Source organism: Lepisosteus platostomus, chromosome 6 (assembly GCF_059453375.1).
Source record: "Lepisosteus platostomus isolate fLepPlt1 chromosome 6, fLepPlt1.hap1, whole genome shotgun sequence".
NCBI classification, from domain to species: Eukaryota; Metazoa; Chordata; class Actinopteri; order Semionotiformes; family Lepisosteidae; genus Lepisosteus; species Lepisosteus platostomus.
In genome coordinates this window covers 54506861-54628756 of record NC_142616.1, presented here as the reverse complement: position 1 = coordinate 54628756, position 121896 = coordinate 54506861, and the positions used below count along the sequence as shown (strand labels likewise).

Here is a 121896-nt window from a genome sequence, read left to right as displayed (position 1 = left end):
CATAAATACATACCTACAAAAATATGTGCATATGAATTGACATTTTTGTTTTCCTTTTTTATGGCTTTGCCATGTTTTGAGCCTGACTTTTGCTGTTGTTATAAAGTGAAAGGAATGCAGGAGAAGAGCCACCTTTTTACCTGGGTGCTCCACTCTTTTGTTTACTCTCAATCATCTGAGGGAGGAGTAATCCATCACAAGAGCAAACTCCCTTCCCAACAGATTGCACTATAAAATGTCAATGGCTCATGTGATAGTCACCTTCTCCCTTTCCACAATAGCACATCTGTGCTCCATGGCGAGTAACTTCAGACAAAGGAACAGCGGTCCTCATCATCATCAGTTATGAAATCACAGCTGCCAGCTATGTCTGAAGCACTGGACTGCAAAATAAATCTTTTTGACTCAACTAGAAACTCTCTCCCCAGGGCTCTGAAGGTGCTGCTGGCTGCTTCAGTCCACATTAGAAACTCTGCCTCTTGTAGATACTGTCAGTGGTACAGCCATGGAGGAAAAACTGGGAGCAAAACACTGGTGATAACCCACTCATTGGAAAACATTTGCTATTTTATTCTCTGTTCTTCATGACTTTTAGAGAAATACGATATACTGTATGTAAAATCTGTGAAATACAAGATGTCCTTATCATGGAAAGCCCCAATCATTTAGGGTTTATGAGGATATTTAACCAGTAGACAGAGATCAAGTTAATCAGGACTATTTAGGCTAGTTTTTGGTGTAATTAAAAATTGAGAATTTTGGTGGAAAGGAAAACAAAAGCTCACATGGCTCTCTGTTTTTTTTTACTTGCAGGTAGTTATTATTTACTGAAAGGATTAATAAAATATATATGTGTACGTAATAACATTTTATTTTGTATTTAATTGTCTCAAAATGGATACAGATTAATTAATAGACCATTACACATATTAATTGTCTATTATTATCTGTCCTGAGAGTATGTGCAATAAAAAAATTATAAACATACAGTATAAACAACAATATGTAAGTTCCCTCAGGACGATGGTTTGTGTTCTATAACAGAACAATTGACTTAATTTAATACAGCTACTCAGCACATGCACATGGCATGCACACAAAATAACAGCTCTGTGCTTAAGTTTGTAGTACAGATTCCTCTGAAGAAATAAAGCAGCAAACTGTGTTTTCTAGGGTTAAATATCAATCCTGCTGTGGATATTCTTAAATTGTTAATGCTTCTGCATTCTCTCTATATTGAAAACTAAATCAATCTCCCACACTCCTGCGGTTAAGTAATGTATTAGGAAACAGAGGTCACAGAAGCAAATAACAATGTTTTTTTCACTGGCCCAGACCCTGCTACCTTTGGGAAGAGAAGAGGTGAGATTCCTGTCAGGTGACTTTGCAGCAGGACGTGCATTATCACATTTAATATTTGTCCCGATCAGTTTGTTACAAAAGCTGAACAAGGAATGCCTTCATACAATAACCAATAATTTAACCAAACAGGTGAAACATAGCAGGTGGCACGTAGACGCAATTGGTTAGCATTGCTGCCTTGGAATGCTGGGGCCCTAGGTTAAATTCCAAACCTGGAGTGCTATATTCGTGGAGTTTATATGTCTTCCCTGTGTTCTTGTGGGTTTCCTCCCAAATTCCAAAAACATAGTAGTAGATTAATTGGCTTCTAGGGAAGTAGGCCTTGATGTTAGTGTGTGCATGTCTGTCTTTGTGTTTGTGTCTGTCTGTCCCGTGATGAACTGGTGTCCAGTTCAGTGTATACCCTGCCTTGTGCCTGTTAAAGCAGGGACAGGTTCCGGCTTCCCTGAGACCCTGAATCGGAAGAAACAGTTAAAAAATGGGACAGAGGTATGCAGTACATACAGTATTTATTTTGCACACTAAATGCATATGGGGTCACAGTGCTCGATCTCAAAGCTGCCCCATAGCACAAAGGCAGACACTTCACTGTGTTGTCAATTCTGTCCTTCAGCTCCATACAGTATGTATTATTTACAGCAAAAACAAATGTAAACCTTTCAACAGTAAATACACTGCTCAACAGCCCTAGACTGAGTTTACTTTATGACAAACTAACTATGGGGAGCCCTGGCTTTTTAAGCAGGGACAGGTTACCAGTTCCACCCGTTTTCCTTTTTCCCACTTACAACTTATCACAGTCATATTCCTGGGTTTGGTCCTTTGCAGACCCCTGCTGGAGAAATTGTAGATATTGCAGCTTAATTTAATGTGCACAGTTTAATGTGCAAACAGTATTCTGACATTCCAGTCACACATATTCCCTCCCAAGACTCATCATGAATTGCACGTGTTTCATCCCACATTCCCCCTTAGCTCAAACCTACCAGGTGGAGCAGAGTGTGCCGAGAGGCTGTGAGCTTGAGATGGCTTATCAGCATTGCCATGTTTTGAGCCTGACTGATGCTCAATAAAGTAACGTAAAAGGGCTGTATGACTAAGAACGATGTTTTAACCCGGGTCGTTCATTCTTTGTTTACCCTTGATCATCTAAGGGAGGAGTAGTCCATCACAAGGGTAAACTCTCTTCCCAGCCCATTTGATTGTCACACATTCACCTTCCAGTATAGCAGATCTGTACTCCATGGTGAGTAACTTCTGACAAAGGAACAACACTCCTCCTCCTCATCAGTTGTGAAATCAGTTTCCAGCTCTATGTCCAAAGCACTGGACTGCAAAATAATTATTTTTCAGTCTAAACGGAACTAGAAACTTCCCAGGATTCTGAAGGTGCTGTTGGCTTGGAAGGTTTGAAATTTAACTAGCCCACATTAGAGACTCTGGCTCTTGTTGGTACTGCCAGTGATACAGCCATTGAGAAAAAGAAACTGGGAACAAACCACTGGTGATAACCCACTTGTGAGAAATAGCTTTGTCTATTTTTTGTCACTCATCTGCCATAGTTTGTAATCACTGGGCCTTTGGTTTTAAAAACTTCAGGGACTATGTCAGTATACAAATAGTTTTTCTGGGGTTGTCGAGGTGACATTACCCTCAGACATTATGTGCCTGCCTGTGAGTCACTGGTTACAGTATAATCATCCCTCTGGGCTTCTTGGTCATAATCCTGGAGCTTTTGTTAATCAGTGCTCTAATTCTATTCAGAATTTCAATCACAGGCTCAATTATATTTTTCACTGAGAAGTTAAGGGGCAGAGAGCCGGGTATTGCAGGAATGTTGGTATATGCAGCTGGGAAGGAAGGAGGAGGTCCAGGCAAGGGCAGGGCCAGATTTGTCTACCTCAGCAAGGGAGAATAGAAGAATGGATTAAGGTGAGAACTAATAAGACTTTGTCACATCTGCTCTTTCCAAGTTTTCTCTGCAAAGGGAGAACCCTGTAAATAATTAAAGAAACCTCTCAACTTGCAAATATTAAGTATTACAGTTTCGGCTTGAGAGTTACGGTACCTGAGCATGCTGGACTAGTCAGCTCAAGTGCAGTGCAGAGGCCTTCTGCTCAAGTCTGGAGTACAACAGCCCCTAATTAGAGCTTTTATGGCCTGCCTGTAACAGTCCCTCACAAAAACACTTGATTTCTAACCTACAATTACCTACATTCTTATGAAGTTTACATGATATTTTATATTCCATTACTGTACTTTATACCAATTTAGTCTGAAAGCACTGAAAAATACAGTGCTTTATTTTGTAACAGGCTTAAAAAAACAAATACAGTAATAAGCACGATATAATGTATAATGCAAGCTTGACCGATCTTTTTTACCCTATAGTTTTACAAACAAATCTGTAAAACAAAAAAAGCTATTCATGTAGCATTTTCTGTGACAGTAGACTTTCAAAATATCATTTTAGAATTGAATGGAGGTTATCTTCTTTGTCTTAATTTCAGTAGAGCACAATCCCTTGAAATTACAAAATGACTTAGTATTTAGAAGTAAATGAAAACAGCTTCAGGAATACAACTCCAGTACAATATAGATTCTTATCATTAATTTGGAACGTTTAAATTTAACCTCTAAAAAGGAAATATTCTGTGTTCCTATAACGTTATAGTTTAATAACATAGAATACCACTGAGAGCACATAAATACAATCTCTAAATTGCTTTCCATTTCGCTACTGCACACACAATATGGCATTTTAATGTATGTCGGAAAAAATGTTTAGAAAACACTGAAAAACTGTTTTCCTACATATATTTTCTATACTAAACACAGCCATGCCATCAAACATTGTCTATGTCTTGTGGGAATCATAACCCTAACCCTAGCTAAGGCTTTGGGTTATGTTAGGGTTAGGGTAAAGGGTGTTTTTTCCACAATCTTCCATTCATTTGATTGGAAAACTGACTTCATTTGATCAAAATATCAGTCTGAAACAATTAAGAAACCTCTGCAAAACAAAGAGAATGTATCAAAAATAGACACAGTAATTTTGACAAATATTCTGTTAATGGATATCTTGTGTTGAATGGAGTCCTGAATGAGAATGGGTTCATGCTTAACTGGTGGGAGACTCAGAAATATCTAAAAAAATGTGATATTTATTTCTTAAATTCCAGTGCATTCAATGCTATTTACACAACATTCTCTTTTGGGGAAATAAATTGTACAGCATATAGCCAAATATATCAGAACAAAACATTTAAAAAACATTTTAATAACTGTTATCCTAACTATCATAACTTTACTAAAACACAGCTATACCATCAAAAACTGTCTATGTTTTGTGGGAATCCTAACCCTAACCCTAGCTATGGGTTTGCAACTTAGGGTTAGGGTTCAGAATTTCCTCCAAGAATTAATGCAACCCTTTTCACTCAATTGAGGGCAACATATACATCACTGAAACAAAATATTGGTCACAAATGGTTAAGCAAGCCCACCAAACTAATGAGAACATACCAACAACAGTAAAATTCTATATTTGGACAAGTAATCTACTATTGGAGATGTTGTTTTGGAGGGTGATCTCAATGAGCTTGGTTTCAGGCTTAACTGGTGTAAGAATCACCAAACCCCAAGAATCTGGGCTTTATTTGATAATATGCATGTGCACTCAATGCCACAGGTAAGATTTTGAAAGGTATTTTAAGCTTTTTTCAAACCTTTGCCTTAGTACACTTTAGGCAAAATTCCAATTTTAAGCAATGCAGTGCAGCTAAAAATGGAAGAAAACAATTCTGCAGATATCATTGAAACAACTCTTTTCCTAAATATCATTTCTGCCCTAAAACACAGCCATGCCATCAAAAAGTATCTATGTTTTGCAGGAATCCTACCCTTAACCCTAGCTCTGGGTTTAAAGTTAGGGTTAGGGTTCAGAATTTCCTCCAAGAATTAATGCAACCCTTTTCACTCAATTGAGGGCAAATTATACTGTCCTGAAACAAAATATTGGTCACAAGCGGTTAAGCAAGCCCACCACACTAATGAGAACGTACCAGCAAGAGTAAAATTCTATATTTGGACAAAGTAATCTAGTATTGGAGATGTTGTTTTGGAAGGTGATCTCAATGAGCTTGGTTTCAGGCTTAACTGGTGTAAGAATCACCAAAACCCCAAGAATCTGGGCTTTATTTGATAATATGCATGTGCACTCAATGCCAGAGGTAAGATTTTGAAAGGTATTTGAAGCTTTTTTCAAACCTTTGCCTTAGTGCACTTTAGGCAAAAATCCAATTTTAAGCAATGCAGTGCAGCTAAAAATGGAAGAAAATAATTCTGCAGATATCAGTGAAACAACAATTGTCCTAAACATCATTTCTGCCCTAAAACACAGCCATGCCATCAAAAAGTACCTATGTTTTGCAGGAATCCTAACCCTAACCCTAGCTCTGGGTTTGCAAGTTAGGGTTAGGGTTCAGAATTTCCTCCAAGAATTAATGCAACCCTTTTCACTCAATTGAGGGCAAAATATACTTTCCTGAAACAAAATATTGGTCACAAATGGTTAAGCAAGCCCATCAAACTAATGAGAACGTACCAACAAGAGTAAAATTCTATATTTGGACAAGTATTCTACTTTTGGAGATGTTGTTTTGGAAGCTGATCTTAATGAGCTTGGTTTCAGGCTTAACTGGTGTAAGAATCACCAAAACCCCAAGAATCTGGGCTTTATTTGATAATATGCATGTGCACTCAATGCCAGAGGTAAGATTTTAAAAGGTATTTTAAGCTTTTTTCAAACCTTTGCCTTAGTGCACTTTAGGCAAAATTCCAATTTTAAGCAATGCAGTGCAGCTAAAAATGGAAAAAAAAAATTCTGCAGATTTCACTGAAACAACAATTATCCTAAATATCATTTCTGCCCTAAAACACAGCTATGCCATCAAAACGTATCTATGTTTTGCAGGAATCCTAACCCTAACCCTAGCTCTGGGTTTGCAAGTTAGGGTTACGGTTCAGAATTTCCTCCAAGAATTAATGCAACCCTTTTCACTCAATTGAGGGCAAAATATACTTTCCTGAAACAAAATATTGGTCACAAATGGTTAAGCAAGCCCACCAAACTAATGAGAACGGACCAACAAGAGTAAAATTCTACATTTGGACAAGTATTCTACTATCGGAAATATTGTTTTGGAAGGTGATCTCAATGAGCTTGGTTTCAGGCTTAACTGGTGTAAGAATCACCAAAACCCCAAGAATCTGGGCTTTATTTGATAATATGCATGTGCACTCAATGCCAGAGGTAAGATTTTGAAAGGTATTTTAAGCTTTTTTCAAACCTTTGCCTTAGTGCACTTTAGGCAAAATTCCAATTTTAAGCAATGCAGTGCAGCTAAAAATGGAAGAAAAAACTTCGGCAGTTATCATTGAAACAACAATTGTCCTAAATATCATTTCTGGTCTTAAATACAGCTATGCCATCAAAAAGTATCTATGTTTTGCAGGAATCCTAACCCTAACCCTAGCTCTGGGTTTGCAAGTTAGGGTTAGGGTTCAGAATTTCCTCCAAGAATTAATGCAACCCTTTTCACTCAATTGAGGGCAAAATATACTTTCCTGAAACAAAATATTGGTCACAAATGGTTAAGCAAGCCCATCAAACTAATGAGAACGTACCAGCAAGAGTAAAATTCTATTTTTGGACAAGAATTCTACTATTGGATAAATTGTTTTGGAAGGTTATCTCAATGAGCTTGGTTTCAGGCTTAACTGGTGTAAGAATCACCAAAACCCCAAGAATCTGGGCTTTATTTGATAATATGCATGTGCACTCAATGCCAGAGGTAAGATTTTGAAAGGTATTTTAAGCTTTTTTCAAACCTTTGCCTTAGTGCACTTTTGGCAAAATTCCAATTTTAAGCAATGCAGTGCAGCTAAAAATGGAAGATAAAAATTCTGCAGATATCATTGAAACAATACTTTTCCTAAATATCATTTCTGCCCTAAAACACAGCCATGCCATTAAAAAGTATCTATGTTTTGCAGGAATCCTAACCCTAACCCTAGCTCTGGGTTTGCAAGTTAGGGTAGGGTTCAGAATTTCCTCCAAGAATTAATGCAACCCTTTTCACTCAATTGAGGGCAAAATATACTTTCCTGAAACAAAATATTGGTCACAAATGGTTAAGCAAGCCCATCATACTACTGAGAACGTACCAACAAGAGTAAAATTCTATATTTGGACAAGTATTCTACTTTTGGAGATGTTGTTTTGGAAGGTGATCTCAATGAGCTTGGTTTCAGGCTTAACTGGTGTAAGAATCACCAAAACCTCAAGAATCTGGGCTTTATTTGATAATATGCATGTGCACTCAATGAAAATGGTGTGATTTTGAAAGGTATTTTAAGCTTTTTTCAAACCTTTGCCTTAGTGCACTTTAGGCAAAATTCCAATTTTAAGCAATGCACTGCAGCTAAAAATGGAAGATAAAAATTCTGCAGATTTCATTGAAACAACACTTTTCCTAAATATCATTTCTGCCCTAAAACACAGCCATGCCATCAAAAAGTACAGTATCTATGTTTTGCAGGAATCCTAACCCTAACCCTAGCTCTGGGTTTGCAAGTTAGGGTAAGGGTTCAGAATTTCCTCCAAGAATTAATGCAACCCTTTTCACTCAATTGAGGGCAAAATATATTTTCCTGAAACAAAATATTGGTCACAAATGGTTTAGCAAGCCCATCAAACTAATGAGAACGTACCAAGAAGAGTAAAATTCTATATTTGGACAAGTATTCTACTTTTGGAGATGTTGTTTTGGAAGGTGATCTCAATGAGCTTGGTTTCAGGCTTAACTGGTGTAAGAATCACCAAAACCCCAAGAATCTGGGCTTTATTTGATAATATGCATGTGCACTCAATGCCAGAGGTAAGATTTTGAAAGGTATTTTAAGCTTTTTTCAAACCTTTGCCTTAGTGCACTTTAGGCAAAATTCCAATTTTAAGCAATGCAGTGCAGCTAAAAATGGAAGAAAAAACTTCGGCAGTTATCATTGAAACAACAATTGTCCTAAATATCATTTCTGCCCTAAAACACAGCCATGCCATTAAAAAGTATCTATGTTTTGCAGGAATCCTAACCCTAACCCTAGCTCTGGGTTTGCAAGTTAGGGTAGGGTTCAGAATTTCCTCCAAGAATTAATGCAACCCTTTTCACTCAATTGAGGGCAAAATATACTTTCCTGAAACAAAATATTGGTCACAAATGGTTAAGCAAGCCCATCATACTAATGAGAACGTACCAACAAGAGTAAAATTCTATATTTGGACAAGTATTCTACTTTTGGAGATGTTGTTTTGGAAGGTGATCTCAATGAGCTTGGTTTCAGGCTTAACTGGTGTAAGAATCACCAAAACCCCAAGAATCTGGGCTTTATTTGATAATATGCATGTGCACTCAATGAAAATAGTGTGATTTTGAAAGGTATTTTAAGCTTTTTTCAAACCTTTGCCTTAGTGCACTTTAGGCAAAATTCCAATTTTAAGCAATGCACTGCAGCTAAAAATGGAAGATAAAAATTCTGCAGATATCATTGAAACAACACTTTTCCTAAATATCATTTCTGCCCTAAAACACAGCCATGCCATCAAAAAGTACAGTATCTATGTTTTGCAGGAATCCTAACCCTAACCCTAGCTCTGGCTTTGCAAGTTAGGGTTAGGGTTCAGAATTTCCTCCAAGAATTAATGCAACCCTTTTCACTAAATTGAGGGCAAAATATACTTTCCTGAAACAAAATATTGGTCACAAATGGTTAAGCAAGCCCATCAAACCAATGAGAACGTACCAACAAGAGTAAAATTCTATATTTGGACAAGAATTCTACTCTTGGATAAATTGTTTTGGAAGGTGATCTCAATGAGCTTGGTTTCAGGCTTAACTGGTGTAAGAATCACCAAAACCCCAAGAATCTGGGCTTTATTTGATAATATGCATGTGCACTCAATGCCAGAGGAAAGATTTTGAAAGGTATTTTAAGCTTTTTTCAAACCTTTGCCTTAGTGCACTTTAGGCAAAATTCCAATTTTAAGCAATGCAGTGCAGCTAAAAATGGAAGAAAAAAATTCTGCAGATTTCACTGAAACAACAATTATCCTAAATATCATTTCTGCCCTAAAACACAGCTATGCCATCAAGACGTATCTATGTTTTGCAGGAATCCTAACCCTAACCCTAGCTCTGGGTTTGCAAGTTAGGGTTACGGTTCAGAATTTCCTCCAAGAATTAATGGAACCCTTTTCACTCAATTGAGGGCAAAATATACTTTCCTGAAACAAAATATTGGTCACAAATGGTTAAGCAAGCCCATCATACTAATGAGAACGTACCAACAAGAGTAAAATTCTATATTTGGACAAGTATTCTACTTTTGGAGATGTTGTTTTGGAAGGTGATCTCAATGAGCTTGGTTTCAGGCTTAACTGGTGTAAGAATCACCAAAACCCCAAGAATCTGGGCTTTATTTGATAATATGCATGTGCACTCAATGCTAGAGGTAAGATTTTGAAAGGTATTTTAAGCTTTTTTCAAACCTTTGCCTTAGTGCACTTTAGGCAAAATTCCAATTTTAAGCAATGCAGTACAGCTAAAAATGGAAGAAAAAAATTCTGCAGATATCATTGAAACAACACTTTTCCTAAATATCATTTCTGCCCTAAAACACAGCCATGCCACTAAAAAGTATCTATGTTTTGCAGGAATCCTAACCCTAACCCTAGCTCTGGGTTTGCAAGTTAGGGTAGGGTTCAGAATTTCCTCCAAGAATTAATGCAACCCTTTTCACTCAATTGAGGGCAAAATATACTTTCCTGAAACAAAATATTGGTCACAAATGGTTAAGCAAGCCCATCATACTAATGAGAACGTACCAACAAGACTAAAATTCTATATTTGGACAAGTATTCTACTTTTGGAGATGTTGTTTTGGAAGGTGATCTCAATGAGCTTGGTTTCAGGCTTAACTGGTGTAAGAATCACCAAAACCCCAAGAATCTGGGCTTTATTTGATAATATGCATGTGCACTCAATGAAAATAGTGTGATTTTGAAAGGTATTTTAAGCTTTTTTCAAACCTTTGCCTTAGTGCACTTTAGGCAAAATTCCAATTTTAAGCAATGCACTGCAGCTAAAAATGGAAGATAAAAATTCTGCAGATATCATTGAAACAACACTTTTCCTAAATATCATTTCTGCCCTAAAACACAGCCATGCCATCAAAAAGTACAGTATCTATGTTTTGCAGGAATCCTAACCCTAACCCTAGCTCTGGGTTTGCAAGTTAGGGTTACGGTTCAGAATTTCCTCCAAGAATTAATGCAACCCTTTTCACTCAATTGAGGGCAAAATATACTTTCCTGAAACAAAATATTGGTCACAAATGGTTAAGCAAGCCCATCAAACTAATGAGAACGTACCAGCAAGAGTAAAATTCTATATTTGGACAAGAATTCTACTATTGGATAAATTGTTTTGGAAGGTTATCTCAATGAGCTTGGTTTCAGGCTTAACTGGTGTAAGAATCACCAAAACCCCAAGAATCTGGGCTTTATTTGATAATATGCATGTGCACTCAATGAAAGAGGTAAGATTTTGAAAGGTATTTTAAGCTTTTTTCAAACCTTTGCCTTAGTGCACTTTAGGCAAAAATCCAATTTCAAGCAATGCAGTGCAGCTAAAAATGGAAGAAAATAATTCTGCAGATATCACTGAAACAACAATTGTCCTAAACATCATTTCTGCCCTAAAACACAGCCATGCCATCAAAAAGTATCTATGTTTTGCCGGAATCCTAACCCTAACCCTAGCTCTGGGTTTGCAAGTTAGGGTTAGGGTTCAGAATTTCCTCCAAGAATTAATGCAACCCTTTTCACTCAATTGAGGGCAAAATATACTTTCCTGAAACAAAATATTGGTCACAAATGGTTAAGCAAGCCCATCAAACCAATGAGAACGTACCAACAAGAGTAAAATTCTATATTTGGACAAGAATTCTACTCTTGGATAAATTGTTTTGGAAGGTGATCTCAATGAGCTTGGTTTCAGGCTTAACTGGTGTAAGAATCACCAAAACCCCAAGAATCTGGGCTTTATTTGATAATATGCATGTGCACTCAATGCCAGAGGTAAGATTTTGAAAGGTATTTTAAGCTTTTTTCAAACCTTTGCCTTAGTGCACTTTAGGCAAAATTCCAATTTTAAGCAATGCAGTACAGCTAAAAATGGAAGAAAAAAATTCTGCAGATTTCACTGAAACAACAATTATCCTAAATATCATTTCTGCCCTAAAACACAGCTATGCCATCAAGACGTATCTATGTTTTGCAGGAATCCTAACCCTAAACCTAGCTCTGGGTTTGCAAGTTAGGGTTAGGGTTCAGAATTTCCTCCAAGAATTAATGCAACCCTTTTCACTCAATTGAGGGCAAAATATACTTTCCTGAAACAAAATATTGGTCACAAATGGTTAAGCAAGCCCATCAAACTAATGAGAACGTACCAAGAAGAGTAAAATTCTATATTTGGACAAGAATTCTACTATTGGATAAATTGTTTTGGAAGGTTATCTCAATGAGCTTGGTTTCAGGCTTAACTGGTGTAAGAATCACCAAAACCCCAAGAATCTGGGCTTTATTTGATAATATGCATGTGCACTCAATGAAAGAGGTAAGATTTTGAAAGGTATTTTAAGCTTTTTTCAAACCTTTGCCTTAGTGCACTTTAGGCAAAAATCCCATTTTAAGCAATGCAGTGCAGCTAAAAATGGAAGAAAATAATTCTGCAGATATCACTGAAACAACAATTGTCCTAAACATCATTTCTGCCCTAAAACACAGCCATGCCATCAAAAAGTATCTATGTTTTGCAGGAATCCTAACCCTAACCCTAGCTCTGGGTTTGCAAGTTAGGGTTAGGGTTCAGGAATTTCCTCCAAGAATTAATGCAACCCTTTTCACTCAATTGAGGGCAAAATATACTTTCCTGAAACAAAATATTGGTCACAAATGGTTAAGCAAGCCCATCAAACCAATGAGAACGTACCAACAAGAGAAAAATTCTATATTTGGACAAGTATTCTACTTTTGGAGATGTTGTTTTGGAAGCTGATCTCAATGAGCTTGGTTTCAGGCTTAACTGGTGTAAGAATCACCAAAACCCCAAGAATCTGGGCTTTATTTGATAATATGCATGTGCACTAAATGCCAGAGGTAAGATTTTGAAAGGTATTTTAAGCTTTTTTCAAACCTTTGCCTTAGTGCACTTTAGGCAAAATTCCAATTTTAAGCAATGCAGTGCAGCTAAAAATGGAAGAAAAAAATTCTGCAGATTTCACTGAAACAACAATTGTCCTAAACATCATTTCTGCCCTAAAACACAGCCATGCCATCAAAAAGTATCTATGTTTTGCAGGAATCCTAACCCTAACCCTAGCTCTGGGTTTGCAAGTTAGGGTTAGGGTTCAGAATTTCCTCCAAGAATTAATGCAACCCTTTTCACTCAATTGAGGGCAAAATATACTTTCCTGAAACAAAATATTGGTCACAAATGGTTAAGCAAGCCCATCAAACCAATGAGAACGTACCAACAAGAGTAAAATTCTATATTTGGACAAGTATTCTACTTTTGGAGATGTTGTTTTGGAAGCTGATCTCAATGAGCTTGGTTTCAGGCTTAACTGGTGTAAGAATCACCAAAACCCCAAGAATCTGGGCTTTATTTGATAATATGCATGTGCACTCAATGAAAGAGGTAAGATTTTGAAAGGTATTTTAAGCTTTTTTCAAACCTTTGCCTTAGTGCACTTTAGGCAAAATTCCAATTTTAAGCAATGCAGTGCAGCTAAAAATGGAAGAAAATAATTCTGCAGATATCACTGAAACAACAATTGTCCTAAACATCATTTCTGCCCTAAAACACAGCTATGCCATCAAAAAGTATCTATGTTTTGCAGGAATCCTAACCCTAACCCTAGCTCTGGGTTTGCAAGTTAGGGTTAGGGTTCAGAATTTCCTCCAAGAATTAATGCAACCCTTTTCACTCAATTGAGGGCAAAATATACTTTCCTGAAACAAAATATTGGTCACAAATGGTTAAGCAAGCCCATCAAACCAATGAGAACGTACCAACAAGAGTAAAATTCTATATTTGGACAAGTATTCTACTTTTGGAGATGTTGTTTTGGAAGCTGATCTCAATGAGCTTGGTTTCAGGCTTAACTGGTGTAAGAATCACCAAAACCCCAAGAATCTGGGCTTTATTTGATAATATGCATGTGCACTCAATGAAAGAGGTAAGATTTTGAAAGGTATTTTAAGCTTTTTTCAAACCTTTGCCTTAGTGCACTTTAGGCAAAATTCCAATTTTAAGCAATGCAGTGCAGCTAAAAATGGAAGAAAATAATTCTGCAGATATCACTGAAACAACAATTATCCTAAATATCATTTCTGCCCTAAAACACAGCTATGCCATCAAAACGTATCTATGTTTTGCAGGAATCCTAACCCTAACCCTAGCTCTGGGTTTGCAAGTTAGGGTTAGGGTTCAGAATTTCCTCCAAGAATTAATGCAACCCTTTTCACTCAATTGAGGGCAAAATATACTTTCCTGAAACAAAATATTGGTCACAAATGGTTAAGCAAGCCCATCAAACCAATGAGAACGTACCAACAAGAGTAAAATTCTATATTTGGACAAGAATTCTACTATTGGATAAATTGTTTTGGAAGGTGATCTCAATGAGCTTGGTTTCAGGCTTAACTGGTGTAAGAATCACCAAAACCCCAAGAATCTGGGCTTTATTTGATAATATGCATGTGCACTCAATGCCAGAGGTAAGATTTTGAAAGGTATTTTAAGCTTTTTTCAAACCTTTGCCTTAGTGCACTTTAGGCAAAATTCCAATTTTAAGCAATGCAGTGCAGCTAAAAATGGAAGAAAAAAATTCTGCAGATTTCACTGAAACAACAATTATCCTAAATATCATTTCTGCCCTAAAACACAGCCATGCCATCAAAAAGTATCTATGTTTTGCAGGAATCCTAACCCTAACCCTAGCTCTGGGTTTGCAAGTTAGGGTTAGGGTTCAGAATTTCCTCCAAGAATTAATGCAACCCTTTTCACTCAATTGAGGGCAAAATATACTTTCCTGAAACAAAATATTGGTCACAAATGGTTAAGCAAGCCCATCAAACCAATGAGAACGTACCAACAAGAGTAAAATTCTATATTTGGACAAGTATTCTACTTTTGGAGATGTTGTTTTGGAAGCTGATCTCAATGAGCTTGGTTTCAGGCTTAACTGGTGTAAGAATCACCAAAACCCAAGAATCTGGGCTTTATTTGATAATATGCATGTGCACTAAATGCCAGAGGTAAGATTTTGAAAGGTATTTTAAGCTTTTTTCAAACCTTTGCCTTAGTGCACTTTAGGCAAAATTCCAATTTTAAGCAATGCAGTGCAGCTAAAAATGGAAGAAAAAAAATCTGCAGATTTCACTGAAACAACAATTGTCCTAAACATCATTTCTGCCCTAAAACACAGCCATGCCATCAAAAAGTATCTATGTTTTGCAGGAATCCTAACCCTAACCCTAGCTCTGGGTTTGCAAGTTAGGGTTAGGGTTCAGAATTTCCTCCAAGAATTAATGCAACCCTTTTCACTCAATTGAGGGCAAAATATACTTTCCTGAAACAAAATATTGGTCACAAATGGTTAAGCAAGCCCATCAAACCAATGAGAACGTACCAACAAGAGTAAAATTCTATATTTGGACAAGAATTCTACTATTGGATAAATTGTTTTGGAAGGTGATCTCAATGAGCTTGGTTTCAGGCTTAACTGGTGTAAGAATCACCAAAACCCCAAGAATCTGGGCTTTATTTGATAATATGCATGTGCACTCAATGCCAGAGGTAAGATTTTGAAAGGTATTTTAAGCTTTTTTCAAACCTTTGCCTTAGTGCACTTTAGGCAAAATTCCAATTTTAAGCAATGCAGTGCAGCTAAAAATGGAAGAAAAAAATTCTGCAGATTTCACTGAAACAACAATTATCCTAAATATCATTTCTGCCCTAAAACACAGCCATGACATCAAAAAGTATCTATGTTTTGCAGGAATCCTAACCCTAACCCTAGCTCTGGGTTTGCAAGTTAGGGTTAGGGTTCAGAATTTCCTCCAAGAATTAATGCAACCCTTTTCACTCAATTGAGGGCAAAATATACTTTCCTGAAACAAAATATTGGTCACAAATGGTTAAGCAAGCCCATCAAACCAATGAGAACGTACCAACAAGAGTAAAATTCTATATTTGGACAAGTATTCTACTTTTGGAGATGTTGTTTTGGAAGCTGATCTCAATGAGCTTGGTTTCAGGCTTAACTGGTGTAAGAATCACCAAAACCCCAAGAATCTGGGCTTTATTTGATAATATGCATGTGCACTAAATGCCAGAGGTAAGATTTTGAAAGGTATTTTAAGCTTTTTTCAAACCTTTGCCTTAGTGCACTTTAGGCAAAATTCCAATTTTAAGCAATGCAGTGCAGCTAAAAATGGAAGAAAAAAAATCTGCAGATTTCACTGAAACAACAATTGTCCTAAACATCATTTCTGCCCTAAAACACAGCCATGCCATCAAAAAGTATCTATGTTTTGCAGGAATCCTAACCCTAACCCTAGCTCTGGGTTTGCAAGTTAGGGTTAGGGTTCAGAATTTCCTCCAAGAATTAATGCAACCCTTTTCACTCAATTGAGGGCAAAATATACTTTCCTGAAACAAAATATTGGTCACAAATGGTTAAGCAAGCCCATCAAACTAATGAGAACGTAGCAACAAGAGTAAAATTCTATATTTAGACAAGAATTCTACTTTTGGAGATGTTGTTTTGGAAGCTGATCTCAATGAGCTTGGTTTCAGGCTTAACTGGTGTAAGAATCACCAAAACCCCAAGAATCTGGGCTTTATTTGATAATATGCATGTGCACTCAATGAAAGAGGTAAGATTTTGAAAGGTATTTTAAGCTTTTTTCAAACCTTTGCCTTAGTGCACTTTAGGCAAAAATCCAATTTTAAGCAATGCAGTGCAGCTAAAAATGGAAGAAAATAATTCTGCAGATATCACTGAAACAACAATTGTCCTAAACATCATTTCTGCCCTAAAACACAGCCATGCCATCAAAAAGTATCTATGTTTTGCAGGAATCCTAACCCTAACCCTAGCTCTGGGTTTGCAAGTTAGGGTTAGGGTTCAGAATTTCCTCCAAGAATTAATGCAACCCTTTTCACTCAATTGAGGGCAAAATATACTTTCCTGAAACAGAATATTGGTCACAAATGGTTAAGCAAGCCCATCAAACTAATGAGAACGTACCAACAAGAGTAAAATTCTATATTTGGACAAGAATTCTACTTTTGGAGATGTTGTTTTGGAAGCTGATCTCAATGAGCTTGGTTTCAGGCTTAACTGGTGTAAGAATCACCAAAACCCCAAGAATCTGGGCTTTATTTGATAATATGCATGTGCACTCAATGAAAGAGGTAAGATTTTGAAAGGTATTTTAAGCTTTTTTCAAACCTTTGCCTTAGTGCACTTTAGGCAAAAATCCCATTTTAAGCAATGCAGTGCAGCTAAAAATGGAAGAAAATAATTCTGCAGATATCACTGAAACAACAATTGTCCTAAACATCATTTCTGCCCTAAAACACAGCCATGCCATCAAAAAGTATCTATGTTTTGCAGGAATCCTAACCCTAACCCTAGCTCTGGGTTTGCAAGTTAGGGTTAGGGTTCAGGAATTTCCTCCAAGAATTAATGCAACCCTTTTCACTCAATTGAGGGCAAAATATACTTTCCTGAAACAAAATATTGGTCACAAATGGTTAAGCAAGCCCATCAAACCAATGAGAACGTACCAACAAGAGAAAAATTCTATATTTGGACAAGTATTCTACTTTTGGAGATGTTGTTTTGGAAGCTGATCTCAATGAGCTTGGTTTCAGGCTTAACTGGTGTAAGAATCACCAAAACCCCAAGAATCTGGGCTTTATTTGATAATATGCATGTGCACTAAATGCCAGAGGTAAGATTTTGAATGGTATTTTAAGCTTTTTTCAAACCTTTGCCTTAGTGCACTTTAGGCAAAATTCCAATTTTAAGCAATGCAGTGCAGCTAAAAATGGAAGAAAAAAATTCTGCAGATTTCACTGAAACAACAATTGTCCTAAACATCATTTCTGCCCTAAAACACAGCCATGCCATCAAAAAGTATCTATGTTTTGCAGGAATCCTAACCCTAACCCTAGCTCTGGGTTTGAAAGTTAGGGTTAGGGTTCAGAATTTCCTCCAAGAATTAATGCAACCCTTTTCACTCAATTGAGGGCAAAATATACTTTCCTGAAACAAAATATTGGTCACAAATGGTTAAGCAAGCCCATCAAACTAATGAGAACGTACCAACAAGAGTAAAATTCTATATTTGGACAAGAATTCTACTTTTGGAGATGTTGTTTTGGAAGCTGATCTCAATGAGCTTGGTTTCAGGCTTAACTGGTGTAAGAATCACCAAAACCCCAAGAATCTGGGCTTTATTTGATAATATGCATGTGCACTCAATGAAAGAGGTAAGATTTTGAAAGGTATTTTAAGCTTTTTTCAAACCTTTGCCTTAGTGCACTTTAGGCAAAAATCCAATTTTAAGCAATGCAGTGCAGCTAAAAATGGAAGAAAATAATTCTGCAGATATCACTGAAACAACAATTGTCCTAAACATCATTTCTGCCCTAAAACACAGCCATGCCATCAAAAAGTATCTATGTTTTGCAGGAATCCTAACCCTAACCCTAGCTCTGGGTTTGCAAGTTAGGGTTAGGGTTCAGAATTTCCTCCAAGAATTAATGCAACCCTTTTCACTCAATTGAGGGCAAAATATACTTTCCTGAAACAAAATATTGGTCACAAATGGTTAAGCAAGCCCATCAAACCAATGAGAACGTACCAACAAGAGTAAAATTCTATATTTGGACAAGTATTCTACTTTTGGAGATGTTGTTTTGGAAGCTGATCTCAATGAGCTTGGTTTCAGGCTTAACTGGTGTAAGAATCACCAAAACCCCAAGAATCTGGGCTTTATTTGATAATATGCATGTGCACTCAATGAAAGAGGTAAGATTTTGAAAGGTATTTTAAGCTTTTTTCAAACCTTTGCCTTAGTGCACTTTAGGCAAAATTCCAATTTTAAGCAATGCAGTGCAGCTAAAAATGGAAGAAAATAATTCTGCAGATATCACTGAAACAACAATTATCCTAAATATCATTTCTGCCCTAAAACACAGCTATGCCATCAAAACGTATCTATGTTTTGCAGGAATCCTAACCCTAACCCTAGCTCTGGGTTTGCAAGTTAGGGTTAGGGTTCAGAATTTCCTCCAAGAATTAATGCAACCCTTTTCACTCAATTGAGGGCAAAATATACTTTCCTGAAACAAAATATTGGTCACAAATGGTTAAGCAAGCCCATCAAACCAATGAGAACGTACCAACAAGAGTAAAATTCTATATTTGGACAAGAATTCTACTATTGGATAAATTGTTTTGGAAGGTGATCTCAATGAGCTTGGTTTCAGGCTTAACTGGTGTAAGAATCACCAAAACCCCAAGAATCTGGGCTTTATTTGATAATATGCATGTGCACTCAATGCCAGAGGTAAGATTTTGAAAGGTATTTTAAGCTTTTTTCAAACCTTTGCCTTAGTGCACTTTAGGCAAAATTCCAATTTTAAGCAATGCAGTGCAGCTAAAAATGGAAGAAAAAACTTCGGCAGTTATCATTGAAACAACAATTGTCCTAAATATCATTTCTGGTCTTAAATACAGCTATGCCATCAAAAAGTATCTATGTTTTGCAGGAATCCTAACCCTAACCCTAGCTCTGGGTTTGCAAGTTAGGGTTAGGGTTCAGAATTTCCTCCAAGAATTAATGCAACCCTTTTCACTCAATTGAGGGCAAAATATACTTTCCTGAAACAAAATATTGGTCACAAATGGTTAAGCAAGCCCATCAAACCAATGAGAACGTACCAACAAGAGTAAAATTCTATATTTGGACAAGTATTCTACTTTTGGAGATGTTGTTTTGGAAGCTGATCTCAATGAGCTTGGTTTCAGGCTTAACTGGTGTAAGAATCACCAAAACCCCAAGAATCTGGGCTTTATTTGATAATATGCATGTGCACTAAATGCCAGAGGTAAGATTTTGAAAGGTATTTTAAGCTTTTTTCAAACCTTTGCCTTAGTGCACTTTAGGCAAAATTCCAATTTTAAGCAATGCAGTGCAGCTAAAAATGGAAGAAAAAAATTCTGCAGATTTCACTGAAACAACAATTATCCTAAATATCATTTCTGCCCTAAAACACAGCCATGCCATCAAAAAGTATCTATGTTTTGCAGGAATCCTAACCCTAACCCTAGCTCTGGGTTTGCAAGTTAGGGTTAGGGTTCAGAATTTCCTCCAAGAATTAATGCAACCCTTTTCACTCAATTGAGGGCAAAATATACTTTCCTGAAACAAAATATTGGTCACAAATGGTTAAGCAAGCCCATCAAACCAATGAGAACGTACCAACAAGAGTAAAATTCTATATTTGGACAAGTATTCTACTTTTGGAGATGTTGTTTTGGAAGCTGATCTCAATGAGCTTGGTTTCAGGCTTAACTGGTGTAAGAATCACCAAAACCCCAAGAATCTGGGCTTTATTTGATAATATGCATGTGCACTCAATGCCAGAGGTAAGATTTTGAAAGGTATTTTAAGCTTTTTTCAAACCTTTGCCTTAGTGCACTTTAGGCAAAATTCCAATTTTAAGCAATGCAGTGCAGCTAAAAATGGAAGAAAAAAATTCTGCAGATTTCACTGAAACAACAATTATCCTAAATATCATTTCTGCCCTAAAACACAGCCATGCCATCAAAAAGTATCTATGTTTTGCAGGAATCCTAACCCTAACCCTAGCTCTGGGTTTGCAAGTTAGGGTTAGGGTTCAGAATTTCCTCCAAGAATTAATGCAACCCTTTTCACTCAATTGAGGGCAAAATATACTTTCCTGAAACAAAATATTGGTCACAAATGGTTAAGCAAGCCCATCAAACCAATGAGAACGTACCAACAAGAGTAAAATTCTATATTTGGACAAGTATTCTACTTTTGGAGATGTTGTTTTGGAAGCTGATCTCAATGAGCTTGGTTTCAGGCTTAACTGGTGTAAGAATCACCAAAACCCCAAGAATCTGGGCTTTATTTGATAATATGCATGTGCACTCAATGAAAGAGGTAAGATTTTGAAAGGTATTTTAAGCTTTTTTCAAACCTTTGCCTTAGTGCACTTTAGGCAAAATTCCAATTTTAAGCAATGCAGTGCAGCTAAAAATGGAAGAAAATAATTCTGCAGATATCACTGAAACAACAATTATCCTAAATATCATTTCTGCCCTAAAACACAGCTATGCCATCAAAACGTATCTATGTTTTGCAGGAATCCTAACCCTAACCCTAGCTCTGGGTTTGCAAGTTAGGGTTAGGGTTCAGAATTTCCTCCAAGAATTAATGCAACCCTTTTCACTCAATTGAGGGCAAAATATACTTTCCTGAAACAAAATATTGGTCACAAATGGTTAAGCAAGCACATCAAACCAATGAGAACGTACCAACAAGAGTAAAATTCTATATTTGGACAAGAATTCTACTATTGGATAAATTGTTTTGGAAGGTGATCTCAATGAGCTTGGTTTCAGGCTTAACTGGTGTAAGAATCACCAAAACCCCAAGAATCTGGGCTTTATTTGATAATATGCATGTGCACTCAATGCCAGAGGTAAGATTTTGAAAGGTATTTTAAGCTTTTTTCAAACCTTTGCCTTAGTGCACTTTAGGCAAAATTCCAATTTTAAGCAATGCAGTGCAGCTAAAAATGGAAGAAAAAAATTCTGCAGATTTCACTGAAACAACAATTATCCTAAATATCATTTCTGCCCTAAAACACAGCCATGCCATCAAAAAGTATCTATGTTTTGCAGGAATCCTAACCCTAACCCTAGCTCTGGGTTTGCAAGTTAGGGTTAGGGTTCAGAATTTCCTCCAAGAATTAATGCAACCCTTTTCACTCAATTGAGGGCAAAATATACTTTCCTGAAACAAAATATTGGTCACAAATGGTTAAGCAAGCCCATCAAACCAATGAGAACGTACCAACAAGAGTAAAATTCTATATTTGGACAAGTATTCTACTTTTGGAGATGTTGTTTTGGAAGCTGATCTCAATGAGCTTGGTTTCAGGCTTAACTGGTGTAAGAATCACCAAAACCCCAAGAATCTGGGCTTTATTTGATAATATGCATGTGCACTAAATGCCAGAGGTAAGATTTTGAAAGGTATTTTAAGCTTTTTTCAAACCTTTGCCTTAGTGCACTTTAGGCAAAATTCCAATTTTAAGCAATGCAGTGCAGCTAAAAATGGAAGAAAAAAAATCTGCAGATTTCACTGAAACAACAATTGTCCTAAACATCATTTCTGCCCTAAAACACAGCCATGCCATCAAAAAGTATCTATGTTTTGCAGGAATCCTAACCCTAACCCTAGCTCTGGGTTTGCAAGTTAGGGTTAGGGTTCAGAATTTCCTCCAAGAATTAATGCAACCCTTTTCACTCAATTGAGGGCAAAATATACTTTCCTGAAACAAAATATTGGTCACAAATGGTTAAGCAAGCCCATCAAACTAATGAGAACGTAGCAACAAGAGTAAAATTCTATATTTAGACAAGAATTCTACTTTTGGAGATGTTGTTTTGGAAGCTGATCTCAATGAGCTTGGTTTCAGGCTTAACTGGTGTAAGAATCACCAAAACCCCAAGAATCTGGGCTTTATTTGATAATATGCATGTGCACTCAATGAAAGAGGTAAGATTTTGAAAGGTATTTTAAGCTTTTTTCAAACCTTTGCCTTAGTGCACTTTAGGCAAAAATCCAATTTTAAGCAATGCAGTGCAGCTAAAAATGGAAGAAAATAATTCTGCAGATATCACTGAAACAACAATTGTCCTAAACATCATTTCTGCCCTAAAACACAGCCATGCCATCAAAAAGTATCTATGTTTTGCAGGAATCCTAACCCTAACCCTAGCTCTGGGTTTGCAAGTTAGGGTTAGGGTTCAGAATTTCCTCCAAGAATTAATGCAACCCTTTTCACTCAATTGAGGGCAAAATATACTTTCCTGAAACAAAATATTGGTCACAAATGGTTAAGCAAGCCCATCAAACTAATGAGAACGTACCAACAAGAGTAAAATTCTATATTTGGACAAGAATTCTACTTTTGGAGATGTTGTTTTGGAAGCTGATCTCAATGAGCTTGGTTTCAGGCTTAACTGGTGTAAGAATCACCAAAACCCCAAGAATCTGGGCTTTATTTGATAATATGCATGTGCACTCAATGAAAGAGGTAAGATTTTGAAAGGTATTTTAAGCTTTTTTCAAACCTTTGCCTTAGTGCACTTTAGGCAAAAATCCCATTTTAAGCAATGCAGTGCAGCTAAAAATGGAAGAAAATAATTCTGCAGATATCACTGAAACAACAATTGTCCTAAACATCATTTCTGCCCTAAAACACAGCCATGCCATCAAAAAGTATCTATGTTTTGCAGGAATCCTAACCCTAACCCTAGCTCTGGGTTTGCAAGTTAGGGTTAGGGTTCAGGAATTTCCTCCAAGAATTAATGCAACCCTTTTCACTCAATTGAGGGCAAAATATACTTTCCTGAAACAAAATATTGGTCACAAATGGTTAAGCAAGCCCATCAAACCAATGAGAACGTACCAACAAGAGAAAAATTCTATATTTGGACAAGTATTCTACTTTTGGAGATGTTGTTTTGGAAGCTGATCTCAATGAGCTTGGTTTCAGGCTTAACTGGTGTAAGAATCACCAAAACCCCAAGAATCTGGGCTTTATTTGATAATATGCATGTGCACTAAATGCCAGAGGTAAGATTTTGAATGGTATTTTAAGCTTTTTTCAAACCTTTGCCTTAGTGCACTTTAGGCAAAATTCCAATTTTAAGCAATGCAGTGCAGCTAAAAATGGAAGAAAAAAATTCTGCAGATTTCACTGAAACAACAATTGTCCTAAACATCATTTCTGCCCTAAAACACAGCCATGCCATCAAAAAGTATCTATGTTTTGCAGGAATCCTAACCCTAACCCTAGCTCTGGGTTTGAAAGTTAGGGTTAGGGTTCAGAATTTCCTCCAAGAATTAATGCAACCCTTTTCACTCAATTGAGGGCAAAATATACTTTCCTGAAACAAAATATTGGTCACAAATGGTTAAGCAAGCCCATCAAACTAATGAGAACGTACCAACAAGAGTAAAATTCTATATTTGGACAAGAATTCTACTTTTGGAGATGTTGTTTTGGAAGCTGATCTCAATGAGCTTGGTTTCAGGCTTAACTGGTGTAAGAATCACCAAAACCCCAAGAATCTGGGCTTTATTTGATAATATGCATGTGCACTCAATGAAAGAGGTAAGATTTTGAAAGGTATTTTAAGCTTTTTTCAAACCTTTGCCTTAGTGCACTTTAGGCAAAAATCCAATTTTAAGCAATGCAGTGCAGCTAAAAATGGAAGAAAATAATTCTGCAGATATCACTGAAACAACAATTGTCCTAAACATCATTTCTGCCCTAAAACACAGCCATGCCATCAAAAAGTATCTATGTTTTGCAGGAATCCTAACCCTAACCCTAGCTCTGGGTTTGCAAGTTAGGGTTAGGGTTCAGAATTTCCTCCAAGAATTAATGCAACCCTTTTCACTCAATTGAGGGCAAAATATACTTTCCTGAAACAAAATATTGGTCACAAATGGTTAAGCAAGCCCATCAAACCAATGAGAACGTACCAACAAGAGTAAAATTCTATATTTGGACAAGTATTCTACTTTTGGAGATGTTGTTTTGGAAGCTGATCTCAATGAGCTTGGTTTCAGGCTTAACTGGTGTAAGAATCACCAAAACCCCAAGAATCTGGGCTTTATTTGATAATATGCATGTGCACTCAATGAAAGAGGTAAGATTTTGAAAGGTATTTTAAGCTTTTTTCAAACCTTTGCCTTAGTGCACTTTAGGCAAAATTCCAATTTTAAGCAATGCAGTGCAGCTAAAAATGGAAGAAAATAATTCTGCAGATATCACTGAAACAACAATTATCCTAAATATCATTTCTGCCCTAAAACACAGCTATGCCATCAAAACGTATCTATGTTTTGCAGGAATCCTAACCCTAACCCTAGCTCTGGGTTTGCAAGTTAGGGTTAGGGTTCAGAATTTCCTCCAAGAATTAATGCAACCCTTTTCACTCAATTGAGGGCAAAATATACTTTCCTGAAACAAAATATTGGTCACAAATGGTTAAGCAAGCCCATCAAACCAATGAGAACGTACCAACAAGAGTAAAATTCTATATTTGGACAAGAATTCTACTATTGGATAAATTGTTTTGGAAGGTGATCTCAATGAGCTTGGTTTCAGGCTTAACTGGTGTAAGAATCACCAAAACCCCAAGAATCTGGGCTTTATTTGATAATATGCATGTGCACTCAATGCCAGAGGTAAGATTTTGAAAGGTATTTTAAGCTTTTTTCAAACCTTTGCCTTAGTGCACTTTAGGCAAAATTCCAATTTTAAGCAATGCAGTGCAGCTAAAAATGGAAGAAAAAACTTCGGCAGTTATCATTGAAACAACAATTGTCCTAAATATCATTTCTGGTCTTAAATACAGCTATGCCATCAAAAAGTATCTATGTTTTGCAGGAATCCTAACCCTAACCCTAGCTCTGGGTTTGCAAGTTAGGGTTAGGGTTCAGAATTTCCTCCAAGAATTAATGCAACCCTTTTCACTCAATTGAGGGCAAAATATACTTTCCTGAAACAAAATATTGGTCACAAATGGTTAAGCAAGCCCATCAAACCAATGAGAACGTACCAACAAGAGTAAAATTCTATATTTGGACAAGTATTCTACTTTTGGAGATGTTGTTTTGGAAGCTGATCTCAATGAGCTTGGTTTCAGGCTTAACTGGTGTAAGAATCACCAAAACCCCAAGAATCTGGGCTTTATTTGATAATATGCATGTGCACTAAATGCCAGAGGTAAGATTTTGAAAGGTATTTTAAGCTTTTTTCAAACCTTTGCCTTAGTGCACTTTAGGCAAAATTCCAATTTTAAGCAATGCAGTGCAGCTAAAAATGGAAGAAAAAAATTCTGCAGATTTCACTGAAACAACAATTATCCTAAATATCATTTCTGCCCTAAAACACAGCCATGCCATCAAAAAGTATCTATGTTTTGCAGGAATCCTAACCCTAACCCTAGCTCTGGGTTTGCAAGTTAGGGTTAGGGTTCAGAATTTCCTCCAAGAATTAATGCAACCCTTTTCACTCAATTGAGGGCAAAATATACTTTCCTGAAACAAAATATTGGTCACAAATGGTTAAGCAAGCCCATCAAACCAATGAGAACGTACCAACAAGAGTAAAATTCTATATTTGGACAAGTATTCTACTTTTGGAGATGTTGTTTTGGAAGCTGATCTCAATGAGCTTGGTTTCAGGCTTAACTGGTGTAAGAATCACCAAAACCCCAAGAATCTGGGCTTTATTTGATAATATGCATGTGCACTAAATGCCAGAGGTAAGATTTTGAAAGGTATTTTAAGCTTTTTTCAAACCTTTGCCTTAGTGCACTTTAGGCAAAATTCCAATTTTAAGCAATGCAGTGCAGCTAAAAATGGAAGAAAAAAAATCTGCAGATTTCACTGAAACAACAATTGTCCTAAACAACATTTCTGCCCTAAAACACAGCCATGCCATCAAAAAGTATCTATGTTTTGCAGGAATCCTAACCCTAACCCTAGCTCTGGGTTTGCAAGTTAGGGTTAGGGTTCAGAATTTCCTCCAAGAATTAATGCAACCCTTTTCACTCAATTGAGGGCAAAATATACTTTCCTGAAACAAAATATTGGTCACAAATGGTTAAGCAAGCCCATCAAACTAATGAGAACGTACCAACGAGTAAAATTCTATATTTGGACACATATTCTACTTTTGGAGATGTTGTTTTGGAAGGTGATCTCAATGAGCTTGGTTTCAGGCTTAACTGGTGTATGAATCACCAAAACCCCAAGAATCTGGGCTTTATTTGATAATATGCATGTGCACTCAATGAAAGAGGTAAGATTTTGAAAGGTATTTTAAGCTTTTTTCAAACCTTTGCCTTAGTGCACTTTAGGCAAAAATCCAATTTTAAGCAATGCAGTGCAGCTAAAAATGGAAGAAAATAATTCTGCAGATATCACTGAAACAACAATTGTCCTAAACATCATTTCTGCCCTAAAACACAGCCATGCCATCAAAAAGTATCTATGTTTTGCAGGAATCCTAACCCTAACCCTAGCTCTGGGTTTGCAAGTTAGGGTTAGGGTTCAGAATTTCCTCCAAGAATTAATGCAACCCTTTTCACTCAATTGAGGGCAAAATATACTTTCCTGAAACATAATATTGGTCACAAATGGTTAAGCAAGCCCATCAAACCAATGAGAACGTACCAACAAGAGTAAAATTCTATATTTGGACAAGTATTCTACTTTTGGAGATGTTGTTTTGGAAGCTGATCTCAATGAGCTTGGTTTCAGGCTTAACTGGTGTAAGAATCACCAAAACCCCAAGAATCTGGGCTTTATTTGATAATATGCATGTGCACTAAATGCCAGAGGTAAGATTTTGAAAGGTATTTTAAGCTTTTTTCAAACCTTTGCCTTAGTGCACTTTAGGCAAAATTCCAATTTTAAGCAATGCAGTGCAGCTAAAAATGGAAGAAAAAAATTCTGCAGATTTCACTGAAACAACAATTATCCTAAATATCATTTCTGCCCTAAAACACAGCTATGCCATCAAAACGTATCTATGTTTTGCAGGAATCCTAACCCTAAACCTAGCTCTGGGTTTGCAAGTTAGGGTTAGGGTTCAGAATTTCCTCCAAGAATTAATGCAACCCTTTTCACTCAATTGAGGGCAAAATATACTTTCCTGAAACAAAATATTGGTCACAAATGGTTAAGCAAGCCCATCAAACTAATGAGAACGTACCAGCAAGAGTAAAATTCTACATTTGGACAAGTATTCTACTTTTGGAGATGTTGTTTTGGAAGCTGATCTCAATGAGCTTGGTTTCAGGCTTAACTGGTGTAAGAATCACCAAAACCCCAAGAATCTGGGCTTTATTTGATAATATGCATGTGCACTCAATGCCAGAGGTAAGATTTTGAAAGGTATTTTAAGCTTTTTTCAAACCTTTGCCTTAGTGCACTTTAGGTAAAAATCCAATTTTAAGCAATGCAGTGCAGCTAAAAATGGAAGAAAATAATTCTGCAGATATCACTGAAACAACAATTGTCCTAAACATCATTTCTGCCCTAAAACACAGCCATGCCATCAAAAAGTATCTATGTTTTGCAGGAATCCTAACCCTAACCCTAGCTCTGGGTTTGCAAGTTAGGGTTAGGGTTCAGAATTTCCTCCAAGAATTAATGCAACCCTTTTCACTCAATTGAGGGCAAAATATACTTTCCTGAAACAACATATTGGTCACAAATGGTTAAGCAAGCCCATCAAACTAATGAGAATGTACCAACAAGAGTAAAATTCTATATTTGGACAAGTATTCTACTTTTGGAGATGTTGTTTTGGAAGCTGATCTCAATGAGCTTGGTTTCAGGCTTAACAGGTGTAAGAATCACCAAAACCCCAAGAATCTGGGCTTTATTTTATAATATGCATGTGCACTAAATGCCAGAGGTAAGATTTTGAAAGGTATTTTAAGCTTTTGTCAAACTTTTGCCTTAGTGCACTTTAGGCAAAATTCCAATTTTAAGCAATGCAGTGCAGCTAAAAATGGAAGAAAAAAATTCTGCTGATTTCACTGAAACAACAATTATCCTAAATATCATTTCTGCCCTAAAACACAGCTATGCCATCAAAACGTATCTATGTTTTGCAGGAATCCTAACCCTAAACCTAGCTCTGGGTTTGCAAGTTAGGGTTAGGGTTCAGAATTTCCTCCAAGAATTAATGCAACCCTTTTCACTCAATTGAGGGCAAAATATACTTTCCTGAAACAAAATATTGGTCACAAATGGTTAAGCAAGCCCATCAAACTAATGAGAACGTACCAGCAAGAGTAGAATTATATATTTGGACAAGAATTCTACTATTGGATAAATTGTTTTGGAAGCTGATCTCAATGAGCTTGGTTTCAGGCTTAACTGGTGTAAGAATCACCAAAACCCCAAGAATCTGGGCTTTATTTGATAATATGCATGTGCACTCAATGAAAGAGGTAAGATTTTGAAAGGTATTTTAAGCTTTTTTCAAACCTTTGCTTTAGTGCACTTTAGGCAAAAAACCAATTTTAAGCAATGCAGTGCAGCTAAAAATGGAAGAAAATAATTCTGCAGATATCACTGAAACAACAATTGTCTTAAACATAATTTCTGCCCTAAAACACAGCCATGCCATCAAAAAGTATCTATGTTTTGCAGGAATCCTAACCCTAACCCTAGCTCTGGGTTTGCAAGTTAGGGTTAGGGTTCAGAATTTCCTCCAAGAATTAATGCAACCCTTTTCACTCAATTGAGGGCAAAATATACTTTCCTGAAACAAAATATTGGTCACAAATGGTTAAGCAAGCCCATCAAACTAATGAGAACGTACCAGCAAGAGTAAAATTCTACATTTGGACAAGAATTCTTCTATTGGAAATATGGTTTTGGAAGGTTAGCTCAATGAACTTGGTTTCAGGCTTAACAGGTGTAAGAATCACCAAAACCCCAAGAATCTGGGCTTTATTTGATAATATGCATGTGCACTAAATGCCAGAGGTAAGATTTTGAAAGGTATTTTAAGCTTTTTTCAAACCTTTGCCTTAGTGCACTTTAGGCAAAATTCCAATTTTAAGCAATTCAGTGCAGCTAAAAATGGAAGAAAAAAGTTCTGCAGATTTCACTGAAACAACAATTATCCTAAATATCATTTCTGCCCTAAAACACAGCCATGCCATCAAAAAGTATCTATGTTTTGCAGGAATCCTAACCCTAACCCTAGCTCTGGGTTTGCAAGTTAGGGTTAGGGTTCAGAATTTCCTCCAAGAATTAATGCAACCCTTTTCACTCAATTGAGGGCAAAATATACTTTCCTGAAACAAAATATTGGTCACAAATGGTTAAGCAAGCCCATCAAACCAATGAGAACGTACCAACAAGAGTAAAATTCTATATTTGGACAAGAATTCTACTATTGGATAAATTGTTTTGGAAGGTGATCTCAATGAGCTTGGTTTCAGGCTTAACTGGTGTAAGAATCACCAAAACCCCAAGAATCTGGGCTTTATTTGATAATATGCATGTGCACTCAATGCCAGAGGTAAGATTTTGAAAGGTATTTTAAGCTTTTTTCAAACCTTTGCCTTAGTGCACTTTAGGCAAAATTCCAATTTTAAGCAATGCAGTGCAGCTAAAAATGGAAGAAAAAAATTCTGCAGATTTCACTGAAACAACAATTATCCTAAATATCATTTCTGCCCTAAAACACAGCCATGCCATCAAAAAGTATCTATGTTTTGCAGGAATCCTAACCCTAACCCTAGCTCTGGGTTTGCAAGTTAGGGTTAGGGTTCAGAATTTCCTCCAAGAATTAATGCAACCCTTTTCACTCAATTGAGGGCAAAATATACTTTCCTGAAACAAAATATTGGTCACAAATGGTTAAGCAAGCCCATCAAACCAATGAGAACGTACCAACAAGAGTAAAATTCTATATTTGGACAAGGATTCTACTTTTGGAGATGTTGTTTTGGAAGCTGATCTCAATGAGCTTGGTTTCAGGCTTAACTGGTGTAAGAATCACCAAAACCCCAAGAATCTGGGCTTTATTTGATAATATGCATGTGCACTAAATGCCAGAGGTAAGATTTTGAAAGGTATTTTAAGCTTTTTTCAAACCTTTGCCTTAGTGCACTTTAGGCAAAATTCCAATTTTAAGCAATGCAGTGCAGCTAAAAATGGAAGAAAAAAAATCTGCAGATTTCACTGAAACAACAATTGTCCTAAACATCATTTCTGCCCTAAAACACAGCCATGCCATCAAAAAGTATCTATGTTTTGCAGGAATCCTAACCCTAACCCTAGCTCTGGGTTTGCAAGTTAGGGTTAGGGTTCAGAATTTCCTCCAAGAATTAATGCAACCCTTTTCACTCAATTGAGGGCAAAATATACTTTCCTGAAACAAAATATTGGTCACAAATGGTTAAGCAAGCCCATCAAACTAATGAGAACGTACCAACAAGAGTAAAATTCTATATTTGGACAAGAATTCTACTTTTGGAGATGTTGTTTTGGAAGCTGATCTCAATGAGCTTGGTTTCAGGCTTAACTGGTGTAAGAATCACCAAAACCCCAAGAATCTGGGCTTTATTTGATAATATGCATGTGCACTCAATGAAAGAGGTAAGATTTTGAAAGGTATTTTAAGCTTTTTTCAAACCTTTGCCTTAGTGCACTTTAGGCAAAAATCCAATTTTAAGCAATGCAGTGCAGCTAAAAATGGAAGAAAATAATTCTGCAGATATCACTGAAACAACAATTGTCCTAAACATCATTTCTGCCCTAAAACACAGCCATGCCATCAAAAAGTATCTATGTTTTGCAGGAATCCTAACCCTAACCCTAGCTCTGGGTTTGCAAGTTAGGGTTAGGGTTCAGAATTTCCTCCAAGAATTAATGCAACCCTTTTCACTCAATTGAGGGCAAAATATACTTTCCTGAAACAAAATATTGGTCACAAATGGTTAAGCAAGCCCATCAAACTAATGAGAACGTACCAACGAGTAAAATTCTATATTTGGACACATATTCTACTTTTGGAGATGTTGTTTTGGAAGGTGATCTCAATGAGCTTGGTTTCAGGCTTAACTGGTGTATGAATCACCAAAACCCCAAGAATCTGGGCTTTATTTGATAATATGCATGTGCACTCAATGAAAGAGGTAAGATTTTGAAAGGTATTTTAAGCTTTTTTCAAACCTTTGCCTTAGTGCACTTTAGGCAAAAATCCAATTTTAAGCAATGCAGTGCAGCTAAAAATGGAAGAAAATAATTCTGCAGATATCACTGAAACAACAATTGTCCTAAACATCATTTCTGCCCTAAAACACAGCCATGCCATCAAAAAGTATCTATGTTTTGCAGGAATCCTAACCCTAACCCTAGCTCTGGGTTTGCAAGTTAGGGTTAGGGTTCAGAATTTCCTCCAAGAATTAATGCAACCCTTTTCACTCAATTGAGGGCAAAATATACTTTCCTGAAACATAATATTGGTCACAAATGGTTAAGCAAGCCCATCAAACCAATGAGAACGTACCAACAAGAGTAAAATTCTATATTTGGATAAGTATTCTACTTTTGGAGATGTTGTTTTGGAAGCTGATCTCAATGAGCTTGGTTTCAGGCTTAACTGGTGTAAGAATCACCAAAACCCCAAGAATCTGGGCTTTATTTGATAATATGCATGTGCACTAAATGCCAGAGGTAAGATTTTGAAAGGTATTTTAAGCTTTTTTCAAACCTTTGCCTTAGTGCACTTTAGGCAAAATTCCAATTTTAAGCAATGCAGTGCAGCTAAAAATGGAAGAAAAAAATTCTGCAGATTTCACTGAAACAACAATTATCCTAAATATCATTTCTGCCCTAAAACACAGCTATGCCATCAAAACGTATCTATGTTTTGCAGGAATCCTAACCCTAAACCTAGCTCTGGGTTTGCAAGTTAGGGTTAGGGTTCAGAATTTCCTCCAAGAATTAATGCAACCCTTTTCACTCAATTGAGGGCAAAATATACTTTCCTGAAACAAAATATTGGTCACAAATGGTTAAGCAAGCCCATCAAACTAATGAGAACGTACCAGCAAGAGTAAAATTCTACATTTGGACAAGTATTCTACTTTTGGAGATGTTGTTTTGGAAGCTGATCTCAATGAGCTTGGTTTCAGGCTTAACTGGTGTAAGAATCACCAAAACCCCAAGAATCTGGGCTTTATTTGATAATATGCATGTGCACTCAATGCCAGAGGTAAGATTTTGAAAGGTATTTTAAGCTTTTTTCAAACCTTTGCCTTAGTGCACTTTAGGCAAAAATCCAATTTTAAGCAATGCAGTGCAGCTAAAAATGGAAGAAAATAATTCTGCAGATATCACTGAAACAACAATTGTCCTAAACATCATTTCTGCCCTAAAACACAGCCATGCCATCAAAAAGTATCTATGTTTTGCAGGAATCCTAACCCTAACCCTAGCTCTGGGTTTGCAAGTTAGGGTTAGGGTTCAGAATTTCCTCCAAGAATTAATGCAACCCTTTTCACTCAATTGAGGGCAAAATATACTTTCCTGAAACAAAATATTGGTCACAAATTTTTAAGCAAGCCCATCAAACTAATGAGAACGTACCAGCAAGAGTAAAATTCTACATTTGGACAAGAATTCTTCTATTGGAAATATGGTTTTGGAAGGTTAGCTCAATGAACTTGGTTTCAGGCTTAACAGGTGTAAGAATCACCAAAACCCCAAGAATCTGGGCTTTATTTGATAATATGCATGTGCACTAAATGCCAGAGGTAAGATTTTGAAAGGTATTTTAAGCTTTTTTCAAACCTTTGCCTTAGTGCACTTTAGGCAAAATTCCAATTTTAAGCAATTCAGTGCAGCTAAAAATGGAAGAAAAAAGTTCTGCAGATTTCACTGAAACAACAATTATCCTAAATATCATTTCTGCCCTAAAACACAGCCATGCCATCAAAAAGTATCTATGTTTTGCAGGAATCCTAACCCTAACCCTAGCTCTGGGTTTGCAAGTTAGGGTTAGGGTTCAGAATTTCCTCCAAGAATTAATGCAACCCTTTTCACTCAATTGAGGGCAAAATATACTTTCCTGAAACAAAATATTGGTCACAAATGGTTAAGCAAGCCCATCAAACCAATGAGAACGTACCAACAAGAGTAAAATTCTATATTTGGACAAGAATTCTACTATTGGATAAATTGTTTTGGAAGGTGATCTCAATGAGCTTGGTTTCAGGCTTAACTGGTGTAAGAATCACCAAAACCCCAAGAATCTGGGCTTTATTTGATAATATGCATGTGCACTCAATGAAAGAGGTAAGATTTTGAAAGGTATTTTAAGCTTTTTTCAAACCTTTGCCTTAGTGCACTTTAGGCAAAAATCCAATTTTAAGCAATGCAGTGCAGCTAAAAATGGAAGAAAATAATTCTGCAGATATCACTGAAACAACAATTGTCCTAAACATCATTTCTGCCCTAAAACACAGCCATGCCATCAAAAAGTATCTATGTTTTGCAGGAATCCTAACCCTAACCCTAGCTCTGGGTTTGCAAGTTAGGGTTAGGGTTCAGAATTTCCTCCAAGAATTAATGCAACCCTTTTCACTCAATTGAGGGCAAAATATACTTTCCTGAAACAAAATATTGGTCACAAATGGTTAAGCAAGCCCATCAAACTAATGAGAATGTACCAACGAGTAAAATTCTATATTTGGACACATATTCTACTTTTGGAGATGTTGTTTTGGAAGGTGATCTCAATGAGCTTGGTTTCAGGCTTAACTGGTGTATGAATCACCAAAACCCCAAGAATCTGGGCTTTATTTGATAATATGCATGTGCACTCAATGAAAGAGGTAAGATTTTGAAAGGTATTTTAAGCTTTTTTCAAACCTTTGCCTTAGTGCACTTTAGGCAAAAATCCAATTTTAAGCAATGCAGTGCAGCTAAAAATGGAAGAAAATAATTCTGCAGATATCACTGAAACAACAATTGTCCTAAACATCATTTCTGCCCTAAAACACAGCCATGCCATCAAAAAGTATCTATGTTTTGCAGGAATCCTAACCCTAACCCTAGCTCTGGGTTTGCAAGTTAGGGTTAGGGTTCAGAATTTCCTCCAAGAATTAATGCAACCCTTTTCACTCAATTGAGGGCAAAATATACTTTCCTGAAACATAATATTGGTCACAAATGGTTAAGCAAGCCCATCAAACCAATGAGAACGTACCAACAAGAGTAAAATTCTATATTTGGACAAGTATTCTACTTTTGGAGATGTTGTTTTGGAAGCTGATCTCAATGAGCTTGGTTTCAGGCTTAACTGGTGTAAGAATCACCAAAACCCCAAGAATCTGGGCTTTATTTGATAATATGCATGTGCACTAAATGCCAGAGGTAAGATTTTGAAAGGTATTTTAAGCTTTTTTCAAACCTTTGCCTTAGTGCACTTTAGGCAAAATTCCAATTTTAAGCAATGCAGTGCAGCTAAAAATGGAAGAAAAAAATTCTGCAGATTTCACTGAAACAACAATTATCCTAAATATCATTTCTGCCCTAAAACACAGCTATGCCATCAAAACATATCTATGTTTTGCAGGAATCCTAACCCTAAACCTAGCTCTGGGTTTGCAAGTTAGGGTTAGGGTTCAGAATTTCCTCCAAGAATTAATGCAACCCTTTTCACTCAATTGAGGGCAAAATATACTTTCCTGAAACAAAATATTGGTCACAAATGGTTAAGCAAGCCCATCAAACTAATGAGAACGTACCAGCAAGAGTAAAATTCTACATTTGGACAAGAATTCTTCTATTGGAAATATGGTTTTGGAAGGTTAGCTCAATGAACTTGGTTTCAGGCTTAACAGGTGTAAGAATCACCAAAACCCCAAGAATCTGGGCTTTATTTGATAATATGCATGTGCACTAAATGCCAGAGGTAAGATTTTGAAAGGTATTTTAAGCTTTTTTCAAACCTTTGCCTTAGTGCACTTTAGGCAAAATTCCAATTTTAAGCAATTCAGTGCAGCTAAAAATGGAAGAAAAAAGTTCTGCAGATTTCATTGAAACAACAATTGTCCTAAATATCATTTCTGCCCTAAAACACAGCCATGCCATCAAAAAGTATCTACTGTATGTTTTGCAGGAATCCTAACCCTAACCCTAGCTCTGGGTTTGCAAGTTAGGGTTAGGGTTCAGAATTTCCTCCAAGAATTAATGCAACCCTTTTCACTCAATTGAGGGCAAAATATACTTTCCTGAAACAAAATATTGGTCACAAATGGTTAAGCAAGCCCATCAAACCAATGAGAACGTACCAACAAGAGTAAAATTCTATATTTGGACAAGTATTCTACTTTTGGAGATGTTGTTTTGGAAGCTGATCTCAATGAGCTTGGTTTCAGGCTTAACTGGTGTAAGAATCACCAAAACCCCAAGAATCTGGGCTTTATTTGATAATATGCATGTGCACTAAATGCCAGAGGTAAGATTTTGAAAGGTATTTTAAGCTTTTTTCAAACCTTTGCCTTAGTGCACTTTAGGCAAAATTCCAATTTTAAGCAATGCAGTGCAGCTAAAAATGGAAGAAAATAATTCTGCAGATATCACTGAAACAACAATTGTCCTAAACATCATTTCTGCCCTAAAACACAGCCATGCCATCAAAAAGTATCTATGTTTTGCAGGAATCCTAACCCTAACCCTAGCTCTGGGTTTGCAAGTTAGGGTTAGGGTTCAGAATTTCCTCCAAGAATTAATGCAACCCTTTTCACTCAATTGAGGGCAAAATATACTTTCCTGAAACATAATATTGGTCACAAATGGTTAAGCAAGCCCATCAAACTAATGAGAACGTACCAACAAGAGTAAAATTCTATATTTGGACAAGAATTCTACTTTTGGAGATGTTGTTTTGGAAGGTGATCTCAATGAGCTTGGTTTCAGGCTTAACTGGTGTATGAATCACCAAAACCCCAAGAATCTGGGCTTTATTTGATAATATGCATGTGCACTCAATGAAAGAGGTAAGATTTTGAAAGGTATTTTAAGCTTTTTTCAAACCTTTGCCTTAGTGCACTTTAGGCAAAAATCCAATTTTAAGCAATGCAGTGCAGCTAAAAATGGAAGAAAATAATTCTGCAGATATCACTGAAACAACAATTGTCCTAAACATCATTTCTGCCCTAAAACACAGCCATGCCATCAAAAAGTATCTATGTTTTGCAGGAATCCTAACCCTAACCCTAGCTCTGGGTTTGCAAGTTAGGGTTAGGGTTCAGAATTTCCTCCAAGAATTAATGCAACCCTTTTCACTCAATTGAGGGCAAAATATACTTTCCTGAAACATAATATTGGTCACAAATGGTTAAGCAAGCCCATCAAACCAATGAGAACGTACCAACAAGAGTAAAATTCTATATTTGGACAAGTATTCTACTTTTGGAGATGTTGTTTTGGAAGCTGATCTCAATGAGCTTGGTTTCAGGCTTAACTGGTGTAAGAATCACCAAAACCCCAAGAATCTGGGCTTTATTTGATAATATGCATGTGCACTAAATGCCAGAGGTAAGATTTTGAAAGGTATTTTAAGCTTTTTTCAAACCTTTGCCTTAGTGCACTTTAGGCAAAATTCCAATTTTAAGCAACGCAGTGCAGCTAAAAATGGAAGAAAAAAATTCTGCAGATTTCACTGAAACAACAATTATCCTAAATATCATTTCTGCCCTAAAACACAGCTATGCCATCAAAACGTATCTATGTTTTGCAGGAATCCTAACCCTAAACCTAGCTCTGGGTTTGCAAGTTAGGGTTAGGGTTCAGAATTTCCTCCAAGAATTAATGCAACCCTTTTCACTCAATTGAGGGCAAAATATACTTTCCTGAAACAAAATATTGGTCACAAATGGTTAAGCAAGCCCATCAAACTAATGAGAACATAACAGCAAGAGTAAAATTCTATATTTGGACAAGAATTCTACTATTGGATAAATTGTTTTGGAAGGTTATCTCAATGAGCTTGGTTTCAGGCTTAACTGGTGTAAGAATCACCAAAACCCCAAGAATCTGGGCTTTATTTGATAATATGCATGTGCACTCAATGCCAGAGGTAAGATTTTGAAAAGTATTTTAAGCTTTTTTCAAACCTTTGCCTTAGTGCACTTTAGGCAAAAATCCAATTTTAAGCAATGCAGTGCAGCTAAAAATGGAAGAAAATAATTCTGCAGATATCACTGAAACAACAATTGTCCTAAACATCATTTCTGCCCTAAAACACAGCTATGCCATCAAAACGTATCTATGTTTTGCAGGAATCCTAACCCTAAACCTAGCTCTGGGTTTGCAAGTTAGGGTTAGGGTTCAGAATTTCCTCCAAGAATTAATGCAACCCTTTTCACTCAATTGAGGGCAAAATATACTTTCCTGAAACAAAATATTGGTCACAAATGGTTAAGCAAGCCCATCAAACTAATGAGAACGTAACAGCAAGAGTAAAATTCTATATTTGGACAAGAATTCTACTATTGGATAAATTGTTTTGGAAGGTTATCTCAATGAGCTTGGTTTCAGGCTTAACTGGTGTAAGAATCACCAAAACCCCAAGAATCTGGGCTTTATTTGATAATATGCATGTGCACTCAATGCCAGAGGTAAGATTTTGAAAAGTATTTTAAGCTTTTTTCAAACCTTTGCCTTAGTGCACTTTAAGCAAAAATCCAATTTTAAGCAATGCAGTGCAGCTAAAAATGGAAGAAAATAATTCTGCAGATATCACTGAAACAACAATTGTCCTAAACATCATTTCTGCCCTAAAACACAGCCATGCCATCAAAAAGTATCTATGTTTTGCAGGAATCCTAACCCTAACCCTAGCTCTGGGTTTGCAAGTTAGGGTTAGGGTTCAGAATTTCCTCCAAGAATTAATGCAACCCTTTTCACTCAATTGAGGCCAAAATATACTTTCCTGAAACAAAATATTGGTCACAAATGGTTAAGCAAGCCCATCAAACTAATGAGAACGTACCAGCAAGAGTAAAATTCTACATTTGGACAAGTATTCTACTTTTGGAGATGTTGTTTTGGAAGCTGATCTCAATGAGCTTGGTTTCAGGCTTAACTGGTGTAAGAATCACCAAAACCCCAAGAATCTGGGCTTTATTTGATAATATGCATGTGCACTCAATGCCAGAGGTAAGATTTTGAAAGGTATTTTAAGCTTTTTTCAAACCTTTGCCTTAGTGCACTTTAGGCAAAATTCCAATTTTAAGCAATGCACTGCAGCTAAAAATGGAAGAAAAAAATTCTGCTGATTTCACTGAAACAACAATTATCCTAAATATCATTTCTGCCCTAAAACACAGCTATGCCATCAAAACGTATCTATGTTTTGCAGGAATCCTAACCCTAACCCTAGCTCTGGGTTTGCAAGTTAGGGTTAGGGTTCAGAATTTCCTCCAAGAATTAATGCAACCCTTTTCACTCAATTGAGGGCAAAATATACTTTCCTGAAACAAAATATTGGTCACAAATGGTTAAGCAAGCCCATCAAACCAATGAGAACGTACCAACAAGAGTAAAATTCTATATTTGGACAAGTATTCTACTTTTGGAGATGTTGTTTTGGAAGGTTATCTCAATGAGCTTGGTTTCAGGCTTAACTGGTGTAAGAATCACCAAAACCCCAAGAATCTGGGCTTTATTTGATAATATGCATGTGCACTCAATGCCAGAGGTAAGATTTTGAAAGTTATTTTAAGCTTTTTTCAAACCTTTGCCTTAGTGCACTTTAGGCAAAATTCTAATTTTAAGCAATGCAGTGCAGCTAAAAATGGAAGAAAGAAATTCTGCAGATTTCACTGAAACAACAATTATCCTAAATATCATTTCTGCCCTAAAACACAGCTATGCCATCAAAACGTATCTATGTTTTGCAGGAATCCTAACCATAAACCTAGCTCTGGGTTTGCAAGTTAGGGTTAGGGTTCAGAATTTCCTCCAAGAATTAATGCAACCCTTTTCACTCAATTGAGGGCAAAATATACTTTCCTGAAACATAATATTGGTCACAAATGGTTAAGCAAGCCCATCAAACCAATGAGAACGTACCAACAAGAGTAAAATTCTATATTTGGACAAGTATTCTACTTTTGGAGATGTTGTTTTGGAAGCTGATCTCAATGAGCTTGGTTTCAGGCTTAACTGGTGTAAGAATCACCAAAACCCCAAGAATCTGGGCTTTATTTGATAATATGCATGTGCACTAAATGCCAGAGGTAAGATTTTGAAAGGTATTTTAAGCTTTTTTCAAACCTTTGCCTTAGTGCACTTTAGGCAAAATTCCAATTTTAAGCAACGCAGTGCAGCTAAAAATGGAAGAAAAAAATTCTGCAGATTTCACTGAAACAACAATTATCCTAAATATCATTTCTGCCCTAAAACACAGCTATGCCATCAAAACGTATCTATGTTTTGCAGGAATCCTAACCCTAAACCTAGCTCTGGGTTTGCAAGTTAGGGTTAGGGTTCAGAATTTCCTCCAAGAATTAATGCAACCCTTTTCACTCAATTGAGGGCAAAATATACTTTCCTGAAACAAAATATTGGTCACAAATGGTTAAGCAAGCCCATCAAACTAATGAGAACATAACAGCAAGAGTAAAATACTATATTTGGACAAGAATTCTACTATTGGATAAATTGTTTTGGAAGGTTATCTCAATGAGCTTGGTTTCAGGCTTAACTGGTGTAAGAATCACCAAAACCCCAAGAATCTGGGCTTTATTTGATAATATGCATGTGCACTCAATGCCAGAGGTAAGATTTTGAAAAGTATTTTAAGCTTTTTTCAAACCTTTGCCTTAGTGCACTTTAGGCAAAAATCCAATTTTAAGCAATGCAGTGCAGCTAAAAATGGAAGAAAATAATTCTGCAGATATCACTGAAACAACAATTGTCCTAAACATCATTTCTGCCCTAAAACACAGCTATGCCATCAAAACGTATCTATGTTTTGCAGGAATCCTAACCCTAAACCTAGCTCTGGGTTTGCAAGTTAGGGTTAGGGTTCAGAATTTCCTCCAAGAATTAATGCAACCCTTTTCACTCAATTGAGGGCAAAATATACTTTCCTGAAACAAAATATTGGTCACAAATGGTTAAGCAAGCCCATCAAACTAATGAGAACGTAACAGCAAGAGTAAAATTCTATATTTGGACAAGAATTCTACTATTGGATAAATTGTTTTGGAAGGTTATCTCAATGAGCTTGGTTTCAGGCTTAACTGGTGTAAGAATCACCAAAACCCCAAGAATCTGGGCTTTATTTGATAATATGCATGTGCACTCAATGCCAGAGGTAAGATTTTGAAAAGTATTTTAAGCTTTTTTCAAACCTTTGCCTTAGTGCACTTTAAGCAAAAATCCAATTTTAAGCAATGCAGTGCAGCTAAAAATGGAAGAAAATAATTCTGCAGATATCACTGAAACAACAATTGTCCTAAACATCATTTCTGCCCTAAAACACAGCCATGCCATCAAAAAGTATCTATGTTTTGCAGGAATCCTAACCCTAACCCTAGCTCTGGGTTTGCAAGTTAGGGTTAGGGTTCAGAATTTCCTCCAAGAATTAATGCAACCCTTTTCACTCAATTGAGGCCAAAATATACTTTCCTGAAACAAAATATTGGTCACAAATGGTTAAGCAAGCCCATCAAACTAATGAGAACGTACCAGCAAGAGTAAAATTCTACATTTGGACAAGTATTCTACTTTTGGAGATGTTGTTTTGGAAGCTGATCTCAATGAGCTTGGTTTCAGGCTTAACTGGTGTAAGAATCACCAAAACCCCAAGAATCTGGGCTTTATTTGATAATATGCATGTGCACTCAATGCCAGAGGTAAGATTTTGAAAGGTATTTTAAGCTTTTTTCAAACCTTTGCCTTAGTGCACTTTAGGCAAAATTCCAATTTTAAGCAATGCACTGCAGCTAAAAATGGAAGAAAAAAATTCTGCTGATTTCACTGAAACAACAATTATCCTAAATATCATTTCTGCCCTAAAACACAGCTATGCCATCAAAACGTATCTATGTTTTGCAGGAATCCTAACCCTAAACCTAGCTCTGGGTTTGCAAGTTAGGGTTAGGGTTCAGAATTTCCTCCAAGAATTAATGCAACCCTTTTCACTCAATTGAGGGCAAAATATACTTTCCTGAAACAAAATATTGGTCACAAATGGTTAAGCAAGCCCATCAAACTAATGAGAACGTACCAACAAGAGTAAAATTCTATATTTGGACAAGTATTCTACTTTTGGAGATGTTGTTTTGGAAGCTGATCTCAATGAGCTTGGTTTCAGGCTTAACTGGTGTAAGAATCACCAAAACCCCAAGAATCTGGGCTTTATTTGATAATATGCATGTGCACTCAATGAAAGAGGTAAGATTTTGAAAGGTATTTTAAGCTGTTTTCAAACCTTTGCCTTAGTTCACTTTAGGCAAAAATCCAATTTTAAGCAATGCAGTGGAGCTAAAAATGGAAGAAAATAATTCTGCAGATATCACTGAAACAACAATTGTCCTAAACATCATTTCTGCCCTAAAACACAGCCATGCCATCAAAAAGTATCTATGTTTTGCAGGAATCCTAACCCTAACCCTAGCTCTGGGTTTGCAAGTTAGGGTTAGGGTTCAGAATTTCCTCCAAGAATTAATGCAACCCTTTTCACTCAATTGAGGGCAAAATATACTTTCCTGAAACAAAATATTGGTCACAAATGGTTAAGCAAGCCCATCAAACCAATGAGAACGTACCAACAAGAGTAAAATTCTATATTTGGACAAGTATTCTACTTTTGGAGATGTTGTTTTGGAAGGTTATCTCAATGAGCTTGGTTTCAGGCTTAACTGGTGTAAGAATCACCAAAACCCCAAGAATCTGGGCTTTATTTGATAATATGCATGTGCACTCAATGCCAGAGGTAAGATTTTGAAAGTTATTTTAAGCTTTTTTCAAACCTTTGCCTTAGTGCACTTTAGGCAAAATTCTAATTTTAAGCAATGCAGTGCAGCTAAAAATGGAAGAAAGAAATTCTGCAGATTTCACTGAAACAACAATTATCCTAAATATCATTTCTGCCCTAAAACACAGCTATGCCATCAAAACGTATCTATGTTTTGCAGGAATCCTAACCATAAACCTAGCTCTGGGTTTGCAAGTTAGGGTTAGGGTTCAGAATTTCCTCCAAGAATTAATGCAACCCTTTTCACTCAATTGAGGGCAAAATATACTTTCCTGAAACAAAATATTGGTCACAAATGGTTAAGCAAGCCCATCAAACTAATGAGAACGTACCAGCAAGAGTAAAATTCTATATTTGGACAAGAATTCTACTATTGGATAAATTGTTTTGGAATGTTATCTCAATGAGCTTGGTTTCAGGCTTAACTGGTGTAAGAATCACCAAAACCCCAAGAATCTGGGCTTTATTTGATAATATGCATGTGCACTCAATGCCAGAGGTAAGATTTTGAAAGGTATTTTAAGCTTTTTTCAAACCTTTGCCTTAGTGCACTTTAGGCAAAATTCCAATTTTAAGCAATGCACTGCAGCTTAAAATGGAAGAAAATAATTCTGCAGATATCACTGAAACAACAATTATCCTAAATATCATTTCTGGCCTAAAACACAGCTATGCCATCAAAAAGTATCTATGTTTTGCAGGAATCCTAACCCTAACCCTAGCTTTGGGTTTGCAAGTTAGGGATAGGGTTCAGAATTTCCTCCAAGAATTAATGCAACCCTCTTCACTCAATTGAGGGCAAAATATACTTTCCTGAAACAAAATATTGGTCACAAATGGTTAAGCAAGCTATCAAACTAATGAGAACGTACCAGCAAGAGTAAAATTCTATATTTGGACAAGAATTCTACTATTGGATACATTGTTTTGGAAGGTTATCTCAATGAGCTTGGTTTCAGGCTTAACTGGTGTAAGAATCACCAAAACCCCAAGAATCTGGGCTTTATTTGATAATATGCATGTGCACTCAATGCCAGAGGTAAGATTTTGAAAGGTATTTTAAGCTTTTTTCAAACCTTTGCCTTAGTGCACTTTAGGCAAAAATCCAATTTTAAGCAATGCAGTGCAGCTAAAAATGGAAGAAAATAATTCTGCAGATATCACTGAAACAACAATTGTCCTAAACATCATTTCTGCCCTAAAACACAGCCATGCCATCAAAAAGTATCTATGTTTTGCAGGAATCCTAACCCTAACCCTAGCTCTGGGTTTGCAAGTTAGGGTTAGGGTTCAGAATTTCCTCCAAGAATTAATGCAACCCTTTTCACTCAATTGAGGGCAAAATATACTTTCCTGAAACAAAATATTGGTCACAAATGGTTAAGCAAGCCCATCATACTAATGAGAACGTACCAACAAGAGTAAAATTCTATATTTGGACAAGTATTCTACTTTTGGAGATGTTGTTTTGGAAGCTGATCTCAATGAGCTTGGTTTCAGGCTTAACTGGTGTAAGAATCACCAAAACCCCAAGAATCTGGGCTTTATTTGATAATATGCATGTGCACTCAATGCCAGAGGTAAGATTTTGAAAGGTATTTTAAGCTTTTTTCAAACCTTTGCCTTAGTGCACTTTAGGCAAAATTCCAATTTTAAGCAATGCACTGCAGCTTAAAATGGAAGAAAATAATTCTGCAGATATCACTGAAACAACAATTATCCTAAATATCATTTCTGGCCTAAAACACAGCTATGCCATCAAAAAGTATCTATGTTTTGCAGGAATCCTAACCCTAACCCTAGCTTTGGGTTTGCAAGTTAGGGATAGGGTTCAGAATTTCCTCCAAGAATTAATGCAACCCTCTTCACTCAATTGAGGGCAAAATATACTTTCCTGAAACAAAATATTGGTCACAAATGGTTAAGCAAGCTATCAAACTAATGAGAACGTACCAGCAAGAGTAAAATTCTATATTTGGACAAGAATTCTACTATTGGATACATTGTTTTGGAAGGTTATCTCAATGAGCTTGGTTTCAGGCTTAACTGGTGTAAGAATCACCAAAACCCCAAGAATCTGGGCTTTATTTGATAATATGCATGTGCACTCAATGCCAGAGGTAAGATTTTGAAAGGTATTTTAAGCTTTTTTCAAACCTTTGCCTTAGTGCACTTTAGGCAAAAATCCAATTTTAAGCAATGCAGTGCAGCTAAAAATGGAAGAAAATAATTCTGCAGATATCACTGAAACAACAATTGTCCTAAACATCATTTCTGCCCTAAAACACAGCCATGCCATCAAAAAGTATCTATGTTTTGCAGGAATCCTAACCCTAACCCTAGCTCTGGGTTTGCAAGTTAGGGTTAGGGTTCAGAATTTCCTCCAAGAATTAATGCAACCCTTTTCACTCAATTGAGGGCAAAATATACTTTCCTGAAACAAAATATTGGTCACAAATGGTTAAGCAAGCCCATCATACTAATGAGAACGTACCAACAAGAGTAAAATTCTATATTTGGACAAGTATTCTACTTTTGGAGATGTTGTTTTGGAAGGTGATCTCAATGAGCTTGGTTTCAGGCTTAACTGGTGTAAGAATCACCAAAACCCCAAGAATCTGGGCTTTATTTGATAATATGCATGTGCATTCAATGCCAGAGGTAAGATTTTGAAAGGTATTTTAAGCTTTTTTCAAACCTTTGCCTTAGTGCACTTTAGGCAAAATTCCAATTTTAAGCAATGCACTGCAGCTTAAAATGGAAGAAAATAATTCTGCAGATATCACTGAAACAACAATTGTCCTAAACATCATTTCTGCCCTAAAACACAGCCATGCAATCAAAAAGTATCTATGTTTTGCAGGAATCCTAACCCTAACCCTAGCTCTGGTTTTGCAAGTTAGGGTTAGGGTTCAGAATTTCCTCCAAGAATTAATGCAACCCTTTTCACTCAATAGAGGGCAAAATATACTTTCCTGAAACAAAATATTGGTCACAAATGGTTAAGCAAGCCCATCAAACTAATGAGAACGTACCAGCAAGAGTAAAATTCTATTTTTGGACAAGAATTCTACTATTGGAAATATTGTTTTGGAAGGTTAGCTCAATGAACTTGGTTTCAGGCTTAACAGGTGTAAAAATCACCAAAACCCCAAGAATCTGGGCTTTATTTGATAATATGCATTTGCACTCAATGAAAGAGGTAAGATTTTGAAAGGTATTTTTAGCTTTTTTCAAACCTTTGCCTTAGTGCACTTTAGGTAAAATTCCAATTTTAAGCAATGCAGTGCAGCTAAAAATATAAGAAAAAAATTCTGCAGATATCATTGAAACAACATTTTTCCTAAATATCATTTCTGCCCTAAAACACAACCATGCCATCAAAAAGTATCTATGTTTTGCAGGAATCCTAACCCTAACCCTAGCTCTGGTTTTGCAAGTTAGGGTTAGGGTTCAGAATTTCCTCCAAGAATTAATGCAACCCTTTTCACTCAATAGAGGGCAAAATATACTTTCCTGAAACAAAATATTGGTCACAAATGGTTAAGCAAGCCCATCAAACTAATGAGAACGTTCCAGCAAGAGTAAAATTCTATTTTTTAGCAAGAATTCTACTATTGGAAATATTGTTTTGGAAGGTTAGCTCAATGAACTTGGTTTCAGGCTTAACAGGTGTAAGAATCACCAAAACCCCAAGAATCTGGGCTTTATTTGATAATATGCATGTGCACTCAATGAAAGAGGTAAGATTTTGAAAGGTATTTTTAGCTTTTTTCAAACCTTTGCCTTAGTACACTTTCGGCAAAATTCCTATTTTAAGCAATGCAGTGCAGCTAAATATGGAAGAAAAAAATTCTGCAGATATCATTGAAACAACAATTGTCCTAAATATCATTTCTGCCCTAAAACACAGCTATGCCATCAAAACGTATCTATGTTTTGCAGGAATCCTAACCCTAACCCTAGCTCTGGGTTTGCAAGTTAGGGATAGGGTTCAGAATTTCCTCCAAGAATTAATGCAACCCTTTTCACTCAATTGAGGGCAAAATATACTTTCCTGAAACAAAATATTGGTCACAAATGCTTAAGCAAGCCCACCAAACTAATGAGAACGTACCAAGAAGAGTAAAATTCTACATTTGGACAAGTATTCTACTATTGGAAATATTGTTTTGGAAGGTTATCTCAATGAGCTTGGTTTCAGGCTTAACTGGTGTAAGAATCACCAAAACCCCAAGAATCTGGGCTTTATTTGATAATATGCATGTGCACTCAATGCCAGAGGTAAGATTTTGAAAGGTATTTTAAGCTTTTTGCAAACCTTTGCCTTAGTGCACTTTAGGCAAAATTCCAATTTTAAGCAATGCACTGCAGCTAAAAATGGAAGAAAATAATTCTGCAGATATCACTGAAACAACAATTGTCCTAAACATCATTTCTGCCCTAAAAAACAGCCATGCCATCAAAAAGTATCTATGTTTTGCAGGAACCCTAACCCTAACCCTAGCTCTGGTTTTGCAAGTTAGGGTTAGGGTTCAGAATTTCCTCCAAGAATTAATGCAACCCCTTTCACTCAATAGAGGGCAAAATATACTTTCCTGAAACAAAATATTGGTCACAAATGGTTAAGCAAGCCCATCAAACTAATGAGAACGTTCCAGCAAGAGTAAAATTCTATTTTTTAGCAAGAATTCTACTATTGGAAATATTGTTTTGGAAGGTTAGCTCAATGAACTTGGTTTCAGGCTTAACAGGTGTAAGAATCACCAAAACCCCAAGAATCTGGGCTTTATTTGATAATATGCATGTGCACTCAATGCCAGAGGTAAGATTTTGAAAGGTATTTTTAGCTTTTTTCAAACCTTTGCCTTAGTGCACTTTAGGCAAAATTCCAATTTTAAGCAATGCAGTGCAGCTAAAAATGGAAGAAAATAATTCTGCAGATATCACTGAAACAACAATTGTCCTAAATATCATTTCTGCCCTAAAACACAGCCATGCCATCAAAAAGTATCTATGTTTTGCAGGAATCCTAACCATAACCATAGCTCTGGTTTTGCAAGTTAGGGTTAGGGTTCAGAATTTCCTCCAAGAATTAATGCAACCCTTTTCACTCAATAGAGAGCAAAATACACTTTCCTGAAATAAAATATTGGTCACAAATGGTTAAGCAAGCCCATCAAACTAATGAGAACGTACCAGCAAGAGTAAAATTCTATTTTTGGACAAGAATTCTACTATTGAAATATTGTTTTGGAAGGTTAGCTCAATGAACTTGGTTTCAGGCTTAACAGGTGTAAGAATCACCAAAACCCCAAGAATCTGGGCTTTATTTGATAATATGCATGTGCACTCAATGCCAGAGGTAAGATTTTGAAAGGTATTTTTAGCTTTTTTCAAACCTTTGCCTTAGTGCACTTTAGGCAAAATTCCAATTTTAAGCAATGCAGTGCAGCTAAAAATGGAAGAAAATAATTCTGCAGATATCACTGAAACAACAATTGTCCTAAACATCATTTCTGCCCTAAAACACAGCCATGCCATCAAAAAGTATCTATGTTTTGCAGGAATCCTAACCATAACCATAGCTCTGGTTTTGCAAGTTAGGGTTAGGGTTCAGAATTTCCTCCAAGAATTAATGCAACCCTTTTCACTCAATAGAGAGCAAAATACACTTTCCTGAAATAAAATATTGGTCACAAATGGTTAAGCAAGCCCATCAAACTAATGAGAACTTACCAGCAAGAGTAAAATTCTATTTTTGGACAAGAATTCTACTATTGAAATATTGTTTTGGAAGGTTAGCTCAATGAACTTGGTTTCAGGCTTAACAGGTGTAAGAATCACCAAAACCCCAAGAATCTGGGCTTTATTTGATAATATGCATGTGCACTCAATGAAAGAGGTAAGATTTTGAAAGGTATTTTTAGCTTTTTTCAAACCTTTGCCTTAGTGCACTTTAGGCAAAATTCCAATTTTAAGCAATGCAGTGCAGCTAAAAATATAAGAAAAAAATTCTGCAGATATCATTGAAACAACACTTTTCCTAAATATCATTTCTGCCCTAAAACACAGCCATGCCATCAAAAAGTATCTATGTTTTGCAGGAATCCTAACCATAACCCTAGCTCTGGTTTTGCAAGTTAGGGTTAGGGTTCAGAATTTCCTCCAAGAATTAATGCAACCCTTTTCACTCAATAGAGGGCAAAATATACTTTTATACAAAATAAACCTGAAACAAAATATTGGTCACAAATGGTTAAGCAAGCCCATCAAACTAATGAGAACGTACCAGCCAGAGTAAAATTCTATTTTTGGACAAGAATTCTACTATTGGAAATATTGTTTTGGAAGGTTAGCTCAATGAACTTGGTTTCAGGCTTAACAGGTGTAAGAATCACCAAAACCCCAAGAATCTGGGCTTTATTTGATAATATGCATGTGCACTCAATGAAAGAGGTAAGATTTTGAAAGGTATTTTTAGCTTTTTTCAAACCTTTGCCTTAGTGCACTTTAGGCAAAATTCCAATTTTAAGCAATGCAGTGCAGCTAAAAATATAAGAAAAAAATTCTGCAGATATCATTGAAACAACACTTTTCCTAAATATCATTTCTGCCCTAAAACACAGCCATGCCATCAAAAAGTATCTATGTTTTGCAGGAATCCTAACCATAACCCTAGCTCTGGTTTTGCAAGTTAGGGTTAGGGTTCAGAATTTCCTCCAAGAATTAATGCAACCCTTTTCACTCAATAGAGGGCAAAATATACTTTCCTGAAACAAAATATTGGTCACAAATGGTTAAGCAAGCCCATCAAACTAATGAGAACGTACCAGGAAGAGTAAAATTCTATATTTGGACAAGAATTCTACTATTGGATAAATTGTTTTGGAAGGTTATCTCACTGAGCTTGGTTTCAGGCTTAACTGGTGTAAGAATCACCAAAACCCCAAGAATCTGGGCTTTATTTGATAATATGCATGTGCACTCAATGCCAGAGGTAAGATTTTGAAAGGTATTTTAAGCATTTTTCAAACCTTTGCCTTAGTGCACTTTAGGCAAAATTCCAATTTTAAGCAATGCACTGCAGCTTAAAGTGGAAGAAAATAATTCTGCAGATATCACTGAAACAACAATTGTCCTAAACATCATTTCTGCCCTAAAACACAGCCATGCAATCAAAAAGTATCTATGTTTTGCAGGAATCCTAACCCTAACCCTAGCTCTGGTTTTGCAAGTTAGGGTTAGGGTTCAGAATTTCCTCCATGAATTAATGCAACCCTTTTCACTCAATAGAGGGCAAAATATACTTTCCTGAAACAAAATATTGGTCACAAATGGTTAAGCAAGCCCATCAAACTAATGAGAACGTACCAGCAAGAGTAAAATTCTATTTTTGGACAAGAATTCTACTATTGGAAATATTGTTTTGGAAGGTTAGCTCAATGAACTTGGTTTCAGGCTTAACAGGTGTAAGAATCACCAAATCCCCAAGAATCCGGGCTTTATTTGATAATATGCATGTGCACTCAATGAAAGAGGTAAGATTTTGAAAGGTATTTTTAGCTTTTTTCAAACCTTTGCCTTAGTGCACTTTAGGCAAAATTCCAATTTTAAGCAATGCAGTGCAGCTAGAAATATAAGAAAAAAATTCTGCAGATATCATTGAAACAACACTTTTCCTAAATATCATTTCTGCCCTAAAACACAGCCATGCCATCAAAAAGTATCTATGTTTTGCAGGAATCCTAACCCTATTCCTAGCTCTGGTTTTGCAAGTTAGGGTTAGGGTTCAGAATTTCTCCAAGAATTAATGCAACCCTTTTCACTCAATAGAGGTGTAGTGGTTTTGATGGGTTTACTGAGACAATTATTAATTGTAGCAGTAATCACGAGGTTGTTCGTCGGGGCTTTTAGAAAATCAATCGTCAGAACAACTAACAACGCACACACACGGGTTCAATACACGGGATACATTTATTAATATAACTGTGCAACAAACATATACTAGTCTGCCTGGATACGAGCGGCAGACCTTACGGTGAGGGTTATCAATATACAAGGTATATAATCTCGAAGAGATGCAAACACAAAGAGATACACAACAGAGAATATATGTCAATATATATCGTTCGGTTACCAAATCGCTAATCAGTGTTATTACCCACTGTTACTCTAAACTCGGAAGTAAATACATTACTCATGAATTAAATTGATAACAACTTGTGTTGAGGTACAATTGAATTCTCGAGACGCAATGTAGAACATGGGGTTTACTTATCCACTGTGTTTGGATTTGGAGTTTCCCGGCACGAACACCAAACCAGCTGACAGGCTCTGTTGCAGCCTCTGTTGCAGCAGTTGTCCAATGGGCGTTGTGACGGCGTCCTCTGGCTACCGGCCAACCAGTCGAGGTGCAGCTCGGAGTAGGACGGGCGGAGGAATCTGACTGCGGCGCGCAGGGCAGTCGTTGCTCCGAGGGGATCTACCAGCAGTCCGGCTGGCTAGTAGAAAGTCTCTATGCACAGAGTGTGACCGCGAGTCCTCACAAGTCACTCTTTTGCCTGGGAAGAAACTGGTTCGTTCCCGGTCCAGCGCTGCTTCTGAATAAGCTATTCAGGTTGTCGACGAGGGTCCAACTGTAGGCTGCCGTTGATCAAGCGGAGCATTCACGTTGGTAGAATTCTGAGTACGTACGGGATCCTCGGCCTCGCGCTTAGAACAAAGTCCAAGTCCTTTTGCAGACAACAGCAGTTGTCACGTGATTGTCTCTGAGGATGCGCGAAAATGGCCAAGGAGAGCCCAGAACTGAGCTTGCGCTCCCTTTTTGATCAAGACCCAGATGTGTGCTGATTGGTTGAGAGTTTGGCGGGCATTGTAGACCCACGTGGTATTACCACGCCCTGCCAGTCCCTGATTGGTTGGTCAAGGTGAGATATGAGTCACTTAGTCCTGACACTTAGGAATGCAATCCAGATGTCCAACTCGCACTCCCTAGACAGATAGGCGCCAATGGCTGACCATTGATCATGATAGCCAGGCTTAGCTAAGTGCATCCCCCTTTGGGAGCTGGTTTCTTATCACAAGAAAACATCTTAAATCAGCTTGCATGAATTCTTTCTCTGTGGCTGCACCACAGAGATGGAGGGTGAGATGGGGCCTCTTTTAGGAGCATACCAACGCTTAATTCTGTCTTATTAACAAGCATTGCCGCTACATATCCCCCCTTTTTGAAGGTCACGAGGTCCTGAGGCGTTGTTGCCTTCAAAACAAAAACAGAGTTAAGTGATGTCTGTTGTACCCCGGTGGATTCTACCACCCAATATTCACATTACCTCTCGAGAATTTGTACAGGAAATAGTGTTGGAAAGAACATTGCGTATACCTGCTCTCAGTTATAAGGTACATAGAAATGAGGCATCGGGCGTCATCATTAGCCCTAGACCTTAAACTTCCGGCAGTTCACTATCAGTATCGGAAAGCTCTGCAGCAGGCAGACGCTTGGGCGTGGTTACCTGATTTCGGTGATAAACCATTGCTCCCTTTGTCTCATTCAAACTACCCCGCAAGGCTTTGATACAAGAGAACAGCATCCAACACATTACCCCAGCCATGATCCAGCTACCCAGCAGCAGTGTCAAGATGACCACGTTTACTGTTCCTAGCGCCCCAGAGGATCCACAACGACTGTGCTTGGGACCTACCAGTGTAGTTTTTAAGTTTGTGTCGTTGAGAACAAATTCGACTACCTGTACACCCTCAAGACTTACTGTCTCTTGGATTCTCTCATCCAAGTCAACGCTGTGTCCTCTGAAAGCGTCCACAATCTCGAGTTCCGTTTCATACAGTTCTGACTCCAGGTGATACAGTGCTAAATCGTTGAGATGCACTATAGCTCCTTCAGGAACTTGTAGAAAAACTGTTTGGTTGGGTAGCTGCACTTCGGTAGCTGTATCATGTCTGTCATAGGTTATTGTAACCGTTAACTGTGGTGTGCTGACCAGCCATTTCTTTCCCACCTGCTCAACCTGGGGTTCGTTAACCTCACGTCTGCTCATCACTGTGGCTTTACACTTTTCAGTGGCAGCCCCCTTTCTGATACCACACAACCTCTGAGTTGTGTCCCTAAGGAATGGCTTACTTGGGCATACCCAGTGGATATCCTTGGTTGATATACACAGTTCCAGGTTTGGAACAAGGTACAAATTTGGATCATCCTCCTGGTAAGCTACGAGCGGTGGGGTGGTCAACTTCACATGCATGTCCCCCCTCCAGAAGCCAAGGTTCAATATAGACTTGAGTCTATAGATATCCTTGCTACTCACGATGGGAAGGTTCAACAGGAAACCTATTTCCTTGGCTTCGGGGTTGACATGTATGGGAATGGCACTGCCTAGACTGTATGCAAGATGTACTTGCAATGGCTGCACCATCTCGGAAGTGGTTGACTTCAGTACTTCTTCTACTAAGGACAGTGGAACCAAGTAGGTTGGAATCTGTCCCATGGCTAGGCTAGTTACTGTGGCACTAAGCTCCCTAAGCAGATCCTGCATCAGCATTCTGACCTGTTGCACATAAGCATAGTCCCACTGTAACACGTCGACAATCCTGCCCACGGTGTGGAGGGTGTTATTTAACAGTGCTGCATGAAGGTTTACTGCTAAAATTGTGCCCTGTAAGGTTTTCCCTAGGCTTTCCAGCCGCTGCTGCTGTTGATACAGCTTGTCATAAATTTCTGGCATTTCCTTACGTAACCCAGACACCTGCCTTCTCAGGGTGGTCAGGGTGACAGTGTTAGCAGCAAACAGACCCGCTGAAAATAGCGAACCCACGGCGGAGGCCGCAGCAATCAGACCCCCCAAGAACCTTTTGGGGCGGCTGAGGCCTGTCATCTCTTCCTGGGTGACTGTTGCCTTCCTCAGCTGGCGGAGCATGTGTATAGTGTCTAGCTGGGCATGCCATACAGTATCCCCAGCCCACTGCCTACCATGATAGGACACCCTACTGTTCATGCTGATGTGCTTCCGAAACACATCATGTGGGTCCAGCCGTACATACACTCGCTGAGTATATGTTCTGCAATTTGTTAACAACAATCCGGGAGCGTCCTGCAGGACTATGCCGGTAGGAGGACCGGGTTCCACAACTTCAAGGGGCTGTGTCGAGGCGATCCACAGTACTGTCAGGACCAGCCGTGGCAGTTTTAGGATTCCCATTCTGGAACACAGATGAGGCACATGGTACAGTTCCACTATATTTTTGAATATATTTTCCTAGCAGGACCTACACTACCGTACCTAACTACCTGCAACTACAAAGGGGCACCCCCCTCTTTGATCGGGTTTAGACTTTTAACCCTATTCTGTGTCCTCCGGCGCCATTTGAGATGGGCGATACAACCGGAGGTGGTTGCGATGCACCCACTTGTAGACCAGAGATTGCCTTCCCTTTTCAATCCGAATTCGATAAGCTACCGGTGATACCTTATCGACAATCTTGTGGGGTCCTGTCCAACTGGGTAAGAACTTCCGGGCCACCCCTGTGGGTTTGGCAAATTGGAAGTACAGGACCTTGTCTCCTACTTGGAGTTCCTGGTTAACTGCCTTTCGGTCATAGTATGCTTTCCTACCCTCTGCACTCCTTCCCAGATTGTTCTGGGCAAAAGCAAAGGTTGCTTGCAGATGTGCTCGCAGGTCTGACACATACTGATGGGCCGTAGCAGCCCCCGTCATGCTCAGGTCCTCCACCCCATAGAGACAGTGTAGGGGAAGAGTCATCTTCCGACCTGTCATCATCTCAAAAGGTGGGACCCCCGTAGAGCAATGGGGCGTGGCTCGGATGGCCATCAGAACCAGGGGCAGCTTAATGTCCCAGTCCCTACTGTTGGTGGAGACAAACTTTTTGAGCATACTAACCACCGTTCGGTTTGCCCTTTCTGCCTGGCCCGAGGATTGAGGGTGGTAGGAGATATGCAACTGGGCCTTGACCCCAAGCATATTCCACAGGGTTGCCATTACTGTAGCTGTGAAATGGGTTCCCCGATCCGAGTCCACGGTCAGGGGGAGTCCCCATCGACTGAACACATGGTTCACCAACAGCACTGCAGTTGTCTCTGCCGTGTCGTTGGGTGCTGGGAGGCACTCAATCCATTTTGTGAATGCACACGTAACAGTGAGGAAATATTTGTTCCCTCTGGATGACCTCACCAGCGGCCCCACCCAATCCATTTGTAGATTGGACCAGGGGAATGTCATGCCCTTTTTCTGGAGTGGTGCACGGTGCAAGGGCCGTGATGGTTGGAACTGGCTACACGTCAGACACCCCTTTACATACGCGGCGATGTCTTGGCCCATGTGAGGCCAGAATGCCACCTGCTGGATAGTGTCGTACGTGGCCTTGATTCCCCGGTGACCCCCACAGGGTTCGTCATGAGCGTGTTGGATCATGACCCCCCGATGACAGCGGGGAACTACCCACTTTGGGACACCTTGTGCAACTGGTACACAAACCAACAACCCCTTTATAATTTTTAGGTTGTCTTTCACCTCTGCCAGCTCCTTCAGCTCCGGAGACTGGCTCAGCACCTGCTCTGAAAGAGGTTGACGCACTGGGTCAGCGATATGCTGATACATTTGCCCAATTGCTGGGTCCTGTTTCTGCATTTCCGCAAGATCGGTGTTAAAACCCTGTGACCCAAGCACTACAGATTGAGGGTCATCTCCGACATCCTGTCTAGCCCTGCTCCGGGTGACCGCCTTGACCTCAGCCACGGTTTCTGTGGGTAGCCATTCCTGCTGGAACTGCCAGGGATCACCCTCTAAGGCGCCAGATTTGGCCAGCCGGTCGGCCTCATCATTCCCGTCTTTGTCGGGACCCTTCACCTGGGAGTGTCCCTTCACCTTACTCCAGTAAACCATCATTCCAGCCACGGTCGTGAGCTTGTCACTGGCCAGGAACAACTCTTTGTTCTTTACTTCCTTGCCCCGGGCATTTTTCATGCCGTTACCCTTCCAATACGGAAGATGGGACACGAAGCTATGTCGGGCGTAGTTCGAGTCACTACAGATGACAAACTGTTTAAGGCCATTTGTCAGGGCCTGCTGGAGGGTGATCAGCACCCCAGCTACTTCCGCATACTGACTAGTCTTTGGTCCTAGCTTATAGCGGGTCGGCCCACAGGGAGTATTGTCTTGCCAGACTACACCTACCCCTGCTAGCACCTGCTGTTCGTGGCGAAAAGAGCAACCGTCAACATAGGCCATGGGTAAGCCCTGGCCCACGTTCTCATCGTAGTACCGATGATTGTTCGGTAGCTCAGCAGCGGGAATCATTTCTGGAGCTTCCATGTCAGTGTCACAGCCGTGACACACTTGGCCCAAAGCCAGGCCCTGTCCCAGGTACATTTTCTTGCTCTGTGCATAACGTACCTCTATCTCATAGCCTTGTAGGGCCATCATCCATGCCACAATCCTGCTATTTGACACCCTGCCTGCTTTCAGTCTCTGGCTATGCAGGAATGTCACAGGTTGGTGGCAGGTTTCGATGATGATCTTTTGTCCCCCAACATAACTACGGAAGTGTTCTACCGACCAGACCGTAGACAACAGGGCCTTCTCGCAGTCCAAGAACTTTTGCTCCACTGGGGTCAGGGCTCGACTGGCATACGCCACCACCCTTCGCTCTTGGTCATATTCCTGACTCAGAGCAGCCCCAAGGCAGTGCTCTGAGAACCCTGCTTCAAGGTAGAAGACCTTATTTTTGTCAGGGTAGGCCAAGCATGGTGCACTACCGAGTTTGCGCTTCAGCTCCATCACAGCCTGTTCTGGGGAAGGTCCCCACTCAAAGGGCACGTCTTTCTGCAACAGCTTGTGGAGGGGCCTTGCTATTTCAGCGTAATCCTCAATGAACTGCCGGGAATAATTACATACTCCCAGAAAGCTGCGCAGTTCAGACAGGTTAGTGGGCGACTTCATATTCTGGATAGCTTGGACTCTGCTGGACTGTGGCTGTATGCCTTGGGCTCCAACCAACAGTCCCACGTACTCCACTTGGGTCCTACACCACTGTCCCTTAGCCAGAGACAGTTTGGCCCCTGCACGGGAGAGCTGGGTCAACACATGCCTGATCTCGGCCATGTGTTCTTCCCAGGTCTGACTCCGCATCAGAATATCGTCCACATAGACCAGGTTGCCCCTGGCGGCTGCATCACTCATGGCTTTGTGCAGAAATATGTTGAACTCCGCTGGGGAGTTGGAATACCCAAAGGGGCATCGATTCCAGGTGAACTGCCTGTTTCCGAAGGAAAAGGCCAGTTTGTACTGGTCTGTCGGTTCTACCTTAAGGGTCCAGAACCCATTGGCCACATCCACTGTGGTGAAATATTTCGCTGTTGTCACCTTGGCTAACTCCTGATCTAGGTAGATCATTGGCCATCGTGACAAAGGAACCTGTTTATTCAGCTGCCGGTAGTCAATGGTCAGACGCCACTTACCATTGGGTTTCAGCACCGGCCACAGTGGGGAGTTATAAGTGGAGTTACACTCCCTTATGATCTGACGCTCTAGTAGAGCATCCAACGTCTGCTTTATGGACTCGTATGCCGTGAGGGGAATGCGATACTGCCTGACATAGGTTGGGCGGGCGCCAGGGGCTGTGGGAATGCGCACTGTGTGCAAATCCGTCACCCCGCAGTCATAGGCATCCCGTGCAAACACCTCCTGGAAATCCTGGAAGATCTGACGCAGCTGCTGACGCTGGCTTTCCGTTTCCAGGGCATCTGCCTTACCAACCTGTTCCTGTACCTGCTCTAGGAACCCCGCTTTTGACGGCATGGCGGTATCCCGGGTCGCACTCTTAGCTGAGTGGTCCGTCGGAACACCTGCGTGTACTGTGTACACAACCATCTCATCCTTATCGCTAAGGTCCACTCTGCACACCTCCTGGTTGCAGAATCCCTCTATTGGCATAATTGCGATCATCCGCCGGGGGTAGGTGTAGTACACCTGCTCGTTTCCCCCCTCCCTGGCCAAGGGACCAGGGAGCTGCCCCAGTACTGGGATGGCCAGTTCGAAATCATAGAAACCATTGTCAATTACCAGTCCCATGTCAGTGCGAGCAGGGATTTTGACATCTTGTTTTGCTATGTTCTGCACCAACAGGCAGGTGGCTCGGCCATTCCGTTCCAGTCTGGGGGTTCCACAGACTGCTAGGTTCAGTCTGATAAACTGAGCTGATGGTTGGAAGAAAACCATCTCAGCATCCATTCTCTGTCCCTTCTTCAGGACAAGGCGTACCGGAAACCCTGCTGTTGATGCAGGAACGATCAGGTCCGATTCATTTACAACCTGGCAGGCCTGAGGAATCGTCTGACCTGACCGAATGTTCTCGGGGTCGCCGCTTAGAGAGTGGGCATCTGGGTTCACCCGTGTCCACAGCACACTGTTTACTGTGTCCAGCTGGGCGACCAGTCGAACCAAGAGGTCTGCACCAATACAGACCGAATTGGTCAGCTGAGGTGCTACCTGGAAGTAGTGAGCAAACTTCCTTTTTCCGATGGAGATGGAAGCTACACAACTTCCTTTGCTCCAAATGGACCTATGAGGTGGGGGTGCCCACCACAGAACCTGTGACTGCGTCACCAGGGTCACCTGACGGCTTCGCGACAGGTCCTTGAACAGACCTTCACTGATTATGGACTTCTCAGAGCTGAGGCTGAGAATTACATCATCAACCTGCACTTCTGCAACCTGGACCCCTCCCATCACCATGGGGTGGTAGTCCTGGTCCCCCTGAGGTACCAGGGCGCACAGAAAGGACTCCCATTCATTACCGGACAGGGAGATCCACTCTTCTTCAGGGATGAAAAAGGGGTGTGCTTTACCTGGCGGGTCAAGCAGCTGCTCGGAGCACTGCTCCTGTAGTTGGGAGACCGTGGGAGTGCTGGCCTGGGCAGGACTTCCCTGTAGTTTTGGAAAGCAAGAAGAGACATTTATTTCTCGTCCAGAGGAACCAGGTGGAACCTCCAACTCAGCTATTGTGTTCAGTGGGCACTGTGTGGTCACAGCATAACCACTGAACCCCCCTTTTTGCTGTACGACAGGCTTAGGGTTTTTGACCTGAGCCCACAATTTTCCACGCTGGCAGTCCACCAGAGGCTCCAGCCTGTCAAGCAGGTCTTGGCCAATGAGTAGTGGCTCTGTTTTAAACCTAGAGATGTAAACAGGATGCACCACATTCATTGGCCCGAACCTAAGTGCCACCCACACTCGGTGTGTGATCCTGGCATGATCCTGGGTATAGCTGGAAATATCTATCTTACACGGTTCTACCTTAAGTCTGATGCCTTTTCCTTTCGCTACTCGTTTGAGCTCGCTGAGTAGATCGGCTGACATCAAACTAATTTCAGCCCCAGTGTCAATCAGTGCTTCTCTATCTAAGACGCTTTCAAGAGAAACCTTGATATAAATACGCCTTGCTTTGCCTTTCTGGCTGAGATTCCCTAAGAATTGTTGGAAGCCTGCCTTTCCTTTGACTTCAGGGGCGGGGTCAGCGCCCAACTCAGAGTCACAGCCTTCTTTCAGGCAGGAACCCTCCCACCCAATCAGATAGACTGAGGGAGAGGTTTGGGGTGGATCCCCACCTCCTCCAGTGAGAAGGGGCGTGGTCCCCCTAAGCTCATTCACGCTTCCGGCATTCGGTGCGGAAGGTTTACCCTGTCCTGGTCTCTCAAGCAGGGCTTGTTCAAGCCGGGCCAGGCGGGCTGCAGTCGACTCCCTTCGTCCAGCCTTATAATAGGCTCTGCCTGAGCCCTTGCCTTCCCCGTAGCGCTCACGGCGGCTCTGAGGCTTAGTGCGGTCCTGCCTGCCTATTTTGCGCCGGGGCTTATAGGGCTCAGGAACCTCAGCTCCCTCGAGCTGAGGCGAGTCGTCAACCCTGCTGGCTTAAGTGGCGAACACGGCCGTTTTAGCAGGTTTTCGCTCTGAGGAAGCAGAGACTTCAGCTCCCCAGGCTTTCTGAGCCAACCTTCTAATGTCAGCCATTTTCATCGCTTTTGCATCTGTGTGCATCACAATCATTTTCCTGACTGAGGGATGCAGATTAGCAATGAATAAACCTTTGAAATTCACGTTCTCTTCGCAACCCTCTTCATTCCGCCTTGCAAAATAAGTGCGCCTAAGCCTCTCATAATAGTCGCGAGGGGCTTCAGCTTTTTCGTGCTTAATATGGTGCGCAGCGGCCACGGCAGCTATGGGATCGATAAAAGCCGAAAATTCTCCGATCATTGCCTGACACAGCTCCTCAAAGCTATTACAGACCTCCGGTCCTTGTCTGGACATCCACTCGTGTACCGCTCGGCTAGTAGTTTTCCTTACTAACAAAGCCTTTTCCTGTTCGGACGCTCCGGGCATAAACTGCAAAGTATGTCTCAGCTCATCGATGTAGGTTTCCACATTATTCCCTGACACTGACGGGTCAAACCTTTCTACATCTTTGGCTAACTGCCTCAGGGAGTGGAGATTAATTTTTACAGTTTCTCCGCGGGCAGGGGGACGGCCGTGATCAGGAGCAGGGGGTCTCTGCCTGAATTGCATCGCCCTTGCGTCTCGCGCAGGACTCGGCGATCTCCCCCATGCCGATCCGACCACAGACCCTGGCCGGGAGAAACCTCCTCCCGGCGCGCTGGGTGAGCGCTCCGGGCTGCTAGGTGGGCTGGCATGCAAGTGGGATCTAGCCTGTTTTGCTTCCAGTACAAAAGCATCTAACTCCTTTTGCCTTTCCTGGCTGAGCTCATTTAAACTCTCAATTTCTTTTTCTTTTTCTTTCAAGCTCGCTTCCAGGTCTCTCCTAGCTACCTCAGCCGCAGTTTCTCTAGCAGACAGGTCATCTAATTTACCTAAAACTTCCCTGAGTCTGTCTTCACTTTCCTCATTTTTCACTCTCTTTTCTCTGATTATATCCAGCAACTCAACTCGCTCCGCCTTATATCTTTCTAGCTTTCCCTGAAGCTTTTGAAACTTTGTCAGCTCGGACAAAGACAGTTCCAGCTGTTTAGCTAGATTTAAGGCGAAACTCGATAGGACCTGAACTGCGTTCACGGACCCTCCTGTGTTAAGCTGGTTCGCTACTTTAGCTACTAAATCTACTTGCAGCTTCTCAATATCATCAAAGTTCAACTTTTCGATACCGCTCCAGTAACCAGGATTGTCGTCGCTAGAAATAGTACTTATAAGCGACTCCACTTCAGACATTTTGGCAGCCATTGTCATTACGTCAGAGAAACTTTAAGAGTATTACTTTTTTTTCCTTTTACTAAAATACAGTATGGAATTTAAACACCCGAGCAGATGGATTTCCAATCAGCACACGTTACACTAAACGCTAGAAAACAGGGGGATTTCTTTGCGCAGTTATCAGCACACCCGGTATTCGCGTATAGAAGCCGCGGTGCTGTGCTGAACTTGAACTCACAGCAATATCAGTTATTCTGTGCGATTGATTCTCATTTCATTCTTAACTCCGCCCACCCAGGGACGCCATTAAATGTAGTGGTTTTGATGGGTTTACTGAGACAATTATTAATTGTAGCAGTAATCACGAGGTTGTTCGTCGGGGCTTTTAGAAAATCAATCGTCAGAACAACTAACAACGCACACACACGGGTTCAATACACGGGATACATTTATTAATATAACTGTGCAACAAACATATACTAGTCTGCCTGGATACGAGCGGCAGACCTTACGGTGAGGGTTATCAATATACAAGGTATATAATCTCGAAGAGATGCAAACACAAAGAGATACACAACAGAGAATATATGTCAATATATATCGTTCGGTTACCAAATCGCTAATCAGTGTTATTACCCACTGTTACTCTAAACTCGGAAGTAAATACATTACTCATGAATTAAATTGATAACAACTTGTGTTGAGGTACAATTGAATTCTCGAGACGCAATGTAGAACATGGGGTTTACTTATCCACTGTGTTTGGATTTGGAGTTTCCCGGCACGAACACCAAACCAGCTGACAGGCTCTGTTGCAGCCTCTGTTGCAGCGGTTGTCCAATGGGCGTTGTGACGGCGTCCTCTGGCTACCGACCAACCAGTCGAGGTGCAGCTCGGAGTAGGACGGGCGGAGGAATCTGACTGCGGCGCGCAGGGCAGTCGTTGCTCCGAGGGGATCTACCAGCAGTCCGGCTGGCTAGTAGAAAGTCTCTATGCACAGAGTGTGACCGCGAGTCCTCACAAGTCACTCTTTTGCCTGGGAAGAAACTGGTTCGTTCCCGGTCCAGCGCTGCTTCTGAATAAGCTATTCAGGTTGTCGACGAGGGTCCAACTGTAGGCTGCCGTTGATCAAGCGGAGCATTCACGTTGGTAGAATTCTGAGTACGTACGGGATCCTCGGCCTCGCGCTTAGAACAAAGACCAAGTCCTTTTGCAGACAACAGCAGTTGTCACGTGATTGTCTCTGAGGATGCGCGAAAATGGCCAAGGAGAGCCCAAAACTGAGCTTGCGCTCCCTTTTTGATCAAGACCCAGATGTGTGCTGATTGGTTGAGAGTTTGGCGGGCATTTTAGACCCACGTGGTATTACCACGCCCTGCCAGTCCCTGATTGGTTGGTCAAGGTGAGATATGAGTCACTTAGTCCTGACACTTAGGAATGCAATCCAGATGTCCAACTCGCACTCCCTAGACAGATAGGCGCCAATGGCTGACCATTGATCATGATAGCCAGGCTTAGCTAAGTGCATCCCCCTTTGGGAGCTAGTTTCTTATCACAAGAAAACATCTTAAATCAGCTTGCATGAATTCTTTCTCTGTGGCTGCACCACAGAGATGGAGGGTGAGATGGGGCCTCTTTTAGGAGCATACCAACGCTTAATTCTGTCTTATTAACAAGCATTGCCGCTACAGAGGGCAAAATATACTTTCCTGAAACAAAATATTGGTCACAAATGGATAAGCAAGCCCATCAAACTAATGAGAACGTTCCAGCAAGAGTAAAATTCTATTTTTTAGCAAGAATTCTACTATTGGAAATATTGTTTTGGAAGGTTAGCTCAATGAACTTGGTTTCAGGCTTAACAGGTGTAAGAATCACCAAAACCCCAAGAATCTGGGCTTTATTTGAAATATGCATGTGCACTCAATGAAAGAGGTAAGATTTTGAAAGGTATTTTTAGGTTTTTTCAAACCTTTGCCTTAGTACACTTTCGGCAAAATTCCTATTTTAAGCAATGCAGTGCAGCTAAAAATGGAAGAAAATAATTCTACAGATATCACTGAAACAACAATTGTCCTAAATATCATTTCTGGCCTAAAACACAGCTATGCCATCAAAAAGTATCTATGTTTTGCAGGAATCCTAACCCTAACCCTAGCTCTGGGTTTGCAAGTTAGGGTTAGGGTTCAGAATTTCCTCCAAGAATTAATGCAACCCTTTTCACTCAATTGAGGGCAAAATATACTTTCCTGAAACAAAATATTGGTCACAAATGGTTAAGCAAGCCCATCAAACTAATGAGAACGTACCAACAAGAGTAAAATTCTATATTTGGACAAGTATTCTACTTTTGGAGATGTTGTTTTGGAAGGTTATCTCAATGAGCTTGGTTTCAGGCTTAACTAGTGTAAGAATCACCAAAACCCCAAGAATCTGGGCTTTATTTGATAATATGCATGTGCACTCAATGCCAGAGGTAAGATTTTGAAAGGTATTTTAAGCTTTTTTCAAACCTTTGCCTTAGTGCACTTTAGGCAAAATTCCAATTTTAAGCAATGCACTGCAGCTTAAAATGGAAGAAAATAATTCTGCAGATATCACTGAAACAACAATTGTCCTAAACATCATTTCTACCCTAAAACACAGCCATGCCATCAAAAAGTATCTATGTTTTGCAGGAATCCTAACCCTAACCCTTGCTCTGGTTTTGCATGATAGGGTTAGGGTTCACAATTTCCTCCAAGAATTAATGCAACCCTTTTCACTCAATAGAGGGCAAAATATACTTTCCTGAAACAAAATATTGGTCACAAATGGTTAAGCAAGCCCATAAAACTAATGAGAACGTACCAGCAAGAGTAAAATTCTATTTTTGGACAAGAATTCTACTATTGGAAATATTGTTTTGGAAGGTTAGCTCAATGAACTTCGTTTCAGGCTTAACAGGTTTAAGAATCACCAAAACCCCAAGAATCTGGGCTTTATTTGATAATATGCATGTGCACTCAATGAAAGAGGTAAGATTTTGAAAGGTATTTTTAGCTTTTTTCAAACCTTTGCCTTAGTGCACTTTAGGCAAAATTCCAATTTTAAGCAATGCAGTGCAGCTAAAAATGGAAGAAAATAATTCTGCAGATATCACTGAAACAACAATTGTCCTAAATATCATTTCTGCCCTAAAACACAGCTATGCCATTAAAAAGTATCTATGTTTTGCAGGAATCCTAACCCTAACCCTAGCTCTGGGTTTGCAAGTTAGGGATAGGGTTCAGAATTTCCTCCAAGAATTAATGCAACCCTTTTCACTCAATTGAGGGCAAAATATACTTGCCTGAAACAAAATATTGGTCACAAATGGTTAAGCAAGCCCATCAAACTAATGAGAACGTACCAGCAAGAGTAAAATTCTATATTTGGACAAGAATTCTACTATTGGATAAATTGTTTTGGAAGGTTATCTCAATGAGCTTGGTTTCAGGCTTAACTGGTGTAAGAATCACCAAAACCCCAAGAATCTGGGCTTTATTTGATAATATGCATGTGCACTCAATGCCAGAGGTAAGATTTTGAAAGGTATTTTAAGCTTTTTTCAAACCTTTGCCTTAGTGCACTTTAGGCAAAATTCCAATTTTAAGCAATGCACTGCAGCTAAAAATGGAAGAAAAAAATTCTGCAGATATCACTGAAACAACAATTGTCCTAAATATCATTTCTGGCCTAAAACACAGCTATGCCATCAAAAAGTATCTATGTTTTGCAGGAATCCTAACCCTAACCCTAGCTTTGGGTTTGCAAGTTAGGGATAGGGTTCAGAATTTCCTCCAAGAATTAATGCAACCCTTTTCACTCAATTGAGGGCAAAATATACTTTCCTGAAACAAAATATTGGTCACAAATGCTTAAGCAAGCCCACCAAACTAATGAGAACGTACCAACAAGAGTAAAATTCTACCTTTGGACAAGTATTCTACTATTGGAAATATTGTTTTGGAAGGTTATCTCAATGAGCTTGGTTTCAGGCTTAACTGGTGTAAGAATCACCAAAACCCCAAGAATCTGGGCTTTATTTGATAATATGCATGTGCACTCAATGAAAGAGGTAAGATTTTTAAAGGTATTTTAAGCTTTTTTCAAACCTTTGCCTTAGTGCACTTTCGGCAAAATTCCTATTTTAAGCAATGCAGTGCAGCTAAAAATATAAGAAAAAAATTCTGCAGATATCATTGAAACAACACTTTTCCTAAATATCATTTCTGCCCTAAAACACAGCCATGCCATCAAAAAGTATCTATGTTTTGAAGGAATCCTAACCCTAACCCTAGCTCTGGTTTTGCAAGTTAGGATTAGGGTTCAGAATTTCCTCCAAGAATTAATGCAACCCTTTTCACTCAATAGAGGGCAAAATATACTTTCCTGAAACAAAATATTGGTCACAAATGGTTAAGCAAGCCCATCAAACTAATGAGAACGTACCAGCAAGAGTAAACTTCTATATTTGGACAAGAATTCTACTATTGGAAAATTGTTTTGGAAGGTTATCTCAATGAGCTTGGTTTCAGGCTTAACTGGTGTAAGAATCACCAAAACCCCAAGAATCTGCGCTTTATTTGACAATATGCATGTGCACTCAATGAAAGAGGTAAGATTTTGAAAGGTATTTTAAGCTTTTTTCAAACCTTTACCTTAGTGCACTTTAGGCAAAATTCCAATTTTAAGCAATGCACTGCAGCTAAAAATGGAAGAAAAGAATTTTGCAGATATCATTGAAACAACAATTGTCCTAAATATCATTTCTGGCCTAAAACACAGCTATGCCATCAAAAAGTATCTATGTTTTGCAGGAATCCTAACCCTAACCCTAGCTTTGGTTTTGCAAGTTAGGGATAGGGTTCAGAATTTCCTCCAAGAATTAATGCAACCCTTTTCACTCAATTGAGGGCAAAATATACTTTCCTGAAACAAAATATTGGTCACAAATGCTTAAGCAAGCCCACCAAACTAATGAGAACGTACCAACAAGAGTAAAATTCTACATTTGGACAAGTATTCTACTATCGGAAATATTGTTTTGGAAGGTTATCTCAATGAGCTTGGTTTCAGGCTTAACTGGTGTAAGAATCACCAAAACCCCAAGAATCTGGGCTTTATTTGATAATATGCATGTGCACTCAATGCCAGAGGTAAGATTTTGAAAGGTATTTTAAGCTTTTTTCAAACCTTTGCCTTAGTGCACTTTAGGCAAAATTCCAATTTTAAGCAATGCACTGCAGCTAAAAATGGAAGAAAATAATTCTGCAGACATCACTGAAACAACAATTGTCCTAAACATCATTTCTGCCCTAAAAAACAGCTATGCCATGAAAAAGTATCTATGTTTTGCAGGAACCCTAACCCTAACCCTAGCTCTGGGCTTGCAAGTTAGGGTTAGGGTTCAGAATTTCCTCCAAGAATTAATGCAACCCTTTTCACTCAATAGAGGGCAAAATATACTTCCCTGAAACAAAATATTGGTCACAAATGGTTAAGCAAGCCCATCAAACTAATGAGAACGTACCAGCAAGAGTAAAATTCTATATTTGGACAAGAATTCTACTATTGGATAAATTGTTTTGGAAGGTGATCTGAATGAGCTTGGTTTCAGGCTTAACTGGTGTAAGAATCACCAAAACCCCAAGAATCTGCGCTTTATTTGACAATATGCATGTGCACTCAATGAAAGAAGTAATTTTTTGAAAGATATTTTAAGCTTTTTTCAAACCTTTGCCTTAGTGCACTTTAGGCAAAATTCCAATTTTAAGCAATGCACTGCAGCTAAAAATGGAAGAAAAAAATTCTGCAGATATCACTGAAACAACAATTGTCCTAAATATCATTTCTGGCCTAAAACACAGCTATGCCATCAAAAAGTATCTATGTTTTGCAGGAATCCTAACCCTAACCCTAGCTTTGGTTTTGCAAGTTAGGGATAGGGTTCAGAATTTCCTCCAAGAATTAATGCAACCCTTTTCACTCAATTGAGGGCAAAATATACTTTCCTGAAACAAAATATTGGTCACAAATGCTTAAGCAAGCCCACCAAACTAATGAGAACGTACCAACAAGAGTAAAATTCTACATTTGGACAAGTATTCTACTATCGGAAATATTGTTTTGGAAGGTTATCTCAATGAGCTTTGTTTCAGGCTTAACTGGTGTAAGAATCACCAAAACCCCAAGAATCTGGGCTTTATTTGATAATATGCATGTGCACTCAATGCCAGAGGTAAGATTTTGAAAGGTATTTTAAGCTTTTTTCAAACCTTTGCCTTAGTGCACTTTAGGCAAAATTCCAATTTTAAGCAATGCACTGCAGCTAAAAATGGAAGAAAATAATTCTGCAGATATCACTGAAACAACAATTGTCCTAAACATCATTTCTGCCCTAAAAAACAGCCATGCCATGAAAAAGTATCTATGTTTTGCAGGAACCCTAACCCTAACCCTAGCTCTGGGCTTGCAAGTTAGGGTTAGGGTTCAGAATTTCCTCCAAGAATTAATGCAACCCTTTTCACTCAATAGAGGGCAAAATATACTTCCCTGAAACAAAATATTGGTCACAAATGGTTAAGCAAGCCCATCAAACTAATGAGAACGTACCAGCAAGAGTAAAATTCTATATTTGGACAAGAATTCTACTATTGGATAAATTGTTTTGGAAGGTGATCTGAATGAGCTTGGTTTCAGGCTTAACTGGTGTAAGAATCACCAAAACCCCAAGAATCTGCGCTTTATTTGACAATATGCATGTGCACTCAATGAAAGAGGTAATTTTTTGAAAGATATTTTAAGCTTTTTTCAAACCTTTGCCTTAGTGCACTTTAGGCAAAATTCCAATTTTAAGCAATGCACTGCAGCTAAAAATGGAAGAAAAAAATTCTGCAGATATCATTGAAACAACATTTGTCCTAAATATCATTTCTGGCCTAAAACACAGCTATGCCATCAAAAAGTATCTATGTTTTGCAGGAATCCTAACCCTAACCCTAACTTTGGGTTTGCAAGTTAGGGATAGGGTTCAGAATTTCCTCCAAGAATTAATGCAACCCTTTTCACTCAATTGAGGGCAAAATATACTTTTCTGAAAGAAAATATTGGTCACAAATGCTTAAGCAAGCCCATCAAACTAATGAGAACGTACCAACAAGAGTAAAATTGTACATTTGGACAAGTATTCTACTATTGGAAATATTGTTTTGGAAGGTTATCTCAATGAGCTTGGTTTCAGGCTTAGCTGGTGTAAGAATCACCAAAACCCCAAGAATCTGGGCTTTATTTGATAATATGCATGTGCACTCAATGCCAGAGGTAAGATTTTGAAAGGTATTTTAAGCTTTTTTCAAACCTTTGCCTTAGTGCACTTTAGGCAAAATTCCAATTTTAAGCAATACAGTACAGCTAAAAATGGAAGAAAAAAATTCTGCAGATATCATTGAAACAACAATTGTCCTAAATATCATTTCTGGCCTAAAACACAGCCATGCCATCAAAAAGTATCTATGTTTTGCAGGAATCCTAACCCTAACCCTAGCTCTGGGTTTGCAAGTTAGGGTTAGGGTTCAGAATTTCCTCCAAGAATTAATGCAACCCTTCTCACTCAATTGAGGGCAAAATATACTTTCCTGAAACAAAATATTGGTCACAAATGGTTAAGCAAGCCCACCACACTAATGAGAACGTATCAGCAAGAGTAAAATTCTATATTTGGACAAGGATTCTACTATTGGAGATGTTGTTTTGGAAGGTGATCTCAATGAGCTTGGTTTCAGGCTTAACTGGTGTAAGAATCACCAAAACCCCAAGAATCTGGGCTTTATTTGATAATATGCATGTGCACTCAATGCCAAAGGTAAGATTTTGAAAGGTATTTGAAGCTTTTTTCAAACCTTTGCCTTTGTGCACTTTAGGCAAAATTCCAATTTTAAGCAATGTAGTGCAGCTAAAAATGGAAGCAAAAAATTCTGCAGATATCATTCAAACAACACTTTTCCTAAATATCATTTCTGCCCTAAAACACAGCCATGCCATCAAAAAGTATCTTTGTCTTGCAGGAATCCTAACCCTAACCCTAGCTCTGGGTTTGCAAGTTAGGGTTAGGGTTCAGAATTTCCTCCAAGAATTAATGCAACCCTTTTCACTCAATTGAGGGAAAAATATACTTTCCTGAAACAAAATATTGGTCACAAATGGTTAAGCAAGCCCACCACACTAATGAGAACGTATCAGCAAGAGTAAAATTCTATATTTGGACAAGGATTCTACTATTGGAGATGTTGTTTTGGAAGGTGATCTCAATGAGCTTGGTTTCAGGCTTAACTGGTGTAAGAATCACCAAAACCCCAAGAATCTGGGCTTTATTTGATAATATGCATGTGCACTCAATGCCAGAGGTAAGATTTCGAAAGGTATTTTAAGCTTTTTTCAAACCTTTGCCTTAGTGCACTTTAGGCAAAATTCCAATTTTAAGCAATGCAGTGCAGCTAAAAATGGAAGAAAATAATTCTGCAGATATCACTGAAACAACAATTGTCCTAAATATCATTTCTGCCCTAAAACACAGCTATGCCATCAAAAAGTATCTATGTTTTGCAGGAATCCTAACCCTAACCCTAGCTCTGGGTTTGCAAGTTAGGGTTAGGGTTCAGAATTTCCTCCAAGAATTAATGCAACCCTTTTCACTCAATGGAGGGCAAAATATACTTTCCTGAAACAAAATATTGGTCACAAATGGTTAAGCAAGCCCATCAAACTAATAAGAACGTACCAACAAGAGTAAAATTCTATATTTGGACAAGTATTCTACTTTTGGAGATGTTGTTTTGGAAGCTGATCTCAATGAGCTTGGTTCCAGGCTTAACTGGTGTAAGAATCACCAAAACCCAAAGAATCTGGGCTTTATTTGATAATATGCATGTGCACTAAATTCCAGAGGTAAGATTTTCAAAGGTATTTTAAGCTTTTTTCAAACCTTTGCCTTAGTGCACTTTAGGCAAAATTCCAATTTTAAGCAATACAGTACAGCTAAAAATGGAAGAAAAAAATTCTGCAGATATCATTGAAACAACAATTGTCCTAAATATCATTTCTGGCCTAAAACACAGCCATGCCATCAAAAAGTATCTATGTTTTGCAGGAATCCTAACCCTAACCCTAGCTCTGGGTTTGCAAGTTAGGGTTAGGGTTCAGAATTTCCTCCAAGAATTAATGCAACCCTTTTCACTCAATTGAGGGCAAAATATACTTTCCTGAAACAAAATATTGGTCACAAATGGTTAAGCAAGCCCACCACACTAATGAGAACGTATCAGCAAGAGTAAAATTCTATATTTGGACAAGGATTCTACTATTGGAGATGTTGTTTTGGAAGGTGATCTCAATGAGCTTGGTTTCAGGCTTAACTGGTGTAAGAATCACCAAAACCCCAAGAATCTGGGCTTTATTTGATAATATGCATGTGCACTCAATGCCAGAGGTAAGATTTTGAAAGGTATTTTAAGCTTTTTTCAAACCTTTGCCTTAGTGTATTTAGGCAAAATTCCAATTTTAAGCAATGCAGTGCAGCTAAAAATGGAAGAAAATAATTCTGCAGATATCACTGAAACAACAATTGTCCTAAACATCTTTTCTGCCCTAAAACACAGCCATGCCATCAAAAAGTATCTATGTTTTGCAGGAATCCTAACCCTAACCCTAGCTCTGGGTTTGCAAGTTAGGGTTAGGGTTCAGAATTTCCTCCAAGAATTAATGCAACCCTTTTCACTCAATTGAGGGCAAAATATACTTTCCTGAAACAAAATATTGGTCACAAATGGTTAAGCAAGCCCACCACACTAATGAGAACGTATCAGCAAGAGTAAAATTCTATATTTGGACAAGGATTCTACTATTGGAGATGTTGTTTTGGAAGGTGATCTCAATGAGCTTGGTTTCAGGCTTAACTGGTGTAAGAATCACCAAAACCCCAAGAATCTGGGCTTTATTTGATAATATGCATGTGCACTCAATGCCAGAGGTAAGATTTTGAAAGGTATTTTAAGCTTTTTTCAAACCTTTGCCTTAGTGCACTTTAGGCAAAAATCCAATTTTAAGCAATGCAGTGCAGCTAAAAATGGAAGAAAATAATTCTGCAGATATCACTGAAACAACAATTGTCCTAAATATCATTTCTGCCCTAAAACACAGCTATGCCATCAAAAAGTATCTATGTTTTGCAGGAATCCTAACCCTAACCCTAGCTCTGGGTTTGCAAGTTAGGGTTAGGGTTCAGAATTTCCTCCAAGAATTAATGCAACCCTTTTCACTCAATTGAGGGCAAAATATACTTTCCTGAAACAAAATATTGGTCACAAATGGATAAGCAAGCCCATCAAACTAATGAGAACGTACCAACACAAGTAAAATTCTGTATTTGGACAAGTATTCTACTTTTGGAGATGTTGTTTTGGAAGCTGATCTCAATGAGCTTGGTTTCAGGCTTAACTGGTGTAAGAATCACCAAAACCCCAAGAATCTAGGCTTTATTTGATAATATGCATGTGCACTCAATGCCAGAGGTAAGATTTTGAAAGGTATTTTAAGCTTTTTTCAAACCTTTGCCTTAGTGCACTTTAGGCAAAATTCCAATTTTAAGCAATACAGTACAGCTAAAAATGGAAGAAAAAAATTCTGCAGATATCATTGAAACAACAATTGTCCTAAATATCATTTCTGGCCTAAAACACAGCCATGCCATCAAAAAGTATCTATGTTTTGCAGGAATCCTAACCCTAACCCTAGCTCTGGGTTTGCAAGTTAGGGTTAGGGTTCAGAATTTCCTCCAAGAATTAATGCAACCCTTTTCACTCAATTGAGGGCAAAATATACTTTCCTGAAACAAAATATTGGTCACAAATGGTTAAGCAAGCCCACCACACTAATGAGAACGTATCAGCAAGAGTAAAATTCTATATTTGGACAAGGATTCTACTATTGGAGATGTTGTTTTGGAAGGTGATCTCAATGAGCTTGGTTTCAGGCTTAACTGGTGTAAGAATCACCAAAACCCCAAGAATCTGGGCTTTATTTGATAATATGCATGTGCACTCAATGCCAGAGGTAAGATTTTGAAAGGTATTTTAAGCTTTTTTCAAACCTTTGCCTTAGTGCACTTTAGGCAAAATTCCAATTTTAAGCAATACAGTACAGCTAAAAATGGAAGAAAAAAATTCTGCAGATATCATTCAAACAACAATTGTCCTAAATATCATTTCTGGCCTAAAACACAGCCATGCCATCAAAAAGTATCTATGTTTTGCAGGAATCCTAACCCTAACCCTAGCTCTGGGTTTGCAAGTTAGGGTTAGGGTTCAGAATTTCCTCCAAGAATTAATGCAACCCTTTTCACTCAATTGAGGGCAAAATATACTTTCCTGAAACAAAATATTGGTCACAAATGGTTAAGAAAGCCCACCACACTAATGAGAACGTATCAGCAAGAGTAAAATTCTATATTTGGACAAGGATTCTACTATTGGAGATGTTGTTTTGGAAGGTGATCTCAATGAGCTTGGTTTCAGGCTTAACTGGTGTAAGAATCACCAAAACCCCAAGAATCTGGGCTTTATTTGATAATATGCATGTGCACTCAATGCCAGAGGTAAGATTTTGAAAGGTATTTGAAGCTTTTTTCAAACCTTTGCCTTTGTGCACTTTAGGCAAAATTCCAATTTTAAGCAATGTAGTGCAGCTAAAAATGGAAGAAAAAAATTCTGCAGATATCATTCAAACAACACTTTTCCTAAATATCATTTCTGCCCTAAAACACAGCCATGCCATCAAAAAGTATCTATGTCTTGCAGGAATCCTAACCCTAACCCTAGCTCTGGGTTTGCAAGTTAGGGTTAGGGTTCAGAATTTCCTCCAAGAATTAATGCAACCCTTTTCACTCAATTGAGGGCAAAATATACTTTCCTGAAACAAAATATTGGTCACAAATGGTTAAGCAAGCCCACCACACTAATGAGAACGTATCAGCAAGAGTAAAATTCTATATTTGGACAAGGATTCTACTATTGGAGATGTTGTTTTGGAAGGTGATCTCAATGAGCTTGGTTTCAGGCTTAACTGGTGTAAGAATCACCAAAACCCCAAGAATCTGGGCTTTATTTGATAATATGCATGTGCACTCAATGCCAGAGGTAAGATTTTGAAAGGTATTTTAAGCTTTTTTCAAACCTTTGCCTTAGTGTATTTAGGCAAAATTCCAATTTTAAGCAATGCAGTGCAGCTAAAAATGGAAGAAAATAATTCTGCAGATATCACTGAAACAACAATTGTCCTAAACATCTTTTCTGCCCTAAAACACAGCCATGCCATCAAAAAGTATCTATGTTTTGCAGGAATCCTAACCCTAACCCTAGCTCTGGGTTTGCAAGTTAGGGTTAGGGTTCAGAATTTCCTCCAAGAATTAATGCAACCCTTTTCACTCAATTGAGGGCAAAATATACTTTCCTGAAACAAAATATTGGTCACAAATGGTTAAGCAAGCCCACCACACTAATGAGAACGTATCAGCAAGAGTAAAATTCTATATTTGGACAAGGATTCTACTATTGGAGATGTTGTTTTGGAAGGTGATCTCAATGAGCTTGGTTTCAGGCTTAACTGGTGTAAGAATCACCAAAACCCCAAGAATCTGGGCTTTATTTGATAATATGCATGTGCACTCAATGCCAGAGGTAAGATTTTGAAAGGTATTTTAAGCTTTTTTCAAACCTTTGCCTTAGTGCACTTTAGGCAAAAATCCAATTTTAAGCAATGCAGTGCAGCTAAAAATGGAAGAAAATAATTCTGCAGATATCACTGAAACAACAATTGTCCTAAATATCATTTCTGCCCTAAAACACAGCTATGCCATCAAAAAGTATCTATGTTTTGCAGGAATCCTAACCCTAACCCTAGCTCTGGGTTTGCAAGTTAGGGTTAGGGTTCAGAATTTCCTCCAAGAATTAATGCAACCCTTTTCACTCAATTGAGGGCAAAATATACTTTCCTGAAACAAAATATTGGTCACAAATGGATAAGCAAGCCCATCAAACTAATGAGAACGTACCAACACAAGTAAAATTCTGTATTTGGACAAGTATTCTACTTTTGGAGATGTTGTTTTGGAAGCTGATCTCAATGAGCTTGGTTTCAGGCTTAACTGGTGTAAGAATCACCAAAACCCCAAGAATCTAGGCTTTATTTGATAATATGCATGTGCACTCAATGCCAGAGGTAAGATTTTGAAAGGTATTTTAAGCTTTTTTCAAACCTTTGCCTTAGTGCACTTTAGGCAAAATTCCAATTTTAAGCAATACAGTACAGCTAAAAATGGAAGAAAAAAATTCTGCAGATATCATTGAAACAACAATTGTCCTAAATATCATTTCTGGCCTAAAACACAGCCATGCCATCAAAAAGTATCTATGTTTTGCAGGAATCCTAACCCTAACCCTAGCTCTGGGTTTGCAAGTTAGGGTTAGGGTTCAGAATTTCCTCCAAGAATTAATGCAACCCTTTTCACTCAATTGAGGGCAAAATATACTTTCCTGAAACAAAATATTGGTCACAAATGGTTAAGCAAGCCCACCACACTAATGAGAACGTATCAGCAAGAGTAAAATTCTATATTTGGACAAGGATTCTACTATTGGAGATGTTGTTTTGGAAGGTGATCTCAATGAGCTTGGTTTCAGGCTTAACTGGTGTAAGAATCACCAAAACCCCAAGAATCTGGGCTTTATTTGATAATATGCATGTGCACTCAATGCCAGAGGTAAGATTTTGAAAGGTATTTTAAGCTTTTTTCAAACCTTTGCCTTAGTGCACTTTAGGCAAAATTCCAATTTTAAGCAATACAGTACAGCTAAAAATGGAAGAAAAAAATTCTGCAGATATCATTCAAACAACAATTGTCCTAAATATCATTTCTGGCCTAAAACACAGCCATGCCATCAAAAAGTATCTATGTTTTGCAGGAATCCTAACCCTAACCCTAGCTCTGGGTTTGCAAGTTAGGGTTAGGGTTCAGAATTTCCTCCAAGAATTAATGCAACCCTTTTCACTCAATTGAGGGCAAAATATACTTTCCTGAAACAAAATATTGGTCACAAATGGTTAAGAAAGCCCACCACACTAATGAGAACGTATCAGCAAGAGTAAAATTCTATATTTGGACAAGGATTCTACTATTGGAGATGTTGTTTTGGAAGGTGATCTCAATGAGCTTGGTTTCAGGCTTAACTGGTGTAAGAATCACCAAAACCCCAAGAATCTGGGCTTTATTTGATAATATGCATGTGCACTCAATGCCAGAGGTAAGATTTTGAAAGGTATTTGAAGCTTTTTTCAAACCTTTGCCTTTGTGCACTTTAGGCAAAATTCCAATTTTAAGCAATGTAGTGCAGCTAAAAATGGAAGAAAAAAATTCTGCAGATATCATTCAAACAACACTTTTCCTAAATATCATTTCTGCCCTAAAACACAGCCATGCCATCAAAAAGTATCTATGTCTTGCAGGAATCCTAACCCTAACCCTAGCTCTGGGTTTGCAAGTTAGGGTTAGGGTTCAGAATTTCCTCCAAGAATTAATGCAACCCTTTTCACTCAATTGAGGGCAAAATATACTTTCCTGAAACAAAATATTGGTCACAAATGGTTAAGCAAGCCCACCACACTAATGAGAACGTATCAGCAAGAGTAATATTCTATATTTGGACAAGGATTCTACTATTGGAGATGTTGTTTTGGAAGGTGATCTCAATGAGCTTGGTTTCAGGCTTAACTGGTGTAAGAATCACCAAAACCCCAAGAATCTGGGCTTTATTTGATAATATGCATGTGCACTCAATGCCAGAGGTAAGATTTTGAAAGGTATTTTAAGCTTTTTTCAAACCTTTGCCTTAGTGCACTTTAGGCAAAATTCCAATTTTAAGCAATACAGTACAGCTAAAAATGGAAGAAAAAAATTCTGCAGATATCATTGAAACAACAATTGTCCTAAATATCATTTCTGGCCTAAAACACAGCCATGCCATCAAAAAGTATCTATGTTTTGCAGGAATCCTAACCCTAACCCTAGCTCTGGGTTTGCAAGTTAGGGTTAGGGTTCAGAATTTCCTCCAAGAATTAATGCAACCCTTTTCACTCAATTGAGGGCAAAATATACTTTCCTGAAACAAAATATTGGTCACAAATGGTTAAGCAAGCCCACCACACTAATGAGAACGTATCAGCAAGAGTAAAATTCTATATTTGGACAAGGATTCTACTATTGGAGATGTTGTTTTGGAAGGTGATCTCAATGAGCTTGGTTTCAGGCTTAACTGGTGTAAGAATCACCAAAACCCCAAGAATCTGGGCTTTATTTGATAATATGCATGTGCACTCAATGCCAGAGGTAAGATTTTGAAAGGTATTTTAAGCTTTTTTCAAACCTTTGCCTTAGTGCACTTTAGGCAAAATTCCAATTTTAAGCAATGCAGTGCAGCTAAAAATGGAAGAAAAAAATTCTGCAGATATCATTGCAACAACACTTTTCCTAAATATCATTTCTGCCCTAAAACACAGCTATGCCATCAAAAAGTATCTATGTTTTGCAGGACTCCTAACCCTAACCCTAGCTCTGGGTTTGCAAGTTAGGGTTAGGGTTCAGAATTTCCTCCAAGAATTAATGCAACCCTTTTCACTCAATTGAGGGCAAAATATACTTTCCTGAAACAAAATATTGGTCACAAATGGATAAGCAAGCCCATCAAACTAATGAGAACGTACCAACACGAGTAAAATTCTGTATTTGGACAAGTATTCTACTTTTGGAGATGTTGTTTTGGAAGCTGATCTCAATGAGCTTGGTTTCAGGCTTAACTGGTGTAAGAATCACCAAAACCCCAAGAATCTAGGCTTTATTTGATAATATGCATGTGCACTCAATGCCAGAGGTAAGATTTTGAAAGGTATTTTAAGCTTTTTTCAAACCTTTGCCTTAGTGCACTTTAGGCAAAATTCCAATTTTAAGCAATGTAGTGCAGCTAAAAATGGAAGAAAAAAATTCTGCAGATATCATTCAAACAACACTTTTCCTAAATATCATTTCTGCCCTAAAACACAGCCATGCCATCAAAAAGTATCTATGTCTTGCAGGAATCCTAACCCTAACCCTAGCTCTGGGTTTGCAAGTTAGGGTTAGGGTTCAGAATTTCCTCCAAGAATTAATGCAACCCTTTTCACTCAATTGAGGGCAAAATATACTTTCCTGAAACAAAATATTGGTCAAAAATGGTTAAGCAAGCCCACCACACTAATGAGAACGTATCAGCAAGAGTAAAATTCTATATTTGGACAAGGATTCTACTATTGGAGATGTTGTTTTGGAAGGTGATCTCAATGAGCTTGGTTTCAGGCTTAACTGGTGTAAGAATCACCAAAACCCCAAGAATCTGGGCTTTATTTGATAATATGCATGTGCACTCAATGCCAGAGGTAAGATTTTGAAAGGTATTTTAAGCTTTTTTCAAACCTTTGCCTTAGTGTACTTTAGGCAAAATTCCAATTTTAAGCAATGCAGTGCAGCTAAAAATGGAAGAAAATAATTCTGCAGATATCACTGAAACAACAATTGTCCTAAATATCATTTCTGCCCTAAAACACAGCTATGCCATCAAAAAGTATCTATGTTTTGCAGGAATCCTAACCCTAACCCTAGCTCTGGGTTTGCAAGTTAGGGTTAGGGTTCAGAATTTCCTCCAAGAATTAATGCAACCCTTTTCACTCAATTGAGGGCAAAATATACTTTCCTGAAACAAAATATTGGTCACAAATGGTTAAGCAAGCCCACCACACTAATGAGAACGTATCAGCAAGAGTAAAATTCTATATTTGGACGAGGATTCTACTATTGGAGATGTTGTTTTGGAAGGTGATCTCAATGAGCTTGGTTTCAGGCTTAACTGGTGTAAGAATCACCAAAACCCCAAGAATCTGGGCTTTATTTGATAATATGCATGTGCACTCAATGCCAGAGGTAAGATTTTGAAAGGTATTTGAAGCTTTTTTCAAACCTTTGCCTTTGTGCACTTTAGGCAAAATTCCAATTTTAAGCAATGTAGTGCAGCTAAAAATGGAAGAAAAAAATTCTGCAGATATCATTCAAACAACACTTTTCCTAAATATCATTTCTGCCCTAAAACACAGCCATGCCTTCAAAAAGTATCTATGTCTTGCAGGAATCCTAACCCTAACCCTAGCTCTGGGTTTGCAAGTTAGGGTTAGGGTTCAGAATTTCCTCCAAGAATTAATGCAACCCTTTTCACTCAATTGAGGGCAAAATATACTTTCCTGAAACAAAATATTGGTCACAAATGGTTAAGCAAGCCCACCACACTAATGAGAACGTATCAGCAAGAGTAAAATTCTATATTTGGACAAGGATTCTACTATTGGAGATGTTGTTTTGGAAGGTGATCTCAATGAGCTTGGTTTCAGGCTTAACTGGTGTAAGAATCACCAAAACCCCAAGAATCTGGGCTTTATTTGATAATATGCATGTGCACTCAATGCCAGAGGTAAGATTTTGAAAGGTATTTTAAGCTTTTTTCAAACCTTTGCCTTAGTGCACTTTAGGCAAAATTCCAATTTTAAGCAATGCAGTGCAGCTAAAAATGGAAGAAAAAAATTCTGCAGATATCATTGCAACAACACTTTTCCTAAATATAATTTCTGCCCTAAAACACAGCTATGCCATCAAAAAGTATCTATGTTTTGCAGGAATCCTAACCCTAACCCTAGCTCTGGGTTTGCAAGTTAGGGTTATTGTTCAGAATTTCCTCCAAGAATTAATGCAACCCTTTTCACTCAATTGAGGGCAAAATATACTTTCCTGAAACAAAATATTGGTCACAAATGGATAAGCAAGCCCATCAAACTAATGAGAACGTACCAACACGAGTAAAATTCTGTATTTGGACAAGTATTCTACTTTTGGAGATGTTGTTTTGGAAGCTGATCTCAATGAGCTTGGTTTCAGGCTTAACTGGTGTAAGAATCACCAAAACCCCAAGAATCTAGGCTTTATTTGATAATATGCATGTGCACTCAATGCCAGAGGTAAGATTTTGAAAGGTATTTTAAGCTTTTTTCAAACCTTTGCCTTAGTGCACTTTAGGCAAAATTCCAATTTTAAGCAATACAGTACAGCTAAAAATGGAAGAAAAAAATTCTGCAGATATCATTGAAACAACAATTGTCCTAAATATCATTTCTGGCCTAAAACACAGCCATGCCATCAAAAAGTATCTATGTTTTGCAGGAATCCTAACCCTAACCCTAGCTCTGGGTTTGCAAGTTAGGGTTAGGGTTCAGAATTTCCTCCAAGAATTAATGCAACCCTTTTCACTCAATTGAGGGCAAAATATACTTTCCTGAAACAAAATATTGGTCACAAATGGTTAAGCAAGCCCACCACACTAATGAGAACGTATCAGCAAGAGTAAAATTCTATATTTGGACAAGGATTCTACTACTGGAGATGTTGTTTTGGAAGGTGATCTCAATGAGCTTGGTTTCAGGCTTAACTGGTGTAAGAATCACCAAAACCCCAAGAATCTGGGCTTTATTTGATAATATGCATGTGCACTCAATGCCAGAGGTAAGATTTTGAAAGGTATTTGAAGCTTTTTTCAAACCTTTGCCTTTGTGCACTTTAGGCAAAATTCCAATTTTAATCAATGTAGTGCAGCTAAAAATGGAAGAAAAAAATTCTGCAGATATCATTCAAACAACACTTTTCCTAAATATCATTTCTGCCCTAAAACACAGCCATGCCATCAAAAAGTATCTATGTCTTGCAGGAATCCTAACCCTAACCCTAGCTCTGGGTTTGCAAGTTAGGGTTAGGGTTCAGAATTTCCTCCAAGAATTAATGCAACCCTTTTCACTCAATTGAGGGCAAAATATACTTTCCTGAAACAAAATATTGGTCACAAATGGTTAAGCAAGCCCACCACACTAATGAGAACGTATCAGCAAGAGTAAAATTCTATATTTGGACAAGGATTCTACTATTGGAGATGTTGTTTTGGAAGGTGATCTCAATGAGCTTGGTTTCAGGCTTAACTGGTGTAAGAATCACCAAAACCCCAAGAACCTGGGCTTTATTTGATAATATGCATGTGCACTCAATGCCAGAGGTAAGATTTCGAAAGGTATTTTAAGCTTTTTTCAAACCTTTGCCTTAGTGTATTTAGGCAAAATTCCAATTTTAAGCAATGCAGTGCAGCTAAAAATGGAAGAAAATAATTCTGCAGATATCACTGAAACAACAATTGTCCTAAATATCATTTCTGCCCTAAAACACAGCTATGCCATCAAAAAGTATCTATGTTTTGCAGGAATCCTAACCCTAACCCTAGCTCTGGGTTTGCAAGTTAGGGTTAGGGTTCAGAATTTCCTCCAAGAATTAATGCAACCCTTTTCACTCAATTGAGGGCAAAATATACTTTCCTGAAACAAAATATTGGTCACAAATGGTTAAGCAAGCCCATCAAACTAATGAGAACGTACCAACTAGAGTAAAATTCTATATTTGGACAAGTATTCTACTTTTGGAGATGTTGATTTGGAAGCTGATCTCTATGAGCTTGGTTTCAGGCTTAACTGGTGTAAGAATCACCAAAACCCAAAGAATCTGGGCTTTATTTGATAATATGCATGTGCACTCAATGCCAGAGGTAAGATTTTGAAAGGTATTTTAAGCTTTTTTCAAACCTTTGCCTTAGTGTACTTTAGGCAAATTTCCAATTTTATGCAATGCAGTGCAGCTAAAAATGGAAGAAAATAATTCTGCAGATATCACTGAAACAACAATTGTCCTAAATATCATTTCTGCCCTAAAACACAGCTATGCCATCAAAAAGTATCTATGTTTTGCAGGAATCCTAACCCTAACCCTAGCTCTGGGTTTGCAAGTTAGGGTTAGGGTTCAGAATTTCCTCCAAGAATTAATGCAACCCTATTCACTCAATGGAAGGCAAAATATACTTTCCTTAAACAAAATATTGGTCACAAATGGTTAAGCAAGCCCATCAAACTAATAAGAACGTACCAACAAGAGTAAAATTCTATATTTGGACAAGTATTCTACTTTTGGAGATGTTGTTTTGGAAGCTGATCTCAATGAGCTTGGTTTTAGGCTTAACTGGTGTAAGAATCACCAAAACCCAAAGAATCTGGGCTTTATTTGATAATATGCATGTGCACTCAATGCCAGAGGTAAGATTTTGAAAGGTATTTTAAGCTTTTTTCAAACCTTTGCCTTAGTGCACTTTTGGCAAAATTCCAATTTTAAGCAATGCAGTGCAGCTAAAAATGGAAGAAAATAATTCTGCAGATATCACTGAAACAACAATTGTCCTAAACATCATTTCTGCCCTAAAACACAGCCATGCCATCAAAAAGTATCTATGTTTTGCAGGAATCCTAACCCTAACCCTAGCTCTGGGTTTGCAAGTTTGGGTTAGGGTTCAGAATTTCCTCCAAGAATTAATGCAACCCTTTTCACTCAATTGAGGGCAAAATATACTTTCCTGAAACAAAATATTGGTCACAAATGGTTAAGCAAGCCCAGCACACTAATGAGAACGTATCAGCAAGAGTAAAATTCTATATTTGGACAAGGATTCTACTATTGGAGATGTTGTTTTGGAAGGTGATCTCAATGAGCTTGGTTTCAGGCTTAACTGGTGTAAGAATCACCAAAACCCCAAGAATCTAGGCTTTATTTGATAATATGCATGTGCACTCAATGCCCGAGGTAAGATTTTGAAAGGTATTTTAAGCTTTTTTCAAACCTTTGCCTTAGTGCACTTTAGGCAAAATTCCAATTTTAAGCAATGCAGTGCAGCTAAAAATGGAAGAAAAAAATTCTACAGATATCATTGAAATAACAATTGTCCTAAATATCATTTCTGCCCTAAAACACAGCCATGCCATCAAAAAGTATCTATGTTTTGCAGGAATCCTAACCCTAACCCTAGCTCTGGGTTTGCAAGTTAGGGTTAGGGTTCAGAATTTCCTCCAAGAATTAATGCAACCCTTTTCACTCAATTGAGGGCAAAATATACTTTCCTGAAACAAAATATTGGTCACAAATGGTTAAGCAAGCCCATCAAACTAATGAGAACGTACCAACAAGAGTAAAATTCTATATTTGGACAAGTATTCTACTTTTGGAGATGTTGTTTTGGAAGGTGAACTCAATGAGCTTGGTTTCAGGCTTAACTGGTGTAAGAATCACCAAAACCCCAAGAATCTGGGCTTTATTTGATAATATGCATGTGCACTCAATGCCAGAGGTAAGATTTTGAAAGGTATTTTAAGCTTTTTTCAAACCTTTGCCTTAGTGCACTTTAGGCAAAATTCCAATTTTAAGCAATGCAGTGCAGCTAAAAATGGAAGAAAAAAATTCTGCAGATATCATTGAAACAACAATTGTCCTAAATATCATTTCTGGCCTAAAACACAGCCATGCCATCAAAAAGTATCTATGTTTTGCAGGAATCCTAACCCTAACCCTAGCTCTGGGTTTGCAAGTTAGGGTTAGGGTTCAGAATTTCCTCCAAGAATTAATGCAACCCTTTTCACTCAATTGAGGGCAAAATATACTTTCCTGAAACAAAATATTGGTCACAAATGGTTAAGCAAGCCCATCAAACTAATGAGAACGTACCAACAAGAGTAAGATTCTATATTTGGACAAGGATTCTACTATTGGAGATGTTGTTTTGGAAGGTGATCTCAATGAGCTTGGTTTCAGGCTTAACTGGTGTAAGAATCACCAAAACCCCAAGAATCTGGGCTTTATTTGATAATATGCATGTGCACTCAATGCCAGAGGTAAGATTTTGAAAGGTATTTTAAGCTTTTTTCAAACCTTTGCCTTAGTGCACTTTAGGCAAAATTCCAATTTTACGCAATGCAGTACAGCTAAAAATGGAAGAAAATAATTCTGCAGATATCATTGAAACAACAATTGTCCTAAATATCATTTCTGGCCTAAAACACAGCCATGCCATCAAAAAGTATCTATGTTTTGCAGGAATCCTAACCCTAACCCTAGCTCTGGGTTTGCAAGTTTGGGTTAGGGTTCAGAATTTCCTCCAAGAATTAATGCAACCCTTTTCACTCAATTGAGGGCAAAATATACTTTCCTGAAACAAAATATTGGTCACAAATGGTTAAGCAAGCCCAGCACACTAATGAGAACGTACCAACAAGAGTAAAATTCTATATTTGGACAAGTATTCTACTTTTGGAGATGTTGTTTTGGAAGGTGAACTCAATGAGCTTGGTTTCAGGCTTAACTGGTGTAAGAATCACCAAAACCCCAAGAATCTGGGCTTTATTTGATAATATGCATGTGCACTCAATGCCAGAGGTAAGATTTTGAAAGGTATTTTAAGCTTTTTTCAAACCTTTGCCTTAGTGCACTTTAGGCAAAATTCCAATTTTACGCAATGCAGTACAGCTAAAAATGGAAGAAAATAATTCTGCAGATATCATTGAAACAACAATTGTCCTAAATATCATTTCTGGCCTAAAACACAGCCATGCCATCAAAAAGTATCTATGTTTTGCAGGAATCCTAACCATAACCGTAGCTCTGGGTTTGCAAGTTAGGGTTAGGGTTCAGAAATTCCTCCAAGAATTAATGCAACCCTTTTCACTCAATTGAGGGCAAAATATACTTTCCTGAAACAAAATATTGGTCACAAATGGTTAAGCAAGCCCACCACACTAATGAGAACGTATCAGCAAGAGTAAAATTCTATATTTGGACAAGGATTCTACTATTGGAGATGTTGTTTTGGAAGGTGATCTCAATGAGCTTGGTTTCAGGCTTAACTGGTGTAAGAATCACCAAAACCCCAAGAATCTGGGCTTTATTTGATAATATGCATGTGCACTCAATGCCAGAGGTAAGATTTTGAAAGGTATTTTAAGCTTTTTTCAAACCTTTGCCTTAGTGCACTTTAGGCAAAATTCCAATTTTATGCAATGCAGTGCAGCTAAAAATGGAAAAAAAAAATTCTGCAGATATCATTGCAACAACACTTTTCCTAAATATCATTTCTGCCCTAAAACACAGCCATGCCATCAAAAAGTATCTTTGTCTTGCAGGAATCCTAACCCTAACCCTAGCTCTGGGTTTGCAAGTTAGGGTTAGGGTTCAGAATTTCCTCCAAGAATTAATGCAACCCTTTTCACTCAATTGAGGGCAAAATATACTTTCCTGAAACAAAATATTGGTCACAAATGGTTAAGCAAGCCCACCACACTAATGAGAACGTATCAGCAAGAGTAAAATTCTATATTTGGACAAGGATTCTACTATTGGAGATGTTGTTTTGGAAGGTGATCTCAATGAGCTTGGTTTCAGGCTTAACTGGTGTAAGAATCACCAAAACCCCAAGAATCTGGGCTTTATTTGATAATATGCATGTGCACTCAATGCCAGAGGTAAGATTTCGAAAGGTATTTTAAGCTTTTTTCAAACCTTTGCCTTAGTGCACTTTAGGCAAAATTCCAATTTTAAGCAACGCAGTGCAGCTAAAAATGGAAGAAAATAATTCTGCAGATATCACTGAAACAACAATTGTCCTAAATATCATTTCTGGCCTAAAACACAGCCATGCCATCAAAAAGTATCTATGTTTTGCAGGAATCCTAACCCTAACCCTAGCTCTGGGTTTGCAAGTTAGGGTTAGGGTTCAGAATTTCCTCCAAGAATTAATGCAACCCTTTTCACTCAATTGAGGGCAAAATATACTTTCCTGAAATAAAATATTGGTCACAAATGGTTAAGCAAGCCCACCACACTAATGAGAACGTATCAGCAAGAGTAAAATTCTATATTTGTACAAGGATTCTACTATTGGAGATGTTGTTTTGGAAGGTGATCTCAATGAGCTTGGTTTCAGGCTTAACTGGTGTAAGAATCACCAAAACCCCAAGAATCTGGGCTTTATTTGATAATATGCATGTGCACTCAATGCCAGAGGTAAGATTTTGAAAGGTATTTTAAGCTTTTTTCAAACCTTTGCCTTAGTGCACTTTTGGCAAAATTCCAATTTTAAGCAATGCAGTGCAGCTAAAAATGGAAGAAAATAATTCTGCAGATATCACTGAAACAACAATTATCCTAAACATCATTTCTGCCCTAAAAACACAGCCATGCCATCAAAAAGTATCTATGTTTTGCAGGAATCCTAACCCTAACCCTAGCTCTGGGTTTGCAAGTTTGGGTTAGGGTTCAGAATTTCCTCCAAGAATTAATGCAACCCTTTTCACTCAATTGAGGGCAAAATATACTTTCCTGAAACAAAATATTGGTCACAAATGGTTAAGCAAGCCCAGCACACTAATGAGAACGTATCAGCAAGAGTAAAATTCTATATTTGGACAAGGATTCTACTATTGGAGATGTTGTTTTGGAAGGTGATCTCAATGAGCTTGGTTTCAGGCTTAACTGGTGTAAGAATCACCAAAACCCCAAGAATCTAGGCTTTATTTGATAATATGCATGTGCACTCAATGCCAGAGGTAAGATTTTGAAAGGTATTTTAAGCTTTTTTCAAAACTTTGCCTTAGTGCACTTTAGGCAAAATTCCAATTTTAAGTAATGCAGTGCAGCTAAAAATGGAAGAAAATAATTCTGCAGATATCACTGAAACAACAATTGTCCTAAACATCTTTTCTGCCCTAAAACACAGCCATGCCATCAAAAAGTATCTATGTTTTGCAGGAATCCTAACCCTAACCCTAGCTCTGGGTTTGCAAGTTAGGGTTAGGGTTCAGAATTTCCTCCAAGAATTAATGCAACCCTTTTCACTCAATTGAGGGCAAAATATACTTTCCTGAAACAAAATATTGGTCACAAATGGTTAAGCAAGCCCACCACACTAATGAGAACGTATCAGCAAGAGTAAAATTCTATATTTGGACAAGGATTCTACTATTGGAGATGTTGTTTTGGAAGGTGATCTCAATGAGCTTGGTTTCAGGCTTAACTGGTGTAAGAATCACCAAAACCCCAAGAATCTGGGCTTTATTTGATAATATGCATGTGCACTCAATGCCAGAGGTAAGATTTCGAAAGGTATTTTAAGCTTTTTTCAAACCTTTGCCTTAGTGCACTTTAGGCAAAATTCCAATTTTAAGCAACGCAGTGCAGCTAAAAATGGAAGAAAATAATTCTGCAGATATCACTGAAACAACAATTGTCCTAAATATCATTTCTGGCCTAAAACACAGCCATGCCATCAAAAAGTATCTATGTTTTGCAGGAATCCTAACCCTAACCCTAGCTCTGGGTTTGCAAGTTAGGGTTAGGGTTCAGAATTTCCTCCAAGAATTAATGCAACCCTTTTCACTCAATTGAGGGCAAAATATACTTTCCTGAAACAAAATATTGGTCACAAATGGTTAAGCAAGCCCATCAAACTAATGAGAACGTAACAACAAGAGTAAAATTCTATATTTGGACAAGTATTCTACTTTTGGAGATGTTGTTTTGGAAGGTGAACTCAATGAGCTTGGTTTCAGGCTTAACTGGTGTAAGAATCACCAAAACCCCAAGAATCTGGGCTTTATTTGATAATATGCATGTGCACTCAATGCCAGAGGTAAGATTTTGAAAGGTATTTGAAGCTTTTTTCAAACCTTTGCCTTAGTGCACTTTAGGCAAAATTCCAATTTTATGCAATGCAGTGCAGCTAAAAATGGAAAAAAAAAATTCTGCAGATATCATTGCAACAACACTTTTCCTAAATATCATTTCTGCCCTAAAACACAGCCATGCCATCAAAAAGTATCTTTGTCTTGCAGGAATCCTAACCCTAACCCTAGCTCTGGGTTTGCAAGTTAGGGTTAGGGTTCAGAATTTCCTCCAAGAATTAATGCAACCCTTTTCACTCTATTGAGGGCAAAATATACTTTCCTGAAACAAAATATTGGTCACAAATGGTTAAGCAAGCCCACCACACTAATGAGAACGTATCAGCAAGAGTAAAATTCTATATTTGGACAAGGATTCTACTATTGGAGATGTTGTTTTGGAAGGTGATCTCAATGAGCTTGGTTTCAGGCTTAACTGGTGTAAGAATCACCAAAACCCCAAGAATCTGGGCTTTATTTGATAATATGCATGTGCACTCAATGCCCGAGGTAAGATTTTGAAAGGTATTTTAAGCTTTTTTCAAACCTTTGCCTTAGTGCACTTTAGGCAAAATTCCAATTTTAAGCAATGCAGTGCAGCTAAAAATGGAAGAAAAAAATTCTGCAGATATCATTGAAACAACAATTGTCCTAAATATCATTTCTGGCCTAAAACACAGCCATGCCATCAAAAAGTATCTATGTTTTGCAGGAATCCTAACCCTAACCCTAGCTCTGGGTTTGCAAGTTAGGGTTAGGGTTCAGAATTTCCTCCAAGAATTAATGCAACCCTTTTCACTCAATTGAGGGCAAAATATACTTTCCTGAAACAAAATATTGGTCACAAATGGTTAAGCAAGCCCATCAAACTAATGAGAACGTACCAACAAGAGTAAGATTCTATATTTGGACAAGGATTCTACTATTGGAGATGTTGTTTTGGAAGGTGATCTCAATGAGCTTGGTTTCAGGCTTAACTGGTGTAAGAATCACCAAAACCCCAAGAATCTGGGCTTTATTTGATAATATGCATGTGCACTCAATGCCAGAGGTAAGATTTTGAAAGGTATTTTAAGCTTTTTTCAAACCTTTGCCTTAGTGCACTTTAGGCAAAATTCCAATTTTACGCAATGCAGTACAGCTAAAAATGGAAGAAAATAATTCTGCAGATATCATTGAAACAACAATTGTCCTAAATATCATTTCTGGCCTAAAACACAGCCATGCCATCAAAAAGTATCTATGTTTTGCAGGAATCCTAACCATAACCGTAGCTCTGGGTTTGCAAGTTAGGGTTAGGGTTCAGAAATTCCTCCAAGAATTAATGCAACCCTTTTCACTCAATTGAGGGCAAAATATACTTTCCTGAAACAAAATATTGGTCACAAATGGTTAAGCAAGCCCACCACACTAATGAGAACGTATCAGCAAGAGTAAAATTCTATATTTGGACAAGGATTCTACTATTGGAGATGTTGTTTTGGAAGGTGATCTCAATGAGCTTGGTTTCAGGCTTAACTGGTGTAAGAATCACCAAAACCCCAAGAATCTGGGCTTTATTTGATAATATGCATGTGCACTCAATGCCAGAGGTAAGATTTTGAAAGGTATTTTAAGCTTTTTTCAAACCTTTGCCTTAGTGCACTTTAGGCAAAATTCCAATTTTATGCAATGCAGTGCAGCTAAAAATGGAAAAAAAAAATTCTGCAGATATCATTGCAACAACACTTTTCCTAAATATCATTTCTGCCCTAAAACACAGCCATGCCATCAAAAAGTATCTTTGTCTTGCAGGAATCCTAACCCTAACCCTAGCTCTGGGTTTGCAAGTTAGGGTTAGGGTTCAGAATTTCCTCCAAGAATTAATGCAACCCTTTTCACTCAATTGAGGGCAAAATATACTTTCCTGAAACAAAATATTGGTCACAAATGGTTAAGCAAGCCCACCACACTAATGAGAACGTATCAGCAAGAGTAAAATTCTATATTTGGACAAGGATTCTACTATTGGAGATGTTGTTTTGGAAGGTGATCTCAATGAGCTTGGTTTCAGGCTTAACTGGTGTAAGAATCACCAAAACCCCAAGAATCTGGGCTTTATTTGATAATATGCATGTGCACTCAATGCCAGAGGTAAGATTTCGAAAGGTATTTTAAGCTTTTTTCAAACCTTTGCCTTAGTGCACTTTAGGCAAAATTCCAATTTTAAGCAACGCAGTGCAGCTAAAAATGGAAGAAAATAATTCTGCAGATATCACTGAAACAACAATTGTCCTAAATATCATTTCTGGCCTAAAACACAGCCATGCCATCAAAAAGTATCTATGTTTTGCAGGAATCCTAACCCTAACCCTAGCTCTGGGTTTGCAAGTTAGGGTTAGGGTTCAGAATTTCCTCCAAGAATTAATGCAACCCTTTTCACTCAATTGAGGGCAAAATATACTTTCCTGAAATAAAATATTGGTCACAAATGGTTAAGCAAGCCCACCACACTAATGAGAACGTATCAGCAAGAGTAAAATTCTATATTTGTACAAGGATTCTAATATTGGAGATTTTGTTTTGGAAGGTGATCTCAATGAGCTTGGTTTCAGGCTTAACTGGTGTAAGAATCACCAAAACCCCAAGAATCTGGGCTTTATTTGATAATATGCATGTGCACTCAATGCCAGAGGTAAGATTTTGAAAGGTATTTTAAGCTTTTTTCAAACCTTTGCCTTAGTGCACTTTTGGCAAAATTCCAATTTTAAGCAATGCAGTGCAGCTAAAAATGGAAGAAAATAATTCTGCAGATATCACTGAAACAACAATTATCCTAAACATCATTTCTGCCCTAAAACACAGCCATGCCATCAAAAAGTATCTATGTTTTGCAGGAATCCTAACCCTAACCCTAGCTCTGGGTTTGCAAGTTTGGGTTAGGGTTCAGAATTTCCTCCAAGAATTAATGCAACCCTTTTCACTCAATTGAGGGCAAAATATACTTTCCTGAAACAAAATATTGGTCACAAATGGTTAAGCAAGCCCAGCACACTAATGAGAACGTATCAGCAAGAGTAAAATTCTATATTTGGACAAGGATTCTACTATTGGAGATGTTGTTTTGGAAGGTGATCTCAATGAGCTTGGTTTCAGGCTTAACTGGTGTAAGAATCACCAAAACCCCAAGAATCTAGGCTTTATTTGATAATATGCATGTGCACTCAATGCCAGAGGTAAGATTTTGAAAGGTATTTTAAGCTTTTTTCAAACCTTTGCCTTAGTGCACTTTAGGCAAAATTCCAATTTTAAGCAATGCAGTGCAGCTAAAAATGGAAGAAAAAAATTCTGCAGATATCATTGAAACAACAATTGTCCTAAATATCATTTCTGGCCTAAAACACAGCCATGCCATCAAAAAGTATCTATGTTTTGCAGGAATTCTAACCCTAACCCTAGCTCAGGGTTTGCAAGTTAGGGTTAGGGTTCAGAATTTCCACCAAGAATTAATGCAACCCTTTTCACTCAATTGAGGGCAAATTATACTTTCCTGAAACAAAATATTGGTCACAAGCGGTTAAGCAAGCCCAACAAACTAATTAGAACGTATCGGCAAGAGTAAAATTCTATATTTGGACAAGAATTCTACTATTGGAGATGTTGTTTTGGAAGCTGATCTCAATGAGCTTGGTTTCAGGCTTAACTGGTGTAAGAATCACCAAAACCCCAAGAATCTGGGCTTTATTTGATAATATGCATGTGCACTCAATGCCAGAGGTAAGATTTTGAAAGGTATTTTAAGCTTTTTTCAAACCTTTGCCTTAGTGCACTTTAGGCAAAATTCCAATTTTAAGCAATACAGTACAGCTAAAAATGGAAGAAAAAAATTCTGCAGATATCATTGAAACAACAATTGTCCTAAATATCATTTCTGGCCTAAAACACAGCCATGCCATCAAAAAGTATCTATGTTTTGCAGGAATCCTAACCCTAACCCTGGCTCTGGATTTGCAAGTTAGGGTTAGGGTTCAGAATTTCCTCCAAGAATTAATGCAACCCTTTTCACTCAATTGAGGGCAAAATGTACTTTCCTGAAACAAAATATTGGTCACAAATGGTTAAGCAAGCCCACCACACTAATGAGAACGTATCAGCAAGAGTAAAATTCTATATTTGGACAAGGATTCTACTATTGGAGATGTTGTTTTGGAAGGTGATCTCAATGAGCTTGGTTTCAGGCTTAACTGGTGTAAGAATCACCAAAACCCCAAGAATCTGGGCTTTATTTGATAATATGCATGTGCACTCAATGCCAGAGGTAAGATTTTGAAAGGTATTTTAAGCTTTTTTCAAACCTTTGCCTTAGTGCACTTTAGGCAAAATTCCAAATTTTAAGCAATGCAGTGCAGCTAAAAATGGAAGAAAAAAATTCTGCAGATATCATTGCAACAACACTTTTCCTAAATATCATTTCTGCCCTAAAACACAGCTATGCCATCAAAAAGTATCTATGTTTTGCAGGAATCCTAACCCTAACCCTAGCTCTGGGTTTGCAAGTTAGGGTTAGGGTTCAGAATTTCCTCCAAGAATTAATGCAACCCTTTTCACTCAATTGAGGGCAAAATATACTTTCCTGAAACAAAATATTGGTCACAAATGGATAAGCAAGCCCATCAAACTAATGAGAACGTACCAACACGAGTAAAATTCTGTATTTGGACAAGTATTCTACTTTTGGAGATGTTGTTTTGGAAGCTGATCTCAATGAGCTTGGTTTCAGGCTTAACTGGTGTAAGAATCACCAAAACCCCAAGAATCTAGGCTTTATTTGATAATATGCATGTGCACTCAATGCCAGAGGTAAGATTTTGAAAGGTATTTTAAGCTTTTTTCAAACCTTTGCCTTAGTGCACTTTAGGCAAAATTCCAATTTTAAGCAATACAGTACAGCTAAAAATGGAAGAAAAAAATTCTGCAGATATCATTGAAACAACAATTGTCCTAAATATCATTTCTGGCCTAAAACACAGCCATGCCATCAAAAAGTATCTATGTTTTGCAGGAATCCTAACCCTAACCCTAGCTCTGGGTTTGCAAGTTAGGGTTAGGGTTCAGAATTTCCTCCAAGAATTAATGCAACCCTTTTCACTCAATTGAGGGCAAACTATACTTTCCTGAAACAAAATATTGGTCACAAATGGTTAAGAAAGCCCACCACACTAATGAGAACGTATCAGCAAGAGTAAAATTCTATATTTGGACAAGGATTCTACTATTGGAGATGTTGTTTTGGAAGGTGATCTCAATGAGCTTGGTTTCAGGCTTAACTGGTGTAAGAATCACCAAAACCCCAAGAATCTGGGCTTTATTTGATAATATGCATGTGCACGCAATGCCAGAGGTAAGATTTTGAAAGGTATTTGAAGCTTTTTTCAAACCTTTGCCTTTGTGCACTTTAGGCAAAATTCCAATTTTAAGCAATGTAGTGCAGCTAAAAATGGAAGAAAAAAATTCTGCAGATATCATTCAAACAACACTTTTCCTAAATATCATTTCTGCCCTAAAACACAGCCATGCCATCAAAAAGTATCTATGTCTTGCAGGAATCCTAACCCTAACCCTAGCTCTGGGTTTGCAAGTTAGGGTTAGGGTTCAGAATTTCCTCCAAGAATTAATGCAACCCTTTTCACTCAATTGAGGGCAAATTATACATTCCTGAAACAAAATATTGGTCACAAATGGTTAAGCAAGCCCACCACACTAATGAGAACGTATCAGCAAGAGTAAAATTCTATATTTGGACAAGGATTCTACTATTGGAGATGTTGTTTTGGAAGGTGATCTCAATGAGCTTGGTTTCAGGATTAACTGGTGTAAGAATCACCAAAACCCCAAGAATCTGGGCTTTATTTGATAATATGCATGTGCACTCAATGCCAGAGGTAAGATTTTGAAAGGTATTTTAAGCTTTTTTCAAACCTTTGCCTTAGTGCACTTTAGGCAAAATTCCAATTTTAAGCAATGCAGTGCAGCTAAAAATGGAAGAAAAAAATTCTGCAGATATCATTGAAACAACAATTGTCCTAAATATCATTTCTGGCCTAAAACACAGCCATGCCATCAAAAAGTATCTATGTTTTGCAGGAATTCTAACCCTAACCCTAGCTCAGGGTTTGCAAGTTAGGGTTAGGGTTCAGAATTTCCACCAAGAATTAATGCAACCCTTTTCACTCAATTGAGGGCAAATTATACTTTCCTGAAACAAAATATTGGTCACAAGCGGTTAAGCAAGCCCAACAAACTAATTAGAACGTATCGGCAAGAGTAAAATTCTATATTTGGACAAGAATTCTACTATTGGAGATGTTGTTTTGGAAGCTGATCTCAATGAGCTTGGTTTCAGGCTTAACTGGTGTAAGAATCACCAAAACCCCAAGAATCTGGGCTTTATTTGATAATATGCATGTGCACTCAATGCCAGAGGTAAGATTTTGAAAGGTATTTTAAGCTTTTTTCAAACCTTTGCCTTAGTGCACTTTAGGCAAAATTCCAATTTTAAGCAATACAGTACAGCTAAAAATGGAAGAAAAAAATTCTGCAGATATCATTGAAACAACAATTGTCCTAAATATCATTTCTGGCCTAAAACACAGCCATGCCATCAAAAAGTATCTATGTTTTGCAGGAATCCTAACCATAACCGTAGCTCTGGGTTTGCAAGTTAGGGTAAGGGTTCAGAATTTCCTCCAAGAATTAATGCAACCCTTTTCACTCAATTGAGGGCAAAATATACTTTCCTGAAACAAAATATTGGTCACAAATGGTTAAGCAAGCCCACCACACTAATGAGAACGTATCAGCAAGAGTAAAATTCTATATTTGGACAAGGATTCTACTATTGGAGATGTTGTTTTGGAAGGTGATCTCAATGAGCTTGGTTTCAGGCTTAACTGGTGTAAGAATCACCAAAACCCCAAGAATCTGGGCTTTATTTGATAATATGCATGTGCACTCAATGCCAGAGGTAAGATTTTGAAAGGTATTTGAAGCTTTTTTCAAACCTTTGCCTTAGTGCACTTTAGGCAAAATTCCAATTTTATGCAATGCAGTGCAGCTAAAAATGGAAAAAAAAAATTCTGCAGATATCATTGCAACAACACTTTTCCTAAATATCATTTCTGCCCTAAAACACAGCCATGCCATCAAAAAGTATCTTTGTCTTGCAGGAATCCTAACCCTAACCCTAGCTCTGGGTTTGCAAGTTAGGGTTAGGGTTCAGAATTTCCTCCAAGAATTAATGCAACCCTTTTCACTCTATTGAGGGCAAAATATACTTTCCTGAAACAAAATATTGGTCACAAATGGTTAAGCAAGCCCACCACACTAATGAGAACGTATCAGCAAGAGTAAAATTCTATATTTGGACAAGGATTCTACTATTGGAGATGTTGTTTTGGAAGGTGATCTCAATGAGCTTGGTTTCAGGCTTAACTGGTGTAAGAATCACCAAAACCCCAAGAATCTGGGCTTTATTTGATAATATGCATGTGCACTCAATGCCAGAGGTAAGATTTCGAAAGGTATTTTAAGCTTTTTTCAAACCTTTGCCTTAGTGCACTTTAGGCAAAATTCCAATTTTAAGCAACGCAGTGCAGCTAAAAATGGAAGAAAATAATTCTGCAGATATCACTGAAACAACAATTGTCCTAAATATCATTTCTGCCCTAAAACACAGCTATGCCATCAAAAAGTATCTATGTTTTGCAGGAATCCTAACCCTAACCCTAGCTCTGGGTTTGCAAGTTAGGGTTAGGGTTCAGAATTTCCTCCAAGAATTAATGCAACCCTTTTCACTCAATGGAGGGCAAAATATACTTTCCTTAAAGAAAATATTGGTCACAAATGGTTAAGCAAGCCCATCAAACTAATAAGAACGTACCAACAAGAGTAAAATTCTATATTTGGACAAGTATTCTACTTTTGGAGATGTTGTTTTGGAAGCTGATCTCAATGAGCTTGGTTCCAGGCTTAACTGGTGTAAGAATCACCAAAACCCAAAGAATCTGGGCTTTATTTGATAATATGCATGTGCACTCAATTCCAGAGGTAAGATTTTGAAAGGTATTTTAAGCTTTTTTCAAACCTTTGCCTTAGTGCACTTTAGGCAAAATTCCAATTTTAAGCAATGCAGTGCAGCTAAAAATGGAAGAAAAAAATTCTGCAGATATCATTGCAACAACACTTTTCCTAAATATCATTTCTGCCCTAAAACACAGCTATGCCATCAAAAAGTATCTATGTTTTGCAGGAATCCTAACCCTAACCCTAGCTCTGGGTTTGCAAGTTAGGGTTAGGGTTCAGAATTTCCTCCAAGAATTAATGCAACCCTTTTCACTCAATTGAGGGCAAAATATACTTTCCTGAAACAAAATATTGGTCACAAATGGATAAGCAAGCCCATCAAACTAATGAGAACGTACCAACACGAGTAAAATTCTGTATTTGGACAAGTATTCTACTTTTGGAGATGTTGTTTTGGAAGGTGATCTCAATGAGCTTGGTTTCAGGCTTAACTGGTGTAAGAATCACCAAAACCCCAAGAATCTGGGCTTTATTTGATAATATGCATGTGCACTCAATGCCAGAGGTAAGATTTTGAAAGGTATTTTAAGCTTTTTTCAAACCTTTGCCTTAATGTACTTTAGGCAAAATTCCAATTTTAAGCAATGCAGTGCAGCTAAAAATGGAAGAAAATAATTCTGCAGATATCACTGAAACAACAATTGTCCTAAATATCATTTCTGCCCTAAAACACAGCTATGCCATCAAAAAGTATCTATGTTTTGCAGTAATCCTAACCCTAACCCTAGCTCTGGGTTTGCAAGTTAGGGTTAGGGTTCAGAATTTCCTCCAAGAATTAATGCAACCCTTTTCACTCAATTGAGGGCAAATTATACTTTCCTGAAACAAAATATTGGTCACAAGCGGTTAAGCAAGCCCAACAAACTAATTAGAACGTATCGGCAAGAGTAAAATTCTATATTTGGACAAGAATTCTACTATTGGAGATGTTGTTTTGGAAGCTGATCTCAATGAGCTTGGTTTCAGGCTTAACTGGTGTAAGAATCACCAAAACCCCAAGAATCTGGGCTTTATTTGATAATATGCATGTGCACTCAATGCCAGAGGTAAGATTTTGAAAGGTATTTTAAGCTTTTTTCAAACCTTTGCCTTAGTGCACTTTAGGCAAAATTCCAATTTTAAGCAATACAGTACAGCTAAAAATGGAAGAAAAAAATTCTGCAGATATCATTGAAACAACAATTGTCCTAAATATCATTTCTGGCCTAAAACACAGCCATGCCATCAAAAAGTATCTATGTTTTGCAGGAATCCTAACCCTAACCCTGGCTCTGGGTTTGCAAGTTAGGGTTAGGGTTCAGAATTTCCTCCAAGAATTAATGCAACCCTTTTCACTCAATTGAGGGCAAAATATACTTTCATGAAACAAAATATTGGTCACAAATGGTTAAGCAAGCCCACCACACTAATGAGAACGTATCAGCAAGAGTAAAATTCTATATTTGGACAAGGATTCTACTATTGGAGATGTTGTTTTGGAAGGTGATCTCAATGAGCTTGGTTTCAGGCTTAACTGGTGTAAGAATCACCAAAACCCCAAGAATCTGGGCTTTATTTGATAATATGCATGTGCACTCAATGCCAGAGGTAAGATTTTGAAAGGTATTTTAAGCTTTTTTCAAACCTTTGCCTTAGTGCACTTTAGGCAAAATTCCAATTTTAAGCAATGCAGTGCAGCTAAAAATGGAAGAAAAAAATTCTGCAGATATCATTGCAACAACACTTTTCCTAAATATCATTTCTGCCCTAAAACACAGCTATGCCATCAAAAAGTATCTATGTTTTGCAGGAATCCTAACCCTAACCCTAGCTCTGGGTTTGCAAGTTAGGGTTAGGGTTCAGAATTTCCTCCAAGAATTAATGCAACCCTTTTCACTCAATTGAGGGCAAAATATACTTTCCTGAAACAAAATATTGGTCACAAATGGATAAGCAAGCCCATCAAACTAATGAGAACGTACCAACACGAGTAAAATTCTGTATTTGGACAAGTATTCTACTTTTGGAGATGTTGTTTTGGAAGCTGATCTCAATGAGCTTGGTTTCAGGCTTAACTGGTGTAAGAATCACCAAAACCCCAAGAATCTAGGCTTTATTTGATAATATGCATGTGCACTCAATGCCAGAGGTAAGATTTTGAAAGGTATTTTAAGCTTTTTTCAAACCTTTGCCTTAGTGCACTTTAGGCAAAATTCCAATATTAAGCAATACAGTACAGCTAAAAATGGAAGAAAAAAATTCTGCAGATATCATTGAAACAACAATTGTCCTAAATATCATTTCTGGCCTAAAACACAGCCATGCCATCAAAAAGTATCTATGTTTTGCAGGAATCCTAACCCTAACCCTAGCTCTGGGTTTGCAAGTTAGGGTTAGGGTTCAGAATTTCCTCCAAGAATTAATGCAACCCTTTTCACTCAATTGAGGGCAAAATATACTTTCCTGAAACAAAATATTGGTCACAAATGGTTAAGCAAGCCCACCACACTAATGAGAACGTATCAGCAAGAGTAAAATTCTATATTTGGACAAGGATTCTACTATTGGAGATGTTGTTTTGGAAGCTGATCTCAATGAGCTTGGTTTCAGGCTTAACTGGTGTAAGAATCACCAAAACCCCAAGAATCTGGGCTTTATTTGATAATATGCATGTGCACTCAATGCCAGAGGTAAGATTTTGAAAGGTATTTGAAGCTTTTTTCAATCCTTTGCCTTTGTGCACTTTAGGCAAAATTCCAATTTTAAGCAATGTAGTGCAGCTAAAAATGGAAGAAAAAAATACTGCAGATATCATTCAAACAACACTTTTCCTAAATATCATTTCTGCCCTAAAACACAGCTATGCCATCAAAAAGTATCTATGTCTTGTAGGAATCCTAACCCTAACCCTAGCTCTGGGTTTGCAAGTTAGGGTTAGGGTTCAGAATTTCCTCCAAGAATTAATGCAACCCTTTTCACTCAATTGAGGGCAAATTATACTTTCCTGAAACAAAATATTGGTCACAAGCGGTTAAGCAAGCCCAACAAACTAATTAGAACGTATCGGCAAGAGTAAAATTCTATATTTGGACAAGAATTCTACTATTGGAGATGTTGTTTTGGAAGCTGATCTCAATGAGCTTGGTTTCAGGCTTAACTGGTGTAAGAATCACCAAAACCCCAAGAATCTGGGCTTTATTTGATAATATGCATGTGCACTCAATGCCAGAGGTAAGATTTTGAAAGGTATTTTAAGCTTTTTTCAAACCTTTGCCTTAGTGCACTTTAGGCAAAATTCCAATTTTAAGCAATACAGTACAGCTAAAAATGGAAGAAAAAAATTCTGCAGATATCATTGAAACAACAATTGTCCTAAATATCATTTCTGGCCTAAAACACAGCCATGCCATCAAAAAGTATCTATGTTTTGCAGGAATCCTAACCCTAACCCTGGCTCTGGGTTTGCAAGTTAGGGTTAGGGTTCAGAATTTCCTCCAAGAATTAATGCAACCCTTTTCACTCAATTGAGGGCAAAATATACTTTCCTGAAACAAAATATTGGTCACAAATGGTTAAGCAAGCCCACCACACTAATGAGAACGTATCAGCAAGAGTAAAATTCTATATTTGGACAAGGATTCTACTATTGGAGATGTTGTTTTGGAAGGTGATCTCAATGAGCTTGGTTTCAGGCTTAACTGGTGTAAGAATCACCAAAACCCCAAGAATCTGGGCTTTATTTGATAATATGCATGTGCACTCAATGCCAGAGGTAAGATTTTGAAAGGTATTTTAAGCTTTTTTCAAACCTTTGCCTTAGTGCACTTTAGGCAAAATTCCAATTTTAAGCAATGCAGTGCAGCTAAAAATGGAAGAAAAAAATTCTGCAGATATCATTGCAACAACACTTTTCCTAAATATCATTTCTGCCCTAAAACACAGCTATGCCATCAAAAAGTATCTATGTTTTGCAGGAATCCTAACCCTAACCCTAGCTCTGGGTTTGCAAGTTAGGGTTAGGGTTCAGAATTTCCTCCAAGAATTAATGCAACCCTTTTCACTCAATTGAGGGCAAAATATACTTTCCTGAAACAAAATATTGGTCACAAATGGATAAGCAAGCCCATCAAACTAATGAGAACGTACCAACACGAGTAAAATTCTGTATTTGGACAAGTATTCTACTTTTGGAGATGTTGTTTTGGAAGCTGATCTCAATGAGCTTGGTTTCAGGCTTAACTGGTGTAAGAATCACCAAAACCCCAAGAATCTAGGCTTTATTTGATAATATGCATGTGCACTCAATGCCAGAGGTAAGATTTTGAAAGGTATTTTAAGCTTTTTTCAAACCTTTGCCTTAGTGCACTTTAGGCAAAATTCCAATTTTAAGCAATACAGTACAGCTAAAAATGGAAGAAAAAAATTCTGCAGATATCATTGAAACAACAATTGTCCTAAATATCATTTCTGGCCTAAAACACAGCCATGCCATCAAAAAGTATCTATGTTTTGCAGGAATCCTAACCCTAACCCTAGCTCTGGGTTTGCAAGTTAGGGTTAGGGTTCAGAATTTCCTCCAAGAATTAATGCAACCCTTTTCACTCAATTGAGGGCAAAATATACTTTCCTGAAACAAAATATTGGTCACAAATGGTTAAGCAAGCCCACCACACTAATGAGAACGTATCAGCAAGAGTAAAATTCTATATTTGGACAAGGATTCTACTATTGGAGATGTTGTTTTGGAAGGTGATCTCAATGAGCTTGGTTTCAGGATTAACTGGTGTAAGAATCACCAAAACCCCAAGAATCTGGGCTTTATTTGATAATATGCATGTGCACTCAATGCCAGAGGTAAGATTTTGAAAGGTATTTTAAGCTTTTTTCAAACCTTTGCCTTAGTGCACTTTAGGCAAAATTCCAATTTTAAGCAATGCAGTGCAGCTAAAAATGGAAGAAAATAATTCTGCAGATATCACTGAAACAACAATTGTCCTAAATATCATTTCTGCCCTAAAACACAGCTATGCCATCAAAAAGTATCTATGTTTTGCAGGAATCCTAACCCTAACCCTAGCTCTGGGTTTGCAAGTTAGGGTTAGGGTTCAGAATTTCCTCCAAGAATTAATGCAACCCTTTTCACTCAATTGAGGGCAAAATATACTTTCCTGAAACAAAATATTGGTCACAAATGGTTAAGCAAGCCCACCACACTAATGAGAACGTATCAGCAAGAGTAAAATTCTATATTTGGACAAGGATTCTACTATTGGAGATGTTGTTTTGGAAGGTGATCTCAATGAGCTTGGTTTCAGGATTAACTGGTGTAAGAATCACCAAAACCCCAAGAATCTGGGCTTTATTTGATAATATGCATGTGCACTCAATGCCAGAGGTAAGATTTTGAAAGGTATTTTAAGCTTTTTTCAAACCTTTGCCTTAGTGCACTTTAGGCAAAATTCCAATTTTAAGCAATGCAGTGCAGCTAAAAATGGAAGAAAAAAATTCTGCAGATATCATTGCAACAACACTTTTCCTAAATATCATTTCTGCCCTAAAACACAGCTATGCCATCAAAAAGTATCTATGTTTTGCAGGAATCCTAACCCTAACCCTAGCTCTGGGTTTGCAAGTTAGGGTTAGGGTTCAGAATTTCCTCCAAGAATTAATGCAACCCTTTTCACTCAATTGAGGGCAAAATATACTTTCCTGAAACAAAATATTGGTCACAAATGGATAAGCAAGCCCATCAAACTAATGAGAACGTACCAACACGAGTAAAATTCTGTATTTGGACAAGTATTCTACTTTTGGAGATGTTGTTTTGGAAGCTGATCTCAATGAGCTTGGTTTCAGGCTTAACTGGTGTAAGAATCACCAAAACCCCAAGAATCTAGGCTTTATTTGATAATATGCATGTGCACTCAATGCCAGAGGTAAGATTTTGAAAGGTATTTTAAGCTTTTTTCAAACCTTTGCCTTAGTGCACTTTAGGCAAAATTCCAATTTTAAGCAATACAGTACAGCTAAAAATGGAAGAAAAAAATTCTGCAGATATCATTGAAACAACAATTGTCCTAAATATCATTTCTGGCCTAAAACACAGCCATGCCATCAAAAAGTATCTATGTTTTGCAGGAATCCTAACCCTAACCCTAGCTCTGGGTTTGCAAGTTAGGGTTAGGGTTCAGAATTTCCTCCAAGAATTAATGCAACCCTTTTCACTCAATTGAGGGCAAAATATACTTTCCTGAAACAAAATATTGGTCACAAATGGTTAAGCAAGCCCACCACACTAATGAGAACGTATCAGCAAGAGTAAAATTCTATATTTGGACAAGGATTCTACTATTGGAGATGTTGTTTTGGAAGGTGATCTCAATGAGCTTGGTTTCAGGCTTAACTGGTGTAAGAATCACCAAAACCCCAAGAATCTGGGCTTTATTTGATAATATGCATGTGCACTCAATGCCAGAGGTAAGATTTTGAAAGGTATTTGAAGCTTTTTTCAAACCTTTGCCTTTGTGCACTTTAGGCAAAATTCCAATTTTAAGCAATGTAGTGCAGCTAAAAATGGAAGAAAAAAATACTGCAGATATCATTCAAACAACACTTTTCCTAAATATCATTTCTGCCCTAAAACACAGCTATGCCATCAAAAAGTATCTATGTCTTGCAGGAATCCTAACCCTAACCCTAGCTCTGGGTTTGCAAGTTAGGGTTAGGGTTCAGAATTTCCTCCAAGAATTAATGCAACCCTTTTCACTCAATTGAGGGCAAAATATACTTTCCTGAAACAAAATATTGGTCACAAATGGTTAAGCAAGCCCACCACACTAATGAGAACGTATCAGCAAGAGTAAAATTCTATATTTGGACAAGGATTCTACTATTGGAGATGTTGTTTTGGAAGGTGATCTCAATGAGCTTGGTTTCAGGATTAACTGGTGTAAGAATCACCAAAACCCCAAGAATCTGGGCTTTATTTGATAATATGCATGTGCACTCAATGCCAGAGGTAAGATTTTGAAAGGTATTTTAAGCTTTTTTCAAACCTTTGCCTTAGTGCACTTTAGGCAAAATTCCAATTTTAAGCAATGCAGTGCAGCTAAAAATGGAAGAAAATAATTCTGCAGATATCACTGAAACAACAATTGTCCTAAATATCATTTCTGCCCTAAAACACAGCTATGCCATCAAAAAGTATCTATGTTTTGCAGGAATCCTAACCCTAACCCTAGCTCTGGGTTTGCAAGTTAGGGTTAGGGTTCAGAATTTCCTCCAAGAATTAATGCAACCCTTTTCACTCAATTGAGGGCAAAATATACTTTCCTGAAACAAAATATTGGTCACAAATGGTTAAGCAAGCCCACCACACTAATGAGAACGTATCAGCAAGAGTAAAATTCTATATTTGGACAAGGATTCTACTATTGGAGATGTTGTTTTGGAAGGTGATCTCAATGAGCTTGGTTTCAGGATTAACTGGTGTAAGAATCACCAAAACCCCAAGAATCTGGGCTTTATTTGATAATATGCATGTGCACTCAATGCCAGAGGTAAGATTTTGAAAGGTATTTTAAGCTTTTTTCAAACCTTTGCCTTAGTGCACTTTAGGCAAAATTCCAATTTTAAGCAATGCAGTGCAGCTAAAAATGGAAGAAAATAATTCTGCAGATATCATTGAAACAACAATTGTCCTAAATATCATTTCTGGCCTAAAACACAGCCTTGCCATCAAAAAGTATCTATGTTTTGCAGGAATTCTAACCCTAACCCTAGCTCAGGGTTTGCAAGTTAGGGTTAGGGTTCAGAATTTCCACCAAGAATTAATGCAACCCTTTTCACTCAATTGAGGGCAAATTATACTTTCCTGAAACAAAATATTGGTCACAAGCGGTTAAGCAAGCCCAACAAACTAATGAGAACGTACCGGCAAGAGTAAAATTCTATATTTGGACAAGAATTCTACTATTGGAGATGTTGTTTTGGAAGCTGATCTCAATGAGCTTGGTTTCAGGCTTAACTGGTGTAAGAATCACCAAAACCCCAAGAATCTGGGCTTTATTTGATAATATGCATGTGCACTCAATGCCAGAGGTAAGATTTTGAAAGGTATTTTAAGCTTTTTTCAAACCTTTGCCTTAGTACACTTTAGGCAAAATTCCAATTTTAAGCAATACAGTGCAGCTAAAAATGGAAGAAAAAAATTCTGCAGATATCATTGAAACAACAATTGTCCTAAATATCATTTCTGGCCTAAAACACAGCCATGCCATCAAAAAGTATCTATGTTTTGCAGGAATCCTATCCCTAACCCTAGCTCTGGGTTTGCAAGTTAGGGTTAGGGTTCAGAATTTCCTCCAAGAATTAATGCAACCCTTTTCACTCAATTGAGGGCAAAATATACTTTCCTGAAACAAAATATTGGTCACAAATGGTTAAGCAAGCCCATCAAACTAATGAGAACGTACCAACACGAGTAAAATTCTGTATTTGGACAAGTATTCTACTTTTGGAGATGTTGTTTTGGAAGCTGATCTCAATGAGCTTGGTTTCAGGCTTAACTGGTGTAAGAATCACCAAAACCCCAAGAATCTGGGCTTTATTTGATAATATGCATGTGCACTCAATGCCAGAGGTAAGATTTTGAAAGGTATTTTAAGCTTTTTTCAAACCTTTGCCTTAGTGCACTTTAGGCAAAATTCCAATTTTAAGCAATGCAGTGCAGCTAAAAATGGAAGAAAAAAATTCTGCAGATATCATTGCAACAACACTTTTCCTAAATATCATTTCTGCCCTAAAACACAGCTATGCCATCAAAAAGTATCTATGTTTTGCAGGAATCCTAACCCTAACCCTAGCTCTGGGTTTGCAAGTTAGGGTTAGGGTTCAGAATTTCCTCCAAGAATTAATGCAACCCTTTTCACTCAATTGAGGGCAAAATATACTTTCCTGAAACAAAATATTGGTCACAAATGGATAAGCAAGCCCATCAAACTAATGAGAACGTACCAACACGAGTAAAATTCTGTATTTGGACAAGTATTCTACTTTTGGAGATGTTGTTTTGGAAGGTGATCTCAATGAGCTTGGTTTCAGGCTTAACTGGTGTAAGAATCACCAAAACCCCAAGAATCTGGGCTTTATTTGATAATATGCATGTGCACTCAATGCCAGAGGTAAGATTTTGAAAGGTATTTGAAGCTTTTTTCAAACCTTTGCCTTTGTGCACTTTAGGCAAAATTCCAATTTTAAGCAATGTAGTGCAGCTAAAAATGGAAGAAAAAAATACTGCAGATATCATTCAAACAACACTTTTCCTAAATATCATTTCTGCCCTAAAACACAGCTATGCCATCAAAAAGTATCTATGTCTTGCAGGAATCCTAACCCTAACCCTAGCTCTGGGTTTGCAAGTTAGGGTTAGGGTTCAGAATTTCCTCCAAGAATTAATGCAACCCTTTTCACTCAATTGAGGGCAAAATATACTTTCCTGAAACAAAATATTGGTCACAAATGGTTAAGCAAGCCCACCACACTAATGAGAACGTATCAGCAAGAGTAAAATTCTATATTTGGACAAGGATTCTACTATTGGAGATGTTGTTTTGGAAGGTGATCTCAATGAGCTTGGTTTCAGGATTAACTGGTGTAAGAATCACCAAAACCCCAAGAATCTGGGCTTTATTTGATAATATGCATGTGCACTCAATGCCAGAGGTAAGATTTTGAAAGGTATTTTAAACTTTTTTCAAACCTTTGCCTTAGTGCACTTTAGGCAAAATTCCAATTTTAAGCAATGCAGTGCAGCTAAAAATGGAAGAAAATAATTCTGCAGATATCACTGAAACAACAATTGTCCTAAATATCATTTCTGCCCTAAAACACAGCTATGCCATCAAAAAGTATCTATGTTTTGCAGGAATCCTAACCCTAACCCTAGCTCTGGGTTTGCAAGTTAGGGTTAGGGTTCAGAATTTCCTCCAAGAATTAATGCAACCCTTTTCACTCAATTGAGGGCAAAATATACTTTCCTGAAACAAAATATTGGTCACAAATGGTTAAGCAAGCCCACCACACTAATGAGAACGTATCAGCAAGAGTAAAATTCTATATTTGGACAAGGATTCTACTATTGGAGATGTTGTTTTGGAAGGTGATCTCAATGAGCTTGGTTTCAGGATTAACTGGTGTAAGAATCACCAAAACCCCAAGAATCTGGGCTTTATTTGATAATATGCATGTGCACTCAATGCCAGAGGTAAGATTTTGAAAGGTATTTTAAGCTTTTTTCAAACCTTTGCCTTAGTGCACTTTAGGCAAAATTCCAATTTTAAGCAATGCAGTGCAGCTAAAAATGGAAGAAAATAATTCTGCAGATATCATTGAAACAACAATTGTCCTAAATATCATTTCTGGCCTAAAACACAGCCTTGCCATCAAAAAGTATCTATGTTTTGCAGGAATTCTAACCCTAACCCTAGCTCAGGGTTTGCAAGTTAGGGTTAGGGTTCAGAATTTCCACCAAGAATTAATGCAACCCTTTTCACTCAATTGAGGGCAAATTATACTTTCCTGAAACAAAATATTGGTCACAAGCGGTTAAGCAAGCCCAACAAACTAATGAGAACGTACCGGCAAGAGTAAAATTCTATATTTGGACAAGAATTCTACTATTGGAGATGTTGTTTTGGAAGCTGATCTCAATGAGCTTGGTTTCAGGCTTAACTGGTGTAAGAATCACCAAAACCCCAAGAATCTGGGCTTTATTTGATAATATGCATGTGCACTCAATGCCAGAGGTAAGATTTTGAAAGGTATTTTAAGCTTTTTTCAAACCTTTGCCTTAGTACACTTTAGGCAAAATTCCAATTTTAAGCAATACAGTGCAGCTAAAAATGGAAGAAAAAAATTCTGCAGATATCATTGAAACAACAATTGTCCTAAATATCATTTCTGGCCTAAAACACAGCCATGCCATCAAAAAGTATCTATGTTTTGCAGGAATCCTATCCCTAACCCTAGCTCTGGGTTTGCAAGTTAGGGTTAGGGTTCAGAATTTCCTCCAAGAATTAATGCAACCCTTTTCACTCAATTGAGGGCAAAATATACTTTCCTGAAACAAAATATTGGTCACAAATGGTTAAGCAAGCCCATCAAACTAATGAGAACGTACCAACACGAGTAAAATTCTGTATTTGGACAAGTATTCTACTTTTGGAGATGTTGTTTTGGAAGCTGATCTCAATGAGCTTGGTTTCAGGCTTAACTGGTGTAAGAATCACCAAAACCCCAAGAATCTAGGCTTTATTTGATAATATGCATGTGCACTCAATGCCAGAGGTAAGATTTTGAAAGGTATTTTAAGCTTTTTTCAAACCTTTGCCTTAGTGCACTTTAGGCAAAATTCCAATTTTAAGCAATACAGTACAGCTAAAAATGGAAGAAAAAAATTCTGCAGATATCATTGAAACAACAATTGTCCTAAATATCATTTCTGGCCTAAAACACAGCCATGCCATCAAAAAGTATCTATGTTTTGCAGGAATCCTAACCCTAACCCTAGCTCCGGGTTTGCAAGTTAGGGTAGGGTTCAGAATTTCCTCCAAGAATTAATGCAACCCTTTTCACTCAATTGAGGGCAAAATATACTTTCCTGAAACAAAATATTGGTCACAAATGGTTAAGCAAGCCCACCACACTAATGAGAACGTATCAGCAAGAGTAAAATTCTATATTTGGACAAGGATTCTACTATTGGAGATGTTGTTTTGGAAGGTGATCTCAATGAGCTTGGTTTCAGGCTTAACTGGTGTAAGAATCACCAAAACCCCAAGAATCTGGGCTTTATTTGATAATATGCATGTGCACTCAATGCCAGAGGTAAGATTTTGAAAGGTATTTTAAGCTTTTTTCAAACCTTTGCCTTAGTGCACTTTAGGCAAAATTCCAAATTTTAAGCAATGCAGTGCAGCTAAAAATGGAAGAAAAAAATTCTGCAGATATCATTGCAACAACACTTTTCCTAAATATCATTTCTGCCCTAAAACACAGCTATGCCATCAAAAAGTATCTATGTTTTGCAGGAATCCTAACCCTAACCCTAGCTCTGGGTTTGCAAGTTAGGGTTAGGGTTCAGAATTTCCTCCAAGAATTAATGCAACCCTTTTCACTCAATTGAGGGCAAAATATACTTTCCTGAAACAAAATATTGGTCACAAATGGATAAGCAAGCCCATCAAACTAATGAGAACGTACCAACACGAGTAAAATTCTGTATTTGGACAAGTATTCTACTTTTGGAGATGTTGTTTTGGAAGCTGATCTCAATGAGCTTGGTTTCAGGCTTAACTGGTGTAAGAATCACCAAAACCCCAAGAATCTAGGCTTTATTTGATAATATGCATGTGCACTCAATGCCAGAGGTAAGATTTTGAAAGGTATTTTAAGCTTTTTTCAAACCTTTGCCTTAGTGCACTTTAGGCAAAATTCCAATTTTAAGCAATACAGTACAGCTAAAAATGGAAGAAAAAAATTCTGCAGATATCATTGAAACAACAATTGTCCTAAATATCATTTCTGGCCTAAAACACAGCCATGCCATCAAAAAGTATCTATGTTTTGCAGGAATCCTAACCCTAACCCTAGCTCTGGGTTTGCAAGTTAGGGTTAGGGTTCAGAATTTCCTCCAAGAATTAATGCAACCCTTTTCACTCAATTGAGGGCAAACTATACTTTCCTGAAACAAAATATTGGTCACAAATGGTTAAGAAAGCCCACCACACTAATGAGAACGTATCAGCAAGAGTAAAATTCTATATTTGGACAAGGATTCTACTATTGGAGATGTTGTTTTGGAAGGTGATCTCAATGAGCTTGGTTTCAGGCTTAACTGGTGTAAGAATCACCAAAACCCCAAGAATCTGGGCTTTATTTGATAATATGCATGTGCACGCAATGCCAGAGGTAAGATTTTGAAAGGTATTTGAAGCTTTTTTCAAACCTTTGCCTTTGTGCACTTTAGGCAAAATTCCAATTTTAAGCAATGTAGTGCAGCTAAAAATGGAAGAAAAAAATTCTGCAGATATCATTCAAACAACACTTTTCCTAAATATCATTTCTGCCCTAAAACACAGCCATGCCATCAAAAAGTATCTATGTCTTGCAGGAATCCTAACCCTAACCCTAGCTCTGGGTTTGCAAGTTAGGGTTAGGGTTCAGAATTTCCTCCAAGAATTAATGCAACCCTTTTCACTCAATTGAGGGCAAATTATACATTCCTGAAACAAAATATTGGTCACAAATGGTTAAGCAAGCCCACCACACTAATGAGAACGTATCAGCAAGAGTAAAATTCTATATTTGGACAAGGATTCTACTATTGGAGATGTTGTTTTGGAAGGTGATCTCAATGAGCTTGGTTTCAGGATTAACTGGTGTAAGAATCACCAAAACCCCAAGAATCTGGGCTTTATTTGATAATATGCATGTGCACTCAATGCCAGAGGTAAGATTTTGAAAGGTATTTTAAGCTTTTTTCAAACCTTTGCCTTAGTGCACTTTAGGCAAAATTCCAATTTTAAGCAATGCAGTGCAGCTAAAAATGGAAGAAAAAAATTCTGCAGATATCATTGAAACAACAATTGTCCTAAATATCATTTCTGGCCTAAAACACAGCCATGCCATCAAAAAGTATCTATGTTTTGCAGGAATTCTAACCCTAACCCTAGCTCAGGGTTTGCAAGTTAGGGTTAGGGTTCAGAATTTCCACCAAGAATTAATGCAACCCTTTTCACTCAATTGAGGGCAAATTATACTTTCCTGAAACAAAATATTGGTCACAAGCAGTTAAGCAAGCCCAACAAACTAATTAGAACGTATCGGCAAGAGTAAAATTCTATATTTGGACAAGAATTCTACTATTGGAGATGTTGTTTTGGAAGCTGATCTCAATGAGCTTGGTTTCAGGCTTAACTGGTGTAAGAATCACCAAAACCCCAAGAATCTGGGCTTTATTTGATAATATGCATGTGCACTCAATGCCAGAGGTAAGATTTTGAAAGGTATTTTAAGCTTTTTTCAAACCTTTGCCTTAGTGCACTTTAGGCAAAATTCCAATTTTAAGCAATACAGTACAGCTAAAAATGGAAGAAAAAAATTCTGCAGATATCATTGAAACAACAATTGTCCTAAATATCATTTCTGGCCTAAAACACAGCCATGCCATCAAAAAGTATCTATGTTTTGCAGGAATCCTAACCCTAACCCTGGCTCTGGATTTGCAAGTTAGGGTTAGGGTTCAGAATTTCCTCCAAGAATTAATGCAACCCTTTTCACTCAATTGAGGGCAAAATGTACTTTCCTGAAACAAAATATTGGTCACAAATGGTTAAGCAAGCCCACCACACTAATGAGAACGTATCAGCAAGAGTAAAATTCTATATTTGGACAAGGATTCTACTATTGGAGATGTTGTTTTGGAAGGTGATCTCAATGAGCTTGGTTTCAGGCTTAACTGGTGTAAGAATCACCAAAACCCCAAGAATCTGGGCTTTATTTGATAATATGCATGTGCACTCAATGCCAGAGGTAAGATTTTGAAAGGTATTTTAAGCTTTTTTCAAACCTTTGCCTTAGTGCACTTTAGGCAAAATTCCAAATTTTAAGCAATGCAGTGCAGCTAAAAATGGAAGAAAAAAATTCTGCAGATATCATTGCAACAACACTTTTCCTAAATATCATTTCTGCCCTAAAACACAGCTATGCCATCAAAAAGTATCTATGTTTTGCAGGAATCCTAACCCTAACCCTAGCTCTGGGTTTGCAAGTTAGGGTTAGGGTTCAGAATTTCCTCCAAGAATTAATGCAACCCTTTTCACTCAATTGAGGGCAAAATATACTTTCCTGAAACAAAATATTGGTCACAAATGGATAAGCAAGCCCATCAAACTAATGAGAACGTACCAACACGAGTAAAATTCTGTATTTGGACAAGTATTCTACTTTTGGAGATGTTGTTTTGGAAGCTGATCTCAATGAGCTTGGTTTCAGGCTTAACTGGTGTAAGAATCACCAAAACCCCAAGAATCTAGGCTTTATTTGATAATATGCATGTGCACTCAATGCCAGAGGTAAGATTTTGAAAGGTATTTTAAGCTTTTTTCAAACCTTTGCCTTAGTGCACTTTAGGCAAAATTCCAATTTTAAGCAATACAGTACAGCTAAAAATGGAAGAAAAAAATTCTGCAGATATCATTGAAACAACAATTGTCCTAAATATCATTTCTGGCCTAAAACACAGCCATGCCATCAAAAAGTATCTATGTTTTGCAGGAATCCTAACCCTAACCCTAGCTCTGGGTTTGCAAGTTAGGGTTAGGGTTCAGAATTTCCTCCAAGAATTAATGCAACCCTTTTCACTCAATTGAGGGCAAACTATACTTTCCTGAAACAAAATATTGGTCACAAATGGTTAAGAAAGCCCACCACACTAATGAGAACGTATCAGCAAGAGTAAAATTCTATATTTGGACAAGGATTCTACTATTGGAGATGTTGTTTTGGAAGGTGATCTCAATGAGCTTGGTTTCAGGCTTAACTGGTGTAAGAATCACCAAAACCCCAAGAATCTGGGCTTTATTTGATAATATGCATGTGCACGCAATGCCAGAGGTAAGATTTTGAAAGGTATTTGAAGCTTTTTTCAAACCTTTGCCTTTGTGCACTTTAGGCAAAATTCCAATTTTAAGCAATGTAGTGCAGCTAAAAATGGAAGAAAAAAATTCTGCAGATATCATTCAAACAACACTTTTCCTAAATATCATTTCTGCCCTAAAACACAGCCATGCCATCAAAAAGTATCTATGTCTTGCAGGAATCCTAACCCTAACCCTAGCTCTGGGTTTGCAAGTTAGGGTTAGGGTTCAGAATTTCCTCCAAGAATTAATGCAACCCTTTTCACTCAATTGAGGGCAAATTATACATTCCTGAAACAAAATATTGGTCACAAATGGTTAAGCAAGCCCACCACACTAATGAGAACGTATCAGCAAGAGTAAAATTCTATATTTGGACAAGGATTCTACTATTGGAGATGTTGTTTTGGAAGGTGATCTCAATGAGCTTGGTTTCAGGATTAACTGGTGTAAGAATCACCAAAACCCCAAGAATCTGGGCTTTATTTGATAATATGCATGTGCACTCAATGCCAGAGGTAAGATTTTGAAAGGTATTTTAAGCTTTTTTCAAACCTTTGCCTTAGTGCACTTTAGGCAAAATTCCAATTTTAAGCAATGCAGTGCAGCTAAAAATGGAAGAAAAAAATTCTGCAGATATCATTGAAACAACAATTGTCCTAAATATCATTTCTGGCCTAAAACACAGCCATGCCATCAAAAAGTATCTATGTTTTGCAGGAATTCTAACCCTAACCCTAGCTCAGGGTTTGCAAGTTAGGGTTAGGGTTCAGAATTTCCACCAAGAATTAATGCAACCCTTTTCACTCAATTGAGGGCAAATTATACTTTCCTGAAACAAAATATTGGTCACAAGCGGTTAAGCAAGCCCAACAAACTAATTAGAACGTATCGGCAAGAGTAAAATTCTATATTTGGACAAGAATTCTACTATTGGAGATGTTGTTTTGGAAGCTGATCTCAATGAGCTTGGTTTCAGGCTTAACTGGTGTAAGAATCACCAAAACCCCAAGAATCTGGGCTTTATTTGATAATATGCATGTGCACTCAATGCCAGAGGTAAGATTTTGAAAGGTATTTTAAGCTTTTTTCAAACCTTTGCCTTAGTGCACTTTAGGCAAAATTCCAATTTTAAGCAATACAGTACAGCTAAAAATGGAAGAAAAAAATTCTGCAGATATCATTGAAACAACAATTGTCCTAAATATCATTTCTGGCCTAAAACACAGCCATGCCATCAAAAAGTATCTATGTTTTGCAGGAATCCTAACCCTAACCCTGGCTCTGGATTTGCAAGTTAGGGTTAGGGTTCAGAATTTCCTCCAAGAATTAATGCAACCCTTTTCACTCAATTGAGGGCAAAATGTACTTTCCTGAAACAAAATATTGGTCACAAATGGTTAAGCAAGCCCACCACACTAATGAGAACGTATCAGCAAGAGTAAAATTCTATATTTGGACAAGGATTCTACTATTGGAGATGTTGTTTTGGAAGGTGATCTCAATGAGCTTGGTTTCAGGATTAACTGGTGTAAGAATCACCAAAACCCCAAGAATCTGGGCTTTATTTGATAATATGCATGTGCACTCAATGCCAGAGGTAAGATTTTGAAAGGTATTTTAAGCTTTTTTCAAACCTTTGCCTTAGTGCACTTTAGGCAAAATTCCAATTTTAAGCAATGCAGTGCAGCTAAAAATGGAAGAAAAAAATTCTGCAGATATCATTGCAACAACACTTTTCCTAAAAATCATTTCTGCCCTAAAACACAGCTATGCCATCAAAAAGTATCTATGTTTTGCAGGAATCCTAACCCTAACCCTAGCTCTGGGTTTGCAAGTTAGGGTTAGGGTTCAGAATTTCCTCCAAGAATTAATGCAACCCTTTTCACTCAATTGAGGGCAAAATATACTTTCTTGAAACAAAATATTGGTCACAAATGGATAAGCAAGCCCATCAAACTAATGAGAACGTACCAACACGAGTAAAATTCTGTATTTGGACAAGTATTCTACTTTTGGAGATGTTGTTTTGGAAGCTGATCTCAATGAGCTTGGTTTCAGGCTTAACTGGTGTAAGAATCACCAAAACCCCAAGAATCTAGGCTTTATTTGATAATATGCATGTGCACTCAATGCCAGAGGTAAGATTTTGAAAGGTATTTTAAGCTTTTTTCAAACCTTTGCCTTAGTGCACTTTAGGCAAAATTCCAATTTTAAGCAATACAGTACAGCTAAAAATGGAAGAAAAAAATTCTGCAGATATCATTGAAACAACAATTGTCCTAAATATCATTTCTGGCCTAAAACACAGCCATGCCATCAAAAAGTATCTATGTTTTGCAGGAATCCTAACCCTAACCCTAGCTCTGGGTTTGCAAGTTAGGGTTAGGGTTCAGAATTTCCTCCAAGAATTAATGCAACCCTTTTCACTCAATTGAGGGCAAATTATACTTTCCTGAAACAAAATATTGGTCACAAATGGTTAAGCAAGCCCACCACACTAATGAGAACGTATCAGCAAGAGTAAAATTCTATATTTGGACAAGGATTCTACTATTGGAGATGTTGTTTTGGAAGGTGATCTCAATGAGCTTGGTTTCAGGATTAACTGGTGTAAGAATCACCAAAACCCCAAGAATCTGGGCTTTATTTGATAATATGCATGTGCACTCAATGCCAGAGGTAAGATTTTGAAAGGTATTTTAAGCTTTTTTCAAACCTTTGCCTTAGTGCACTTTAGGCAAAATTCCAATTTTAAGCAATGCAGTGCAGCTAAAAATGGAAGAAAAAAATTCTGCAGATATCATTGAAACAACAATTGTCCTAAATATCATTTCTGGCCTAAAACACAGCCATGCCATCAAAAAGTATCTATGTTTTGCAGGAATCCTAACCCTAACCCTGGCTCTGGGTTTGCAAGTTAGGGTTAGGGTTCAGAATTTCCTCCAAGAATTAATGCAACCCTTTTCACTCAATTGAGGGCAAAATATACTTTCCTGAAACAAAATATTGGTCACAAATGGTTAAGCAAGCCCACCACACTAATGAGAACGTATCAGCAAGAGTAAAATTCTATATTTGGACAAGGATTCTACTATTGGAGATGTTGTTTTGGAAGGTGATCTCAATGAGCTTGGTTTCAGGCTTAACTGGTGTAAGAATCACCAAAACCCCAAGAATCTGGGCTTTATTTGATAATATGCATGTGCACTCAATGCCAGAGGTAAGATTTTGAAAGGTATTTTAAGCTTTTTTCAAACCTTTGCCTTAGTGCACTTTAGGCAAAATTCCAATTTTAAGCAATGCAGTGCAGCTAAAAATGGAAGAAAAAAATTCTGCAGATATCATTGCAACAACACTTTTCCTAAATATCATTTCTGCCCTAAAACACAGCTATGCCATCAAAAAGTATCTATGTTTTGCAGGAATCCTAACCCTAACCCTAGCTCTGGGTTTGCAAGTTAGGGTTAGGGTTCAGAATTTCCTCCAAGAATTAATGCAACCCTTTTCACTCAATTGAGGGCAAAATATACTTTCCTGAAACAAAATATTGGTCACAAATGGATAAGCAAGCCCATCAAACTAATGAGAACGTACCAACACGAGTAAAATTCTGTATTTGGACAAGTATTCTACTTTTGGAGATGTTGTTTTGGAAGGTGATCTCAATGAGCTTGGTTTCAGGCTTAACTGGTGTAAGAATCACCAAAACCCCAAGAATCTAGGCTTTATTTGATAATATGCATGTGCACTCAATGCCAGAGGTAAGATTTTGAAAGGTATTTTAAGCTTTTTTCAAACCTTTGCCTTAGTACACTTTAGGCAAAATTCCAATTTTAAGCAATACAGTGCAGCTAAAAATGGAAGAAAAAAATTCTGCAGATATCATTGAAACAACAATTGTCCTAAATATCATTTCTGGCCTAAAACACAGCCATGCCATCAAAAAGTATCTATGTTTTGCAGGAATCCTATCCCTAACCCTAGCTCTGGGTTTGCAAGTTAGGGTTAGGGTTCAGAATTTCCTCCAAGAATTAATGCAACCCTTTTCACTCAATTGAGGGCAAAATATACTTTCCTGAAACAAAATATTGGTCACAAATGGTTAAGCAAGCCCACCACACTAATGAGAACGTATCAGCAAGAGTAAAATTCTATATTTGGACAAGGATTCTACTATTGGAGATGTTGTTTTGGAAGGTGATCTCAATGAGCTTGGTTTCAGGCTTAACTGGTGTAAGAATCACCAAAACCCCAAGAATCTGGGCTTTATTTGATAATATGCATGTGCACTCAATGCCAGAGGTAAGATTTTGAAAGGTATTTGAAGCTTTTTTCAAACCTTTGCCTTTGTGCACTTTAGGCAAAATTCCAATTTTAAGCAATGTAGTGCAGCTAAAAATGGAAGAAAAAAATACTGCAGATATCATTCAAACAACACTTTTCCTAAATATCATTTCTGCCCTAAAACACAGCCATGCCATCAAAAAGTATCTATGTCTTGCAGGAATCCTAACCCTAACCCTAGCTCTGGGTTTGCAAGTTAGGGTTAGGGTTCAGAATTTCCTCCAAGAATTAATGCAACCCTTTTCACTCAATTGAGGGCAAAATATACTTTCCTGAAACAAAATATTGGTCACAAATGGTTAAGCAAACCCACCACACTAATGAGCACGTATCAGCAAGAGTAAAATTCTATATTTGGACAAGGATTCTACTATTGGAGATGTTGTTTTGGAAGGTGATCTCAATGAGCTTGGTTTCAGGATTAACTGGTGTAAGAATCACCAAAACCCCAAGAATCTGGGCTTTATTTGATAATATGCATGTGCACTCAATGCCAGAGGTAAGATTTTGAAAGGTATTTTAAGCTTTTTTCAAACCTTTGCCTTAGTGCACTTTAGGCAAAATTCCAATTTTAAGCAATGCAGTGCAGCTAAAAATGGAAGAAAATAATTCTGCAGATATCACTGAAACAACAATTGTCCTAAATATCATTTCTGCCCTAAAACACAGCTATGCCATCAAAAAGTATCTATGTTTTGCAGGAATCCTAACCCTAACCCTAGCTCTGGGTTTGCAAGTTAGGGTTAGGGTTCAGAATTTCCTCCAAGAATTAATGCAACCCTTTTCACTCAATTGAGGGCAAATTATACTTTCCTGAAACAAAATATTGGTCACAAATGGTTAAGCAAGCCCACCACACTAATGAGAACGTATCAGCAAGAGTAAAATTCTATATTTGGACAAGGATTCTACTATTGGAGATGTTGTTTTGGAAGGTGATCTCAATGAGCTTGGTTTCAGGATTAACTGGTGTAAGAATCACCAAAACCCCAAGAATCTGGGCTTTATTTGATAATATGCATGTGCACTCAATGCCAGAGGTAAGATTTTGAAAGGTATTTTAAGCTTTTTTCAAACCTTTGCCTTAGTGCACTTTAGGCAAAATTCCAATTTTAAGCAATGCAGTGCAGCTAAAAATGGAAGAAAAAAATTCTGCAGATATCATTGAAACAACAATTGTCCTAAATATCATTTCTGGCCTAAAACACAGCCATGCCATCAAAAAGTATCTATGTTTTGCAGGAATTCTAACCCTAACCCTAGCTCAGGGTTTGCAAGTTAGGGTTAGGGTTCAGAATTTCCACCAAGAATTAATGCAACCCTTTTCACTCAATTGAGGGCAAATTATACTTTCCTGAAACAAAATATTGGTCACAAGCGGTTAAGCAAGCCCAACAAACTAATTAGAACGTATCGGCAAGAGTAAAATTCTATATTTGGACAAGAATTCTACTATTGGAGATGTTGTTTTGGAAGCTGATCTCAATGAGCTTGGTTTCAGGCTTAACTGGTGTAAGAATCACCAAAACCCCAAGAATCTGGGCTTTATTTGATAATATGCATGTGCACTCAATGCCAGAGGTAAGATTTTAAAAGGTATTTTAAGCTTTTTTCAAACCTTTGCCTTAGTGCACTTTAGGCAAAATTCCAATTTTAAGCAATACAGTACAGCTAAAAATGGAAGAAAAAAATTCTGCAGATATCATTGAAACAACAATTGTCCTAAATATCATTTCTGGCCTAAAACACAGCCATGCCATCAAAAAGTATCTATGTTTTGCAGGAATCCTAACCCTAACCCTGGCTCTGGGTTTGCAAGTTAGGGTTAGGGTTCAGAATTTCCTCCAAGAATTAATGCAACCCTTTTCACTCAATTGAGGGCAAAATATACTTTCCTGAAACAAAATATTGGTCACAAATGGTTAAGCAAGCCCACCACACTAATGAGAACGTATCAGCAAGAGTAAAATTCTATATTTGGACAAGGATTCTACTATTGGAGATGTTGTTTTGGAAGGTGATCTCAATGAGCTTGGTTTCAGGCTTAACTGGTGTAAGAATCACCAAAACCCAAAGAATCTGGGCTTTATTTGATAATATGCATGTGCACTCAATGCCAGAGGTAAGATTTTGAAAGGTATTTTAAGCTTTTTTCAAACCTTTGCCTTAGTGCACTTTAGGCAAAATTCCAATTTTAAGCAATGCAGTGCAGCTAAAAATGGAAGAAAAAAATTCTGCAGATATCATTGCAACAACACTTTTCCTAAATATCATTTCTGCCCTAAAACACAGCTATGCCATCAAAAAGTATCTATGTTTTGCAGGAATCCTAACCCTAACCCTAGCTCTGGGTTTGCAAGTTAGGGTTAGGGTTCAGAATTTCCTCCAAGAATTAATGCAACCCTTTTCACTCAATTGAGGGCAAAATATACTTTCCTGAAACAAAATATTGGTCACAAATGGATAAGCAAGCCCATCAAACTAATGAGAACGTACCAACACGAGTAAAATTCTGTATTTGGACAAGTATTCTACTTTTGGAGATGTTGTTTTGGAAGCTGATCTCAATGAGCTTGGTTTCAGGCTTAACTGGTGTAAGAATCACCAAAACCCCAAGAATCTAGGCTTTATTTGATAATATGCATGTGCACTCAATGCCAGAGGTAAGATTTTGAAAGGTATTTTAAGCTTTTTTCAAACCTTTGCCTTAGTGCACTTTAGGCAAAATTCCAATTTTAAGCAATACAGTACAGCTAAAAATGGAAGAAAAAAATTCTGCAGATATCATTGAAACAACAATTGTCCTAAATATCATTTCTGGCCTAAAACACAGCCATGCCATCAAAAAGTATCTATGTTTTGCAGGAATCCTAACCCTAACCCTGGCTCTGGATTTGCAAGTTAGGGTTAGGGTTCAGAATTTCCTCCAAGAATTAATGCAACCCTTTTCACTCAATTGAGGGCAAAATGTACTTTCCTGAAACAAAATATTGGTCACAAATGGTTAAGCAAGCCCACCACACTAATGAGAACGTATCAGCAAGAGTAAAATTCTATATTTGGACAAGGATTCTACTATTGGAGATGTTGTTTTGGAAGGTGATCTCAATGAGCTTGGTTTCAGGATTAACTGGTGTAAGAATCACCAAAACCCCAAGAATCTGGGCTTTATTTGATAATATGCATGTGCACTCAATGCCAGAGGTAAGATTTTGAAAGGTATTTTAAGCTTTTTTCAAACCTTTGCCTTAGTGCACTTTAGGCAAAATTCCAATTTTAAGCAATGCAGTGCAGCTAAAAATGGAAGAAAAAAATTCTGCAGATATCATTGCAACAACACTTTTCCTAAAAATCATTTCTGCCCTAAAACACAGCTATGCCATCAAAAAGTATCTATGTTTTGCAGGAATCCTAACCCTAACCCTAGCTCTGGGTTTGCAAGTTAGGGTTAGGGTTCAGAATTTCCTCCAAGAATTAATGCAACCCTTTTCACTCAATTGAGGGCAAAATATACTTTCCTGAAACAAAATATTGGTCACAAATGGATAAGCAAGCCCATCAAACTAATGAGAACGTACCAACACGAGTAAAATTCTGTATTTGGACAAGTATTCTACTTTTGGAGATGTTGTTTTGGAAGCTGATCTCAATGAGCTTGGTTTCAGGCTTAACTGGTGTAAGAATCACCAAAACCCCAAGAATCTAGGCTTTATTTGATAATATGCATGTGCACTCAATGCCAGAGGTAAGATTTTGAAAGGTATTTTAAGCTTTTTTCAAACCTTTGCCTTAGTGCACTTTAGGCAAAATTCCAATTTTAAGCAATACAGTACAGCTAAAAATGGAAGAAAAAAATTCTGCAGATATCATTGAAACAACAATTGTCCTAAATATCATTTCTGGCCTAAAACACAGCCATGCCATCAAAAAGTATCTATGTTTTGCAGGAATCCTAACCCTAACCCTAGCTCTGGGTTTGCAAGTTAGGGTTAGGGTTCAGAATTTCCTCCAAGAATTAATGCAACCCTTTTCACTCAATTGAGGGCAAATTATACTTTCCTGAAACAAAATATTGGTCACAAATGGTTAAGCAAGCCCACCACACTAATGAGAACGTATCAGCAAGAGTAAAATTCTATATTTGGACAAGGATTCTACTATTGGAGATGTTGTTTTGGAAGGTGATCTCAATGAGCTTGGTTTCAGGATTAACTGGTGTAAGAATCACCAAAACCCCAAGAATCTGGGCTTTATTTGATAATATGCATGTGCACTCAATGCCAGAGGTAAGATTTTGAAAGGTATTTTAAGCTTTTTTCAAACCTTTGCCTTAGTGCACTTTAGGCAAAATTCCAATTTTAAGCAATACAGTACAGCTAAAAATGGAAGAAAAAAATTCTGCAGATATCATTGAAACAACAATTGTCCTAAATATCATTTCTGGCCTAAAACACAGCCATGCCATCAAAAAGTATCTATGTTTTGCAGGAATCCTAACCCTAACCCTAGCTCTGGGTTTGCAAGTTAGGGTTAGGGTTCAGAATTTCCTCCAAGAATTAATGCAACCCTTTTCACTCAATTGAGGGCAAACTATACTTTCCTGAAACAAAATATTGGTCACAAATGGTTAAGAAAGCCCACCACACTAATGAGAACGTATCAGCAAGAGTAAAATTCTATATTTGGACAAGGATTCTACTATTGGAGATGTTGTTTTGGAAGGTGATCTCAATGAGCTTGGTTTCAGGCTTAACTGGTGTAAGAATCACCAAAACCCCAAGAATCTGGGCTTTATTTGATAATATGCATGTGCACGCAATGCCAGAGGTAAGATTTTGAAAGGTATTTGAAGCTTTTTTCAAACCTTTGCCTTTGTGCACTTTAGGCAAAATTCCAATTTTAAGCAATGTAGTGCAGCTAAAAATGGAAGAAAAAAATTCTGCAGATATCATTCAAACAACACTTTTCCTAAATATCATTTCTGCCCTAAAACACAGCCATGCCATCAAAAAGTATCTATGTCTTGCAGGAATCCTAACCCTAACCCTAGCTCTGGGTTTGCAAGTTAGGGTTAGGGTTCAGAATTTCCTCCAAGAATTAATGCAACCCTTTTCACTCAATTGAGGGCAAATTATACATTCCTGAAACAAAATATTGGTCACAAATGGTTAAGCAAGCCCACCACACTAATGAGAACGTATCAGCAAGAGTAAAATTCTATATTTGGACAAGGATTCTACTATTGGAGATGTTGTTTTGGAAGGTGATCTCAATGAGCTTGGTTTCAGGATTAACTGGTGTAAGAATCACCAAAACCCCAAGAATCTGGGCTTTATTTGATAATATGCATGTGCACTCAATGCCAGAGGTAAGATTTTGAAAGGTATTTTAAGCTTTTTTCAAACCTTTGCCTTAGTGCACTTTAGGCAAAATTCCAATTTTAAGCAATGCAGTGCAGCTAAAAATGGAAGAAAAAAATTCTGCAGATATCATTGAAACAACAATTGTCCTAAATATCATTTCTGGCCTAAAACACAGCCATGCCATCAAAAAGTATCTATGTTTTGCAGGAATTCTAACCCTAACCCTAGCTCAGGGTTTGCAAGTTAGGGTTAGGGTTCAGAATTTCCACCAAGAATTAATGCAACCCTTTTCACTCAATTGAGGGCAAATTATACTTTCCTGAAACAAAATATTGGTCACAAGCGGTTAAGCAAGCCCAACAAACTAATTAGAACGTATCGGCAAGAGTAAAATTCTATATTTGGACAAGAATTCTACTATTGGAGATGTTGTTTTGGAAGCTGATCTCAATGAGCTTGGTTTCAGGCTTAACTGGTGTAAGAATCACCAAAACCCCAAGAATCTGGGCTTTATTTGATAATATGCATGTGCACTCAATGCCAGAGGTAAGATTTTGAAAGGTATTTTAAGCTTTTTTCAAACCTTTGCCTTAGTGCACTTTAGGCAAAATTCCAATTTTAAGCAATACAGTACAGCTAAAAATGGAAGAAAAAAATTCTGCAGATATCATTGAAACAACAATTGTCCTAAATATCATTTCTGGCCTAAAACACAGCCATGCCATCAAAAAGTATCTATGTTTTGCAGGAATCCTAACCCTAACCCTGGCTCTGGATTTGCAAGTTAGGGTTAGGGTTCAGAATTTCCTCCAAGAATTAATGCAACCCTTTTCACTCAATTGAGGGCAAAATGTACTTTCCTGAAACAAAATATTGGTCACAAATGGTTAAGCAAGCCCACCACACTAATGAGAACGTATCAGCAAGAGTAAAATTCTATATTTGGACAAGGATTCTACTATTGGAGATGTTGTTTTGGAAGGTGATCTCAATGAGCTTGGTTTCAGGATTAACTGGTGTAAGAATCACCAAAACCCCAAGAATCTGGGCTTTATTTGATAATATGCATGTGCACTCAATGCCAGAGGTAAGATTTTGAAAGGTATTTTAAGCTTTTTTCAAACCTTTGCCTTAGTGCACTTTAGGCAAAATTCCAATTTTAAGCAATGCAGTGCAGCTAAAAATGGAAGAAAAAAATTCTGCAGATATCATTGCAACAACACTTTTCCTAAAAATCATTTCTGCCCTAAAACACAGCTATGCCATCAAAAAGTATCTATGTTTTGCAGGAATCCTAACCCTAACCCTAGCTCTGGGTTTGCAAGTTAGGGTTAGGGTTCAGAATTTCCTCCAAGAATTAATGCAACCCTTTTCACTCAATTGAGGGCAAAATATACTTTCCTGAAACAAAATATTGGTCACAAATGGATAAGCAAGCCCATCAAACTAATGAGAACGTACCAACACGAGTAAAATTCTGTATTTGGACAAGTATTCTACTTTTGGAGATGTTGTTTTGGAAGCTGATCTCAATGAGCTTGGTTTCAGGCTTAACTGGTGTAAGAATCACCAAAACCCCAAGAATCTAGGCTTTATTTGATAATATGCATGTGCACTCAATGCCAGAGGTAAGATTTTGAAAGGTATTTTAAGCTTTTTTCAAACCTTTGCCTTAGTGCACTTTAGGCAAAATTCCAATTTTAAGCAATACAGTACAGCTAAAAATGGAAGAAAAAAATTCTGCAGATATCATTGAAACAACAATTGTCCTAAATATCATTTCTGGCCTAAAACACAGCCATGCCATCAAAAAGTATCTATGTTTTGCAGGAATCCTAACCCTAACCCTAGCTCTGGGTTTGCAAGTTAGGGTTAGGGTTCAGAATTTCCTCCAAGAATTAATGCAACCCTTTTCACTCAATTGAGGGCAAATTATACTTTCCTGAAACAAAAT

General features: G+C 37.9%; 1 protein-coding gene across 1 annotated transcript; it reads right to left on the bottom strand.

Moving 5' to 3' along the window:
- Window positions 1–246: 246 nt before the first annotated feature.
- On the bottom strand, window positions 247–58440 carry LOC148661900 (uncharacterized). The gene is made up of 3 exons (XM_088633783.1): window positions 58318–58440; window positions 52670–53654; window positions 247–306 (listed from the first exon to the last, which is right to left on the bottom strand). The coding sequence occupies exons 2-3, from the start codon at window positions 53651–53653 to the stop codon at window positions 247–249; spliced, it is 1044 nt and encodes a 347-aa protein (XP_088489909.1). The 5' UTR covers window position 53654; window positions 58318–58440.
- Between the last annotated feature and the right edge of the window lie 63456 nt (window positions 58441–121896).

Bases quoted from the DNA above. Each gene is read 5' to 3' on its own strand.
- LOC148661900 (XM_088633783.1), bottom strand. From the start codon at position 53,653: ATGGGAATCCTAAAACTGCCACGGCTGGTCCTGACAGTACTGTGGATC. The intron at 307-52,669 runs GTAGCTTACCAG...CTTTGTCTGAAG, and splicing joins AGTTGACCACCCCACCGCTC to TTACTCGCCATGGAGCACAG.